The sequence below is a fragment of the Diadema antillarum genome, unplaced genomic scaffold, assembly GCF_040938485.1.
Source record: "Diadema antillarum isolate AM-2024a unplaced genomic scaffold, OU_Dant_1.0 seq00000183_RagTag, whole genome shotgun sequence".
Classification (NCBI taxonomy): domain Eukaryota; kingdom Metazoa; phylum Echinodermata; class Echinoidea; order Diadematoida; family Diadematidae; genus Diadema; species Diadema antillarum.
The window spans coordinates 157,098-301,276 of NW_027271250.1; the positions used below are offsets into that span (position 1 = coordinate 157,098).

Below are 144,179 nucleotides of genomic sequence, written 5' to 3' on the forward strand. Positions count from 1 at the left end.
TTCTACTCATTGTCTCACTTCAACCTCGAATTTTACCACTTCTGGCATCAGAGGAATGAAACTCGCAACTTCTAACCTGTAAATATCCAACAGTTTATCTCAGCCGATGCCCAGTCACATTGTATATGCTTCATCGCCCCATGATAGCGAATCTGATCAGGGCTGCTCCTTTTTGGTGGTAAAACCTCCAGCTAGTGTATTATAGGTGATAATGATGCTTCCCTAAATTTGTTCAGATCTCTGCATGCAGTTCCTCATTATTTACAACATTCTTGTAACAGCCATGATAGTAAACTGGCTGAAAATCTTGCTCTTCCGAAAGACTTGTTGTCCTGTCACAGAAGGGGGAGAGGTTTTTTTTCCCCCATAATAAGCCAAGTCGGAGTTAGCTCATGTGTACATTGGTCTGAATGATCTTTCTTTTTTCTCAGTCGGTTAGGGGCACTTCACTCGTCCTATTAGGCCCCGTCACACTACAGCGAATGCCCAACGAATGCCCAACGAATGTCCAACAAAATTTGAAGATATGTTCACATCCGCTGGTAATACTAGAATAGTTCATAACATGCTTTGCGTTCTTTATATTCATTAGGGAGTTTTTGCAAGCACGACGCGGCCGGGAGTTGAGCGTGCCGTGTGCAAAATTTGCTTCTGCGCATAATCAAAGCCGAGAAACAACCCGTCCTGGGGAAAACGAGTACGGTACTCGGCCAAAATAGCGTTCGGTCCCGATGCTGGGCAGCGAGTGAGCCAGCCAGCCAATCAGCGATCTTGTCCATATACGCCTCCGTCCTGTACAGGAAAGCGAAACTGCTAGGATACGGGGACTGGAGTCCGAGTACGGGGACTGTCACAGCTGATTGCTTCCGCGTATTCTCGGTCTTCCCGTCGTGTAGCGAAAACTCCCTAATAGCTATTCGTAGGGATTCGCAGAGATACGCTGGAGCCGATTTTTTTTTTAACATGTCCAAAACCTCTAGGGTATCTCTGCGAATCCCTACGAATAGCTAATGAATACAAAGAACGTCAAACATTTTACGAAGTATTCTAGTAGGCCCCGTCACACTATAGCGTATAAATCAGCGAATGCCTAGCGGATGTGCAAAATTTGGCAAAGTCCAGATACGCTCGAATCCGCTCGAATTCGCAAGCAAAACGTGGTTTTCGAACGTTCGCCTAACGAATGATGAGCATATGCTAACCGTGTTACGAGCGGATAAAGTAACGAATGAAAGCGAATGCCCAAAATATGCAAAGCGATACTGCGGCAATCATGTGACGGATCTCGGCTGACGCACACTTCACCAAATCATTTTGAGCAGTGTCAGTGTCAAGTAATGTTGTGACTGTGAAAATGGCCCCAAAACGAAGGAAGCAGAAGTCACCACCAAGTAGGCCTACTCCTGATGTCACTACCCTCGACAGTCCTCAAGATTCCCCTAAAAGTGCACTTCCTTCTGATGATCACGTTGACGATGATGTTGGTAGTCCAACATCCTCCATTGCGTCTGGTGCCTCCAACGGGGCCCCGTTTCATAAAACTTGTTATCAGTCATAGTTGTGACAAGCTACTGAAATCCTTGCATATGACTGGCTGAGAGCAAATTTGTCACAGGTATGTGGCAGTTGTCACTGATAACGAGTTTTATGAAACGGGGCCCTGGAGTCGAACTTTTCACAATTCCCATGCAGAGATTCCCATTTACTACAGGTTGACTTTTATAGCAGCGGTTACAAGCACTACAAGTGCGGTTATTATCTACCATTTATTACTTAATGCCAGAATATGTATACAGAAATGACATGTTGGGGCTGTGGCATAGTGGATACGACTCCCGATTCCCGAACCGAGGACCCGGGTTCGAATCCCGCCCAGCAGTGTTTAGGCCTACATTCTTGGACAAGATTTTTTACTCACAATGTCCTTCCCGACCCATGTGTATAAATGGGTACCTGGCAACGCTAGGGTAATAATAATGGCAGGATCCTCTGGTAGAGCAGTGGCAACACTGAAGAGGCTACCCTGGGTAAATAAGACCTTTTTTTTTTTTTCTTCTTCTTCTTCTTATTATTATTATTATTATCATCATCATCATCTTATCATTATGTGTGCTATGAATATCTGTATTTTTCGATCGAGCCAACGAATGCCCAGCGGATCCGACAATTTGGAGATACGCTCACATCCGTTGCTCGTCGTTCGTGACCCACTTGACGTTCGCTGTATCCGCTAGCTGTTCGCAGAGATTCGCAGAGATCCGCCGGAGCCAAATTTTGATTTTGGACATGTCCAAAATCTTGAGCGGATGACGAACGGAATATAAATCCGCTTTGTGTTCGCTTAGCATCCGCTGATCGAAAGTTTTGGTCGCTCTGCGTTCTTTTCTTATTCGTCCGCCGTTCGTCCAAATTCGCCCAGCAAATCTGCACAGCAACACACGCTAATTAAACGTAGTAGAAAAAATGTAGATATTCATAGCACACATAATGATTAGATGATAATAATAAGAAGGAAAAAAAAAGGTCTTATTTACCCAGGGTAGCCTCTTCAGTGTTGCCACTGCTCTACCAGAGGACCCTGCCATTATTATTATTACCCCTTCTTCTTCTTCTTCTTCTTCTTCTTCTTCTGATTAAGTCTGCCTCCTTCAATAGACTGAAGATTCTTGCAGACTGGTGCTATTTACATTATAGTACAATCTATTTACAGATATTTACAAGCACATAAAATTCGACGAAAATAACTAGCCACTGTGATCAACCACTGTGATGTACCCTAGCGTTGCCAGGTACCCATTTATACACATGGGTCGAGAAGGACATCGTGAGTAAAAAATCTTGTCCAAGAATGTAGGCCTAAACATTGCTGGGCGGGATTCGAACCCGGGTCCTCGGTTCGGGAATCGGGAGTCGTATCGTATCCACTATACCACAGCCCCCATATGACATTTCTTTATTCGTATTCTGGCATTAAGTAATAAATGGTAGATAATAACCGCACTTGTAGTGCTTGTATCGAGAACATTGTTCTAACCGCTGCTATAAAAGTCAACCGGTAGTAAATGGGAATCTCTTCGTGGGAAATGTGAAAAGTTCGACTCCAGGGCCCCGTTTCATAAAACTTGTTATCAGTGACAACTGCCACATACCTGTGGCAAATTTGCTCTCAGCCAGTCATATGCAAGGATTTCAGTAGCTTGTCACAACTATGACTGATAACAAGTTTTATGAAACGGGGCCCCGTTGGAGGCACCAGACGCAATGGAGGATGTTGGACTCCCAACATCATCGTCAACGTGATCATCAGAAGGAAGTGCACTTTTAGGGGAATCTTGAGGACTGTCGAGGGTAGTGACATCAGGAGTACTTGGTGGGGACTTCTGCTTCCTTCTTTTTGGAGCCATTTCACAGTCAGAACATTACTTGACACTGTCACTGCTCAAAATGATTTGGTGAAGTGTGCGTCAGCCGAGATCCGTCACGTGATTGCCACAGTATCGCTTTGCATATTTTGGGCATTCGCTGCTCATTCGCTTTGTCCGCTCAGCATCCGTTGAATGGACTGTACGCATTCGCTTTCATTCGTTACTTTATCCGCTCGTAACACGGTTAGCATATGCTCATCATTCGTTAGGCGAACGTTCGAAAAAACCACATTTTGCTTGCGAATTCGAGCGGATTCGAGCGTATCTGAACTTTGCCAAATTTTGCACATCCGCTAGGCATTCGCTGATTTATACGCTATAGTGTGACGGGGCCTTCAGCTTTACGTATAAATTTATGGGATTCATCAATCCTGTTCAAACAAAGAATGAACTTGCGTAGACCAGATGACCAGAATGATCCGTCAATTAACACTTGGGAATGCATCCATTTCAAATATTTTGCACTGAATGTATTAACAATCTCCATCAATTGATATTGCCAATTACACTTGCTGTCAGGTGGATGTGCTGGCAAGCAGCAGTTATAAGCATTACATGAATAATCATTCCATCACAGATGATTATCCCAGTGAATTTAAAATTCAACACGCCTGTTTGCACGAATGACCTTTCTTCTGCTCATGCGCAAAGTGGAACTGCGAGCTGGCTTGTTATGATGGTCTTTCCGACCTTGAAGCATATGATGCATCTTGCTTTCTCTTTGATGTGCATCTCACTTTTTCACCTGAAACACAACATTTGCATGGTTAATTCGGGGAGACTTTAAAACAGCAAAGTAGTTCTGATTTGTTTAGCCTTTCTAATCTTGTGTCTATGACAATTGGTCATACAAACCATATTGTCTGCGACTCCCAGGACCAATTTGCCACTTCTTGGCCCACACCTCCCTTCTCTGTTGCTCGCGTTGCCTCCTCCGGGCGCTAATATATTTCTGGAGTGCCATGTTGGCATTCTGCAGATTCAGATCTGCCTGCAGTAAGGCTGCCCTGTATCGACACACAGCTTGGAGCCGGTGGCAGTTCATCATGACAGAGAGGCATTATATAAATGAGAAGGGCGAAGTCCTACAACGTTTCTATAATAGTAATGTCCTTGCAGGAGTCGGGTGCTGCAAGGCCGGTGCATATTCGTTAAACATCAGCTTCATGTCCTGTTCATATGCTGTGGGTGTGCTGTAGATATCATGTAGATATGCTGTAATCATCACTTATTGCCGTCATGTTCGTTTGTCATCCGTAATCACATGTGTTTTGCCCGGTAGTTGTCATGTGGTTATGCCGTGGGTATACGTTTGATATGTTGTACAGTCAAACCTGCCTTTTATAGCGGCCACCTGTCTATAGCGGCCACTGAAAAATCCCCGAGAGAAAAGCCCTGTTAAAGACCCTGTGTCTATCGGCCACCTAACGCGGCCAGCGGCCACAAATTTTGTTTCCCGTGGTAGATTTTAACCTGTCTGTAGCGGCCACAGACCCGATGGGGCCGTCGCTGAGCCGATAATTCAGCGTGTTTTTCTGCTTTGTAGCCGTGCTAGTCATTCATGGGCAACGTTCAGTGATCGCCACCGCTACCGCTGCATTCATCACTCATTCAGTCACAATAATGCACTAGTGTTAGGCTTTCTTCACGACTGTGCAACAATTTCATAAACATCGACATTGTTCAATGCATGAAACAAACGTGTGCATACGTGACACATAATGTACATGTAAGTACTTCTAGATGTTTACGATGATACATGTACATGTATGCAATGCACACAAAGTTGGATAACCTGTCTACAGCGGCTTTTTTTATGCCTCCGCAACGAAGTGGCCGGAGGCATTATGTTTTCGGGTCGTCCGTCCGTCCGTCCGTCCGTCCGTCCGTCCGTCCGTCCGTCCGTCCGTCCGTCCGTCCGTCCGTCCGTACGTCCGTCCGTCCCGTTTTGTTTTTGTCGATATCTCAAGAACCGTGTGGTGGTTTTACATCAAACTTGGTATGAGGGTATATCCTTGGGGGATAATACTTTATGTGGATTTTAGGGTCACAGGGTCAAAGGTCACAGGTTATTTTGTGAAAAAAGAATTGAAATTTCATGTTTTTCTCCATATCTCGCAAATGGTTCAAGGTATCTTCATGGAACTTAGTATATATGCTTGTACCGATAGGCAGTGATTATCTAGGGAAGTTGGGGGTCATGGGTCAAAGGTCAGGGGGTCAAAGGTCAAGGTCAACTCCTCAAAATATCACTACTTTCCTTAAAATGCAATATGCCTAAAGGTTTTTTTTTTTTTAACTTGATGTATGGCATGTATTACCCAATATATATTCTGTGGGAAGTTTCTTGCCACAAGGTCAAAGGTCAAAGTTCAAATGAAAGTGCTGAATTGCACTTTTTCCTCCATATCTCAAAAGTAACTCAAGGTATCATCATGAAACTTACATATTTATGCATGTTCAACCTAACAGTGATTCTCTTTGGAACTGTGAGGTCAAAGGTCAAAGGCCAGGTTTAGATAATGCTATTTTCCCATTTGATACTGAAATTACACTTTCTCAATACCTTGAAAATTACTCAATGCATAAACTTATAAAAGGGTCAAAAGTCAAGTAAAAATCATCAGTTCCCCAAATACCTGCACTCTGACATTTTAATCATTCATCCAATTGAACCTAGTTCTAGGAAAGTGAACATTCAGCACATTTGTGTCAAACCTGTCATTTTAATATTTTGCCAATTGTGTGAAACTGTCATCACACATTGTCAAGACATTGTACTATAGACCTATTAGGAGAACCATGCATTATGGCGGAGGCATATCAGTAGCCGTAGCGATATATCTAGTTTCTGTCTAAAACGGCTACTCTCTTCGTCTCCCTTGGGTGGCCGCTATAGACAGGTTTGACTGTACATAGCCATTCCATCCGTGCTATCTCTATCAACGGACGTTACACGAGGTCTTGCGGATGGAAGTGCGTGGAAAACCATAAAGTACAACACAGATACAGGAGAAAATGTGTTACTGTAGGACAAGGGTCGGATCGCGATATCTGTTTTTGGCGACGAAAAAAAACCAAAAAACCAAAACTTTGTGCATGCACAAAGTTTTCTGGCCGCTCTGACGGAAATCACCGGAAGATAAACATCTATCCAAAGGACAAAAAGGACATAAAACACATTTTAACGGGTTTCAATAGATGTCAAAAATCAATATGCGTTTCTCATGCGTTTGCCTTGTCCGGCAAAGTGTGACAGGGCATTATTTATCAAATGAAATGAAATTTCACATAGTTAACGATAAAGTATACAAAAGGAGAGTAAATCCCGTTCAGAAATAGGCCTACATGTACATTGTATGTGCAACATGAGACCCAGGGGTCTCGCACTCACCCGAGTATCGCTACGTTTACCTTCCACCCATTCTAACAGACCTACTACCCGAGAATATTGCAAAATTGGGGTAGCTTTGAGGGTTTCTTCTATTGGGGCATGGTGCTCATATGCATATTCCATCACACTGGCATAATACCTGCCAAGTACACTGTATTTAGAAAATTTAACTAAGCAGTTAAAAAAGAACAAAAGAAATGTAAAAATTGCCCCCCTATTAGATCCAGTCCAACCCCTGGATCTCCTTTAAATAACCTAGCAAGTGCATTCACTAATGTACTTTATACTCAATTCAATTCCACTCTTAAACAATGTTTTCTGTTTTGTGTGCGTGTTAAAATGGGAGGTTCTGTGGATCTTGTACATGTATTCAGTATATAAATTGTCAAATTTGACCATGAGTTTTCAAGAAAACAAAGAAAATTCTGAAATTACTTACATTAAATTAATTACAACTCTGAAATCAATTATACAATTGCATTGATTATGCAAATTCATGCGATTTTTTTTTTTCAGAATTGAAATAAATGAAAATGTTACTTCTCCTACATTTAACATTGGGTTTTCATTCTGCTTGTTTTATCTGATAGGGCTTGGTTGGGACTACCAAAATTCAATAAAGAATTATAAAATTTATAAATTATGCAAACTGATGCATTTTTTTTCTTCAGAAATACGCGAAAGTGCTACTTCTACATTTCACAAGGGATTTTTATTCTGCTTGTTTTATCTAATGGGGCTTGGGGCTACACAAATTCTGCAAATCATTTATTATGCAAATTTATGCAAATATATGCATTTTTTCAGTTTTTAACAAAAATGCTACTTCTACATTTACTAGTAACAGTGCATTTTGATTTTGCTTGTTTAATCTGATAGGGCTTGATTGGGACAACCAGAGTTCAACACAGAATTCTGAAATTCATTTATTATGCAAATGTATGCATATTTAGAAATTTGCAAAAATGCTTTGACTTTTAACAATGGATTTAGAATTTTGTTGTCTTATCTGATGGCTTGGTTGGGACTACAAAACTTCAACAAGAATTCTAAAATTCATTAATTGTGCAAATTTATGCAAATATATGATTTTTTTTTCTCAGAAATACACATATATGGAAATGATACATCTCCTTCATTAAACAGTGGATTTTGATTCTGGTTGTTTTATCTGATGGGGCTTATTCGGGACTACCATGCTTCAAGACAGAATCTGATATTCATTAATTATGCCTTGACCAAGTGTCACTCATGAGCTCGATGAAAACCCCTTCCCCTTCCCCCTGGGGAAAATAATTGATCCAAACGATTGGTTTTAGTCATGGGCGATGCTACAGTTGGCAGGGACGTTTACTGTTTGTCAATGATAAAAAAAAAGTTTATTACCCACCCCCCACTCTATTGGCCAATTACACACTAGCAGTGTCCCTTTAACAAGCCAGTGGAGGCTTCATTCTACACAAACTATATAAAAATATCACAAAAGATAATTTAAACCCACGCCCAAGTACACGACGGCCTTATGTGAGAAACAAAAACAATTTTTGCATTTTCTCTAATTTATTGCTATATGTGGTTACCATGACAATGCAGTACCCATCCTTTAACAAATGTGTCTTGTACATCTTCACTCCAAGACCAAAGTGCGTGCCAACTATTGTGAGCATTTGGCAAAAAATTAAGGAAGTAATTTGATCTGCAAGATTTTGTCACAGTTTGTTGCGATGATATACTGTTACCATGATGGCGACACACTAACCATCATATTTTAACAAAAGGCCCGGGGGGTTAGATGCTAACCCTAGTATTGCAGTCCATACACTTGACGCAATTTCCCTGTAAATTAAGGCCCCTTCTCCCTTTCGCTAGGAGAACAACCCCCCCCCCCCCCACCATACAAAAAACTTTGGTCCTTCTACCGAAAGGATGATTCCTACCCCCTAAGAATTAAATCCGCCTCCCCATGGGGCCACATGCCCAACATGTACAACCTTAGGACCCAACTCCATAAGGATAATCCCCACCAAGTTTGATTGAAATTCGTCCACTGGTTCGGAAGGAGAAGATGAAAATGTATGTTTCCCCCTTGGCCCCACCCCTCAAACTTTCACGCCTCTAGGGCCCAAGGGGGCCATCTTTGGTCTTGCCATGAACAAACAATATTCTTCACTTATAAAGGTATCTACATACAACATACCTAGACTGCATTGCTCTTGGGTCCGGAAAGAAGATTTTTAAAGTTTACTCCTTTTCCCTTGGGGGCCCTCCCCCTGCGCCCCCCTGGGGGCCACATACTCCAACATGAACAACTTTGGGTCCTTACCCCCTAAGGATGATTCCCACCAAGTTTGGTCGGAATCTGCCCTCCGGTTCTGGAAGAGAAGATGAAAATGCAAACAGTTTATGCATAACAGACAACCGATGACGGACGGCGGACGAAAAGCGATCGCAATAGTTCACTCGAGCCTTTGGCTCGGGTGAGCTGAAAAAGTGTCTTTACTGCAGGACCATTATCGCCTTAAATCCTTGACAGTATAACTCTCAAGCCCATCCATGGGTTTTCAGTTCAGTTACCAAAATGTGCAGGCAAATCTACTTTTAACTGCACATTTTGGTAACAGTTGATTCCGTCAGGTATAGGTGCCTATCGGCACATTTTGGTAACAAATTTCTTTTACCAAAATGTGCCATAACAGGGGGTAACCCTGGAACTGCCACAAACAAACTACACTCATCACTTCACTAACTCATAGTATTCACTTGGCTCTATCACTTCCAGTTGTCGAGAAGAAGATTTTAAAGATTCCGTAATTATGGGGGTTTGGAACCCGTGCTCCCCCCCCCCCCCCAAAGGCAAGGTGCCCATATCCCATATGAACAAATTTGGGGTTTTCAAGAAGAAGATGAAAACGTTAAAAAGTTTATGCACCACGCACGACACACGACGCACAATGCAAAATGGACGATGCACTATGAACGCACCATGGGGAGCGATTGCAATACTGTAAGAGTGGATATTTTCGCACGACTAATTTTTTGCACTAGTCCAGGTAAGAAGAGTTTCACATGTTTTATTTCCTGGAATTAAGACATCAACTACTGGAACATATGGCAAGCAAAAATATTTGCATGCTTTCATTTTTGCACTGCATGTACAAAGTTGTAGTTTGTGGTTGGGCAAAATGCACAAAAATGTCCACTTTCACAGTTACTCACTTGATCATTCGACTCAGGCGAGCTAAAAATACAAATCATACAGCCCATGAGTTTGGCAATAGCCAAATAAGGCCCATGATTTTGACACTAGGTAAAAGTAGCCCACTAGTTTGACATTGCAACGTGGGGCCTAATGTGTGGGTCTTGTGGGCCTTGTTTGCTTAGTGTTGAACTCATGGGCTGTTTAACTTGTGGGCTGCACGATTCATGGGTGTCAAACTTGTGACGTGCACTTTCGACAAATGAAACTGATGTCGTACAATTTTCAAGTTAACTTCTTTATCACTTTGTATGTCATATTAGTGTAAAGATGTAATTTTAATCTTTACTTCATCAACTTTTGCACACTATTTGTTCACACATCTCCATGTCTGTACCAATATGTAGCGCTCAGCTTTTATACAAAGGGATGGCAATAAGTAATTACCATCATAAAGACATATCTTTCATAGAGAGTGGTTGGTTATTATACATTTAGATATGGATCATTTGTCTTCCTATCTGTGGGGCAGCTCTAGTTTGGCACACATCTTCAAGTATTTTTGTGTGGTGGCACTGAACAGGATCAAAGGGAATAAGACCATTGTGACTACACCTCTTAAACCTCCTTGGTAGGCCAATGGTCCATCCTTCACTAAACTGCACATGTGCCAATACATTAAAAGGTTAAAAGGAGTTTGTGACAGCTTTTGCTTATTGCTTTGATCTCACAGTATTTTTAGTATGTGAGCTTTGCATGTAAAAACAAAACAGCTTTGTCTTCTCTCAATTTGTTTACAAGCACTTCCTTTTTCACACTCTTTACACATGGTCAAACACATACACATCACAGATTTGACATGATAATGAATGCATGTTCATTAGTATGAAATTGTATAATATCACTAACGGACAATTTACTCACTTTCTCATAAATTTTGTAATATGATGGTACAAATTCAGTTATACTCATATATCTAAAAGGTTTTGCTCTTTAGAGACAAATTCTGGTCATTGTATAAAAAGTACTGTTTCTACAAAAGCAGTATATTATATATTACCTATATCAATTAAAACTTTAAAGGGACTGTACAGTACTGGTTGAGGTAGGGATTCATGTTTTGAGCATTCCTAAGTGAGATAATGAAAAGCCTCTTATGAAATATGAAAGAGCATGTAATCTTAAGAAGGATTCAACGTTTATTTGATGAAAATTGGTTTTCAAATGGCTGAGATATCCAAAAAAGTGCTAATAATAAAAGGCGACATGCCACAACTTTATTAGGATCTCTTTGTTTCACCTTGTTTTTGGATATCTCAGCCATTTCAAAACCGATTTTCATCGAATAAACTTTTGATACCCCTTAGAACTGCATTCCCCCGTACATCTCATAGAGTGGTTTCTGAATATCTTGCAAAATGTTAAGAGCTAAATCTACACCTCGACCAGAACTGTACACACCCTTTAATAGAATTGCAACAATCTCTACATAAATGGATACAGTAAATATCATTTATAGTCACACCCTCACAGGAGTCAGTTTTTCTTCTGTAAGTTAGTAGTACTTCACTGTCATGATCTGTATTTGCGATCAAATATCATTTTACATGAGATGTCCTTGTACTTCAAGTGAAGCCATATCTCCCAGTCAATCTTTATGTGTATCACATCATTGGCAAGAAAATAGAAATATTATCAATATATCTATGAAATATACTATTTCTGTTTCCATGGAGTCATTTCATGGCTTTGAAACAATTGAACTTTATTCATCAACACTACAGCTTGTAGTTAGACTCCAGTGCACTGCACTCCCTGACATATACGATTTAAAGGAAGTACATGTATGCCCACTTGACTGTGATGCATAATATCTGGATTCATTACCACATAAATTCTTGTTGAATTTATTGAAGTGTTTTTAGTGAAATTATTCAAACATAAAGTCAGTCAATTTACCAATAAAAATAGCCTCAAACTAATAACACATATCTAATCCTAATGAGTAAAACTAATGCTCAACACAACTTCCAAGTCTTTTCAACTTATGTGATAAAAAAAAAAATGAAGCAACACTTTGCAAATATGACAAGTTCAGTACTGTGTGTTTATACTATGAAGACAACTCAGGAAGCAAATATTAACATTACCTGATATGTTTCTATCCTTTTTTAACTATTATTATTATTATTATTATTATTATTATTATTATAATAATTATTATTATCATTATTATTATTACTATTATCATTATTACTATATACCATGGTATATTACATATACATGGTTTAGATTACATACCACATATTGCTCTGTCAAACTTTTATCAATATCAGTTTGCATAAATGCAACCTAGTGGTGGCACGTAAAAGTTATTAATTCAGTAATATTCAGTGCTTGTCAAATCAAATACAACTTTTAACCCATTTAGGATGGGCTGATTTTGCTATGACACGCATTTACCATAGACACCAGCCCAAGTACACTCGGGACTTGTCTTCAACGGGTTAAGGATGGCAATAATTGGAATCTGTAAAAGTTTGTGCTCTTGTGATTTCACAGTTTGGAGCAAGAGATGGAGAAATAGTCATAATCAATATTTTAAAAAAATACAATGAATTCCATTCATTTTTCATCTCAACAATAAATGGCTCAAACTCATATGAATAAATGCCTGAAAATGTATTATACAGACTGTAGAATTCATTACTTTGTAATGGTACTTTATGTACAAAAATTATGAAAGCTCTTATGTAAAACACAAACAAATATTCTTCCCATGCACATTTCTCTACTATATGGAATGCTTTGGTTGAGTACAGTGGAACCTCGTCATAGTGAGGTCAGATATAATAAGATACCTAATATAACAAGGTAATTTTGCAGGTCTTACCCCTATATTGTATTATTTTTATCCCTGACAAAACATAATAACCAATATAACAAGGAAATTTAGAGGTCTAAAGAAGCCTGTTATAACAAGGTTCCCCTGTACAAACTGTGTAGCTGTAAATATGAATCAAATGCACAACTTCTATATAGGCATGTATTATAGGTATGTATCAATATTCATATGATACTGCCTGTGTCACCATTTGTCATTCCTTTGGCAGATAATGCACATAAAATGCATCCCCTCTTCCTGCACTTGAAGAGTTTTGCTGAGAATTTGACCTTGTCAAGGTTAATGCAGAATACATACAACTGGATGTTTCCATTTTCTAATCATCTTTGTGAAACTGTAGCTAAAAAAAATTCATTATTTGATCATGATTTATGCATACATTACATTGCACTTGCAGATTTTGATTGAATGTAATCTGCTAACTTAAGACATTTGTGCCATCATGGGACATCATGCTGAGGCAAGGACAGCAAATATTTAGCTGTCTTGTTTGACTAAACAACATGAAACAATGAAAATGTACACTTCCATTTCTGTGTACAAAAGCTTAGCCTTAAACTGAGATAAATGGTTTATTTCACTTAAGAAATGTAGAACATACATTCAATTGATGTGTCAGTCATCAAAACTATAGTGTATTATTGACTCTATCAAACACTGCTTGTTAAAATCTTGATGGTTCTCACTGGTATCATGCAATTTTTGGAGCCATATACTTGCTGTGTACTAGACTATAATATCAAAACAATGTTGTTATCTATGATTTACATTCAGTATGCACTCATCTATTGAACTAAAATCCACAACACAATGGAAGGGAAATCTAGTGATCACTTCTGTGGCAACAACACACTTGGAAAAGTATGTGTTCTTTCTTGAAAAAAGGCACTATAATGTAATAGTAAACCCACATGTTTCATTCTAAACCCTTGTGCATCACTATGTTAGTGTGAAGGATCATGGGTAGTTCTGAAAGCATGATAGTTCATGATCAGCCCAGCTGATGGTTTATTTCAGTTATCTTCATCATCAAGTCAGTTACTCAGGTACCAACTGAAATACTCTTAATGAAAATTTCTTTTCCATTTGTCATTTACCAAATGAGAGTAAACAAAGATATCATGATGTTCCGACAATGTGCTCTATGATTTTGTTTCACTAACTTTTTAACAGAGTACCTAATCTCTAATAATCACAGGAGATATAATACCAGTGGCGGATCCAAGGGGGAATTCCTGGATCCGTCATGTAATACTACGCACATGAGTAATCTGACTGCAGTAACAACTAGTAAGAGGGTGAAAACCAGGACAAAGCAAAGTTTTAAGCTTTGGCAGTTAAAGATTTTATCCAAGTGTCTAGTGAGCCATTGGAAGCCAGGCAGTCATATTACAGTGGATGATTTCAAACTGACTAAAGTCCCACAAGAAACATTCTGATGGCCTGGGAAATCTTATGACATGAATTGTTCATGCACAGGATTACATGCATAGACATGTGTCCACGACGATCTTAACACTGCTTCTAAATCTCAGACAAACAAAATTCAGTAGCTGTGAGCAAAAACTCCCAGCTAGTATGCCCAAGGAGGTAGGGTTGGACCTACTACTCATCGACCGCCTAATGTTTATTTGCTTGATAAGAATATTTAACACTAGAATTCACGTTAAAAATTTGACCTATGTGATTGAGAAAATCCAGCTCTATCAAATGCCGTTGTTCCCTTTTCGATTCGAAGTTTCAGTGCAAAAAAAAATCGCCGACGAACTTGCGTGGCCTCGTTTCAGCTCCCTGCGGTAAATCACGTTATTAGGATCGACCGCTGTTTTTGCATCGACAATGCACACAAACCGAGTTGTATTGAACACCGTGTTGTACGAAGCTTTTTAGAAGCCTTTTAGAAACTTCCATAGACCTTACATTGTGCTGTCATTACGATTCGGTGAAAATATTCATACGAAATTTTGTCCTTGATTAAAACCATTAATGAACAGTGAATTATCACGTTTTCCCACACCATCCTCATCTACATTCAAAGCCAATCCATTTTTATGTGCTTTGTGCGCAGAGAAGTGCGTACTAAGTGTTCAGTGCGCGAATTATACGCGGTCGGTTTAAAAGAAGGTGATCGATATGTAGTAGGGCTACCATACTAGGCGAGCTCAACAAATACCTCCATGGTCTGCCTCAAAGCTGTCTGCCTCCTTGCCAGTTCTCCATCTAAATTGGAAAGAAGTTTAGTGTCTCCGTATACTTAAATTGAATGTGTACCATATTGGAATGACAGTGTATATCAAGAAAAAAATTAATTTGCCCCTCCCCCCCCCCCCAAAAAAAAAAAGGGGGGATGAGAGATGATCTTGAAAGGAGGCAGATAGGGTGGGTGATGACAGGAATGTCACTGTTTTGGTGTTTGCTGGAACAAATTGAGTGGTGACGATTCAGCTTTCAATACTGGGCCATTGTAGTACGAAGCCCTGCTGCTCTCTGGTGAAGTTGGGGGCATCAACACCAGCTTTTTGGACATGAATCTTGCGCTGTTTCTTGCCCAGTTGGCACTGGAGATTCTGACTGACGAGAGTACGAGACTCACGTTTCCTGGCACTGTGCATTTATATAGAACATAACAAAATAGAATTAGAAATATTGTAGATTAATTCTGACATATGAGAGGAGACTGGCTCCTAGAGTGTACAGACCACTTTAGGTTGATATACTGACATTTGTAGACTTCGAGGCCTACCCTGCATATTTTCTTTTCTTTAATAATCATTTGTTTCCCAAATGTTTCCTGTCATTGTTATGCTGACGATACACAATTGTACATTTCATTCAGTCCTGATGGTGAAAATCATATAGTCAATCACCACATAAAATGCAAGCTATATGTGAGATGAACAGAAGCGCAAGAACAGATTTCATTGTACTGCGGCATTTGGTGATTTATCAATAGGTTTGGGCGGGTTTGTAGGTTTGAGCAAAATATGCGAAGTTGGCATGACTGAGTCAGATGTGCAAATGTTGCACATGAAGAGTTGAAAAAAAAAAGTAACTTTGGGGGTTTGTGCCTTCAGTTGCGCTGCTCCAAAACTTTGGAAAAAATTGACTGAGAAAATGTGGAAGGCCCCATCACTTGCTGTCTTGAAAATGGAGTGTAAAAAAGTCATTCAACCCCAATCAAAACTCCCAATAAACTGACATGAATTACCTATGATATTCTCACCAGAATCATGACATAAAATTCTACATGAAAGTGTTCCAATGACAAAAATCAAACAAACAAAAAACATGAAGAAAAAGAAGAACAACAACAACAAAAAGAAAAACAAACTATACTCTTGTTACACTAGTACACCACTGCTGCGGTGTACGCCACCTCCCTAGCTACCACTGGGATGAAACGTACGTATATGTACATAAACATGTTTCTCCCACACCCAGCCAACTCGCTTATCTGCACAGGCACCAGTCCCAAGATGACCAAATAAAAAAGGTCAGACTATACTTACAAATATGACACTGAATTAATTTTTGTATCATATGGTACATAACATAATTTACCAATTTGATAGTTTTTTCCAGGGGTTATCAACCCGTTGAGGACAAGTCCCAAGCATCTCGGGCAGGGGTCTATAGGGAAATGCGTGTTGTACCAAAATCAGTCCGTCCCTCAACGGGTTAAAGACTGTGCACAGTCATGATCTCAAAATGCCACCATACAGGCTACAGTTACACATGTGTGACTGCAACCTGTGAAGTATCATTTTGATCTTTCTTTTTTTTGAACATTTAAACCAACACATTAAATTGAGAAGATTATTTTTTTTTCTGCTTGTATCTCTCACTCTGGGGCCATAATGCATTCTCCAGTTATAGCACTTGCCAATGAATAGATGAGATGCAAGAATCATGTCTTGCAATGTCTAATTTCTTTAAATGTAGACAGAATCGTCAGAATTGCACAACAATGTTTGACCATGCAGCCTTTTGACTCCTACTGGCTTTGTTTTGTTCACCTAGCAGTATCCTGCCATGCTGTGCAAGACTAAAGACCTCACTAGAAATAACAGCTTGGAGTGTTGTCAATGAACTCCAAAATAACAAAAACATCATTGCCCTTTTAAGAGGAGTTGTTCAAGAAGTCTTTGCATCACTGCTCATAGCTTATGATCTGGACAGCAAAATAAAATGGAGAGAATCTGGATTTTTGAAACAAGAGTCAACAACAAAACCATGGACATTAACAAATTTGTGCAAGTATCGAATAAACAAAGTAATGGTAAAAGCAGGAAGAAACCTAGACATACTCGAACATTAACACCATCTAACAAACTGCAATTGACTGATTGAAGACATCACCCTCATCACTGAAGGACAGGAGAAATACTCTGCATGTTTACCTCACTTGGGGTTGAAACATTTATCTTACTGTAAAAAGCTGTATAAAATGGAACAGGATTGGGAATGAACAGCTTGAGTTAACTTCACTCTATACTCACTCCTTCCACATGTTGGCCAGAATTCCTAGTAGTTCTGGTACTCTATTCTCCAACTCTGCACTTGTAAGGCAAACCACGATGTCATTGTCACCTGACAGGTGTATAATAATCAGCTGATCTGTGCCTGGTGTCACACTAATTCCTGTTACCTTTGTGAGTGGATATAAAATATTGTGATTAATGATGAAATTTCATGATGCCCCTTCACAGGAAATGAAAAAAAAACAAACTAATTCCTTAAAGCCTTAAGCTAATGTTGTAAAAGCAGTATCACTTTACTGATCTGAGTTATATCATTTTCAGTGCACATCAACTCATTAAAAATGGTTTTGAAGACACCCTAGTGTCTTCAAAAGTTTTCAATATGTTTTTCGTACAATGTTCAGTTACATCTGAGTAAATCTTTGAACCAATAATATTCTTGTTTGATGATATTGCATCATATGTATAATTCTAGATGAATGTGTATTCTCTACAACTAAGGATGACACACACGTATGACATAAAAACAAATAATAATGCACTGTCACTTGCCATGAAAATGGACTCTCTACATAATTCAGTGTCTATATATTCAAGGCTTGGCTAGATTTGTGTCTGGATCATTAGAAGATTGAAAATTCAAACTACCATGGGAGAAGGGGTGACAAGGCTGCCCTTGAGTCCTGTACCAGTCAAGCAATTCACTTTCTTACAAATAATTCCTATCAAAGTCTGTTGACATCTAATCAGACTGGTATATTGATTTTAATTACAGGACCCCCTCCAAAAAAGTTGTCCTGAATGTTGTGATTCAAAGGAAAATTTTCTTTAAACCTATGTGGATTCAGATAATGCAGAAATGTTTGGCGACAGACATCAGGGAAATATTGAGAAAAAGGTTTTGAATTCATGAAAATTAAATCTATTTTAAGTAATCCTATGCCACCCTTTCTGTGAGGAAAATCTAGAATACATAATTAACAATGTCATGCTTGAATCATGAAATGAAGAAAACAATCCAATTCAAATATGCTTTAACGTAAGACCCAGTGGGTCCAGCATTCACTTGAGTACTGCAAGTTCACTTTCCACATACTCTTACACACTTCTACCTATAAAGAAGAACATAGCAAACTTGGGGAGTTTGGAGGGATCCAGGGGGCATGGTGTCCATTTGTATATTCTATCACACTGGTGATGATACCTGCCAAGTTTTTATTGAAAAAAAAAATGACATGCATTCTTAAAAAGAAGATCAGAATGTGAAAACTGGTCTTCAATTTGATCCTATTCCCAAGGGGGCACACCTGGATCTGCCATAAAAAAACTTGAAGTACGGTTTGACCTCTGTTATCTGGCAATGGCGGGACTGGCACCCGTCTGGATAAGTGATGTAGCCAGATTTTAGAGAAACAATGTTTTTGTATACATGAGTAGAAGTAGGCCACCGTCCCAGTGGCTACTATGTAGGTCATGGACTCCTCAACAGTAGTGTAATTTATGCTGGCCTACTTAAAATTATAGTCATGAAATTGAAACATTTTAATGCAAAATTCACATTTTTTCGTACAGAATATCAAAGTAAATTGCACAAGTTTGGTAGGAGTTTCAATATTGGGTTTGAAATCACTTTATTTGTTTTTGTCCTCACTGCTTTGAGGCATCCAGATAATAGAGAGGTTGGGTTAAGAGGTCAGACTGTACAATCACTAGTGTATTTACTGAGACAAGCACCAGTACAGTTTTGACAAACCTGCAATGTATGTGGAATAACAGAGCTTAATTTCAATGAAAGCAAGAGATCATTAAGCAGAGGGGTGAAGATATGGGGCATGAGTTTTCTTCAATTTATCTGCCCTCTGTACAAATGAAATTTTGTAAGATTGCAACTGCATGTCTACATTTTAACAAACATGTCGAAAAAAGAAACCAGCAGGAATGGAACCTGTCATCTACAGCTTTCCAGGCAGTGACACTACCACCAGGCTATCCCTGGTTGCCGGCAGTAACAAGATAAACTTGGAACAAATAACCAAGCTCTGAAATTCCAACAAATTGAAGAAAACTCATACCCAGGGCTTCATTTCTTGGAATATTTACCTCTGACACTGGGATGCCTGCTCGCATCAGCTTGAAGTTCTTCTTAGGATCCAGTTTGTAGATGAACCTATCTGTGACAACAAGTGCTCTTTCTGCAAACTTGTTGTGTTTGTTGACCTGGAAAGGATAAAAAGAGGGATGCTGACCTAAAGTTCAGTATCATTTCAGATACATCATCTACACACATTCTCTCTTTCCACGGCTCATGAAACCTAATGATATTCATATGTGTACATAAGTAGAAATCAATAAACTTTTCTCTTGTTGTCCTGGGGTGGTATTTTGAGCCTACTTCATCTCTGTTTTCAAAGTCTGTTGTAACAAATCGGTAATCTTCTGTTGTAACTGTGCTTCATCTCATGCCCTCTTTGCCTGTGGATACCACTGTCTTGGGTTATGCACTCGTGCAAAACTTTTGGCTCAAACCTACACCCATTAGGCTACATGGTATTCTGGAGACAGTTTTATCTTTTTTTGTAACTCTTACCACATGCAAATTTACATGTGTATGCTTCTGTGGTAAAATCGGGGGGGGGGGGAGGTTTTTTAACTCTGTTGCAACTTAACTTCTCTTTAATAGTGAGATAGTTTATCAACTCAATCAGTCCACTGGAGTATGCAAGTTCAAAATCAAAAACAAAACACAAAGTACAAATGTATGAGAACAACATATGCACAGAATGGCAAAAGCCAAAGCAGTTTGACAAAATATTAAATCATTTCACAATACAGAATTAATTTTGGCAACAGAAAATTTGAAAGTATGCATAGCACACTAGCATTTGCAGATGCAATGTAGTTACAATTAACACAAACATATACAGAAAGGTTACAGGCAATGCCTGCAGTTTGTTTACAGCACTTAACACAAACTCATTAACACAAAACTTCCTGATACCATGCCAAAGACATTCTTTAAGAAAGTTTACACTGAGTTATATTCAATTGATAATAACTAAAAGTCATTTAACTGTATTTATGGTATTATTTATGATTATTCATGTATCAAAATATTAAAAAACCATTTCTTCCCCAAAAAACACCATCTTCACCAATGTCTCTTTAGTAGTGTCATTAAAAAGTTAATTCATTTTAAGTATGTTTAGGACCAGGAATGATGATTTTATCTTAAGTGATAAATTCTTACCTGTGCCTTGAAACTGCATTTTCCTCAAATGCAGCCCTTTGTCTCACAAAGTGAAAGAACAGAAACAAAGAAAGCCCCGCTGACATGTCCTAAGTAGCCCCAGTGAGACCCCATCCATAACCGTCCTACAAATGTATAAAAGCTGCGTGATAGCAGACATTCTTCCTCTACCTTTTGTGGGAAACAAATCTAGGCCAAGGCAAAAGGGGGAAGGAGGTATTGTCTGCACAAGTACAAGAATTTATCACCAAGGGCTACAGATAAGATGATCATTCCTGATCCTCCTAATCTGCCTCATGATAAATTCTTACTTGTGCCTTTAAACTGCAGAGTAGCACAGACCCTACCAGGCCATCATGGAGACAGGGAGGTGGCCAGACTTAAAGGGCTGAACTCCCACCCTGGTTGGATGCACCAGGGCGAGAGGGAGTGAGATGCGGAGCACAGAGGGCCGTGGCACCAAAAGAGGCTTCATGTGCGACTACATCTTTCAAATAATACAAAATAAAAAAATGATGGGAAGCCTAAAAAGCTGCTTGTTGGATCTGGCCAATAGCGGCTCCATTAATGAGAGCCCACGAGGTACTGAGGGACCTAGTGCGTGAATTGTGGCCCAGTTTGAAGCACTTCATCGGCAGCTGATTTGATACACTCTAAATCACCTAGAGATAGTGCTCTTGGAAGCAGCGTGATGAGGCAAGGTGGGTACAATGAACAGGTCAGAATGACCTGTTCATTGAATGCGACTGACATACTATTTAGGGCTCATGCTGGCACCATACCTTGTCCTCTGTAACAAAGAAGGAGGAGGAGAGGGCTGGAAGAAAACCCTCGAGAGGGCCAGAGGAGGCAGTCTGGTTTTCTTGCCAGAAAGAAGGCCTTTAATGGGAACTGCATTTTCCCAGCACAGATGACCTGGGCCAACTGACAATGCATGGATAGTGCTGTGATGTTGACCAGATGCAATAGCTACAGTATATCAAACACTGTCTTGAGGGTCAGGTAGTAAAGAAAGGTTTGATGCATACATGTAGGTTCAAAGAGAGCCCTAGCTAGGACTCGCAAAACTGCTGGGAGGCTCCAGGCTTGGATAAGAGAGTGAGAAGGGGGATGCTCAAGAAAGAAGGTCCAAAACAGTCTGGTGATGACCAGGGAGTTGGATACTGAGGAGCCGTCCTGAAAACCAACATAAATAGAGGCAATAGACGATCTGTACCAATAGATAGTGGCTAGAGAAAGCTTCTTACTGACCAGTGTGGCAGAAAGTCTGCTATACCCCCTACAGGGGCCAAACATGGATTAACCCTTACAGGGCCGGGGGGCGCGGAATCAGCCCCCCCTCCACGTTTTGCGCTATAATTCTGTAACGCAAGAAGGCCTCGTCGCGAGGCTTCTTGACTTTCTTCGTTCAAGTCTCCTGCAACTTTTGAGACCAAATTTGCAACGTCCACGCATACTTTTTCAAAGCCATGCCCATTTTTGCAACAGCATGTCGCCCCAAAACAGGCACAATTTTGTGATTTTGTGTACATTTCCTATGGAAAACAGTGCTCTGTCATGAAAGTCATAAAAACTTGATTATTTTTACAATTAATCACTTTCATTGATTAATTTTATGCTAATTATGGTAGAAAAGTGGTCAGTGACAATTTCCAATAAAAAAACAAAGAACGAATAAAAGTTGAAAAACAAAGAAATACATAAGAAATTCTGAAAACAATACAATATATAAGAACTGAAATGAGTTTTAGAAGTTTTTGTGATGTACAATTGTTGAATATTGTCGCTGGGGTGACAAGACCTCATATCTCAAAAATGTCAAATTTTTTTTTTTTTTAGCTTAATGGTCAAATAATGGGTCAAGTGATGTCTTAGCCAAATCCCAACTGTCTTACTCAATAAATGAAGCCACCATGACATGTCAAAGGAAAGGCTATCCCATTCACTATAGTGCTTTGGCCGCCATGTTTTTTTGCTCTCCTGAACATTTGACATTTTTGAGATACGAGGTTTTGTCACCCCAGCCACGATATGCTAAAACAGATTTACAGACCAAAAAGTAGACAATGCTTTTAATTAGGCTAAAATATGATCTTGAGCTCAATTTGCATAATTAATTAATTAAAATTAGAAATTGATTGTTTCAAAAAATTTTATGACGCAATCTTGTAGATTATGACATGGGTGTCACGCATACCAAATATCGTCGCGATCAGGGGTGGGGGGGGGGGACGGAATCTGCCCCCCTCCGGTTTTAGCATAGTCAAAAAAGCCCGGCCGAGGTACCCAGCCAATCGCCAGCCCTCTCAGAAAGTCCTGCCTCTCAGCCAAAGTGCTGGAGAGCGGCCACACAGTGAGATGGAGGCGGCTCAGGTCTGGATGAGGGATCAGGGAGATAGGCTGATGTAACAGGTCTGGAAGAACTGAAAGGAGCCTTGGGGGGCCTGTCAACAGGGAAATCAGCGGAGGAAACCAAGGTCTGGGAGGCTGCAGGGGGGCTACAAGTAGCAGGCTTGGCTGGTCCTAAGCAACTTTCAGCAGAACCTGAGGAATGAGGTTGAGCAGTGGGAATGCATACATGAGAATGTTCGACAACGGGATTGAAAAAGCATCTATAGTCCAATAATCTAGGGGGTCATTGTCCTTGGTGCAATAGGAGGGAAGGCGATGATTCCAGGAAGACGCAAAAAGGTCAACCTGAGGCTGAGTGAACAACTGACAAATACTCTGAAACACAGAGCTGATGTGGAGTGTCCATTCTAGAGGGAGGTAGCTCCCCCTGGAAAGGAAATCTGCCACCAGATTCTGATCCCCTGAGATGTGGGAAGCTGTGAGCGAAATGGAATTCTGGAGACAACAGACTAGGAGGTCGAGGGCCAGCTGACAAAGAGCAGGGGAATGGGTCCCCCCCCCCCTCCCGCCGGCTGATGTAGGACACCACCGTGGAATTATGGCACTAACTAAGTCCCTGAAGCCCAACATCTCAAAAAAAGTTGATGTGATGATGAGCTTCGAGAGGGGACCAGAAGCCTGAGATGTGATGGAGAGGCAGGACGGCCCCCCCATCCCTGCCGAGAAGCATCTTGTCGCGATGAAGAGGGAGGGGGAGGGCTTGAAAAAGGCTTGCCTTGGAGTAGAAAGCCCAGGTCAAATACATTGTAAAGGGACCTGGTCTGAGGAGACATGGGGATAAGCTTGAAAAGGGGGGGGGGGAAGGGAGTCTACCTGAAGGTGGAAAAATCTGAGGGGATGCAGCTGTAGTGAACGCATGAGACTACGACAGTCTACCACCAGGTCTGTGAAGATGGCCAGATGACTGAGATTCCTGCAACTGAATAGGGGCAATCCAGCGGGCTGTGAGGGCAGAAACCAGTTGCTGAAGAGCCATGATACGATGCTCCACTGGCCTGGCAAGGAGGGAGGGAATGTTGAGGGAGACCTCTAGGAACACTGGAAACTGAGATAGGTTCAAAGAGGATTTCTCCAAATTGACTAGAAACCCCAGTGACCTTGTGACATGAATAGTCTCTTTCAGATGAGAGAGTACTGTAAAAGTGGATATTTTCGCGCGACTAATTTTTCACGCTTGGCCGGGTAAGACGAGTTTTGCGTGCTTTTAATTCCGTGGAATCAAGACATCACTCACAGGAACATATGGCAATCAAAAATATTCGTGTGCTTTTATTTTTGCGCTAGTTTCTGGTTGCGCAAAATGCGCGAAAATTTCCACTTTTACAGTAGTAGCTCCTTTGAACTTGCTACTAGAAGCCAGTCGTTGAGGTAATAGAAAATTCAGATGCCTAAAATGTGCAATTTGGGAGATTGAGGGCACTCTAAAAATAGTCCTAGGACTATACTTACGGTTAAGAAAGCTCAGAAAAGGAACAGGTTCACCAGAAACGGTGCAAGCACCAGGTGAGGAGCTTCACAGAACATGAGATGTCGAGGGACAGTCGGAAAAGAACGAGGGAGAATGTCTGCTATCAGGCAGCTTTTATTGGGCAGTTATGGGAGGGGTCTGAGGCTACTTAGGACATGTCAGTGGGGCTTTCTTTGTTTCTGTTCTTTCACTTTGCGAGACAGAGGGCTGCATTTAAGGAAATAACAGTTTAAAGGCACAGGCAAGAATTAATCATGAGGCAGATTGGCTGTTTCCAACAAATTTTCTTAAGCTCTTGTTTACGAGACTTTTCAAAAAGCCAACACTGAAACAAGATGATCGAAATGATATTTGTCACCAATCTGACTTGAAGAACAATTTTAACAAATTCTTTCACTTCTTGGCATGTACCATCGCTATACCACAGGCAACTTGTTATTCAAGCACCTACAGCGACAGAAAAAAAATTCTATCCGAAGGACTTAATTGAATCAAATGATTCTCAAATTCAAGTTCATATCTTATGTGTAAATGTGTTATAAAGTGTATGGGAATACACTTTATCATGATGCCAGTCTTGTTTCTTAACATCCAACAACCTTTGAGTCATTAGCTTACTTAAATTTTGACAGTGTTATCAATGTCTCATGCTTGATTTTCCCAAATATCCACGAAACCCAAACTATCAAGAAGTCCTTTAATCTTTTTAACGCTATGAGTGCTGTTAAGAAACAATGAATACTTAAAAGAACATAAGCCAGATAATTTCTCCTCTTTCCCATGGATGAGTCTATACCAAAATAATAACATATGATTTGCAATGACATATTCTAATTGATAAGCTACTACACGTAGTTCCCATAAACCATGAAATTTAGAGAATTCTTATGAACGGCCGATTTTCTTCTTTTTCTTTAAACAAAATTTCAAATAAAAAGACTGGATTTGACATTCAAACCTCATTACCTCGCACCTATGCACTAAAACCAGTAATATTAATTGGTCAAACAACTTAAGTTGTATGTCAACAGGAAGGCATAAATGTGATGCGCTCCGTCGGAATGAGTCAAAAGTCGCAAAAAATGAAATCATAGTTATGCCTATATGTGAATTCTACAGACTCTAAGCTTTACACTGATATGTAATACAACTCATTTCGATATCCCTATAGATCATAAAAATGAATATTAACTACGTTTATGATGTCAGTCCATTTTCTAAATATCGCTCTCAAAGTTCAGGCCACGTTCAAGCTCACAAGCTGTTTCTTTCACGGGACGAAACAATACAACAGTCCTGCTTAGCGACGGTGTTTACGCTCCATTGCACGCACTACCGTATAAGGCAATAGCTTGGGTATGTAAGATAATAAACCAATCGCAGGACAGGTCTGTCATTAACGATTCTGACCAATACGGCAGCCCGATTGTAAACTACGGCGCGTTTGTGTCCGTGCCGCTGCCGCCGCATGAATGCGTCGGTACGCGTTGTGTGTCGGCTGCGTTGTGGTTTGCCGCAAGTTTTTAACTCACAAACAATAGGAAACAGTAGAAAGAAAAAAGGCACGCAATGCGTCTTACGAGAAGCGTCTTTTAGCGAGGGCGTTGATCGCTTCCATTCTCCTCCCATGTTGTTGTCAATGGAAACTAAAGAGGATGCGTTTAGCAAGTACCAATACCTAAATAGAACCTGAGAACCTATTGTAGGCGAGCACGCAATGCGTCTTACGAGAAGCGTCTTTTAGCAAGGGCGTTCATCGCTTCCATTCTCCTCCGATGTTGTTGTCAACGGAAACTAAAGAGGATGCGTTTAACATGCAAGTACCAATACCTAAATAGAACCTGAGAACCTATTGTAGGCGGGGTTCAAAAGACAGCATCGGTAGAAAAAGTCAATGAAGTTAATTAACGATAGTCATCTTTTGAGATCGTGTTCTTTGCGTGTACTAAAAACCCTCAAATTACGCACATGGTCGTAATGTTGCAGAGCATCAAAGACTGCTTTCGCGTCTGTTCTGCTGCAGCTGTATACAGCCGTAACATTCTGAATTCCCGCCATATTAGGCACATTTCCTTTATAGGCGTTGCGTGCACAGTAATTATCGCTTATCACGCTTGCCAATGCTGCACATAATTGATTATTATACGTGTCAGAAGCAAAGGCTGATGTAGGCTTGGCAGCTTCACGTTGGGTTTACAATGATTGTATCATAAATATACTTCTTATTCTCAGTCACTTTTGTAATACCATAACATATAAAAAACCATTCACTTGTAGCTTGAGCTGAATGTTTTTTTTTTTTTTACATCACATTTGCAGTTACAATCTTTCTGCATTTGAGAAGTGGAGTATAGATAATAATACTGACAAATATTCGGAATTAATACTTAGGCCTTCTTCATTTCGTTTTGTATTCACAAACCTTATTAGAAAAAATGATTGCTTGATTACTTTCGGGTATTAAAAATGAACCACCGGAAAGGAACCGCATTTAATTTTCTTGTTAACGAACCTAAGCTAATAGCGAACCATATTTCATTGTGTGATTAACGAACCTTCAGAATAATCAATTGTATTAACCCCGCCCCCCCTCCCCCAAGAAAAAAAAAGCAGTTCAATGCCATGCGTTGTCAATAGTGATAAAAGGCCCGTTTTTATTTCGTAGTGTGTCTCAGTACTCCTGTGCTTATTTTTAAGGATGTGCCTCTCTTAATGATTGCGATTGATGTTCAACTATTTCTTTCACGCAAGCTTGAACAGGAAGAAGCTGAAATTCAGGCAAGGAGACGAGTTTTCTTCCATGAGATACAATCGACACACCGTACATCTATTCCCGAAAGTTGTGTGATTGCTTATGTGCTAATGAATTGTGTCCATTACATGAATCAGGCACTATACAAAACGGTTGAAATCTGCTGAAAGTCGAACTTCGTTTTTCTTTTTTAATTTCATTTCCATTTCAAGCGGGGATAGACTCGAAATTAGTTTGTCTATACTGGCAGGAGACATTACAGTTTTCCAGTACATGCTCCGCATTTAAACAGTCGCCATATTTTCGTGGACAGAATCAGATAATGGACACATGATATACTATGTATTATAAAAAATTATGAAAATACCAAACAACGAACACGCCATATGTACAAACATTATGAACTTCAATGAATTAAACTTACCTGTGATATTCTGCATAGAAAACAAGCACGCCGATTAAATAACATTTTAATAGAATTTATATAACACACCGCGATCATGCGTGGCAGATCAAATCAAGTTCAATTGGTGAGAAAGCAAAATGAAGTTAAAAAGTTGACTTCTTTTCGTTTCTCTCTCAATTCATGAAAACAGAATTACATTGCCTATTGAAGAGGATTGTCTCTGTTGCGAACGATCGCCATATATAGCACTGTTAGTCTTCTGCGCAAATCCGAATCCCTACATACTTTAATTTTTGCTTGATAATGTAATAACCCTGCTTATATCTTTATAAAGGACTAGCAAATTAAAAGTTTCAAACCGTATACTAAAACATTATATTGTACACAGCCAGTATTTCATAAAACATTTTGAATGCGTTGTGTGTTAGCATGTTAATAGCATCAATCTGCCTTTTATTTTCCGTACGTATACTAAAGCACACGGAAACGTAATCAAACGTTACCAAATGCAGTGAAATGCATTGTACGACGTGGTACTATCATTAGAAGTATATTCCATTCCCTTTTTTTTTTAATTTGCTTGAAGCAGTCGTCAAACCATGTGTCATTTTCGTAGCGACATCACTTAGGAATTAGAATGTATGAAGATAATCGTTACTCATTTATTTTGCGCTACTAATATAGCATTTACATTTTCCAACTTTTATTGACATGCAGTATTATGTTACTGTATGGTTACGATTACGAATGTTGGTTATGAATTGAAAAGACTGGTTCTTTAATCAAACTATAAAGGTAATAGCTGTTTTGAAAGTAGTTCGATACAAGTTCAAAACGCAATCGAAGTCATCGTCATAGGGGGAACTGATAGCTCTAGAAAACTTGTTTAGGCTAGTAAAGATTGCCGTATGCAATCTTTGTAGAAAGTTTTGACTTAGGCCATCTTTCGAGTATTTTGAGAAAGTATATAAAGAATTATTTGTTTTGATTATGTCAAGAATAAGTTTGAACTATGAGAATAAAAAGGCGCGGTTACCCAAACAATGTCGTATAGTTCGATTAGACATGATGGGTAAAGTGAATTCATGACTTGACTTATCCCTACTGAATTGATGATCACTTCTGTAAACCATCAGTTCTTGTAGATGATACCTCTGTAATCGTAGTCAAAATTCTTTTGAGCGATGAGACGAAAACCAACAAACAAAATGCCGTGTATCATCGCTCGAGATTCCAACATTTGGCATCACCCGACCAACAATAAGTGACAAATCAAATGGAATATTATGTTGTGGGATAGCAGATTGTGTTACGATTTTTAAATGTTTCGAGCAATTGTGAAAAAAAGAAGAGAAAATGAGGCAAAGTTCAAGAAATAAGAAAAAAGCACGTAAATACAGGCGATCATGTTTGATAATCAAAGTAAGAGATTACAATCGGCCGTGCGGATGTATGATCGCCTCATTTACATGTCTGATTCCTGTAAACTACATGTATGTTATATCTAAATTTAAGTTCGCTTCCCTCCTTGATAAATGTTGTGTTGGGTTTTCGGTATAGGCATTTATTAGGAAACGTTGTAAAAACGACAGCAAACGCCTACTATACATCAAGAGATGACCTATACATATATGAAACACAAAAATTCTGTATGTTCTGATATGATGCAAGTGCTTGTTTGTTTGTTTGTTTGTTTTGAATTACCATGGCCTTTGTCGGGGGAAAGATGAAGAAAAGTAGATATAGAGTGCATCACTCTCAGATCCGGATGATTGCGATAAGTGTGTATCCCCGCCCTTTCTATACAGGTAAACGATTTAAGTTTGGTATGCTATTATAAAAGCCTGCATGAGTCACGCAGAAGAACTGATTCCGCGATCACTTGTAACCTTTCATAAAATTCACGTTTTAAGATAGTAACGATAGCTTGTAGGATATAGAGTAAGTTAGCATCCCTGACTGTGGTTCTGAACACAAAAGGGGACTGAACAATTATTTTACAAATTAGCAGACATAATGCCGATCCTCCAACACTGTTGCTCCATTCCGTCACTGATTCTGCTATCAATGGCGAAGAAAGAATACTGGTTGCGTGATTATCCACCCCTTGATAGCAGGAAGTTTACCCTTCATTGTTTAAGGCTTCGTTGATGCGGGGTTTAGGGCGTGAACAGTGTCGTCCGAGTTCTTTCATTCGAAATTCCTCAATACGCAATTCAATGGGCAATTAACGCTGCTACTTCGCAAAGCTGTTAGCCAATTCTTTGCAAACTTGACCTCTCACATGTCAGCTACACGCAATACACGACAAACAGCTATCATTACAAACATTCTGATTAAAAAACAAAACAAAATGAAGAAGCACACTTTTGAGTAGCGACACAGGTTTCTGTCCCTTTCTCAAATAGGTCCTACTTCTAAAAAATACACAGATGACAAGAGTCAGAATATCCTCCAAAGGGAACACGAGCTATTTGGGCATTAATAATGTTTGTCTTCCGATTTCTCTCCATGCCGCCACGGCCCAAACCATCATAAGAAATAGGGCAAAAAGTTTTATTAACCAGGGAAATATAGTACGCATTACATACATTTCGCGAATTATTACACGAATTGTCGACTTTATAAAAACGAGAATGATTGACAACTTAGGCCCTACTATATCTCCAGAGATGAACTTTAAACAGCAAGTCACATACCAGGGAACGAAAGTAATGATTATTTGAATGAATTCATTAATGAGGCCAATTGATAACCGTTGTAAAAGTACACACACGCATAAAGAGGTTTCAAGTTCGATATTGTGATCAATGTATTAGCTCATAGATAAAGTATCATAAATTTTGCGTGATCGTTCGTTGGAATTAATTTTTTTCAGCGCGATTTGTGCGTCACATCAATCACCACTTCATGAAATGGATTGCATGTATCAAACGAAACTCGCTGGTCATGCAATCGATGGCCTTGGTCAGCTCACTATTATTGCGTAATTCTAAAGCCCTCGCCGCTTGGCCGCCGACGCCGCCGCGCGCACCATGCTTTGTTTTGTCTTCAATGGGGTCAAGAGCAATGCCTCATTAGCATACACCCTAGCAACGGAGGAGGAGTCTCGATCGGGCAAGAACAATAGGTGCGAAACGCAACGCAAAGGCGAGCGTTCGAAAAAAATGTAACCGAAAAAATTTGTCTCAGAAAAACTGTGATTTGGGACACTTGTACTCATTTTTACACGCTGAAATTTTCTGTACAAACAGATAAAACATCAAGGAATCAAAATCCGTCATAAAAAAATTTCGACCCGAGCAGTGCTTCCCCTTCATTTTCGGCTCATTATGGGAAAACTCCCTGTGCGACTTATGACTCATTTTGTCGGAGCGCCACACAAATATTAAGCTTCTGCTGTAGGTACGTTTTATCTCGGGCTCTCTTTGCCTGGGCATGCTATTGTACAAAATTGTATTTAATAGTTTGTGTGCATGCCAGAGAATGAACACTTGTTAAAACATGCATAATCAAGCATGGCGTGCACACGCTTTTGCCCAAGGGAGCAATCTTATTGGTTGAAATGTCTTTAGATGCTACTTCTAACAATATTTCCTATTGGCCATGATAATTGCAGTGGGTGTGGTTTTCATGACTTACAACACTGTTAAAGCAGTTCTCAGAATGCCAATTCACAACTGTTTATTAGCGGTGTTGTAACTCATGGACTTACAACAGAAGTTACAACAGAGATAAAACAGTGTTCAGAATACTAACCCTGAACACATTTTTATTTCCCTGAACTCTGTAGAAGTATGGAGAGGTAATCATGAATCAAAAGAACATACAGGATGAAACAATTCTGCTTTCATCACAGTATGAATGTGTAAACCATTTTGCATTACCCTATATGGAATTTGAAAACTGATGTACAGTGTAATGAATACCTATATCCAGATTTGTAAAGCTAACAAATGTTATCGCAATACATTCTTCTTTAAAGGGGAAATCCAGTCCAAATATAAGTTAGTCTAATGAAAAAAAGAGTAAAATCTTACGACTTCAACGGTAAAAATTTGACTAGAATTGGATGAAAAATAAGGAAGTTATGACATTTTGAAGTTTTGCTAATTTCTGGAAAAAAATGCTCTTGTACAGTGGATATGAATATGCAAATGAGTGATCTATGTTATAACCTCACAATTTTCCATTGGTCGTGTACAAAAAAAAAAAAATGACAAAAATTCAATGTTTCTGTCATTGAAGTCTGAAACATGATGTTATTCCTGGTTGAATAACTTAAGAATAGTGATCAGTTAGACATATGAGGATTTGAGCCCCGTGCATAATTGCGTTTGAATGGAAATTTCGAAATTTCGAAATTTCATGTACAAACTATATGGCAAGTTGTGAGGGGATGACATGCTCACTCTGCCATTTGCATATTCATATTGACTGTTCAAGAACTGTTTCCCCTAAAATAGCGAAACTTCAAAATGTCATAACTTCCTTATTTTTCATCCAATTTCGATCAAAATAGTGTATATAACGTTGAACTCGTAATATTACTCTTTCTTATCAGTCTAACTTATATTTGGACTGGATTTCCCCTTTAAGCTCTGAGTGATATCTCACCTTCAAGATCATTGAGGAGAACAGCACTTCACTGAACTTGTCCTTGACCTTCAGCTGACCACACATTGACACATAGACTGGCGATTGAAAATTCTCTTCCATCTAAAACATGGGGAATATTACAATATTTCCAGATCTCGTAAAAAGTACAAATGCATTGGTACAGAAGATACTGTTTCTCAAAACTTATGTCACTTGGAAGCACTTCTTTAATTTGTTGTCTTCTGTGTTATTTCTTCAAGAAGCCATGTTAAAGACAGGGAGCAGTAATGGTTACTCTTCTTGATAAGTCAGAGTGATTCATTGCACATCAAAACAATCACCTTGCTTTTAAACACTTAATCCTATAAAACTCCTAAAGTATTCCTGGGCATACAGAGGATTTTTGAAGGGGGATGTTTATAACTTTGGGGTGTGCAGGCAGCTCTCTACTTCCCTTCAGCAGGAAACAATGAAGACCTCATGAATACGGACTATACTACACCCTATCCATGTTTCCTCTTTCATGTCCTGTACCTCAGTTCACTTGCTCAAGTCAGGAAAAAGGAAGAATTGTGCATGAACAGTGAGATACTCTTATAATGAAAATCTTGAAATATCTACAGTTCGATTCATAGCCTGTGAAGTTATGGTGGTATGCATTAATTTGATGCTTTCATATTATCAACTTTTATTCACTTGCTGGAATCATGAAAACTAGAAGTTGAAAACCCAGACAAGCAAGTGCTCAAAAATATAAACTTTTTCACATAATAGGAGGCTGATATATGTGACTCTCCATCACAAAACCCACAAAAAGTCGCCAGACATGGATTTTTAGTTAAGGGCAGATTCTGAAAGAGCAGACTCTAAGCTTTACAATGATGTATAGCTCAATTGAAATGGACTCTCCTAAACTTATCTAATTATTGGAAAGAAAGCACACACTCTGGAAAAGTGTGAACCAAGAAAAAGGGCTCTGAAGTACAAAGTCTATATGTCTGTCTATTCAAGTGCTTAATCTTTACCAAACTGTGCTACCTGTGCAATGAATGGGACAAAAAAACAGGATGTAAACCACTGGAGCAACAACAATGAAGGAATTATCAGATTAACTTGAAATTGATTATGCTCTATTACCATATTCTGACCATGGATAATGCCAACTTTCAAAGCAGTAGTGTTATCCTTTCAAAAGTTATTAAGACTTGAAAGTGAGGAGTGTGTACAAAAAGGAGTTTAAGAAATGAAAAAGGGGACTCCAAGACGTACCTGATCATTCTGTTCTCCCCCAAAAAGGGTTGCAGAATAACTGTTGAAAATACACTTTCCCATTGATGTTATGATCCCAAATTAAAGAATAATGTAGAAGAAGGATATTTCTTTAAGAAAATATGAAAAAGTCAAGATTGACTTAGTTGACCCATTTCACCTTTTTTTTTAGTCCTCACGTAAAATCAAGCGGTGCGACATTTTGTGCGTTTTGTGATGCACGGTCACATATATTCACATCAGGACTAACTCAGAACATATTGATAACAATACATGGATTTATTTCATCAATAACTACACTGACTTTTACCATACCAGAAATCACTGGTTTTCTATAGTGATATGCAAATATGAAGCTTTTACCCTCAAGCCTTGTCACTTACAGTTGGCAGCAGAATTATTCAAATCCCTTGCATTATGGACACTCTGGCAAATTGAATTATACATTATACTTACTAAATCGTGAAAGTGGTGAACAGATAGTTTATTACAAATGCTTACCCGATCAATAGTCTTTGATTTGCATATGTAGTTAGAAACTTTGATCATTCATGAATGAAGAGATACGGTCCAGTGAGCACATTATGGTCATTTCAGACCTTTCTGTGATCACTGAAGCATGACTGGTTATGGTCTGATGATCATGATTAATTTGTTTTGTTTTTATTGAATTCTAAATAATATTTTGCCATACTATACACAACTCTTAGCATTTCAATGGGTTATATTCATTTTGACATAACTTAAACTTTGAATTATTAATATCATGGCTAAACCTCGGTACAAACTCTATGGTGGCAACTTTCACTAGAAATTAGTTCATTTAAATATTTTTGTACAATGAAAAATACCAATTGAAATATTAAGAATCTTACATCAAATTCAGTCATATTGTGTCACCTATCAAAACATTGAGTGAACAAACCATGTTCAACAAAGCATTTCACGTTACGCTTCAGTGATCATCGAAAGGACTGAAAATGACCATAAATGTGCTCACTGGACCATATCTCTTTATGCATGAATGATCAAAGTTTGTAACTATATGCAAATCAAAGGCTACTGATCTGTTATTTACTTGTAACAAAATATCTGATCACCACTTGTATGATTTAGTAATAATCTGCAGTTATAATGTAATTCATTATGCTAGAGTGTCCAAAATGCAAGAGAGGGGTTGAATAATTTTGCTGCCAACTGTAGAACAGACAACTGATTGTACACTTCAAAACCTTTGCACATGGACAATGAGAACTCTTACAGTAAAAGTCTCAAAAGACCTACAATTTGATCCATAGCCTGTCAAGTTATGGTGGCATGCATTCATTTGATGCTTTCATGTCATCAACTGTCTATTCACTTGCTTTAATAAAAAAAGAAAGAAAATAAGAGTCAAAAACCTGTGAAGCTCATGTATGTATACTTTTTACATAACAAGAGAGCAAAATAAATTCACATCATAACTAACGCAGCACAATTTTTGGTAACAATTCCTGGATTGGTTTCATTGAAAACCACCTTTACAGAAATTCAAGCTTTAATTGTGTAAAGCATGCCATTACATTGTAAAAATCTTACATTGCACTCTCCCTATGTCACTTCCCTCTTCCACTCTCCTCTTCCTGAAAGTCCTCTCTTAACCCATTCCTCCAAACTTCTCCAAGAGCCTCCAATAGTCAGCAAACAGTAATCAACCAGGCACACTGTGCCATAAGCTTGAATGAATGACTGAACTTTTGGTAAGTTAGAAAGAGTAGGCCCCTATACAAAACTGTTGATGATGCCGATGCCGACAACAGAGAAGTGCAGGGGAGACAATGCAGGGGAGACAATGGTCCTTTCAAAGACATGGTGTTACCGGGTCTAGGGCAATTACCCCCTGGGCAATTACCCCGCACCCTTCCCCTGGCCCTAATCCTAATCCTAATCCTGAACCTAACCCTAACCCTAACCCAAACTCCTAACCCTAAACCTAACCCTAACCCTAATCTTTACTCTAACCTTACCACTAACCAGTATTTGGCCGGGGGGTAATTGCCCTCTGGGGGTAATTGCCCGGATACGGGTGTTACCCCATGGTGTTACCTGAAACCTCTCTTCCTCAACTTGAAGTTATCTTAATAAGCTGGTGAAGACAAATTTTTAAACTATGCTACTTGTTTGCACTCTAACTGTGACCCGCCATGTCAAAAGGATCCTTAAGTCACTGATGGCTGAGCTGAGAAAATCGAGTTTGAAGTCAGATCATCAAAATCGGTCAGAACCATCAAATTTTTGTTTTTGGCATAATTTTGAAGTCTAATGTTTTGTCTATCATCTGTTGAAATTTCGAAGCTATTTGGTCGAAGGGAAAGCAAGAAATCAGACCAGTGTTTTTCTGGGCCATGATTCTCTCGACCTTTCAACGGAACAGAAACGTGGTAACTAATTGGTGGTGCATAGACCACTGGTGCTAAGCTTGAATGAACAAGTTGCTAAGAGCGTACCTTCTATTATCATGATCAGGAGGTGAAAACTGTGTTACTTCATCATGAGCACAATTGCGTCAGAAAAAAACTTAGAAGGCGGTTTTCTCGAAATGCTTATTTCCTAGACCACGCGACATGCTCTCTTAAAACCATTGATATCTCCACAACAGAGTACTTTCATGCGTCGTGCTATATATGAAATTAAAGTGGAAGAGTAAGGAAATAATGTCACGTCATTTTAAGAAAATCTACCTCCCCCGACTTTTTGATTCTTTTGTTAAAGCGGGTCACCTGCATCACAAAACCAACAAAACGTCACCAGAAATGGATTTTTAATTAAGGACAGATTCTTAATGTTGGAAAGAAGGCACACACTCTACTGGGAAAGTGTGTACTGAGAAAAGAGGCTCCGAAGTACAAAGTCTATTCAAGCGCTTAATCTTACATGTTGTCTTAGCTGTGCAGTGATGAGACAAAAACAAAACAAAACAAAACAAAACACCACAGTAACAACAATAAAGGAATTATCAGATTAAGCCAAAATTGTACATACTCTATTAACAAATTCTCTCCATGACTAATACAAACTTTCAAAGCAGGATCACCATCCTCTAAAAAGTTGTTGAAAAGTGAAAAGTGAAAGTGAAGAATGTGTAAAGGATTTTTAAGAAGTGATAAGGGGCCTCTATTGAAGACGAATCTAATTACACAATTTTACAAAAAAGTGTTCTAGAGAATCTGCTGAAGACATCATTTCCCATTTGTTATATGATCCCGAACTTTAGTGTAATGTAGAAGAAAAATTGCTCTCTTAGAAAATATGAAAAACTCAAGATTGATTAGGTTGACAAATTTCACCTATTTTGAGCCCTCACGCAAAATCAAGGAATGCAACTTTTTGTTGGTTTTGTGATGTACAGTCATGTATGCTTGCAAGACTATGCAAGATTGTTGCAAGCTGGCAGGAAAGCTTGCAGGACTGCTTCATGACGCTTCAAAACGCTTCATAAAATGCTCCTCTGGACCACTTTCTAAGAATTCAATGCCTCTGTGCCCAACATTTAGAACTGAGAATTCAACCGCAACAACCATGCCTGACACAAGTCAAATGCCAGATCAACCGAAGCTGTCTCTTCCACCAAAGCCATGGTGCCACCATGACCCATGCCACCAATAGGTATACATTGCAGGCAAGAAACACTGTATTACAAACAGGAAGCAGACACAGTGAGAGTCAAAATCTAAATCAGTCACAGGACCAGACTACATCAACTTTCCACTTGAAGAATTTAAATGCTAATGTGGTCTGCAGGAAATTCAGTAACTGACAGCAGAGGACTTGTCCATCAAATGCAAATTACTGTTTCAAGTGCCTGTTTGTATGCCTGCAGAACTGTCAAAATGGAGGCACACACAGTTATCAATTATTGTACCATTGCATCACATGTATTTTTCTTCCTTTTCTTCTCTTTTCTTTCTTCTTCTTTTGTTACTGTTAATGCTGATTTTGTTAATGCTATTGTGTTTTCTAGTCTATTTGTATGAGTAGCAAAAGTGCGCTTAGAAATGTCAATATGAAGCGCCATATAAATGCAATTATTATTATTATTATTATTATTATTATTATGCATAAGAAATTAGTGAAATGATGCTGTAATAACACAATTTCTGTTGTGTGACAACAAAAATGTGAACTATTAGCAATTAAAGGTTCACAAGAAGTCCACAATCTTGGAGCCTACCCAATCATGGTTGCTATGTAATTTTAAATAAGTGAATATAAATAATTGACAAATTAGGCCACAGCAATATCCATCTATCTTCCGCTCTAGAGTGAATTGCATGCAGATTATGATGACAAGAGCACAATCAATCATCATGTAACATTTACCTCCCCAAAGTGCTGAATGGGGAGGACCCTTCTCATTAATGAATAAAAGTTGTGTGCTATGAATAATTGTGACCCACTACAACAAAATGATCCTAAAGTCGGGCGAGGTCGATTATTTGAAGATTGCATGACATGATTTCCTAATCTATCTGCTTTAAATTGATATATAACACATCTTATAGAAATAATCGGCTGCGGAGATATCGATGTTTTAAAGAGAGCATGTCAAGATGTCTGGGAAATCACTGTTTCGAGAAAAGCGCCTTAAAAGTTTCCCTTGACACGCAATCGCGATCAAGGGACACGCAAATCAGTTTTCACCTCCGGACAATAGAAGGTAAGCCCTAGCAACCTCCGAAATGCTCATTCAAACACAGCGTCGGTGATCTCCTCACCGACCAATCAGTGACCAGGATGCCAGGAGAAGCGGCTGGGCATAGCGCACGCCGCCCGCACGCACCAGTCGACTGGGCAGTGTGCGAGCTTCACGCTTCAGTTAGCGGCAAGCAGCAAACTGACCAATGAGATCACTCTGGTCGTTGTTAGGGGCGGAGCCTATCTGTGGCGCTCAATCCAAATTTTCGAACCAGTTTCTGTTTCGTTGAAACGCAAAAAAACATGGCCCAGAAAAATGCTATTTTTTGGTCTTTCCTTACATCGTTTTGCTTCAAAATTTCGACAGATGTTAGAAGACATGTCAGACTGCAATAATATGTCAAAATCAGAAAATCATAAATTTTGACCAATTTTGATGCTCTGATTCCAAACTCGATTTTCATGGCTTCGACCATGCGCGACTTTAGGACCCTTTTGTTGCAGCGGGTCACAATTATTCTACACTTTTGATCTCGAAACACTCTAACATAGTAGTCTGTAGTTTGTCTTGCCAAAGTTGGAGTTGTGCACCTGTAACATACGCCAATTTGTGTGGATCGTTCCATGGCTTGCTCGTTTTCAATTTTTTCAAAAAATCATTACAGGATTATCCTGGGTTTTAAAATCCTCTCTTTCCAGTAGTAGGCATTAAAAAAAGTATAGAATTATAAGACAATTAGAAAATGTCAGTACAGTCTGGATTATGTGCATTTACAAGGAAAATCTTGTGATATAAAAAAAGATAAAGACACACCAAACATAATAAATGTAATAAGAACTGCATGTACATGTATGTACAATGTACAACAAGGAATATGGATGAATATAAAGTAAATGGTTCATAAGATGAAAGAAATTTAAAATGCCCATCCAAGACAGTGGCTGAGTAGGCTTAAAGGAATATGATGTACTCACGTCAGCCAAGTAGTCTCCTTTCCACTTGCGTCTGTGACCCCAGTTTGGACGTCGACCATTAAGGGCTCCCTGGGAAGCTGACTTTAGACGTACCTCTGGCCAGTCCTCTCTTGGTACATTTCTCAGGATTTTGGCTGCCACCCATCTACGGGCATAAACAGTGTTCCATGAAACAGAAGCTCTGAAATTATTCAATTTTATGATATATGAACAGGGCTTTGCACTAACTATTTGACTGGTGGTCTGTTTGGGCCAGTAATTTTTTTATTCTTTTTATTTTTGCTGAAAATGGTATGTAGGAGCCAAAATAAAAGCAAAAGAAACCTTCCATTTTGTATCTCTGTTGGCCTATTGGCCACCAAAAGATAAATTTGGTGAACTCACACCTATTTTTAGGGCCCTGGGCCACTGCTAATGTTAAGCCCTAATATTCATATTATTTTGTTTTTGTAGACACCATTACTGTAGTGTATGCTTTAAATGTATTTGACATAATGCTCTGATGATTGTATTAAGTCAAGATTGCATTTTTCAGATTGCTCCATAAAGTTTAATAGTGTGCCACAGTAGCCATAATGGTTTGAGACCATTGCAAATGCATGAAGTTAGCCTTTTGTTTAAATGTTAAGTGTATGCCCAAACGCATTTAATATCACTAGCATGTGCCCACATTTCACTGTGTGCTGCTTTCCAGTCTCATATTTTCACATGTGTTGCAAAGTAGCCAACGCTAATGTTCTAGCATTGCAAAGAAAACCATTTTTATTCTACCAATTTGCGCTAAAAAAAAAAAAAATACCAGTGTACTGCCTGGTATCGTTTGTCATTTGTTTTTATCAAAATGTTTTCCATAAATTCATAGTGTAATACCATATACATTTCAGTGCACATGCCTACAAGTGCCATAATGTGTCTCGCCCATTCGCGTACAAGAAATTGTACGCGAATGGGATATAACAGATAAAAAGAGATATACAATGATAAAAAGAGATATAAAAGGGTAAAAATCTATGGCAAAAAGAAACGTGCCATAAAAACTTAACATTGGGCCCCTTAAAGTTCATTGACCCCTGCCTGTGACCTTTGACCTTGTGGTGACCATCTACTCCCCAAGGGACATCTACCATCCAAGTTTGGTCACAAACGGACCTATGGATCAAAAGTTATGACCCATAAAAGAAACGCGCCATAAAAACTTAACATTGGGCTCTAAAATTTGTTGACCCCTGCCTGTGACCTTTGACCATGTGGTGACCATCCACTCCCCAAGGGACATCTACCATCCAAGTTTGGTCACAAATGGAGTTATGGATCAAAAGTTATGACCCATAATAGAAACGTGCCATAAAAACTTAACATTGGGCTCTAAAAGTTCGTTGACCCATGCTTGTGACCATTGACCTTGTGGTGACCATCCACTCCCCAAGGGACATCTACCATCCAAGTTTAGTCACAAATGGAGTTATGGATCAAAAGTTATGACCCATAATAGAAATGCGCCATAAAAACTTAACATTGGGCTCTAAAAGTTTGTTGACCCATGCTGTGACCTTTGACCTTGTGGTGATCATCCACTCCCCAAGGGACATCTACCATCCAAGTTTAGTCACAAACGGACCTATGGATCAAAAGTTATGACCCATAATAGAAACGCGCCATAAAAACTTAACATTGGGCTCTAAAAGTTCGTTGACCCATGCTTGTGACCATTGACCTCGTGGTGACCATCCACTCCCCAAGGGACATCTACCATCCAAGTTTGGTCACAAATGGAGTTATGGATCAAAAGTTATAACCCTAATAGAAACGCGCCATAAAAACTTAACATTGGGCCCTAAAGTTCATTGACCCCTGCCTGTGAGCTTTGACCTTGAGGTGACCTTCATATATGGTAAAATGTGAAACTTTGTATGACCCCTCTTCCCTCGAAGTTTGATTGCAATTGAAGCCCAGAGTAAAGAGTTATTGAAGTTTTTGTAGCGTTACGGACAGACGACGGACGGACAGACGCCGCAAGCGATTCCTTAAAAATGACCCAACCTCCGATGTGTCTTCTCAAGCAGTCTGGCTACTGGCACATTCCATCGGTGCGGCTCCGGCCACTGCAAGTTGCGACCATAGTCCCTCATCTGCTTCACTCGCCCAAAGGTGGACTGGACCTGGTTCATGTAGGAGCGCTTGACATACCGTTTGTAAGCTGCCATGATCAGATAGATGGCTCTCATCTTCTTGACCCGCCATCTTGCTAGTGTGCCCCTCCATAGCTGCACCACACCAGATGGAAGTACAAAAGCAGATATGCCTTTACACCATACACATACTACACATGTATCAGGCAATAGTGTGATGTCCTGATAATGATAAAGATCTGCAAATGGAAGATTGATTTTAATTGAAGACTGCCAACTTCAAAGTTTTTGTTGACTTCTATGGAATCAGTTGGACTTTTTTTCTATCCAACCACTTTGTAGTCTTTTTTTTTTTAATTGCAACTAGCCAGCGGTACATAAAATATACTTCACTCATAAAACTTGTGTGGCATGAGATCGTGTTGATCACTACAGTTTTTCCAAATCAATTCAATGTAAATAATGCTGCTGGGTATAGATTACAACAACATTATTGAGTATTTACCTGATAACAGCTAGTACAGTTACACAATATCACATTTCTTTCAATGCATAACACTTCACAACAGCTATATTCTTCAAATTCAACAAATTCTTCCGTCGAGATGTTTTCATTGCAACTGATTGACAAATTGCCCTACATCGACGTAAATAAGCACTGAATTGATCAGTGTTTTAGTAGTAGCCATGATAAAAAAATCATGGGCGTACATACTCGAGCAGGATTCGAACCTACGACCTCCTGATCACCGGACAGGCGTCATCTCCACTAGACCACCGAGCTTTTGCCCGACAGCAAGTGTTGGTTCTAATCCTTATAGCATGCAGCGGGTACTGCTTTGTTATTCAAATTCAACAAATTCTTCCGTCGAGATGTTTTCATTGCAACTGATTGACAAATTGCCCTACATCGACGTAAATAAGCACTGAATTGATCAGTGTTTTAGTAGTAGCCAATCAGTTGCAATGAAAACATCTCGACGGAAGAATTTGTTGAATTTGAATAACAAAGCAGTACCCGCTGCATGCTATAAGGATTAGAACCAACACTTGCTGTCGGGCAAAAGCTCGGTGGTCTAGTGGAGATGACGCCTGTCCGGTGATCAGGAGGTCGTAGGTTCGAATCCTGCTCGAGTATGTACGCCCATGATTTTTTTATCATGGCTACTACTAAAACACTGATCAATTCAGTGCTTATTTACGTCGATGTAGGGCAATTTGTCAATCAGCTATATTCTTATCATATCATTTGCCAATAACACTGCAATATGTTGCAATAGTATTCTTGAAGATAATTAACTGAGAAGAGAACATAGCAAACTTGGGTGGCTTTGGGAAGCCTCCAGGAGGGCATACATGCAGTGTCTACATGTCTACAAGGGGGGGGGGGGGGGACTTCTAGATTCTCCATCATGAACAAAATTGAAACTATAGTCACAAATGTACTCACTCATAGCACTAACTTAGCCCTATTATATCTGGTTCTGGAGAAAAATTTTTAGAATCCCTAATTTCAGGGTTTTGGGGGCCGTGCATGCATGCTGGACAACACATATATTAAAGCAATTTGATACTTGTTTTTGAGTAATCAAAGAATGTCAAATTTTGGCCTAAGTTGACCCAAATTTGCCCCCCCCCCCCCCAAAAAAAAAAAAAAAAAAAATACTAGAGATACTTTCCTGAAGATAGACTTGTTTAGTACCACAGGGGTAACCTAAAACACATTCAAACCTTTGTTCTTGTCATTCTTTCACAGGATGTACCTTGGTACCAGGTACACACCTTCCCTGTACTGGTACTAAATTTACATGCTCTTGTCTCAGGTACAACATGCATGGTAGAAAAGGTATTTGGACTACCTGGTGTGCAGTTTTTGTTGTGTATGTACATATGGAGTGGGAGAAACAGGAGTTGATGATTTAATGACACTTCAAAATGGATGTTGATGTGATACCTTTTGGAGGAAAGTAGCCAGGGCAGGTAGCAGTCTGGTCCTAGCCTCCTCTAGTTGCACAATGGTTCGTGGTGTGCGGATGAAAATCTTTGTCTTGCCATATTTGACATCGTGCCCCAGGGAGAGTTCCTCAATCAGAGTTTGGACTCCCTGCTTGTCATTCCCACCACGGAAATTGGGCCAGGTGTAGCCAGAAAGCATCTTGTATCTGCACATGTTATCACAGTTTTAAACTGAAAATTGAAATACTATAGAAGACTGTGTACCGGTAGTATATATGCTTATTTATCAGGTTCATGCAAAGAATGGAAAGAGATTGGTCATTTTTATTGTACTGTGAGAAGTTGTAATTTTGATACTGACAACTGAAACTAAGTTTGGTGAATTTGACATTAAATTTGATTTTTTGTCTTACTCAAGGATCTGATCTGCTAACTTATCTGTAAATTATCTTATATCCTTCAAAACAACCTATTTCATGATGCGTACATTAGATCTGAAATACGACACACACCATTTTGGGTGACACATAGGTAGTCCTGGTCAATGTGACAATTTGTCTTTTGATGGTTCAGACAAGAAATAATCACATTTTATGAAGGACCACAATAACACATACTACATGGTGAGATGACCCAGTAAATTGGTTAAGGTTGTGCAGACATCCAGGAACATGGAGCAGTGTTTTCTGCCCATTATTGTCAACTTTGGCCTTCACTATGGGACATATAAAATGTCTGTCACAAAAGTCTTTGAGGCCATGAACATTAAAAAGACATATAAAATAATCCACAGACTACATACTGTATTCCTACTTGCAAGGCTCATCATAAAAGCAGCATACTCTTTGTATCAAAGACAACTTTCAAAATGCTAACTTGAGATAAGATGCATTATGTGAATTTTCTGCTACAAATCTGAGTCGCACAACAGAAAAAAACATATATACATGCCTCAGTAAGAATCGTTGGTAGAGCTGCCTAGAAGCAAACCCTGCTCTTCTCACTCTCACATTTTCTAGTAGTCCCAGGTATCTGACTTGGTGCAGGCACCTGGTGTCATCAAAGAGCACTGGAGATTTCTCTTCATTTGGTTTGATGCAGCGGACATAGAAAGGTTCCTAGAAGAGGAGAACAATTTGCCATTACACTCCTGTTAGTCCAAGAGTATTTAATAGTTTTTGACCAGGACATTTTTGGTAACAAGCTGATTTTTTTCAGGATAAGTCCAGAATAATGTCTAGAATAACATACTAAAATTCCTCATAAATCCTCTTTGAGCGTTTTCCGCAATCCAAGATGGCGTCCAAAACGGCTGCAATTGCCAGAAATTCTTATAACTTTTCAACCAGAGAACCCAAATACAAAATTTAAATGCCTAAACATATGTTTTGAAGCATGAAGAACTCAATAAAAATACATATTAAGAGATGTTGATGCATGCAAGTACCAAAATCCAAGATGGCGTCCAAAATGGCCGCCATTTTCTGAAATTCTTATAACTTTTCAGCCAGGTAGCCTCAACACAAAATTTAAATGTCTACCATATATGTTTTGAAGAAAGAAGAACTCAATGAAATACATATTAAGAGTTGTTGAAGCACACAAGTACCGTAATCCAAAATGGTGTCCAAAATGGCCGCCATTTCCTGATTTTTTTTTTTTTCTCCATAATTTTGCAAGTAGATTTCAACTGTACACTTGGAATGTCGAAATATACGTTTGGAGTCACAAGAAACCAAATATAATACTTATTCAGAGATTTTGAAACACAAATAAAGCACTTAAGCACTTTCAGAAATCCAAAATGGTGTCCAAAATGGCTGCCATTTCGTGTTTTTCTCATAACCCTGCAACTACGTAACCGCGATATGCACTTAAATGTATAAATATATATTTTAAGACATAAGGAACCCAACGAAATTTCCGAATCTGTCATCAAAAAGTGTGCACTAGATCTTTCACTTTGAATACAAACTGCAAAAGTTAGTTCCCTCATATTGGAGGGTAATTTGCCCTAACTCTTCAACCACTCACTTCCCCCAATATATATTAAATACCCCTTTGATTAACAATTCCCAAATATTCCTTCAAATGTGTGTAAATGATATCATTATTTTCATTTCTATTCAAGTGTAAAAGCTCCCTCGTGTTGCGTGGGGGATGGGGATATTGAGACTATTATTATCTACTCTTTGAGGATAGACAATTTTCTCAATTATAACACCAAGGGTGCATTAGGCCGTTTAATGACCATCATCGAAATGCAAAACTCCCTCCAGTCAAAAAGTGATCCCACCCCCATCCTCTACTAGCTCATTGCCTTGAATATGCTAGTCTTTATTCTACTTACACTTTTTAATAAAAACAAAAATCTAGTATTTTCATCAATAGAGCGCACCATAAAACCTGTAACCTGAAAAAAAAAATCTCCATTTTGGTGGAGGGTGCATCACCTCATACACCTCCCCCGCATATTTCCATATATATATATTTTCTTACTTTTAGGACAAAAACAAATCTCAGATAATTTCACCAAAAGAGTGCGCTAAATCTCTGAATTTCAAATTGGAAAATCCCAAAATTTCCATCATATGGGAAGGAGTATTCTCCTCTCACACTTCTCCCTCCCCGACACTTTCCTGAATATATATATTTTCCTAACATTTTCAAGTAGAAAACAATTATCGGATATTTCACCACATGGATGCAACAGCTCTGTGAATTTCAAGTCCGAAAATATGAAATTTTCCCTCGTGTGGGAGCAGGCAACCCTATAACCGCACACTTCCATGATTATATATCTTTTTTTCCCCCTTTTTTTGATGGAAAAAATGTAATATTTCACCAATAGGGTGCAACAGATGTCTGAATATCAGGTCTGAAAATGCAAAATCTCCCTCATGTTGGGGGAGGGGGGAGGGGATCCCCCTTCCACATCCTTCCATAATGATATTGCTCATTTCTCTGAATACTAATTTATATCCAATTTCAGACTCTTTCATGGAAATAATTTAATATCTTACCAAACGTTTGCACTATATGTTTCACTTTCGAGTAAAAAAAAGAAAGAAAAAAGGTCCCTCGTGTGGTGGAGGAGTATCCCTTCTCCATGTACCAATAAATATGAGTGCCATATGCTCTGATTTCTATTCATTATATAACATACCAAATCTACAGAAATGAATAAGATAATTTAGACACTATATGTTTAGGTAAGCAATATACTGCACCAAAGAAATTCACTGTCATATGATGAATTACACATTATTTTGTACCACATGTAGACACTAATTTATTATTAGTGTCTACATTTATGTAGCACAGATATCAAAAAGAATTGCTTTAACTTCTCAAGTGATAACTGACAGTTTCAACTGGAACTCACCTCATGGTAGACAAGACATCAAATGCGCTGGTAATAAAAAAGGGGCTAGCACTAAATTTTCATCTCATATGCTTAACAATTGCTTAAGGTGACGAAAATACTGCAGTAGACCATATGTGGTAAAAAGATATTGCCTTCTGGTAGGCTCTCTGTTTAGCAACAAATCTGTTGGTGAAATATTTCTCTCGCAAGAAGGACACACTCCTTGAGTTTAACATCCAAATGCTTTTATTTGTATACTTTACACATAAGAACTATATCTTAAATACAAAGCATTTTATAAACTAAACCAACATTTATTTACATAATTGTGAGATAAAATTGTGACTGCCGCCAGCCATTTTTCACCCCATTTTCCATATTAGGAAGAGCTCGAGCGGTTAAATCAGTACAGTCATGCGTCAAAATCTCTTAATATGTATTTTATTGAGTTCATGTTTTGAAACTTGTAAAGACGCCTAAATTGTGTATCGGGTTCCCTAGCTGAAAGGTTATAAAAAAATCAGGAAATGGCAGCCATTTTGGATGCCATATTGGATTACGGTACTTGTGTGCATCAACATCTCTTAACCCGTTGAGGACGGTTTGATTTTGCTACAACACGCATTTCCCATAGACACCTGCCCGAGTATACTCGGGACTCGTCCTCAACGGGTTAATATATATCTTATTGAGTTCTTCAACCTTCAAAACATATATCTAGACACTTAAATTTTGTATTTGGGTTACCTGGCTGAAAAGCTATAAGAATTGCAGAAAACGGCAGCCATTTTGGACGCCATCTTGGATTTCGGTACTTGCGTGCACCAACATCTCTTGATATGTATTTTATTGAGTTCTTCATGCTTTAAAACATATATTTAGACATTTAAATTTTGTATTTGGGTTACCTGGCTGAAAAGCTATAAGAATTGCAGAAAACGGCGGCCATTTTGGACGCCATCTTGGATTTCGGTACTTGCGTGCACCAACATCTCTTGATATGTATTTCATTGAGTTCTTCATACTTCAAAACATATATCTAGACATTCAAATTTCGTATTTGGGTTCTCTGGTTGAAAAGTTAATAAGAATTTCTGGAAATGGCGGCCATTTTGGACGCCATCTTGGATAGCGGAAAACGCTCAAAGAGGATTTTTGAGGACTTTTAGTATGTTATTCTAGACATTATTCTGGACCTATCCTGAAAAAATCAGCTTGTTACCAAAAATGTCCAGGTTTAGGCCTTTTTTGACCTAATGCTCTTGGACTATGTGTATAGCACACCCTGACTTTGGACACAGGGCCAGAAAATAAAAAAAAAACAAAAAAAACGGGCTCAGGTACTTGCATTCATGTGTAAGGTGCACGCCCATTTTCAATATTTTCAGGACAAAAAAGACGCGCTGTACACGAGTGTTTACGGTATTTGATAGTAGATGCAGTAGATTTGAAGCTACAATAACTTCAAATCATACAAGAAAGGAGTACTACCAACATTTAATAGGTATAACACGCTGGTTTGCCTGCATTTGTACCCTAAAAAAGGTCCATGGATCTTCCTTCACTATTTCACTCCTGTGCAACTAAACTTTATCATAACGAAGGCAAGTTGATAACATGAAACGGCAATATGAAGGAAGATAAACAAATACCTACAAACACATACAGTGAACTTTAATACAGAAAATATCATTCAAATGGAAAACAATACAGGACACAGAATATGAAAGAGTCTGACCTGTAACTGAACTCAAATATATGGACAAAAGAATCCTGAGTTATTTTATTACTGCTAAATTACAGAGAGAACATTTGAACAGCTAAACAAAGTAAAATGATCAGGTATGATAAAAATGCAAGAGATTTGTTTGTGGTTGTGTGGAATATAAGTGGTCTAATGAAAGATGTAAGAAAGACTAATGTAACTTGCCCTTGAAATCAGCTGTTTTTTTAAATTTCCATGTTTGCTTGTTATTTCATTTTGACTCGTCCATGTGATGAAATTGCCTAAAAGTTTCACTAATGAACTATCACATCACAGTGTGCTTTTGATCAAGTTTGATTAAATACATGGCATATGCTGCTTCAAGACATAATACTGGTACTCAAATTTTAACCCGTTGAGGACGGTTTGATTTTGCTACAACACGCATTTCCCATAGACGCTTGCCCGAGTAAACTCGGGACTCGTCCTCAATTGGTTAAGCTTGACCTTATTCATCCAGAAATCTATTGAACTAATGTTATGACATGTACTTCTTTGTTTCAACAATTTGTGTTTAATTCAAATTGTGATTAGTTCATATTATATAACTTCAGGTCTCACTTTTGAGGCGAGATTCTTGACCAGCTCAATCATGGAGTTCTTGAAGACTGTTCCAGCAGTGGGCGGTCGTTTGGTTACCTGGATGGAAATTAAATTTCACTGACATGTTGTAGGCATCTACTTCCACAATCAGTAAATACAGTATCTCTTTAAAGTGGCACTGACTCGACGACAAACTGCAAAATATATTAGCGACCATTCATCACAAACCTTGCAGTCACATGGGGGCAGATTTTCCAGTAGGCCATGAAGAGTATATACATATGTTGGGTAAAAAGGTCAATATCTGAACTTTGGTGGTTTCTAAAAGTGCTATCCTTCTTCCACCTAGACTCCAAAGTTTAGAATTACAAAATCAAGAGTGAGTATTGTTTATGGCAGTTCTAGTTAAAGGTGATATTTCATTTCTCTACTGAAACCATTTTCATTCATTCATTCATGATTGTTAAAGTGGAAGCACTGTCCAAAATATGGCTATGTGCAAAACATACACACAAATCTGGCAGTGAAAGTTCAAACCAATTTGCAATTAGAGTGAATGAAACACCTGGGCCATATTACATTCTCGATGTGTCATGTAGCTATCATAAGATCAAAGATAGTTGTCTATCACATTACTGTGACCCTGTGTCTACTTACAGCCGTCACTTTCTGTTGCCCTTCAGGCCACATGTGAGAGATGTTAGGGTTTTGGCTGGAGTAGAGGAGTCGCTTGAAGTCCTGGAAGAGAGTGTCCTTGTTCTTATCCATAAATCCATCCACATCATACCTACATGTACATAAACATACATGTAAAACACATCAGAAGATCACTTTGTTTGCCTTCAATACATGGATGAATATGGTCCATTAGGTATGCATTTCATGTACACTACATCACTTCAATTGTCATAGTGTCATTGCCATGAAATTTGTTCAGAGCAGGGAAACTTGAATTTTTTGTTTTCTTTTTCTTGTTGTGTATGTGTGACATAGTGTTCTTTTTTATCAATGGTTGCTTTACCAAGAGTTTTGGTCTCAACATGTATGTAATATACTGCTACCCGATCATCAGACAGTGCATTTGCAGTTTGACTTTGATGTATGGCTCTGGTGTAAATCACAATTCAGTGGGAGACAGCTATAGAGTTTAGTTTGTTAAATACATTTTTAATTTGGTGAACTTCCAACACAACTTTATAAAGATCATTGTAGTTTAGTTTATGCTTTTGGGTGGGGGCAGGGGGCATGAACAAATTTGAAAAAAAAAAATTGAACAAATCAAGATCTTACCATGGGGATGCTACCCACCAAGTTTGGTGAAAATTTGTCAATGGTTTTTTAAAGACCCTGTCACAACTTTCTGGACAAGCCTTGCGTGTGACTTGCGAAGAACAATTTTTGCTACTGGAAGGTCCCCGCAGATGACTCGCACATGACAGTGCCTAGCACGTATCTCAACTGTCGTACGTAGTTGCCCGGAGTTGCGCAAGCAAGTCCTATTTGCCCGCAGCCAAGTTTAGGCGCTGTCACACCTTTCTGGGCAAGCTACGCGGGCTTGTTACGTGTAGGGATTTTCCAGCATGCAGGCCAATTTTTGCAGGCGGACAAAGATTTGGGCGAGTTTTGCATGCATCTTACCTGCTGGACCCATGCTACTTATGTTCTGCTTTACGTGTATTCCGTGTGATCTGTGTATCACGTGCATGGGTGGCAAATGAGGGCTGAAAACTCGGTGAAGGAGTCCCTCTGAAGGAATTTGATATGGTAGAAGTCCCAAGGAATGTCATATCTTGGCCGCAGCCTACTCTCAACTAATCAGTAGAAAGGCTGTAACTGACCCTCAGCATGCACGCAGTTTCCTCGTATAGCTCGCTCCACGCCCGCAGAACTGACCAGCTACATGGATATTGACAGTATTGACACCGCTCATTGCCAGTAAAACACCTGTATTATGCTCATAGAATGTCCACAGATGACACGCGCTTCTGGCGCATAGGCATAGATCCACGAGCTACCTACGTACTTCAAGCGGGTCAACTGCTTGTGACTTGAGGAAGCTACGGGCCTCCTACTGGTGTTCTGCTGGCAATTCCTGTGACTCACCCGGAAAAAGTTTTGGTCATGCTCAAAACTTGACTGCAGGTAAATTGGACTTTTGTGCGCCCTTCCGGGCAACTCTGGGCAAGATACATGCAAGGTACTGTCAGGTGCAGGCCAACTGCAGGGAGGTCCGGGTAGCAAAAATTTCCCCCTGCAAGTCAACCCACAAGGTTTCCCCAGACATGGTGTGACAAGGCCTTGAGCATGCTCAAAACTTGTTCCAGGTGATCCATGAGTTGTTGGGGGTTGCCCGCAGAGGTACACGCAGAACACCAGTAGGAGGCCATTAGCGGCAGCACCTCGCAGGCAACTCCCACGCAGGTACTTCGTAGTCCCTGTATGCCGCTCACAACTGAAAACGGATCAGTTTCAAAGCTCTTACGCTGGTCACACGGAATACACGTAAGTAGCAGGTAAGTAGCACGCCTCTAGCAGGTAAGACACAAGTGCGAAACTAGCCAACGTTCTTGCCCGCCCGCAGAAAATTCTCCTGCGTGCTGGAAAATCCTTACTCAAGACAAGAAAGGTGTGACAGGGTCATAAGAAGGAGCTGAAAATACAATAGTCATCATAATTATCACTGAGAAATACCACTTTGGTGGCATGTTTTCCTTTTTGATATTTTAGACCCTATCAATTTCCTGTATTGCAGCTCTTCAAATCTCAGTTTCTTCTCTTTTGTTCAAATATTTTATCCACAATTATATTACTTCCCCTATTAAAATAGGCAGGCGTTGCAGTATGTTCACTTTGCCTTTAATTTTTCCAATCTCTGTCCCAGGGAATATGGGATACTGCTCATGTGCAAGATGTAGGGAAGTGTTGAGGACAAACCGTTTGGCTGTTCATTGAATAACAGTGATGGCACCTTATCATATGTAATTGTTCTGCCATGAAAAATTCTGCTGCGAACAGTTTAATTGCTCTTGCGACAAAAAAAGTCGCACTCGCATGACAGAAATCCTGCAAGTGTGACTTGAGCTGTGTGTTCCTGGTGTGCCATAGAAACCAAGGGGAAATGCCAAGTGTATGAAAGCATAACTGTAAAACCAGAGATTTTTCGCGTGCATGAAACTGTTGAAAATTTTGTGAGTCAAGACTTGTAAAAATATAATGCTCATGAAAGTTTTTGTCTACACATTTACACTGAATGCCAATGGCAATATGGGAACTTTCATGCTGCAAACAAGGCTGTCCACTCCAATTCACAAAAGTTTCATTCTGTGAATGTTTCTGGTTTTTCAAGTTGTAGCTCTGACAAAACCTCTGGTACAATTGTAGGTACAATTGCAGGTTTTTTTTTTTATGATACCAGATCCTAAAGAAAAGGCCAGTGGTGTTTGGGTAATAGCTTGCAGTGCTGGCAGTTACAAAGTTTTAAATCAATACACTAGAAAGTCATAATTTCAGGTATTTGTGCATGGATGTTTCATAAGCGTGTGACTACATAATGGTTGTTTTTGTGTTAGCCTAGCAGCAATCAGACCCATTTCTCACGGACTGTACATTGTATAGCAAATGCATTTGGAGGGGCTGTTTGAGTGGTACGTATGTGATTTGCAACTTTGTATATTTCTATATTTGGCAATCATTTTACTCACATTTTGCACATGTACCACACTGCCTGTCATGCTATTACAACAGAAAAGATATAAAACAGTTCTGAATGTACACCATGCAAGCATATGCCCCAGTACTACATGCATAGTTCAGTGACACACTGGAGCTCTGCATGATCGTTCATTCATTTCTGATGTACAAAGCTACTGGTGTGTTTGCAATCAATGAGTTAAGTAATGCACCATGTGCATTAATTCTTGATGTATTTTGGGGTAAATTTCTCCTTTAATGGAGTTGATCATATTGAACAAAGACATAGATCAAATATCTAACCTTTAGAAGAGATAGGTAATTCTTCATGATTATTCTACAGTCTGCACCATCAACTACACAGGGACTACCACTGAGAAGAGGAAATATCTGCTAGACAGGGTCAATTATAGATTTTTGTCAGATGACTTTGTCTCTTTGTGAGTGCAAAAGCAGGGACTCATAATTGATGAGTCACATTTGTTCTGAGATGAGACTCACATGACATCACCAGCATAGTGCTTTATCATGAAGTGTTTGCCATGCTCCAAGCTCTTCTCAGCAGGCTTCAGGGCCCGACTGGCGTAGTGAGGATGAGAGGCCAGCTTCTTATTCATTGCATCTAGAAAGATCTAGTTAGTTTTTTTAAAAGAGAAAAACACAATGAAAATTTTCATAAATAAATGCATAAAGCCATTTAAAGGTGCCAAAGTTACAATGTACAGTAGTATCTGTACAGTTGAACATGTAGTTGAGAACATCAGTTTAAGTGTACCAATACACTAGAAATTGAGTTTGTTTACAGGTAAAATACAGCCATAATTCACCTGTGATAGCCTCTGAAAGTATACATATTTTGATAAATCAGATCATATCACTATAATAATTTGGCACTTGTGCTTGGCACATTTAAATTCTGCTCCGGAAGTGCTGGTACTGATGTGCGCGTATTCTAACTATACATGTGCGTCTTTATGAATAATATTGAGATTCCATGTCGATCAGTAAGCAGATCATGCGCACACATTGCATGTCACTATCATTCAAGGCATATTTGGAAAAGAAATACTGATAGCGTGATAGTTCAAATGAAAGAATAGGGTGATCAACGAGTCCATTTCAAATTATATTTGTTTTTGTATATTCTTTAAAATTTACTTTTAAACCCCAATAAATCCAATTAAATTGGAATGAGAAAAAGTTCTAATACTTTGCAGAGGGCATGTCTCAAGTATATTCTACAAATACATGTACACCAAACATAATACTCAGAGTATTGGTGTCCTTTAAATATGATTTGATTTGATTTGATTTCTGCATTTTTCACAAAATAGATAAAATATATAGCACACAATTTTTCCACAAATAATCATACACTGAACAAAAATAAAATATTATATGGATAAACATGTATATAAACCAATCATATAGTATGTGTGAATTGTAGTAGGACATGATCTATTGGAAAATTGTTGACAGTTCAATCAAATCAGTACGAACAAAGTGCAAGAGACCGCCATTTTAAGTGAAAGCTCAAATTTGATGACAGCGTCTTAAAAATGATATGTACTTGATTATTACTTGGATTTACACCTGTCTCCCTCTGATTTTCAAGGAACAAACCATAATCTATGAGCTTTAACACATATATCCAAACACATACAAACCCATCTGTATGATTACTCTGCAGTAACACTAACCTCCAGCTACTGGTTTCATGCTAAACAGCTCAAAAATTACATTGCAAATATAGTACTGTAGATTTGGTTTTCAGAACCATAAATCTGAGAGCATTTAAAGTCAGTTATTTTGAAACAGTACAATTCACTCATAGATGGGCCAGAGATTGTTTGTATTTCAAGATGTGCTTGGTGCAAATTTGAATGAGAGTGGGTGATGACAGAAAGACTAGGATAAAATGCCACATTGGTCCCTACTGTAAGTCACCTTGTCCGTGATCTTGCCCACGTTTAGGCAGGCCTCATCCAAGATGGCGATGACACCTTTGTGCTGCTCCTCAACAAGGTCACAGATGATGCAGTTGTTGAAGTACTCAACATTGGTCCACTCTATGCCTTCCCGCTCATATTCCTCCTGCTCCTGTTTCAACACCAGCTCAATGAACAGCTGCTGCAGCTTTTCATTGCAGTAGTTGATGCAGAACTGTTCAAAACTGGAAATGGTATTAACTGGTGTTGATATTATTCATTTTTATAGAAATTAATGCAGAGCTACAACATGTATGTGTATGGAAAGGAAAAAAAACTTCTACATGAATAAGTGTAAATGCACTAATTATTCATGAATCAACGTGTAAATGACTAGAAGTAGATGGTAAAGTAGATGAATAAATAAACCAAAGACACTGAGTGGAAGGATGAGAGGATGAATTATATAAAATATTGTTTATGTGTAGTACAACAATAATTTCCAAATACTACAAAATCTAAATTCAATCAATTATTGAAATCATTTTGAGTACAGTATTCACCACATAAAAGGCCACGTGATGATCAGGAACATTGGTTAAATGAGGTACGCCTTCCAGAAACACTTCCAGTGCACACTATTTTAACTCTTTACGTGCCATGGTAAAAACCCTGTGTGCCAAATTATTCTGAGAGACCAACATAGTCATGGTTGACATGACATTCTGTTTTTTTCAATCTATATATGTAACTTCTATAGATTTCTGTTAAGCTGGACATATAGTAAGCAAAATTGTACAAAAACTCTCAAGCTTTGCTCTGATGTAAATTGCATGACAAATCTAAAATTATTTTTCTTTCAAATGACCAGTAGCTACAGCTGTATATTACTGTAAATGCAAGACTTTGGCTCACAAAACAGTGACGGAAGCTTAGAATATACACACAAATCTAGTAGGGAACACAGCTTGATAGTCACATAAAATGCAAGCTATATGTGAGATTAACAGAAGCGCAAAAGACGCTTTCATTGTACTGCATTTTATAAAAAGTCCCTACCGCTTGGTTGCTTTGCTCCCTTGCCGAGGATCTCACACCGTCACATGAATATGACCCCATCAAGAGTTTGCCCCCCAAAAAACACGTTCCAGCGCGCTTGTATGTAAATGATTTACTGATATTTACACAGATTTATTGATCTGATTAGGAAGTCAAGACCTTGTAGTAAAAGTTTAATCTACAGTAGTTGTCTTTTCGCAGGTGATAATTCCCAACAAGTGATCTTAATCTATTGTCAGCCTGGTACATAAAGCACCTACAGTTGACACAGATCTCACATCTATATTGCTGCAAATACACTACTGGATTGCTTTGCAGATGGTGCACAGTTGTGAGTGCATTAGAATGATGCATGATTATGCTAGTATCAGTATCTTTAACAATGGTGTAAACTCCACTTTATAATGTATCTCTCTGAGTACATTTTGCTCCAGTGTAAATACCCTTTTGTGCTCTGAATGGCTTAACGATCTGAAACTGTGCATTACATGACCAATCTCTGCAAACAATTTAGCTCAACAGAGTTATTAGCTTGTGTGAAGGAAAAAGTATAGTCCGCACTGCTCCATTACATATAACAATTACCTCACACATGATGGTATTATGCACACCTTTAACTGACCTTTTATGTGAATGACCACTGCAACAAATGTATACGTAAGTTGCATAAAATCAGAGCAGTCACCAGAATGACATCATATGCAACTCCAAGTGACTACTTTCTTAATTCTGTCTAATATTCTGTCATACAGGATCCTTATGTCGAGCAAAATTGATTTCTTTGAAAGATTAAGGAAGCAATAACAGCAAAATCTTTGAATTTGCAATGAAATCTGACTTTCATTATGTCTATCCAAAGAAGATAGGCTCGTGAATCACACTGTCTTGTTTCAAAAGCTGAACTTTCTTCCATTTTTTAAAAACATTTATTCAAAATGACAAGACTGGATGACTGCACAGGCACAAAAAAAAGAAGAAAAACAAAAGTAATTTTTGCTTGCTCTATCAGCATGTGGAGGTTAAAAAATTAAACCCCTTGAAATGTCCTCCAACACATTCTTCTAGTGAACTGCTTTACGACAATGAAAATTGGCGTGGTAAAGGTTTCCTTACCTATTGTCATCAAAGATTTCAAAGCCATAGATGTCAAGCACACCAATGACGGTTTCCTTCCCATGTTCCATCACGGTTCCCTTGACCTCGATGGCACTATTGATCTTGCCAACAATCCAAGTGAAGAGTCGCTCATATATGGCCTGGGTTACAGAGGAGCACAAGATGGTGTTGGCAGGGGTAAGATGGATTTGCACCCAGTCTCATATTTACCTCTCCCAGTAGGGTGAAACACCAGGTCGGCAGAGCTTATGTTTCCTGTTCTGTATGTTTATCAGTGTTTTTGTCTGTCCATCAGTCTGTTTGTCTGACTGTCTGTCTGTTTGTGTACATATAACCTGAGCATGAACAAATTGTCACCAAACTTGCAGGATGTGTTTACAATGAGGTAAGAAAGAAACAATTAAATTTGGGGGTCATGTAGTCAAAGGTCATAGAGATCAGTAAGGACATAAAATAAGCTTAATCTCCAAATAACTCAAGAATGGAAGATCAGATTTTCCCCAAACTTGCAGGGTGTGTGTATAATGAAGTAACAAAGAGACACTTTAGTCTGAAGGTCATGAGGCCAAAGGTCATAAGGGTCATAAAATACATTAGATAAGATTAATCTCCCAATAACTCGAGAACTGATGATCAAATTTTACATCAAACATGCAGGATGTGTTCATAATGAGGAAGGAGAGAAACTATTAAATTTGGGGGTCATGAGGTCAAAGGTCAAAGGGGTCACTAACGACATAACATAAGCTTTATCTCCCAATAACTCAAGAACGGATGATCAGATTTTCACCAAACTTGCCGGGTGTGTTTATAATGAAGTAAAACAAAAACAGTTTAATTTAGGGATCATGAGGGGAAAGGTCAAAGGTCAAGGGATCATAAAAGACATAAGATAAGCCTAATCTTCCAATAACTCTATTCAGGGATGATTGGATTTTCACCAAACCTGCGGAATGTGTTCATAATAAACTAAGAGAGAAACAATGAAATGGGGGTCATGAGGTCAAAGGTAATGGGATCATAAAGGACATAAAATAACTCTACACAGCAACAGATGATCAGATTTTCATCAAATGTATTGTGTAGATGTCCCTATAATCTAAGTACTGTAAAGTTGGTGGTATTTCATATTACAGAAGGCTACGTTAGTGCCTTTGTAAATTTCACAATCATAATAGACACACGGGCTGATGATAACAGACAATGGCTGAATATTTTGATCATGAAAGGGATTATGTTATGTGCTTTATTTGTCAACACAAACAGTGAGTGCATGTCATTGTACAACTCACTCAAGTAGGAGGAAAAATACCATGTGGTTCAGATAGCGATATTTGCATAGTACATAGAGTTTGTGACAGAAATGTGAGAACAGTTTATGAATCTGTCATATTTTCCTGACAATATATGTATTAAAGCACAGTTACAGGTAAATTACAGGGTAAAAGAGATTTCACATCAAAATGAGGGCAATCACTAGGTGCACTATATGTAATACCCTCAACCGTACTAGGTGTGGGACTAGTTCAAGAGCTTCAGCCTTTTGGACTAGTAGTGTAGTAGAGCAGGCTGGAAATTAAGTGTTAATCTTATACATGCCCTAACTTTTCTAGATCTACCCAGGGGAGGTGTTAGAGAAGGAAAACTGATGAGAATTTCTCTTTTCAAAATGTACTAAGGTCTGTGGTGTGGAAAGTTATGTGCTTCATCGCAGGTGTGGATAAATTGTTATGACAAATGACAGCCCTTCTGTTCAAGTATGCATCATTCCTCAATGACAACAACCCTAGTGAGAGGCAGTTCACAGTCCCTTTTAGTATTTTGGTAGCAATTACCTAGTGTGCAGAGAACAGGACACATAAACAAAATCCAGTAAAGAATCTCTGAAGTGTCATATGCTACTAAACATACAGAAACATGCACTAGGTAATTACTGCACATAATCCAAAAGATTTAACATCCAAGTGCCAAACCTTCTGAACAAAACTATGTACAAATGTGTGCAAGATGGTTAAATGTCAATAATGTCAACTTTTTATAAGCTTCTTACATTCCTTTTTTTTTTCAGTCCCGATGTATTAGTAACAAGAAAATATGAAGATAAACTGGAAGGATTTGTTCTGTACCACACTACCACCAAGTTCATAAAGGATTTTAACATTTTCACTGAAATGCAGCTTAAAATTGTTAAAATCAAGAACCTGTTTTTTGGTCTCCATATCACTTATCTATGGAAGACACCATAAGAACATTTTCTCTAACAATTTCCTTCACCATACCAACTCCACCATACCAACTCCACCATAACACCACCACTATTATACCATAACAACTCCTTCTCTAACACCTTCCTGCTCCAGGCACGGAGGTGTTAGAGAAGGAGCAAAATCTCTTCACAATTTGTGCAAATTTATGCATAGGTTCTGTAGCATGACAATTTACTGGCTTTGATGTGTCACACTCCATGACACTCTTCCAGAGAGTTTGGACATGAAGAGCAAAGAAGATGTTCTTGATTATAACAATTTTAAGCTGTATTACAGATGAAATGTTGAAATCCTGTTTGGAACTTGGTGGTAATATTTGTACAGAACGACTATTTTAATAAGTTTTTCTTCAAATCCCTTGGTTATAAGACCCCCTGGACTGAAAAAAGAGTACAGTTGAACCTCTCTTATCCGGCCTCCCTTTATCCGGATCTCTCTATTATACAGACGCAATCTCGCCGTGATTTTCTTCTTTTTTTTAATAATTACGGGAGGAAAGGGGGATTCCCAAGTCCTTGAGAACTCCTACACAAACACACATGAATTACATATACTTGATACATTTCTTAATAATTATTTAGGTAAATCATCCCAAGAATTTACAAAAGAAAATGATTGCATTCTTGCAAACACGAACCTCTATTTTGAGGTCTGTTACTGAGTGTTACAATGAAAAGGTTGCAGTATACACATTACTACATGTGGTACTACAATGGGCTACATCAGTACATGTGTATGTATATGTACATGTATAAAGCATTGAGTCTCCTTTATCTGGCCAAATCCCTTATCCGGATGAGCCCCGGTCCCGACTTGTCCGGATACGAGAGGTTCAACTGTATTAGTATCTCATAAAAAAGTTATATCTAAACCATCTTGCGCACATTTGTGGATAATATTGTTCACCAGGTTTAGTACTTCAATACATTAAATCTTTTAAATGAAGTTATTGGTTAATGCGTTTTCTTGCGTGTTTAGTAGCATTTTACTGTTAAAGAAGTACAATTTTTACTACTTTTATTCACATGTCCTATATCCTTTGCACACTCAACAACTGCTGTCAAAAACATTGAAGGGGACAGCGAATTGCTGCTGGCTAGGTATGCTTTATTTCAGGAATGATGAATATTCAACAGAACTGCTATCTTTTGTCAAAGCAATTTATTAATGCCTGTGATAGAACACATAACTTCTTGGCAGCCTGGAGCATGGGTACAAAGGAGAGATTCTTGTTTCCTCTCTTTCTCTAACACCTCCCTGCTTGGAGGATGGGGCATTAAACAATAGTCATCCTATTGAACTTATGTATAAATTTGTACAAATTGAGAAGAGAATCCACTCCTTTTCTTTAATAACACCTCCCTGATCTACCTACATGTAATCAGGCTCTAAAGAGTAAAGACATTTGCCAGCATTCACAATCACCTTGAAATTTCTTCTTTGGATGGCTTCTGAAATTAATCAGAACAATTCTCTGAAAGTTTTAGAGTTCGCCTATCTCCATCCATTTCATGAAATATGAAACAGATTTTCTGTTTTGTTTTCTCAAGACTAAAGGCCTCCGCCAGACACTTTCTGAAGGAAACCATCAATCATATCAGTTCAGCATTACATAACTGTCATGTTACAATAGAATAAAGGGTGATTGCAAACAACAGATCTAGCAAATTTCTTTAGCATTTGAAATATACAGTATATAAGAGTATTTACATGTGCATATAGCTTTGGACCTGCATTTCTTGATCAGTAATACTTGTACATTCATTTGTCAACATAATCAACCCATATGTCAATATAAGAATCAGATGGTAAAAGATAAAATTGTATGGTGATGTGTTATAGCTTTGTGTAATATGCGGCTGGGGGATATCACGCTGGTATGGTTATTGCTATCATCTGCAGCTGATATGCATGATATCAGCACAGTGTGATAAGCTTGCAGGACACCACAGTAATGGCACTGTGTAAACACCAATCCTTTGATCAGTCTATGAATCAAATATCATATCTAAGAATAGATTAAGTTGCTTTTGATAAATATGATAAAGATTGTTTTCTCTTGTGATCTGGCATCACCTTTGCAAATGCATCCCTGCCGTAGTAAGCTTGAGCCTTGGTGTGACCTTTGTGGACAACCTCACTGGAACCAGCAGCTACAACACGGAAGCAGAGTGCTTTGATAAGGTCATCTTTGGTCACATTGAGAAGTTTTGCCAGGGTGGAAAGCTCTTTCTCATTGACGACCTGGCACTCCTCCTCTTTGTTGGGTTTGCTTTCAAACTGGACCTCACCCTGTGTAGAAACATTCAATACAACCCATGTATAAAGGTACATCAAGGACAAATAGGCCCATAGTGTCATATACAATGTATGTATGTATAACATCTGAAGTTCCCTGTGCATCTGGAACTTTGCACAAGCAGCAAACTGTAAGCACTTCATGAGTAAAAGAGAGTTGTCTATGGGTACTAATCATGATCATCACAATACTGTTTCTATGACCTTTGCTACAGCAGCTCATCACTATCATGCACTACAATCTTTATGACTACCAAATACATAAACCAACAGTACCGTGATATCTACTACTGCCATCAATGTCACTTTCTAGTATAATCATAAAACATAATCATTAGCAATTACCCTATTCCCATGTTCATTATCATGGCAGTTATCCTATCATTATGGCATTATTTTTACCATGTCTCCTACAATGATTATCTGACAACTGTGTGCAAACTACCATTATCATGATTATAATAACTGCCATTAGTGGGCCGGATCCCTACCAACACCATATTAAATCATGTTTGATGTAATTTCATCTCTCTTGCTGTTCATCCAATGAGGTGGATTAAGGAACTGTGATAAGCTCAAGAAGGAAAAAACAAACAAATCCTGATGAAACCTCCACCCCTCGATGGCATGGTGAGCTTTATCCCTACCAATTGCACGAGAATAGCATCTTGTCTGCATGGTCTTCTTGAATACCAATTCTAATGATCTTCCTAAAGTCACAACCAAAAATACCAATCATGTGAAATGCCCACATCTACTTCCACCCAATGTTCCCCTGATCCCAACTAACTCTCCTCATCCACAAGCTCAAAAATTCTCATCCTTACCAGATGGATTATGGCTGCAACCATGGTCCACACTGTCTTCTGCTCCTCTGGAGTGAATCTCAAATCTCTCATAGCTTCCTGGGCAGCCTTATAGTCTCTTCTATCATGACCAGCTTGGCTGCTCTGAAAGTACAGTACATCAAAAGCTCACAGAATGTATGCATTTCATGTAGACTGCCCATTACTGTATATGCCATATATTTTGCGAGTCTAAATTTTCGCGAGTTGGGAATTCCCGACGATTTCGCGAATGGTTAAATTCGTGATCGTGGTGTCCTGTACTGAACGGATAATAATGTACACACGTACGTCACATCCACATCAGGATCAGAGTCAATATTTTCTCATGTCTTTAATTTCGCAAATAGCACCTGTCTCGCGAAATTTGCGAAAATAAAAACCTCGCAAAATATTCGGCATATACAGTAGATTACATAAACAGTAACAAAAATAGGACAAACTTTCTAAAATTTTACAGAATATACTAATACAGCACATACAAATTGCATCACTTTGTAGATATCATATAAAAAAAAATCAAACATCACAAAGGTGACACCATACATGTATCTGTTATTATCCATTTTTTGTTCACCCCATTTGACAAGAATTGATGAGGTCTCTATTGTATTTTTTTGAAGTACTTACTGCTGTTCCATTGCCCTGGTTGATGTAAAAGTACATGCTAGGGTCTCTCTGTAGCTGGAATTCCTTCAGCTGCTGCTCAGGGCTGCCCACAAGGAGCTGGTAAAAGGAGTGGAAATTTCTCTCCCCTTTCTGCTGGTGAATCACCCTTGACTGCAACAGACATATTCGAAATTGACATTTAATCAAGAGGAATGAACTTAGATGGTAAAAATCATGGAGCACTGCACAAATCTTTTCATCACAGGCATACATAGGTTGAGGTGAACTTGCCACTTTGTGGCTAAGTTTCATCACAAGTTTTTTTTTTTTCTTTTTCTTCATCTTCTTCTCACGACACATTTTCATTTGTCCTCTTCATATAGTGCAATCCTTGATAATTCTTCCAAGGCCAAAGATCAATGCCTTCACTATGCCACTCATCTTTCTCAATGTTCATATCCATAAGTGGCAATAGTCCACATCAAGTTTCTCATTAGTTTTATTCTTGATTCTTCTGATCAGTACACTTTTTTTCCAAGTCATGCATGACCCTTCCAATTCTCTTAATTGCAGATCTTTTTCTCTTCAAACAGCATGTTACGAAAGATGTTGGCTAAAAAAAATGGGGGGAGGGGAAGTTCGGACTTTGGTAGTAATTAGGGCAAATGTGAAGGTTTGTCCATTGGCAGGTTGAATCTCATCTGTGAACCATTCCTACATATACTGTGAAGACTCCCATTTATCTTTTAGGGATGGTGAACTATGTACGCTACATTTACACCATGTTCCCGGCAGCCACAGCAGCCCCGTTTACCCGAAACATACAATGTAGTAGGTTGTAAGGAACATATATAAGGTAATTTTTGCTCTGTTTTCTTCGTAAAAACATCGCTAAAATTTAACTTTTTCTGAAGATCAAATTGTTTATTTCTGCAGATGATTATGTTTGCATGTTCAATAGAATCAATATCTAAACTTTTTTTTCAAAAAAAGGAAAGCTGTTTACTTTTTTTCGCACTGTAATAAACATGATGTTAATTCTAAATGCAATAAGGTGCTGCGGTCAACGGATTTCAGGTCAGTAATTGGTGTGGTCCACCATGCCCGACTACCGCACACTTCCAGTTTTCGTTACGGCCAATTATGAGCTATATAACTATAGCCACACCTTCTTTTCAAGCATATGGCACAAAGTGACCGGTTGATACTCTTTGCTGACTATTGCTAGTCACCTGGGGCAAACCACGAGGGGTAGACATCATTCACCCATTTTTCTTGTGTGGGTAGGTAGGGGGACCACTTCACAGAGTGCGATGAATGAATGAAGTGGGATCTTTCATGCATAAGTCAGTTGTGGCTACCTCACTAATGGGACCTCTGTTTAATGTCCTATCCAAGTGACACAGTGTTTTTTTTGTTTTTGTTTTCTCTTAGGGGACAGAATGCTTACACAGAATGTTGCTCAATGAGACTCAGAAATTGAATCCAGTACCCTAGGATCTTGAGGCAGATATGCTACCAACTGAGCCAAATCACCGCCCTATAGTAAGACTGTGAAGCTGGGACATGTTTGATCCATAAATAGAGTCACACTTGGAATAAGGCTAGTAAACTGATCAAAATGGGCCAATTGCTGGCATGTGATGGCCCATTTTCAGGCATTCTTCATGCCTCATTCAGATGATTACAATGAGGTACAATTTGTTCAATTAATCAATTTCCTTGTGAAGGAAGATAATTGTAATTGGGCAAAGAGGGATATTCCATAAATGAGATGATGCCCGAGATGAGCATGTTTAGGACATTTTTTTTTTAAATTCTGACACCATAATAATGTGCACATAATACCACATAATCACTTTCCTTTACAACTAATTAATTACTTGAAAAATCACCACGAAACTTGACATCAAGGTTGTATTTTCACTCACATGGTATTTCTCTGAATATCTTTTGATTACAGTAAACGAATCAAAATTATGAATATCCCTTCCACACATTATGTATGGAATACAAATCAAAAGAAGCAGAAAAAGAAAGAAAAGAAGAAGAAGAAGAAACTGTATGCATGGTGCATCATGTATCGAATCTAATTGCATGTATTTGAGGTGAACACATTCAGGGGAGGAGAATATGCTAACATGTACTGTAGTAATTGTACATTGTAGGAACAGACTTATATTATCCCAATGTGCATTTAAATTCCAGCTGTGAACATCTGTTCTACTGTTCTATTATATCTGCACACCTATCATCAGTTGCCATTAGAAATGCTTTTATCTAGTATATAGATTTTTGTGCAGCTTTCAACCTTTAGACTTCAAACTGACTAATATTCTTTTGCACAATGGTAGACACAACAATTATCAAACCTACATTACATGCCAGGGCAAAAAACATTAGTGCAGATACAAAGCACATTTCACATTCCAGAACTGCAAATGATTACAAAAATTATGAGAATTATGCATGGCAGTATATATTCAGGAGTGATACATACTATACCCAGACTTCATGGGCTGTTCTGTCCTTTTCTAAAATTTTCTCAACATGAAATTTTGTAGGATCAGCCTTAAAAAGTTAAGAATTTTGGCAATTTGTTCAAAAGTTTTAAAGGCAATAATAAAAATGTGAGAGCTAATTTATATAGTCCAACACCAACATTCTCTGCATAAGATTATAAAAGAAGAATGGGAGACATGGAGGATGGTGCACATAAAATTAATGACATGTTTTATCTTCTGTTTTTGTTATGCCATATATCAAAAGTATTCCCATCATGAAAGACTGTTAAATGTCATTTGCCCATGTGTAACATTACACATCTTTAAAGAGACCACCGGCAGGCTCAGGAATACTTTTTTTTTAACCTGTTCCTTTTGCAGAGTGACCTCAGGGATTACTCCAAAATCTTCGAGTGATCCCTGAGGTCACTCCAAAATGAGTGAAAATGAACATTTTCACTCAAAATTCACTCCAATCTCACTCTAAATTTACTCTTTTTTGTATTCACTCCTTCAAGAGTGAATATTTTCACTCGATTTTTTTTTTTAGATAGTACATTCTTGTTCTGTATCAAAACTGTGTGTATTTTTGTCTAATTTACCTTAAAGTTTTCAAATGTAGTGTGCTTGTTTTGCTGTAAAACTAGTATGAAGATGTAGGTAGCAATAGAGGCTGAGCCCACTAGATTTTGACTTTTGTTGACCCCATACGGGTGCCCTTGTAGTGTACAACAAAAGAGTTTGTGAGCCCATCGGCGCATGGTCTATTCATATTGCATGTCTGAACGATACTTCGCATTGTTTGATGGCACATGCAGTTGACTGGAGAGTGGAAAAGATGAAACATGTACAGGGTAACTGCTTTTTGCCAGGCAGATTACCAACTTGAATATCCATTCTTTGTTGATACACAAGAAAACCTAGTTTGGGGGCATCAAGGGTTCTCTGCGAATTGCAAATTGAACAGGTTAAAAAAAAGTATTCCTGAGCCTGCTGGTGGTCTCTTTAAAGATGTGTAATGTTACACATGGGCAAATGACATTTAACAGTCTTTCATGATGGGAATACTTTTGATTTATGACATAACAAAAACAGAAGATAAAACATGTCATTAATTTTATGTGCACCATTCTCCATGTCTCCCATTCTTCTTTTTGGAGTGACCTCAGGGATCACTCAAAGATTTTGGAGTAATCCCTGAGGTCACTCTAAAACGAGTGAAAATGAACATTTTCACTCAAAACTCACTCCAATTTCACTCTAAATTAACTCTTTTTTGTATTCACTCCTTCAAGAGTGAATATTGTCACTCGATTTTTTTAGAGAGTATATTGCTAGAAGAAACTCTAATCTTTGATCAAAGTAATTTCTCTGGTTAGCATAACACAAATAAACATTAGTTTAGGCCACAAATGCAGATACTCTTGTCTACATTCTGGGAACATGGTATCCCAGTTTCCTGCAAATGATTTATGCTACAGGAACGTAGTATACTAGGTTCCTGTATGGAATGGGTTAATCTGGTTTTGCGTAAAAAACAACAACCATGTCATTAAAATATCAGTGGTATGGCTATGATGACTATGAAGACAAAAAATTAAGAAAAAATTGATGCCCTTTGATGTGAGTAGGTTGTAGACCACGATAAATTCAAAAACCATTAAAGTTTGCAATCATGTCCATTCTGTTCTTTAGAGTTTAATATAAACATCTCTGATACTTGTTAATATTCAACTAATCCATTCATCCAGGTTCCAATTTAAAATATGATTCATTTTCAAATGACACTATCATAGAATATGACCATGGTGAAATAACAATTTCATGAGACTGACTTTTTTCACACCCAGCACAGGATCAAGGACAAGTGAGTTGATATCCATGGGTGTGAAGTTCCATTTCTCTCCATGACCATGAACAGCTGTAGTCATGGATACTGAGGTCCTGTTTGTCTAAGAGTGACTACAAAAGTAATATCATGCTCACATCTGTCACTGCATGCTGGGAATTGTGGCATTGTTGCTATAAGAACTACACGCCACATCCAATACATAATATGGCTTGCTTCACCAATGGATTTAATTCTAAGAACATCTTCTCTCCTCATGCTTTGCTCACCTATCTTGTTCTTTTTACCTCTGCCAAGGAGGTTATGTTACAGTTTTTTATTATGATTTTTTTTTCCTTCACCTAAATGGGTTCCATTTGTCACCTATTGTTCTCACCAGATCGAGACTCCTCCCCATTGCTTGGGTGTATGCTAATGACCCATTGCTTGTGACCCTGTACAGACAAAAACCATGGCACACGCAGCAGCCAGGGCTTTAGAATTGCGCAATACTGGTCAGAGAGGTCCATTTGAGTCGATACAACGCATGATCACAGCACAACATTTCTGATACTTTGTAATTGAGCTAATATCAAAGAACTTGCAAGCTCTCTGCGTGTGTGTATTTAAGAAGGTTATTACTCACATTAATAAATTCATTTGAACCATAGTTATTGATTTTTTCTTTTTATATTACAAACAACCAAACCTGGTCTTTAATTGATTAAATAACGATGTTTGAATTAATGTTTTTCCTCTAAAAGCGCTCTCAAAATGCAACTTTTGAACATGATTTTTTTTTTCAAAAGTTCTTAACACAGGAGGGGGATCCCCTCTCCCATACCCTCTCCCCACTCAGTCTTTCGCACCCTTGCCGACTGCGCCCCTCATTTCACAATCCTGGATCTGCCACTACTAGAGTGCACCATTTCAAATGTAAGATAAACTAAAGATGTCACTATGGCGACTGGTATGCCTCCGCCATAATGCATGGCTTTCCCAATAGGTCTATAGTACATCTTGACAATATGTAATGACACTTTCACATAATTGGCAAAATATCAAAATGACATATTTGTTACAAATGTGTATATTGTTCACTTTCCTTAAACCAGGTCTAATTGGATGAATGACTATATTGTCTAAGTCACTAAGAAAGCAGTAATTTGGGGATTTGAGGATTTTTACTTGACTTTAGACCCTTTAATAAGTTTATGCATCGAATAACTTCCAAGGTATGGAGAAAAAGTGTAATTTCAGCATTAAATAGTACAATTTTAACATTTTACCCTGGCCTTTGACCCTTGATCCCATGACCCCAAAGTTCCCAAGATAATCACTGCCAGTCAGTACATGCATATGTACTAAGTTCTATGAAGACACCTTGAACCATTTCCGAGATATGGAGGAAAAAAGTGAAATTTTAATATATTCACTTGACCTTTGACCTCATAGCTAAAACTCTCTAGAATCTTTACCGAGAAGTACACATACACTATGTTTCAAGAAAATACCTTCAGGCATTGCATAGATATGGGGGAAATAGTGAAATTTTTAGCATTTGACCTTGACCATTGACCTTTGAGCATGTGCGCCCAAAAGTTGATAGGCACAACTTCACCCAGTCATACATATACATGCCAAGTTTTGTTAGGATATCTCTAACGGTTTTACAGCTACTAAAGCTAGTCACAAAATTGCTAATGGACGAAAGGACGGACAACCCGAAAACATAAGGCCTCTGACTTCGTGGCAGAGGCATAAAAATTGTCAAAGCTCCCTCCAGTGGAAAAGGGAGGGGAGGGGGAAAGACACTCCCCTTCCAGACAAATCCCCAGCCCCTCCCCCCCCCCCCCCACACTGCTGCTTTGATTTATCATGTTTGGTCCCTCGCTCTCTCACAGTGTCTCACACGAACTCTCATTCAAGGTTGGCAGCCCTACATTATAGCTTTGTTCCTGTGTGTTTGTTCCTATTGCTAGGGTTTGCAATGGATTATACCCATTCATCATAACATAATCAAATATTTGAGGTATGTGCTCACAACAGTAATACATGCATCATAAACAAATTGAAGTTGCAATGTCATGTAATGATCAGTAATATCACAGGCCAAGGGTTGTGTTGCAAACTTGACTTGTGGTAAATGCTTATCTGTACACAAAGAGACAGGCAAGCATACATGCTGTCAAGAGCAAAATCTGGAATGTGATACTCTCTATGCGCCATGCTTCAGGTGTGTGAAAGATCACATCACAGACCCTAAATCTTATTCAGACATGCGAGAAGAATGACATGTTTATGACTTTACTATTTTTTAAACTAAATCATATTTGCCAGCAAGAGGTGCCACTAATAATCTGAACTATCAAGCGATCTGCAGACTGAAAAAGTGAAGTGTAGCATCAGATAAGGCCTTGGACAGGATGACTGAACACACCTTTTCAGCTTACTGCCTTCTTTTCTTCTAGCCTAAAAAGTAATGGGCAGTAATACAGTATTAACAGTAGCTTCCAATATCACAAGGAACAAAAGAAGAAGTCAAACATGAACAATTATAGATAATTTTGTCTCCCTGTTATCATGACATCAACCATGCAGTGAAATAGATTCTGATACAGCAAAAAAAAGACCAAAGGTCACTTTTAGGTATTGAAAAAAAAAAATCTAAATGAATTGAAATGGCAAGTCTAAAATGTACAAAAAGGAAACATTACCACAGGAAAAAAAATATGCATAATAGTCTGGAAATTCCAGAAAAAATGTGACTCAATGTACCTAAAATGAAACTGGCTCTGCAAGCATAACACTACATATTGCTCATCATACATGAGTACAATATATGAATATCTGAAACACATGCCACTGCCTGTTGGAGTACAACCTCTTGATATTCTTAATAATTGCAAATAACACACACACACACACATACAATTGTATAATTTAGATTACGTAGAAAGATGTCATTTGATTCTTTGTCAAAGGGTTTTTTCTAAAGTATGTAGCAAAGTTTAATAAATGCAGGTTACTGAGTTCATGTCACCGAATTAACTTCTAATTTATAATGAGGACGGCTTGATTTTGCTACAACACGCATTTCCCATAGATGATTGCCCATATATACTCGGGACTTGTCTTCAACGTGTTAAAATGTGTCAGGCCAGTGGAGAACACTGTCTTGTTCACAAAAATAGTCAGGAAGTAGGCAAGAGGGGAATCCCCATTTACTGTTTGCATTGTAGGTGTGCATATAAGCTAGCATTTTGCCACAGTAGGTCAAAGTTGTTAAAGCAAAGGGAGTCAGGTGATGAGTCGTAATTGGTTACTGATATTAAAAAGTCTGTTGGTAAAATTTTCTGGAAGGTTGGCTACTGAAACCATAATGATATGGGCAGACTTCCATAGCAAAGAGAATTCATCAAAATCTTGCTTGTGAGAGGTTTATCACCAGCTGTTACCTGGATATTTTGGAATTGTCATCAGACAATTGGAGGCTGTATGCAATAATATAAAGAATATATAAAAGAGAATTCAACATAATTTCACTGTTCCAGCATAAGGAAAGAGCACTTGGCTTACCTGTTTCAGAATACAGTGGGAATGATATCACCCCTATCAAATGTCAGCAACAAGTTGAGGGAATGTGCACTTTTCATTTAAAAAAAAAATGTGGAATTCTCTTTACATTTTCTTTACATCATTATCCTGCAGTGACATCATTAACTGTAGTCTTCTTATCCAGTAATGGCTGCACTAAAACTTAATGCATAACTTTTGAATGGATTGTCCAATATTCCTCAAATTTTACTGATGTGTTCTACTAATATTGTTGCATTCACTCAATCCACATACTGTATGTTCTGACTAATTAGATTTTTCTAACATTTACCTGGCATTATTTCTTCAAGAGATTGAAACTACTTTAAATAACTTTGAGGAAAAGTTTTTCTGATCACAAAATTTCCAGTTTTAGTACACAAAAAGAGAAAAGAAAAAGCATCTCTCCTCAAAATTGATAGTGTACACATCATCAATCAGTCCCATGAAATATGCACTAGGAGTTAAAAATAGCACATTGACAACCATGCACAAGTTATTAAGTGTACACATACATTGTACATATGATGCCAGAATCATTTTCCGGCAAGTACAAACGGTGACTCATCATACCACATATGACTCATTGCATGATGGAGATCAAGGGTCAAGAATTCTTAGATTATGAATGATAACCACACCTACATCTTATCTTTACAGGAAGACATTCAACTCTGAATATAACCAGACTATAGCAACCAAAAAAAAAACAAAAACAAAAACAAAGAAAAGTCACACTCTACATGAAATCAAAAGAGGCAGAAAATGACTTACCTCACTTGGAATTTTTAATATTCAAATTCAAATTCAAATCCAAATTTAAAAAAAATGATGACATTTGTTAAAACATTTTTTAATTAATATGTAACTGCTATCAGTAGTATGTCATGAGGTCAAAGTTTTACAACTAAAAGTGCAAAAACAACATGCTCTACAAAGTATATAAAATTGTATAAAATTGTATTATTTACCCCCTCTTCCCCCTTGTGTGTCTCAAAATGCTCATACATACACTATACTAACATTTTGAGACACACAAAGGGGAAGAGGGGGTAAATAATACAATTTACATTTGATGCAAATACTTGTTTTATGTTTTTACCTGCATCAGATTAATTTGCATTGCTCTTTGCTGTATCTTGCATCATGGTGGCAGGCCTCAAACGTGTATGAGATTGTTTTCTGTTCACTCCAACAATGAATAAGCCAAAAGATAAACATTTGCAATCCTATACATGCAAAAAAGCAAACATCACAGGTTTAAATGGTTTGTCATCTTGATTTACAATGTAGCACAGTCTGCATAGGACCTTCCACATAAAATGGAGTGCAAATGGAATCTCAGGATTAATCATTTTCCAATCAAAGTGCCAAATGTTGTTTCAGAATCCTTGTTGGTTTGACACTAAAAAAAAAAAAAAAAAAAAAAAATGCATCCCCCATCATATTCTGTACACCAGTCTATTTTCATCTCAGCTGGAGCATATTGCTTCATTCCTCTCCATCTGTTCCTTAACCAATCTAATGTAAGGTTTTATATTGGCACATACACACAAATAATTGCACCCAAACTATAATTACAAAATGCTGCTTAATAGATAATAACAATCAGCAAAAGTTTAAGTGATATTGGACAAATATCTAGAATGTCATGACAATCTGAATGTCAGTCTTCGAGTACTGTGCCCAACAACTCCTAATGATAGCTAATGTACAGTAGTCAGTCACAATGGGGTAATATTTCTTATTTGTTCTAAAAGGTTACTCACTTTTACACTTCTTAAGGCATAATTCTTGTAAGACCCAATTATGACTATGATCATCAATAATGATGTACAGAGACTCATTGTCTCAAAGAAACTAATTAAATGGGCATGATTCTCTCTGTGGAGAATACATATCAGAATCTTTGTGCAGGTAACATCATGGTCAGATAACTAGGACAGGATATTATGAACTCATGACAAGATGCCAGGTTAGATGTCTACTTGATATTCAACTGTCAACCTGTCAAAGGAGAATGAAACCCAAGTATTGTGGATTGACTGAATGCAGCAATTGTAGTAGATCACATCAATGGAAGTCTGAGGAAAATCAAAGAATCTGTCCAAAAGTTATGAAATTTTAAAGTTTTGGTGCAGCCATCAATGGATGAGAAGACGACTACAATTGTGTCTGGAAAACGCTACGTATAATACATCTGCACAACAATTAAGAAAAGATTTGAGAACATAATATTTCAGATTTGGTTTGTTTAATACATATTTCTTACATTCAGTAGATCAAGCCGACTGACATAAAAATTCATTACAGTTCTGAATTCAGCAACAAGTGCAGCAGGTTTGTCATCGCTGTCTGCCGCATGAGCTCTGGCAGGGGTTCTGGCTAGTGCTGGTATGCTTGCACTTGACGCGCTGCTGCTTTGCATCTAATTGCACTGTCAACTACCTGTACTCCGACTAAATCATCTTCCATTTTTTTCAAACTCCCCAATCCCTTCATCATAATTATCACTATCAGAGTCGCTGATTGAATCCCTCTCATCATCAATTTCAATATCAAAATCATGGGCAAAATCTGATGATCTGATGAAGAGCTAAAGTCACACTGAACAGTGAATGCATGGCAATGAATAGGGTTCACAGGGCAAAAAGGGGAGCTCTCTCTCATGCGTGTTGCCTGAATGACTTATCAATTTACGGGCCCTGCACAGAGGTGCTTCAGAAGACAATTATGATGACGTAAATTTGCCAGTTGAAATTCACTATTCTGTACGCCTGAAGATTTCTGAGTCATTTTTTTTCCAAGAAATTCATTCATAGGTGTTCTATCTCTCCAATGATATATGAATTTTGAGAATTTGGCACATTTTTTCGTTTTTTTTTTTTTTGTCTTTGCCAGCTATCATCTCTTCCTCTGCTGAGTATGCTCTCCATTGAGTATGCACTACTATGACTATGCAATCAAAGAATAGCTGTCTGGTTCTCTAACAATCTTTTTAGATGACTGGAAATTGTATCAGCAGTGTGCTGTGTATTGGACATACATCTGTATTTCAACCACTCACTGTGCAAGCAACTGTGATTTTCCAGAACTGTCAGGTGATTACAATACCCTCTATCCATAGACAATGTGCTCATTCTATCTATTTTTTGGTTAGTTTTATGGGAAGGGGGCAATACAAAATCCTTGCCAGATTGAGTTATAGCTGAGACATTGAGCCATAATGCCTTTTGTCACTATCATTTGATACCATCCTGATATGGCTCGTTCCAGATACATAGAATTATGTTAGGCTTACATGCTTATTTACATCTGTGCTTTCCTCTTGAATGTTCTTGGGAAGAAGAGGTTTATCGCTACAACATACTGACATCACCCTTCCCTATCTTGACCATATCTCTATCAGTCATAACAGAACCAATGTTCATTTTTATATCAGTCAGTTCATTTTAATTACATTTATTTCCAGCAAATGTACATATCAAGTACAGATAACAAAGTGATCAACTTGACTATGCTGAGGGCACATCTCTATTAAGAACTTGTAATGAGCATGCCCAAATAAAAATACAAAACCGAGGTAGGGACAAAGACAGAGACAAAGACAGGGACATACATACAGACAATGACATTGACTTCAACAATAACAATAGGGATATAACAGACGTGCACTAGAGGGAGGTTGTCAAGGTTATAGAGAATGGAAAATGGAGGACAGTCACCAGATATGAAAACCATTCATAAGCTAGAGTGACTGCATGAAAAAAATGAAATAGACTCATTTTGAACCCAACACATGCTGTCATAAAGAAGTTCTATGCCATAGAACAATATTATGAAAGGATAGATAGAAATAAAGATAAAGATGAACAGGTATGGTATTAATGAATGACAGCGAGTACAAAATGAAAACAGATTGGAAAATTGAGTCAGCAGGAGGTCATTAAGCCATTGATAAATACACCCTGTTTATTCTGCAAGGAGGGTGGGGGGGGGGGGGGTGTTCAGAGCCTTCTCAAGGAAGTTTGAAAACGTCCTAAATAAAAGCAGTTTCTTGTCTGTTTATACTGCTCCGACTGGTAGTTGAGTATCAGTGGCGGTTGGTCAAAATGGATGGTTTGTTTACGTTAGCTGGCAATAACCTCCAGGTCAATAAAAAAGAGGCTTCTCCAACCCCCTAGCATTTATACTGCAGCTGAGGTTCTTGGAGGCTGCTGTAGCAGACTCTAAACCAACTACCCCCTCCAGGTGGTTTCAGAACCTGACCTGACCAAATCTCCTTTCCTGAATTAGGTGATCCGAGTATCCTTCGGATCACCTTCTGTATCTGTACTGATTCTTTCTTCTTCTTTATTTCTTTATTTCTCCGCAAAAGTTGTGCAGAGGTTAGCTCAGAAAGTCCGCTGCCTATTAATTTCAAAATTATACCATGTATGCATCATGTCCCAAAGACGAGAAATCTAATGTATCATTGTGATCAGTCCACCATGACGTCACTATGACGTCATCATATGAAAACACATTCTCAATATCTCATTAATGGAATAGAGTTTTTCAATGAAATTTACGTCACATATATTTCAAGTTATGCACATTCTACTCATGTTCTCAAAATTCATATTTTCTCTTAAAACGTGCGCGCACGCGCGCGTTGAAATATTTGTATGCTCCAATCGAGTTCAAATTTTTTTTGCACACGTTTCAGACCATTTGAAGCATTTTTTTAAAAATTGAAAAAATCGGACGGACGCGTACGAGCGCGCGCATATACGCACGCACAGCTCATATGCAATTGAAATTTCCAGTTTTTTCACTTTGATCGGATGTCTGAAATGTCAAGGAATATTTATACCAAGTTTCAAGTCAATCCGACTCAATATGATGTCATACGGGCCCGTCAAAGTTGAAATTCCGCGCGCGCATCAATGGCGATATCCAGTGCAACTATGCCAAAAAACTGCTAATTTTAAATCCAATTTTACTCGTCAGGATGGACGGTGACCCCCCATTTTCTTTACATATTTTGAAAGCTGATGAGTTGTACATGTCATTTCATGGGTTGGCAATGCTAACAAAATGATTAAAAGATAGCAAATTTCTTAATAAAGTAAAAAAAGTAAATTTTCAAAATGACGTCATCGAATTTCAAGTTCATTCGATTGTATCTCACTAGTCCTTTGTCAATTTTCACCCAGATTTCAGTATTTGTTAGCTTATTTAATGTTCTTTCAAACATAAAATTACAAAATTTTGATTGGATAACAGTATCACCTCGTAAAAATGGATTGAAAGTAACCTTGTCAAATTTGACCAGTTTACGTGTTATCTCTATGGGAGTGCAGTTTTTCTGGAAATGAAAATTGACATGACTATCTTTATCGAGCACTAGCTCACTTACCCTTCGATGAATTTCTCCCAGATTTTAATATGTTGTACCTGAGACTTTACGCTATCGTAAGTGTGCCCTTCGTTTTTTCATACGATGTCGGGATCACGTCAAAAATTTTGGTTGAAATTCAGGCTTATCTTCGATGTATTGAGATATTTCGTTCTTTCTGCAACTTTCTTTGCAATAACTCAAGAAAAACGGTCTCTATCACTTCCATATTTTGCACATTTTTAGTTCATGTCACGTCAATTATTTCATAAAATAACAACCACTTGATCGGACACCATCATGGATATGTAAATTAGGGTCAAAGGTCATAAGTGTTTCATCCTGTATCTTAGTGAATACATGTCCTATCTTTCCCATATTTTGCACACGCAAAGACCATGTTACAAGGATCATTTCACAAAATAACTACTTTTTACTCAGATGCCATCTTGTCTGTGCAAATTGAGGTCAAAGGTCATATATACCGGTACTTCTTTTTGTATCTTCGTTATGACGTGTTATCTCTATGGGAGGGAATTTTTTTAAATGTGAAAATTGACATGATTGTCTTTATCGAGCACTAGCTCACTTACCCTTCGGTGAATTTCTCCCAGATTTTAATATGTTGTAGCTGAGACTTTGCGCTATCGTTTTTTTATTTCGTTTTTTCATACGATGTCGGGATCACGATAAAAAACTTGGTTGAAATTAAAGCTTATCTTCTATGTATTGAGATATTTCTTTCTTTCTGCAACTTTCTTTGCAATAACTCAAGAAAAACACGCCCTATCACCCCCATATTTTGCACATATTTAGTTCATGTCACGTACATTATTTCATGAAATAACAACTACTAGATCGGACAACATCTTGGGTATGTAAATTAGGGTCAAAGGTCATAAATGTTTCATCTTGTATCTTGGTGAATACCTGTCCTATCTTTCAAATATTTTTCACACGTATAGACGATGTCGCGAGAATCATTTCACAAAATACCCACTATTTCATCAGATGCAATCTTGGGAGTGCAAAGGTGGGTCAAAGGTCATATGTATTTGTTGCTGTTTCTTCGTTATAGTGTAGGGGGCCTATACAGAATTTGGTACCAAACATGGCAGATATGACTCCCTTTGCTAAATGAGAATGCAAACATCACACGGCCAATGTCTCTACACACAGATGAAACTTGTATGGTCATGCCTATTGCGATCAGGACTCGAATCATTGATAAAAAAAAAATCGGATCACCTTAATTTGTCAGTGATGACAAATTACAATCTCTAGTTCTGTTTATACTCAGCTGAAAGGCTGCTTGATGCTGCTATAGGAGGCATCAGAGCTCCTTTTTGCTTAGTATGAATGGGGCAAAAGTTACCCAGTCACTATTGCATAAGCTCAGTAAGTAAGTTTCACTTTTCACAGTAGTTTAACATGTGTTTGCGACTGTGCTCTTGAAATTATTCGAAATGCTTTGTTTTGAAGTGCCATTAAATGTTTCATCTTTAAAGCAGATGTGTTTGCCCAAACCAAGTTACAGTATGATAGAAATGGAAAAATGAGAGTACAATATATTATTTGTGGAACATTCGCTTAAAACAGCGGTATTTTTGAAAATTCTCCTGCTGACCTTGTTTATGTGGTATTTCCATGACAGTCTTGAATCAGGATGTATTCCAAGAAATTTTGTTGCATAATCATGTTGATGATTAAAACCATTAAAAGTAAGACTGAATTTCATTAGATCAGCAGATCATAGACTATTATTGTAGCCAATTATCATAGGCGATTATCCATGCATTATTACAAACCTTTTCCAGGAGGTAATTGTTGATGTGTCCACCAATGGGGTCACCCTTGAAGTCAAAGTTGATGTCCATGTACTTGCCGAAACGACTGGAATTGTCATTACGGTTGGTCTTGGCATTGCCAAAGGCTTCCAAGAGAGCATTAGACTGGATCAAAATATTCTTCACTCTGTAACACACACATAACAGTTATTTGAAGAAATATATCATACAAACATGTTGTTTCACACTGTACATGTACACTAACAATGTGAGGAACAAGCATACATCCACACATTCTTGCAGATATTATTCAGGAAACAGAAACAGATTATAGTCATAATCATAAATACAGGTCATTCACAAAACATTGCTTGTCAAGCATAGCTCCCAATTTCTCCATCAGATCTGATGGTCACTTCATAGTCTATCATTATTATTTCATGGGGTTTAGTACATATCACCTATACACACACTCATGCTTGACGATGGACCATGTGCTAAAAGAATCACTACACAATGAATGGGAATTAAACCATAATTGCTAGAATGAAGGACATTGCTATAATAGACAAATTTGAAACTTAAAGAGTGTGTACAGTTCTGGTTGAGGTGAGGATTTAGCTTTTAACATTTTGCGAGATATTCAGAAACCACTCTATGAGATGTTAAAGAGCATGCCATTCCAAGGGGTATCAAAAGTTTATTTGATGAAAATCTGTTTTAAAATGGCTGAGATATCCAAAAACAAGGTGAAACAAAGAGATCCTAATAAAAGGCGTCGCCTGTCGCCTTTTATTATTACTGGTATCACTTTTTTGAATATCTCAGCCATTTGAAAACCAATTTTCATCAAACAAACGTTGAATCCTTCTTAAATTACATGCTCTTTCATGTTTCATTAGAAGTTTCTCCTTACCTCATTTAGGAATATCATAAACCTGAATCCCCACCTCAACCAGTACTGTACAGTCCCTTTTAACACAATGATATGAAAGAAAAATTACCTTTCGACCTCTGCCTGTTGGCTGACATTTGTGACTGCAGCAATGTACCTCATGATGATTTTAGATGCTTCTGTCTTCCCTGACCCACTTTCTCCTGCAAGAAGAAGATTGGCTTATTTACACTTCAACCTTCAAATTTCCTATAGTCTGTACAAGCCGGGCTGTGATTTCATCTCAGTACAGATGATCCATACTGCACAAGAGTTGCAATAATAAGTTGCATGCAACAAATGGGAAAATAAGATCATACATAAAGGAATAAATACACTGTGACAAATTATCCGTGGGTACTGAAGTATTCAAAGATGTATTTCTTTGCAGTTTATTCAATAAAGAAAGGCTGGTTAACACAAAGACCGGAAAATTCATGATATAAGCTCCTACATTGCTTGTACACATATAGAATCAACTACTCTAGTAAAGAATATTCAAATAAAATCCAGCAGTTAAATAACACATGGAAGTATAAGATAAAGTAAGGCAAATGATATGTATACAAAGCCATACACAGAAATCTTGATACAACAAAAAGAATATCAAATGCACTGCTTGTAGAATGTATGTCTATCACTGTCTGAAGGGTCCAAACATTTTCTAGACATGGTCAATGACTACAATTCTGTTCAGAAGCTTTACTGTCTCAACATTGAGGAAGCAAGATATTGATCAAAACTCATGTCTAGTCAACAAGAGACAATTTTAAGGACGTTCCTCAGTTAAAATGAAGTCCATGTCATTTTCTTCAAACTTTCCAAACCGTAACTTTGATCCATCCGAAGCCCAAATGTATGTAAAGAAAACCACAGGGCCATGTGCTCGTTTTTCTTCTACGGGACTTTGAAGAATATGACTAATTTGCCGTCCTGTACCAAAATGATAGTGTTACAGGATCAAGACCATGATTGGCAACAAAATATACAATGACAATCAAATCCCATAATTCTTTCAAAATCCACATTATTTTCTCCAAATTTGCAAGAATTGAAGAAAATGGTACTATAAACGAGGAAAAGGTTTTAAAGTTAGGGTTTACACTCTCATTCTTGAGCAAGCAGCGCTTGCATGTGGCAGAAAACACTGAAATCTCTCAAATCCTTCTCATCGACGTTTTCTGTTAGGGGTGAGCTAAAGGACATGGTTCATAAAACTTATGCTGTACATTCAAAACCCATGTCATTTTAACGAAACTTGACCAAATTGTAGAAGAAGGCTTACTAATTCCAGAAAAACAATAAAAAGTGGGGGTTCATGTGCTTGTTTTTGTACTAGCAGCGCCCCCATGCTACATATATCATCGTAAGTCCCCAAAATCTGGTCAGGAACCTATGCAGGCATGCCCTGACAGGATGGGTTCATAAAACTTATGCTGTACATTTAAAACCCATGTAATTTTCACAAAACTTGACCTGATTGTAGAAGAAGGCTTACTAATTCCAGAAAAACAATAAAAAGTGGGGGTTCATGTGCTTGTTTTCGTGCTAGCAGCGCCCCCATGCAACATATATCATCATAAGTCCCCAAAATCTGGTCAGGAACCTATGCAGGCATGCCCTGACAGGATGGGTTCATAACACTTATGCAGTACATTTAAACCCATGTCATTTTCACAAAACTTGACCCGATTGTAGAAGAAGGCTTACTAATTCCTAGAAAAACAATAAAAAGTGGGGGTTCATGTGCTCGTTTTTGTGCTAGCAGCGCCCCCATGCGACATATATCATTGTAAGTCCACCAAATCTGGTCAGGAACCTATGCAGGCATGCCCTGACAGGATGGGTTCATAAAACTTATGCTGTACATTTAAAACCCATGTCATTTTCACGAAACTTGACCAAATTGTAGAAGAAGGCTTACTTATTCCAGAAAAAACAATGAAAAGTGGGGGTTCATGTGTTTGTTTTTGTGCTAGCAGTACCCCCATATAAATCATCCTAGGACCCCAAAATCTAGTCAGGAACCTATATTGTGGGTGCCCTGATTAGGTGAGGTTCATGAATGTCATGCTGTACATTCAAAACCCATGTCATTTTTACGAAACTTTATCAAATTGTAGAAAAAGGGTTACGACATGCAGAACAATTGTAAAAATGGGGGGTTCATGTGCTCGTTTTTGTGCTAGCAGAGCCTCCTTGCGACAGAAATCATCGTAAGACCCCAAAATCTGGCCAGGAACCAATGCAGGGATATACCCTGCTAAGATGCATGAATCTCATGCGGCTCACTCAAAACCCTATTTTTTTTTTTTTCAAAAACAACAACACAAAACGTGTCACAATTGCAGTGATATGGTGCACTGAAAAAATATTCAGAAAGGAAGGTCCATGTAAGTTGTTGTTATGATTTCCCTTACACAGCCATAATGATATTATGTGGACGCAAGCGTGGAAAACTCCACATTGACATGGTTGTTTGTTTGTTTTACCAACTTGCTGTAACCACGTCCAGAAAGTGATAATGGGGAGAGATCAATAAATATAAGGAAATGTGAGTTTTGGCACTGGTCTGACGGTCCTCCAAAGGGAAAAAAATCTTAATATACATATGACGTTGATTGTATAGATTGCATGTGTTGGTTGTTGCGGTGGTTGGTAAAGTGCGTGTGGTAAACTATGGAGATGTACCTTGAGTACCCCCCCCCCCCAAAAAAAAAAAATCTTTGATTCTCCTTTTGTTACACCAGATTTGGTAATCAAAAGTTATATCTGAATGGTGAAAGTAATAAATACTTGCTTGATAATACTTTCGTGACCTTGTATTTTTGTAACCAAAAATAAAAAAATAATATTTTGAATTACAAATGACAAGCTTATATCTAATCTAGATTTTAACAAGAGATACTCAGATTGTTTTAGTTGTTAGACCTAAAGATGAAATGTGTGTCATATGTTTGTTTTATTGTTGTTGTTGTTGTTGTTTTAACACCTACTCTAGTAGACTAGTAGTCCCCGACTAGGGCCTATATAGGCCCTAGGTACCTAAGCACTCAACTTGACCATGTTGGTGAACAGAATGATAATGAACTGCATGTCACAAAACAGATCTATGAATTGAAAATGGAAACAGCTGAATTCCACTTCCGAGCTTCCCGATTACATCGATCAGTGTTGTGCTACCATGACCATGTATATGCGGCTCGGACAGCTGAATTTTGCGTAGTACGTATACAGATTGTAACGCGTACAGTCGGCACGCGAGCTGAGCGAGGCCGCCCAGCGAGGCCGCCCAGCGCGGCCACGGTGGGGAGCTGTCGGGTATCTGTATGTACCACACTCTAGCTCGCTATTAGCAGCTGCTCAGCTCAGCTAGCTCAGCTCATCACTCGTGCGTGCGCTTCTACGCTCATTGTTACGTCACTGCCAGCCTGCGCAGCTAGGATGCTCACAAACTCAACTGAGGAACGTCCTTAAGGTAAGCACTTCGTGAACAATTAAATTCATTCAAAGACCATCTGTGGTTTCCATGCATTATGTAGTATTAGTGTCAAATACTAATCCCCTAGTTTGGGATTATTGTTAAGGGCTATCAAAATGTTGAAGACTAGCCCTGAGTATTAACTTGGGCGGGTGTCTGTGGGAAATGCGTGCTAAAGTCAAAATCAGTCTGTCCTCAACAGGTCAATTGTATGCTGTTTAAAGGATCTTTGAACAATGGCTTCAATGTCAGTGATATACCGTCATTCTAGCACATTGACTCTTGGCACTAGAAGTGCTAAAATAACAAATTAATCCTTTTGTTACATCCTCACTTGAAAGGATGGTGGGTTTTGTACAAATGGCTCTCACCTCTTTTTCATAGATCCCCTTCCAATCTATGCTCTGTTGATCATCCTCTATCCCTTCCCTCTCTCTCTCCCTCTTTCTCACACACACACACAAGCACACACACTCATATATTATATAGCATCTATCTGTTTCAGGATGCAATTAGTTGATTTCTTTCTGAGTACACCGTGACTCACATGATTGCTTTCCTACAAAGCATGGCAAGAATTGAATTACTGTTCATCTAATATGTTCACTAACTAATTAATCTGGCAAAGAACATCAAGAGTCAATATACGTAATTACAGTCTGTGGCTTCTATGAAATATGGCTGCAGCCACAGCTTGATAAAATCTTTAACAGAGAAGCTCAGATTTCATGCACCCATCCAAAAGTACATTGTACGAACATGGTATTAGTGGTATAGATAGAGTATCATGTGAAAGGCTGAACTTACATGTATTGCTGATCTCTTGAGGATATGTATCCTTGTGTAATTACGGTTCATGTCCTTTGCCAGTTCTTACAGAAGGGGCTTGGACAGTTTTCAGCAAATTATCATTTCAAAGTTTAATCTCTTTTTTCTTTTTTTTTCTTTTTTTTTTGGGGGGGGGGGGGGGGGGGGGGGGGACAAAAGACCATCACAATCCTTTATCATTACTTTTAGAATAACATAAGCTAACAGTTTTTGTTTGAATCTGCTATGAATAGGATCTCTTCCAGAATGCATTGCTTGTCAATTTTCTTGATACAGCAGATCACTTTGCTGTGATTCCTCATGAATACTAGTATTACATATGTCACAGTGGACTTTTCTTTTAATATGGTTAATGAAAGTTCTCTCTGCAACTGAGATTTTTTCTCTAGTCAAATGGCTGACTCTTTCCAAAACATAACAGATTGTGGACAGACACCCACTAGTTTTACTTCTGTAGCAAATGGGCCACAAAACGAATAGCCACTCACAAAAAGATCTCACAATGTAACAACTTCATTACAGTGCTTGCAAAGACATGGTAATGACTACAAAAGACAGAGTACAGGAGGCAGGTAAGAAAAGGTACAACATTGATAGACTTTTAATATGAAAAGGCCCTGTCTCGACCTACATGGTACAATAATTGGGAACCGTTTAGTGGGAACCCTGTGTAAGTGCTACAAACCTTGACGCAACAAATTTTTCAGTGTTATTTCCATTACTGAATTGGAACCATAAAACACTTTATCATGGTGGCTGAATTACTTCACTGTCCTTCATAAATGTCTAAAAATGAGAAGCATATCATCAGAAATAATAACAGGAACTTCAATTCCTCACCAGAAGGTTGATATTCTTACCAATCACTGACAGATTCTGACATGCTGATTGCAGTCTAAACATTTGGTCACTCACTGTATGAAGTGGCACCTTAATCTTCAGATTGGTCCCATAATTTAAGTCACAGTGAATATCAATCATGTTCATGAAAAAAATGGACTTTATCAATTTTTGCGAACATACCCTTCATTTATATATTATATAAAACTTTGTTTTGTTTTGTTTTTGTTTTGAGACTCCTCTCTTTTGTTCTGACAGCTCCCTATAGTGCATAACATACCTGAGATGACAATGCATGTGTCTCTTGCCCTTCTCTTCATGGATTTGTATGCTGCATCAGCAATGGCGAAGATGTGTGGGGGGCGCTCATAGATTTCCCGTCCTCTGTAGTCATCCACATAACCCTTGCCATAGATGTCTACTGTCCGATAAGGGTTAATAGATACCACTACTTCCCCGATGTATGTGTATATCCTGCCCTTCTGGAATCTATGTGACAAAGGTAAAACAAAAAATAATCATGTAAAAACAATCATTAGTATCATTATGATGTGAGATATGAAATTAATGTTTATAAAATAAAAAGAATAATACCTCATTCTGATTTATGTAAAGATAGTACAAGGGAATATTATGATAAAGAAAAATTCATTGCAAGAAATCATCGTAAGTTGCAAGTATTTCAGAAAAAAAATGGTGTCTGTTTAGACACCTGTTTTCTTGATGTGTATTATGTGATGGTCTGAGTCACGATATTTTAGTGGTTGTTTTTCAAAGTATTTTATTTGAAATATTATGATGTTATTTGAAACATTACAATGTATGATGTATTATGTGTTCAGACATATGAACATATGTTTGATGTAAAATAATAAATATCCCAGTAGGAAAAAAAAATGTTCCTGTGTCTCTACTGAGAATATATGCATTTAATGGTTGGTGACAGCACAGTTCACCATGTAGACCGATTCGAGCGACTGTTCATGGAAGTGCGCCCTCTTAAGGCGACGCCATAACTGGGGGGCCATCCAGACCGGGTCAGCAAGCGCCCTGCGTGCGTGGCAAGGGTGCCAGCGGCAGCCGGTGCTTTTACCACCCGGCGCCAGCCGGCCAGCTAGCTATCTCTGGCACTGGCAGCGATCGACGCATCTGGCTTTGTGACTACTAGAATCTACTTTTTTTGTCGCTAGCTAATAAAAAAAAAAAACGAGACATGAAACTCATCACTGAAGACGAGTTGGTGATACGCTGGGTTGATATTAGATATCGGTCATCCGTGGTCGACAATGAAAAGAATGTGAATATGAAACGTTATCTAAAAAGAGTCAAAAAAATAATCAAAAACAAAAGTGTCCTGCGAGCATCGATCCCTCAAATGCGTGCATGCGAAACCGTTACTCTAACCACTCAGCCTCTCCACGGAAATGGCAAGACAAACAAACAATGTATAGATATAACAGGGGTGGCCTTGTAATGACTGATGGCGCTATGCCATTTCTGGCAACTGGGGAAAAATACGTCCCGTAGACATAACACGTAAAATGGGCTGATTTTGATGCTTTGCCTTTAATCACAATTTTTGGTGTGATGACATCATCAAATTACAAAACAATGACATGGACTTGAAAGATAATTGTTCAATGCACAGCATATCTGTTGTCGTCGTTATATACTATGATCAGTTTGACAAACTCAGCCTGCAAAATTTTACAGCAGTCGAAGCAATGTGGTCTCCAACACAAAACAAAGGGATATTGTGTGTGTGTGTGTGTGTGTGTGTGTGTGCGTATGGGTGCGTTTACATGAGAACGTGATTTCTACACGGACGAAGGTGTAATTACTCCATTGAAGAAAAAAAAGTAAAAGATAGAAGTACATGTATTTTGTGTCATGTTCTTGTGGGGCTCGAACCCGCACGTATGGAACCTCAAGTATCTGGCGCAAGAGACGCTGCCTTTAACCTCTCAGCCATACGTCTCGACGAGAAAAGTGAGTGGAAAGTAAAGCTTATATGGGAAAGATAATTTAGGAGTCGTTTCGTCCACATTCCATTCTCATTTTCAGTTTTCAGCTGCAAAATTTTCAACCTGATGAGGAGATTTGAAAGAATAAAATGCATAATTACTGCAGCTTATTGTCTCAGCTACAACATACTTACAAAGTTTCAGAGGAAATGCAGCAAAATCAGATGAGGTAAAGGTGCTTGAACGTTGTCAAGTCAATGCATGGTTAAAAAAAAAATCACCTCCCATAGACATAACACGTAAACTTGGCTGATTTTGATACCTTGCCTTCAATCACGAATTTTAGTTTGATCATGTCATCAAATTGCAAAACAATGACATTGACTGGAAAGAGAAATGTTCAAAGTACAACATATCTAAATTTGGGATAACATTGAGCTAAAACAGAGATACTAGTAGCAATAGGAATGTCAGAAACAGTACCTCAAAAAATTAAATTGCACTTTTTGTATTTAAGATGAAGATATGATGATGTCATAGAGCATTTATGGAAATATTGATACTTGAAATATTATTTACAATTCATATGCTTTTGTAATATGCAATAAGAACATAGGGACACCGGACGTTTTAAAGAGCTATGGCGAAATAAACAAAGACATGTTTTGTCACTATATTTGCACATAGACGCGCACGCGAATCAGGAATCCAAATCAGTCAGAAAAAGTGCCTTTTCATGTTGATGATGCGTTGTGCGTGCGAAAACGCGCGGACGGACGCGTACGCGCGGAATTTTTTTAAACACCTAAAATTGTCTGAAACTTCGAGATTTCCCATCGGGAAGTCGTTTTAAGCATTTTAAAATTTTGACACGCGCGTCATGATAACCTGGGTAATTAGCATAGTACAGGACGATCAGTCGTGACTTGAATTTTATGTCTCCCAAAAAAGATAAAGAAATGACATTTTGTTATGATCGATTATGTGACTTTATCTGAAAATCACAAAATAGGGCCTAGATGACGTCACAGATATGTTATCGTCATGAAAAGTTTCATGTACAGAGATATTGATATGAGATATGTTGACTGAAAATTTCATGTTAACTGCTCATGTCATTGTTGAGATACTTTGTCCACAAAATTCGTCAGAAAGAAAGAGGAATAATAAAAAAAGGAAGATTCCGCACAAACTCAAGAGGTGATACACCGATAGCGTATCACCTAAAAAAATTAAGGAAGATTTAGCAAACACAATAGGTGATACGCTGATAGCGTATCACCTAATAAAATTAAACAACTTATACCAACTATGAACGAATGGGTAGATGACATACGGCTGTAGCCAAAACTTGAATTTCAAGGTAAATATCGGTACGATCCATGAGTGTTTGTAGACTCTATTTCTCTGGCGATGACTTGGGTACTCGCGTGTAAGACCCATATATTCACACTTGTGTAAGAGAATAAAAACCGCTGGGGAGAACTATGGCTAGGCGCAGGCAGACGTCTTGCTAGTAAGCCTAGACTGTTGAGAAGTTAACTGATATAATTAAATACAAATGATGAATAATAATCCTAAGCTAGATATGGCGCTATAAATTGCAACCTATCAGTTAACTTAAACCTCTTTAGGCTTTCGCCTTTACTCGGGAGTCTCGGGCCAGCGGGGTAGAATCTGTCAAACGTTAGATCTTGTCTAGAATTCTAGGCGAGAGTCCAGACTAGATCTAGACCTACTGACTTCTAGAACCCTATATCCTATATCATTTTCGGTTGTTGATAACTTCAGGCAAGCCTAACTAAGTAAACCAAAAGGAATACAAATCTAGGCATTTCTAAGCCGTATAAACTTAATTTACGTTGCCTGATGTCAACAACCAAAACTACAATTTTAGGTCTAAGTAACCTTGCATAACATCACGCTAACGCCTGATATTATGATCTACAAAAGTGATTTTGAAATCATACTTTCTTAATATGATTATGAAACGGATGTTCGCCACAATCCATGGTTTAATACTTATAAGTAGCCTATCACTTTATCAAAAATCAAATTCAGAGTTTCAGGCCAAAATTGAATATGGTCAATTCAGTGCTGAACATTGAAGAAGTGAAAACAATATAAGAATTTAACGCATCTTGAAACATTTATTTAGCTGTAGTGTAGGCTGTGAAATGTTTGTCATAATAATATAGTATAGCCAGAAGTGTATTCTAACTTTGGCAAGTAGTGCACCCAAGCATTAAAAAATAAATAAATCAGTGAATTATCAAAATCTTTGATCTGAACTCGTCTTCTAAAATGAGCAACATATTTTACGAATATATGCAGTGAAAGCCTAATTAAATAGAGAATCTAGTAGGCATAGTTTGTTTCGAAATCTATGCATTTTTTACACCGTTGTATTTCACTTAATTGTCTCAAATTGTATATTTATCATGCGTCAGTGATGTCTGAATTTCACACACTGCTGTGCAGCTTCCATTTCCATTTTTTTCTGTTATTTGTGCACCCAACAACTGCACAATATGTTTTCCTGATTTTTCCTTTGAAGCTTTCATTGCAGATCAATATGTCTGAATCACTCAAATTGTCCAAAAGAAAAGCATTAAAAGCCGCTGAATGACTTTTCCCACTGTGAGTAAACAATCACAATATCAGTGCGGCGGTCACGCGGCGGTCGCGCGGCGGTCGCGCGGCGGTTGCCGGCAGCGGCGCAGCGGCCGCGCCCGGGGCCCCGCTAACTATGCGCGATGGGTACGCTAGGCTGCTGAGCTGCAAGTGCAACTCACTGGGTAGCTAGCTCGCTGGAAGCCCCCGTTGGCCCCCAGTTATGGCGACCGTTATAGCGCCGCTAGCGGCGGTAGGTGAATAGGTCATTGAAATTGAATCGGTCTATTAACCACCAGTATTCAATTCAGTAATGACATGTTCCAGTTGATTTACCAGCATGTACATTCAAATCTTATACAAAACAATACGATACAATACAATAATAATACCATTCTTATGAACTAATTTGACAGTTGTTTCACTTTATGCTTTACATGTCACTGTCTATAGTAGTGCAATTGCTACATGTACATTGTATACAAACACTCTATATGGTGACCCTGCACCACAAAACACACAAAAAGTCGCCAGACATGAAATTCTAGTTAAAGGACAGGTTCACCTTCATAAACATAAGGATTGAGAAAATGCAGCAATATAAGTAGAACACATCAGTGAAAGTTTGAGGAAAATTGGACAATCGATGCAAAAGTTATGAATTTTTAAAATTTTTGTGTTGGAACCGCTGGATGAGGAGACTACTGCAGCTTGTGAGTCATATGCGTACAACAGTATAAAGAAAATGTAAAGAAAATTCAACATATTTTCACTTTTTTCGCATAATAAAAGACCACTTGACTTGTCTCTTTCTAGAGGCAGGGGGAATAATATTACCCATAACATGTGTCGGTAACGAGTCAAGGGAATGTGTACTTTTTTTCAAAAGATGAAATTTTGTGAAATTCTCTTTATATTTTCCTTATATTGTTGTACGCATGTGTCATCTGAATTATTCATACACTGCAGTAGTCTTCTCATCCAGCGGTTATTGCACAAAAACTTCAAAAATTCATAACTATTGAACGGATTGTCCGATTTTCCTCAAACTTTCAATGATGTGTTCTACTAATATAGTTACAATCTCTCAATCCTTGCGTTTATGAAGGTGAACTTGTCCTTTAAGAGCATATTCTGAAAGAGCAGACTTTAAGCTTTAAAATGATGTATTACTCAAATCAAATGGACTCTCCTAACTTATCTAAATATTGGAAAGAAAGCACACACTCAGGAAAAGTGTGAACTGAGAAAAGAGGCTCTGAAGTACAATGTCTATTCAAGCGCTTAATCTTTACCAAGCCGTGCTGGTTGTGTGATGAGTGGAACAAAAAACAGGATGTAAACCACCAGAGTAACAACAATGAAGGGATTATCAGATTAAACTGAAATTAAGCATGCGTTATTAACACATTCTGTCCTTAATTAATGCAAACTTTCAAAGTAGTGGCATCATCCTTTCAAAAGTTATAGGAGTTGAAAGTGAAAAGTGCGAACAAGGTTTTTAAGAAATGAAAAGGGGACTCTAAAGAAACACTTAATCACACTATTCTGCCAAAAAAATGTTCAAGATAAACTGCCAAAAAACACACTTTCCTGCCCATTTTATGATCCCAAATTTTAGCATAATGTAGAAGAAGACTTGATCTTTCAGAAAATATGAAGAAGTCAAGATCGGCTTGGTTGACCCATTTCACCTATTTTCAGTCCTCACACAAAATCAGTGTGTGCGACTTTTTGTTCATTTTGTGATGCACGGTCACATATATCTCTTTTATACCCTAAACAATTTCAAGTATAAAACCAAATACAATTAATCAAAATAAATACACCATTAAAACAAAACACATACTGTATCAAAAAGACCTAGGAAACAGGAACTCCCTGCCAGCACTGGTACCACAGTGCGGGGATACGTCTGTTCCCTTGACATGGGGATCAACAGTGCCCCATGTCGTGAAACAGCATTGAAGTCGAGATCTTTCCTGGAAACAGACATCTCCTAATAATCCTACCTACAGAAAGGAAAATAACTGCCTAGCTGGTAGGGGGACCACAAGAGATAGGATAGAAAAGATAGGATAGAAGAGAGAGGCATAGAACAGAGAGGTACAGAATACATACATGTACAGTGCCGACCGCGGGAAACGTCACGCTTTTCCAAGATCCGGACGAGGCCACTCACCCATATCCCCGCGGGTACCCGTGGGTATATGCGTTCAGTGGACGAGTCCATCCGCCCACACAGAAAATCCATCCTAGGGAATTTGCGTCTCGATTGACGCGGGTTGGACGAGGGTGGACGAGGGTATTCAAGGGCACATTCCTGTTATATTTTAACCAAGTTTTATTTTCACCGCTCAATCAAAATACATTTCATGGAGTTCCGACTTCCGGGTTTGTTAATCCGAAAATGAAAAAGGCTTCGTTAATCCGAACATTAATTTTGTGGCATTATTTCGAAGGTTCGTTATTCCTAATGTTCGTTAATCCGAAAATGAAATAGGGTTCGCTATTCCGAAGGCTTGTTTATCCGAAAATGAAATAGGGTTCGTTATTCCGAAGGTTCGTCAATCCGAAAATGAAATAGGGTGCGTTGTTTCGAAGGTTCGTTGATCCAAAATGAAATAGGGTTCTTAACCAAACTTCGGAATAACGAACCTTATTTCATTTTCGGATTACGTGAACCTCCGGAATAGCGAATCTTCGGAATAACAAACCTTCGGACTATTAAAAGAACCTTCGAAATAACGAACCTTCAGAATAACGAACTGTAACCGTAGCAACGGATGTCGAAGGTTGATTCAAGATCAATAGGTATAGCGTCCGATGTCGGTGATCGAGTAAGTTAATAAGCAGCGACCAATGTCAAAGGTTGCTAAAATGATAAGATAGCGACCGATGTCGGGGTTCAGTAAATCAATAGGTAAAGCGTCCGATGTCGGAGATTGAATTAATTAATAAGCAGCGGCGAACTGTCGAAGGTTTATGAAATCAACTTGTAAAATATATACGGTCGATGTCGGAGATTTAATGATTCGCGGCCGACGTCGAAAGTTCTGTAATATCAATGATTAGCAGAGAAAGTATGACAGTTTATTGAAATCAATGCTTGGCGGAGGATAACCAAGGTTGATTGAATTAATTATAAGTGTCGATGTCGAAGGTTGATTTAATGATTAGAGTCTGTCGTCAAAGATTGATTATTTTACTGATTAGCGGATGACGTCGAAGTTAGACCATATTTCTAATTGGCGGGCGACGTCGCAGGTTAATATTCTTGATAATGAGCGACAATGTTCGGTAATGAGCGGTGTCGAAGGTTGTTTAAAACCCGTTGAGGACGAGTCCCGAGTATACTCGGGCAGGTGTCTATGGGAAATGCGTGTTGCAGCAAAATCAAACCGTCCTCAATGGGTTAAAATGAGTATTCATTCGCGGAATAAATACGATGTCAAAGGTTGATTAAATAAACGATTCGCGGCCGATGTGGAAGGATGATTTGAAATATTCTGGCCCACCGACGTAATAATTAGCGGACGATATCGATGTTTGAATAATATTCAGCAACAGCGGATGCCTTCTGTGGCTTCATAAACAAATTACTGATAATTTTCACAAGATTTTCGCGGATCGATTTCAGCTAATTTCCTTCATGTAACCGATGGATGACGGGAGAGTTTGATTTTCATATCATTAATTCCGCGATGGAGCGCTCAGGCAAATGCGGGTGTTTAGACGAGCGCGAAAGTGTGGGCGACTTGCTTCGTCTGTACGCGTCCAAATGCCCGCGTATAAACTAGTACGCCCGTACGAAAGGGCTCTCCGCATTTGCCCTAGGGGCCCGCGTGACGTTTCCCGAGGTCAGCACCGTATATCCAGTATAATGATAAACTAGACTTGGAATTTGTCAAGACTGACAAATTAGGTGATCCGATTTTTTTTAAAATCAATGATTCGAGTCCTGATCGCAATAGGCATGACCATAAAGGTTTCATCTGTGTTTAGAGACATTGGCCGTGTGATATTTGGATTCTCATTTAGAAAAGAGAGTCAGGTCTGCCATCTTTGGTACCAAATTCGGTATACACTATAACGAAGATACAGAATGAAGTATATTTGACCATTGACCCAACTTTGCACAGCCAAGATGGCATTTGAGCAAAGAGTGGTTATTTTGTGAAATGATTCTTGTAACATGGTCTTTGCCTGTGCAAAATATGGGAAAGATAGGACACGTATTCACCAAGATACAGGTTGAAACATTTATGACCTTTGACCCTAATTTACATACCCAAGATGGTGTCTGATCAAGTAGTTGTTATTTTATGAAATAATGTACGTGACATGAACTAAACATGTGCAAAATATGGGGATGATAGGGGCTGTTTTTCTTGAGTTATTGCAAAGAAAGTTGCAGAAAGGAAGAAATATCTCAATACATCGAAGATAAGTTTGATTTCAACCAAGTTTTTTGACGTGATCTCGGCGTCGTATGAAAAAATAGAGAGAACAATGACGATAGCCCAAAGTCTCAGCTACAACATATTAAAATCTGGGAGAAATTCACCAAAGAGTAAGTGAGCTAGTGCTCGATAAAGACCGTCATGTCAATTTTCATTTCCAGAAAAATTACCTCCCATAGAGATAACACGTAAACTGGTTAAATTTGACAAGGTTAGATTATATCCATTTTCACGAGGTGAAGACATCATCCTATTAAAACTTTGATTGAACAAAACTTAAAGAGTATTAAATTGGCTACAACATACTAAAATCTGGAAGAAATTCACCAAAGGGTAAGTGAGCTAGTCGTCGATAAAGACAATCATGTCAATTTTCACATCTAGAAAAATTGTTGTTGTTCATCTATTGCACAGAAAGTAGTAGAAAGAAAGAAAAAAATAAAGAAAAAATTATGTTGTTTTTATAGAAATTTGAAGGAGAAGCATAAAAAATAAAAAAAGATAAAGTTAGGAAAGGAGATTAAGAATAACTAAAAAAAAAGAAGAAAAAAAGTGTTTATATTGAAAGAAAAAAAATATATTGACAGGGGTGAGCCTCGAACCAGGGACCTTAGGATTACGAGTCGGATGCGCTATGCAATGACCTATTTCATGCTCCATAGGCCCTGTGTATTAAGCAAAATGACGCTGCATCGAATCCACCTGCCATTTTTCAACCAAGTTTTTCGACGTGATGACGACGTCGTATGAAAAAATGGAGGGCACATTAACGATAGCCCAAAGTCTCAGCTACAACATACTAAAATCTGGGAAAAATTCACCGAAGCATAAGTGAGCTAGTGCTCGAAAAAGATAGTCATGTCAATTTTCACTGCCAGAAAAACTGCTCTCCCATAGAGATAACACGTAAACTGGTCAAATTTTACAAGGATACTTTCAATTCATTTTTATGAGGTGATGACGTTATCCAATCAAAATGTTGTTTTTACATTAATGAAATAACATTTCATAAGCTACAACATACTGAAATCTGGGTGAAAATTGGCAAAATTTAAGTGAGATACGCTCGAGTGAACTTGAAATTTGATGACGTCATTTTGAAAATTTACTTTTTTTACTTTATTAAGAAATTTGATATCTTTTAATCATTTTTACAGCATCGCCAACCCATGAAATAACATGTACAACTCATCAGCTTTTAGAATATGTAAAGAAAATGGGGGGTCACCGTCCATCCTGACGAGTAAAATCGGATTTAAAATTGGCGTTTTTTTGGCATTGTTGCACTGTATATCGCCATTGACGTGCGCGCGGAATTTCAACTTTGACGGGCCCGTATGACGTCATATTGAGTCGGATTGACTTGAAACTTGGTAGAAATATTCCTTGACTTTTCAGGCATCCGATAAATGTGAAAAAACGGGACATTTCTGTTGCATATGAGCTGTGCATGCGTATATGCGCGCGCGCGTACGCGTCCGTCAAATTTTTTCAATTTTTCAAAAAATGTTCCAAATGGTCTGAAACGTGTGCAAAAAAAATTTGAGCTTGATTTGAGCATACGAATATTTCAACGCGCGCGTACGCGCACGTTTTAAGAAAAATGTGAATTTTGAGAACATGAGTAGAATGCGCATATTTTGAAATATATGTGACGTAAATTTCATTGAAAAATTCCATTCTATTAATGAGATATGAATGAGAATGTGTTTTCATATAATGACGTCATAGTGACGTCAAGGTCGACTGATCACTTTGATTTTAGTTCGATTGCCGTCTCTGGGAGATGATACATGTATGGTATAATTTTGACATTGATAGGAAGAGTACTTTCTGAGCTAACCTGTCCACAACTTTTGAGGAGAAAGAAGAAGAAGAAGAAGAAGAAGAAGAAGAAGAAAGAATACGTACAGATACAGAAGGTGATCCGAGAGGATACTCGGATCACCTAAATATTACACATATCAGACATCTGAGCTGTGATTCTATGAAATTGTATTCTCCTTGTTTTAACTCTTTATGTGCCACGTTCGCACGTCCGTCTCAGTCGACGGCGTGCCAACTTGGCATATTCTGCTCAACAAACAAAGCCGCCAAAGCCGATCGATAAATCGCTAATCCCGCGGCACAATCAAAGTGTTTCTCGCGCTTTTGTTCCTCTAACATACGGCTTGCATTATATGCGGTGATTGACTATCAAGCGGCGTTCCCAACTAGATTTGCGTGTACATTCTAAGTTTCTGTCACTATTTTATGTGCAAAAGTCATGCCTTTACAGTAATGTAGCAACTGGTAATTCAAAAGAAAAATTGAAAATAGAATTGTTATACATTGTATATATGGAAGCAAAGTTTGGCATTCCTCTTAAACTTTGCTCACTATTATGTCCAGCTTAACAGAAATTTGTAGAAGTTATACAAATTGGAAAAAAAAAATCTTTCTCAAAGCATGACTACTTTCTTGTCTCAGAATAACGTGGCATACAGGGGGTTTCCACCATGGCACATAAAGAGTTAAGTGCCAAAAGGGGGAAAATGTCTATCATCCTCATTCACTCGAAATCTCCAGAGAAGGGGACAGAAGAATGAATCTTGGCAGCTGGTTCTTTAGTCTTGGACCACATGCCTGGAAAGCATTGTCACATGCTGTAGTGGTGTGTGTACAAGGAACATGAAGCAGGGTTTTGTCTTATGCAATGAACAGGAGTATGGCAATAACAGAGATTTTTGTACACAAAATTTCTAGTACAGTGTACATGGTATCATTGTATAGTAATAAGAACAAGGTATGCCAAGAGGCAAGTTAAAATGAAAAATAAAATCATCATGCTATGACCTTTCCATAAATTTGATCCCTTTAATAAAATGAAACCTAGTTTTAAAAACAAAATGATGATCATGAATGTAACGCAGCTAAAAACAATAAGTGACAGATCAAAGTTATATTCTTTCTATTACCATTCCCTCCTTGGTGTTATTGTTTGTCAAAAATGAAAGGCTGCATTTTAAGCCTCAACTGATTGTCTGTTTATTTGACAAGTTTCTTCCTTGGTTATTCTTTATCCTTCATTATCATTACTATACACCTATTACACTAGAACACTCGCACAGGAGACCCGTTTGAGCACATGTATCCCCCGAGCCCGTCTCCATACCCCATCTGGATTACTTTTTAGGCCAGAATGTTGTATAATATGGCAACTGTCGCAGGATACAATAAAATCTGACGAGAAATGAGGCTGGTATAATAGCACATACAAGGAATATGACATGTCATCCTATAAAAGTTTGAACAATGAGAGCACTGGCAATGAAAACTTTTGTTACCTAGAATAACTCCCCATAAACCTCAATAGCAAGTTCGAATAAAATCAGACAAGAAATGTGGCTGATAGAGCATACAAGAAATGTGACTGGCATCCAAGTTGAAGCACCTGAGGGCACCACCACCACAAACTGTTGTGTCCTACATCAAGTAGAATGACCATCCGTTCACCGATCCTTAGCAAGCCTTAATAAAATCCTATCAGAGATGAGGTTACATGTAGTATAGCACATACAAGAAATATGACATGGCATCCTCAAAAGTCGGAAAATGAGGCCTTAGCCCCACCGTTGGTACTGGACTTTCCTTAGCCCACTTTCTGTTTACACCTTTTGCCAAAGTGGGCTAGCCCTACCGATAATCCCGTACTATCTGGCCCTGCAAAATAGCAGGGTTAGCACTGCAATTGCGGCGCTGACCTGCCAAGCAAGCGAGTGTAAACAGAACAAGAAAATAATCCGGGACTAAGGGACGGAGACGAAGTCTGACCCCCACTGACCAATCAGAAACGAGGTAATCAAGTGCTGCCGGTGCGTGCGTGTACTTGTACAGTGCACAGCATAATCATGAATATTCATGTGGTTTGGAAAGTACGGGACTAAGAAATACGAGAGTAAAAAGGTCAGTTTTCTCCTTAGCCAAGGACAACATCTTAGTACGGGACTTATTGGCGAGTGTAAAAAGCTGAAAAAAATTGGTGCGGGACTAACGATAGTCCTGGGTCAGAGAAAGTACGGGGTTAAGAAACACAAGTGTAAAAAGGGCTTTAGTAAAATCCAGTGAGTAACAATCACGTTATTGCATAAATAAGCATTTTTGCAAATTTTGACATGATCAGGGTGACCTTTGACCCTGTAAAAGGTGGAACAGTGAGGGCAGCATTATCAATAGGTATAGGTGTATAGATATAGATTTGACTATGATACATTTACATACCAAATTTGAAAAAAAATCGGTTAAGAAACAAGGCCAGCATCGCACACACAAGCAGACCCTGTTAAATTTACCCTTTCATGTATAAAGACAGAACAAGCGGGGTCGCCACCGCCCAAAACAATAGACATCTACATTTCACTATAATGCACCTTTTGCCAAATATGAAGAAAATCTGATAAGAAATGTGGCTGATAGAGCACATACAAGAAACGTGACATGGCATCCAAGTCGGAACATTGAGGGCGCCGTCACCACAAACTATGGTGTCCTTCACGTAGAATGACCACCCATACACCTCCTTAGCAAGTCTGAATAAAATCCGTTGAGCAACAATCAAGTTATTGCATAAATAAGCACTTTTGCAAATTTTGACATGATCAGGGTGACCTTTGACCCTGTAAAAGGTGGAACAGTGAGGGCAGCATTATCAATAGGTATAGGTGTATAGATTTGACTATGATACATTTACATACAAAATTTGAAAAAAATCGGTCGAGAAACAAGGCCAGCATCACACACACAAGCAGACCCCGTTAAATTTACCTTTTCATGTACATTGTATAAAGACGGAACAAGCAAGGGCGCCATCACTAAAAACAATAGGCGTCTTTGTTTTGCCATAATACACCTTCATGCCAAATTTAAAGATGATCTAAGAAGAACTGCAGCCAGTAGAGCGCTCACAAGAAAATCTCTGCGGCAGACGCAAACGCAGTGGCACAACGAGGCCAAATCCATAGTATCCTGCGAACTCTGTTCGGGGGATACAATTATTTTCATCATTATCATTCTTAGAAGTAATATTTATCAGGTATTTACTGCAATAGTATATGGTTGTACGTAGCTTTACCAGTAAATTTATAGGCAGAAGTGGAAACTATCATCTCATTCATTGGAAGAGCATTATATGACCACATACAATAAGAGGGGTGCTAGTGAGATTTAATGCAATAGGAATGTACAGAGTATGAAAATAATTATTGCACACCATAGACTGCAAAATGCTCAATGTGCAAAACATTCTGAAACAACACTGTACAGCAAATTCATCTACATATTCATTACTGTTCATGAATGGCATGTCTATTACTCAGAATAATAAAAAAAAACTGAAATTGGCCCTTTTTATTAAGATTGTAATTAAGAAAATATAAAAATGATACCTGAGGTTTCACCTTGTAGACAGAGTAGCATGCAGGCAAGCAGATAATTTGATCAGATATGCCAAGCTCGATATTGGCAAGGCAATTGGCATATCTGTTACCAGGTTACAAGCTTATTAAATTGAGCGCAATAATGCCTGAAAGCTAATATGGGCAGTATTTGTTCATTGCTGGGTGGATTTTTATGCTCCACCTCTTTGGCTCTGTGCCTGTCATGATCAAGGTTCTACATATACATGGGCTTACACCAATTAGGGTTTGTATGATGTCATGTAGTTCATATGCAATTCTACATACTAGTCATGTAAATACAAGGTTTTGAATATGTGAATTACATAAATTATCCAGAAGTGTATATTTTGGATTTATTGTAGGTTAAGCAGCTATTTATGCCACATAAAGATCTCATATCAAGCTATGTTTTTGATCCAAAGTGTGATATCATAAACTCATGAATATGTCATTGGCTGCACATTTTATTATCAATGTGAATTCAGAAGCTAAATCTCCTAACTTAGATTTAATATCACCACATCAGATACTGAACAAAGCAGAGTACATTGTACATGCTGACAAAGATCTATGTTGTACGTATCTCTAAAATGCATCCTGAACTTATTTGTGCATATTTGATGGTGATTATGAATGTCCAGATTCAATCTAACTACAGTCTAGTGGGACAGGAATGCATTCAAAATAGCCACATTATAGTAACAGTCACTATGTAATAACATGTCAAGAACCAGAGAAGACATGAATGTATTCATACTGAAGTTGACCCCACACCATGCCATCGATCAGTATGGCTAAAGAGACCTGATTTAAAGGTAACCTGCAAATTTGTAGAATAGACACAGTCCATTCTTAACCTTTTGAAAACTAGTCCCAAGTACACTCCGATAGGTGTCTATGGGATATGTGTTGCATGTCATACAGGGTAGCAGAAGCAGCTTTAAATGAGTGAAGGCATGGTATTATTGCAAAAATGTACACTTAGCATGATATTATAACTTCTATCCAAGAGACTTAAAGATAAACTGAACTCAGTCCATGAGGTCTCTGTATGATGAATAACCTGAATGCAAGACAGCTGGCATTCTAAAAGTGACAAATATTGTGCATGTACACACTACATTCTGACAACACAATTAATATCAAATAAGCGCTTTTGAATAATGTACAGTTAATGGCATAATACACATGTTCTATGCATATGAGAATACATATTGTAAGTGTGTTCGTTTCAATACGAAAGTAATTCTTGAATAAAATTTGCGGTGAAAAAGCTATTTTGCATCTACAATGTATTTTTGAAAAATCAGGACCCTAATACACTTGTAGGACTTTAAAGTGAAATATAACAGGTTTCGTGATTGCAGAGGGCCACATCTTCCTTACAACCTTCATGTGCTAGCCATGCTCCTACAACTTGCACACTCCCTCCACAATGTCTCGGCACATTCTGACATCAATAGTGTCGGGCACTTGTAATTTGCTGCTGCAAGTAGGCATTAATAGGAAAGAGAAAGTGGCCTCTACGCTGCACAGGGTTCCTGTTACAGGAAACAGGAATTCTAGCAAGGTGACTGAGCTGGGCAAGCCTGCCAATCCTGCATGTTACGAACCCACTTTGTCTACATGCGAACAAAATGGTGTAGAGGGATGCTCTATTGTGCTAAAATAGGTTCATTGATGTTGAACTGCCCTATCATTTGACTGCAGAGTTGTGAAGGCATGACACCATCACCTCATTTAAAGAGGAAATCCAGTCCAAATATAAGTAAGTCCATGATAAAAAGAGCAAAATTTTACGAGTTCAATGGTAAAACCTTGACTGAAATCCGATAAAAAGATAAGGAAGTTATGAAATTTTGAAGTTTTGATAATTTCTCCAAGTCAGTTCTTGTACAGTGGGCATGAATATGCAAATGAGTGAGCTAACCATGTCATACCCTCACAATTTTGCTTTGATCATGTACAAAAAATAACAAAAATTCAATGTTTCTGTCATTGAAGTCTGAAATGTGACATTATTCCTGGTTGAATAACTTCAGAATAGTGATCAGTTAGATATACGAGAATTTGAGCCCCGGGCATAATTGCGTTTGAATGAAAAACTGGAAATTTCAAATTTTATGTACAAACTTTATGGCAAGTAGTGAGGGGATGACATGCTCACTTTGCCATTTGCATAAAATATTCATATTGACTGTTCAAGAACTGTTTCCCCTTAAATAGCGAAACTTCAAAATGTCATAACTTCCTTACTTTTCATCCGATTTCGATCACAATTATAATATTGAACTCGGAAAATTTTACTCTTTCTTATCAGACTAACTTATATTTGGACTGGATTTATCCTTTAAGATATATGGCTCTGTTTGTTTTAAGATGGTTCAAATATTCAAATGCACTTCGGTTGACTCCAGCTTAAAGATAATATGTGTCAGCAAATGTTTTACATGATAATGTCAAGAGTTAAAAGGAAAGTGGTACACTCTGCAAACATGCAAAATAGAGCCAAATGTTAAAGGTACTAGCCCACATTTGCAAACCCACGAAAATCAAAACTGCATAAAACAGGTCCAATATGACTTCAAGTACAAGTTATAACAGTAACATACCTCACCTGTTACTCTTTGTCTATACCATTCGATAAAAGAGAGAAAATCATCGTTTTAAAATCAATTTTCAAACCGGGTCAACCCGACCCAAAATCGAATTACGAGCACGGGCTAGCTACGTACTAACTGCGACCAGCCCCAACGTGCAGCGTTGGGGCTGTGCCGTTTTCGCATTCAGATCGAGGAGTTGTACAAGACGGGTGCCGTTTCGGCGCTATATTTCCTTAATTTTTCAACAAAAACTACTAGGAATACTTACATGGGTCGATTAAACCTAAATGATTAATTTCGGCGACTGTTTGATGCATTTCATTGCTTATGATGCAGACAATGTTGTCTTATAACGCGAATATCTTCAGCTCACCGATGCTCACTGAAACTCACAATCACTTGCACAGGCGCACAGCATGCATGCAGTGCAGTGCATTGAGAGCATGCGTAATGCGTACTAATGGATATAGCAGCAAGTCTCTCCACTGTTGCACTAGGGCAGGCCGCTTATTACTCCTAAAAAAATGTAGAAAATTTTGCAGTTTCTAGATAAATGGGTGAGAAAAACCAAGTCGAAAAGGTAATGTATTAATTGTCACTGTGTTTATGATAGAAATTTAGCCGTGCTTTATTTGTGAAGTCGCCATGAATGTGGCAGTGATTTTTGCTCCCGCTCAGCTGCGAGGTAGCCGCCAGGACCGCGCCGCAAGGCGCGGTCTCCGGGGCTAGCTACTAGTACGTACATGTAACTTATACATGTATCGCATGCAAGTAGTACGTACGTGGACCGGAGCTAGCGAGCGTTACACGCATGCATACGGTGCATTTTCATTTATTTTTATGAAAGTAATGGACTAATTGGAACGAAATTTTGCACAGGTGTTACTGCAATCATACCCAAACTCCATGCTAACTATGAGACCAATTGCTGCAGGTTTACAAATGTGGGCTAGTACCTTTAATGCAACTTTGTCAAGTTAAATAAAATTATGAGAGAAAGCTCCCTCATGAGTCTCATTCTTCAAGTTTTGATACATAATATTTGCAGATCTGAGGAAAAGTTAATATTTCTTCTGCCATGAAGAACTAGAACTATCGCTCATTGTGATTAATACCCCCACCTAAGGCAACCATTGTTACCAACTGTTACCATGGCAACACATTGTTCAACACTGACGAAAGATAAAGTCTGCACATCTATATACTATAGTGGTCACACGTGCCAAATTTCAGGTCAAATGCTCAAAGACTGAGGGAGTTTACTGAATCCACAATATTTTTGTATGATTTTCATTCAAAATATGCTTTTACCACGGCAATGCATTGTTCAACAATGATGGAGGGATACAATGTAAATTTGCACATGTATGTTTATAGTGGTCCTGTGTGCCAAATATCAAGCTAAAAGCTGAATCCACAAGATATTTGTATGCTTTTTAAGAGTGGTCACATGTACAAATTTTAAGCCAAATGCTCCAAGACTGAGAGAGTCAACTGAATCCATAATATTTCTGTATGATTTTCAATCAAAATATGCTGTTACAGAGACTCCAACCCCAAGCACCTTCTGATCTGGAGATTCTCCCACCTGAAACCCCTAGCAAACGGGAGACTCCAAGTTGATGTGTGCGAAGCGCCAAGTTTCTAGGGTTCTAGATGCTCTCTGGTGCTATCTAAGGCTTATTTTTTCAACATACGATAGAAATAAGTAAGAAATCCTTTCCAACGGGAGACAAAGAGACAGGGCGGGAGAAATTAAATCTCAAGCGGGAGAACGGGAGATTTTGCAAAAATGGGTTTTCGGCAGGAGATCTCTCGTCGAAAACGGGAGAGTTGGAGTCTCTGCTGTTACCATGACAACACATTGATCAAAAATGATGAAAGACTAAGTATGTACATAAACGTGCTGTAGTGGTTATGTGTGCCAAATTTCAATAATATTTTTGTATGATTTTCATTCAAAATATGCTGTTACCATGGCAATGCATCAGATCAACAATAACAAAAGATTAAAGGCATACAATCGTGGCGAGTGGTTTGTGCGGCACGGAGACGAACGCAACACGCTGCCTCCCCCATTCTGTATCAAATGTAGTGACCCCAAATGAGAATAGCGCTGGCTCAATGGGTCAGCGAACAACACTCTAGACTACAAGAGCTCTGTGCTACAAATCTCCTAACCCAAAATGGCTGTCAGAGCGAGCCATGAGAGCTTCCGAATGGACGCACACTCTTAGTGGGCATACACATGAAGAATAGCCAAAAGAGCCACGCGTCTTCTGGCCTCTCTCCTCCAATCACCGCAGCTCGCGGTGACAATGTTAGGTTTTAAACCTGGGACACATTTTTTGTATGATTGGTACAAAAAACTGCTGTTGCCATGGCAACAGATTTATTTACACACACACAACAAATGTGTCTTGCACAATTGCATATCCCAAATTTCAACTGAATTGCTACAAAACTGAGAGAGTAGTTCGATCCACATTTTTAAAGATCTTTATGAAAATCTGCTGTTGCCATGGCAATGCATTATGGAATACTAATGAAAAAGGTGTCTTGCACATCTACCTTTGATAGTGGTCACATATGCCAAATTTGGGGTCAATTGCTCAAAAAATAAGGGGGTAGTTCGAACCACAAGATTTTGCAACGGACCCACCGCCCGATCACCCGATCAACCGACCGACCAACCGACCGACCGACCGACCGATCGACCACCCGGCCACCCGGCCACCTGCCCTCAGAGTAGCTTGATTGATACACTGTATGTACTCTTACCCCCATACAAACTATATGTGGGTGGGGGGTATAATGATGTTTGTTATCATTGCAGGGTGCCTTTTGAAAGCATTGTACAAAACTGAACAGGCCAACCCTGCAGTATAGAATAAACAAAACAAAATAAATAGATACATTAACAACAAAACTGTATTCAACTGTTTTGTTTACAGGTGTAATGCCTGAAACAAATGTAACATACACAATTGAATATAACTTTAATGAAATAATTCTCATACATTAAATCTTTAGAATGCTACAGGGTGGTGTCTTATCATAATAGTCACAAAAAAATCCTTTGATAAGTGATTGGTTTCATTATCCACACTTTAGAATTGCAATCTGTTAAAGTGTGTTTCAGATGTTGCAAAACTGTTAACATCAGAAATGTTCATCATCTTTCTTTTCATGGATGTTGTAAGACCAAGATTTAGTCAAACCTGCAAAATTGAGTATGAAGGATCTGTGGCATCTAGGTAACTCCAAAAGCCATTCCTTCTGGTGTTTACACGGGTGTACCACACTTTAACATAAAAGAATTAGTTTTATAGTGCTCTCTGATAAGTTATCTTGGACACAGAACAAAAGTTGGTTTTTGTTTTTGTTTTGTTGTATTTTTTTGTTTTTTTGTTTTTTTGTTTTTTTGTTTTTTGGGGGGGGGGGTATGTTCGCGGACACCTCACTTAGACTCACAATGATCACATCACATCGCATCATCACGCCAAGACAGCATCAATGATTTACAGAGATGACAATCGAAGTGCGTGGGAAGGAGAAACTTTATTACCATACTCGCCAATCCGGCTGCCCATCAGGGCTCGTCACCTGACAAGATGCACACTGTACTTGCCGCATGAACGGCCGATACACACATCAAGACTTAAGTGTGCATTCCACTACAAAACTACGGGGAGACACGTCCACCCCTGTTGAGCGTCAGCTCACCACTCCTCGCTCATACCACCCAAGAGAGAGTATACCCACTTGCGACCGTGACCACCCACTCAAACTCTTACGGCCGTGGGGTCACCGCACGTCCCCTACCTCCTACCAGACGTGCCAGAGACACCAACTCCAGTGCTCTAAACTTATTTCATTACAATATGCTGAATTTCATGTTTATCGAACAACAGCCAGGGTACAGTCAGAAAAAAAATACATACATGTAGCCTGTTTATTGTGAGTCTGATTTCAACAGGCTCATATCTCATGTTTCATTGCATCATATCTCTTTTTTTTTTCATATCAACTTCACTGAAAACTTAGATAGGTCAGAACGTTTCACTTCATAACTTCCATGAAAAGTGATGAAACTCAAATGTAAAGACCATGTTTTTTGATTGCTGTAGAAGTCCGTTGTGAATTCAATGGAACGGGCAAATAATGAGATGCAAATTGGGGTGCCCCGTTGGGCCTGAGTTTAGCAAAGGTAGATACGGCATTCACGTCGTGAGAATTAAGCACCAACAGTACAGAAGATGTCAGATCACTTTGAGAGAAACACTTTTCAGAATATTGGACTTTGCCATGTTTTCTTTGAACTCAGCCCTTTTTTATTGCTCTTCAATTGCATCGAAATTCTCTAAGAATTTCAGAATTGTCCTAAAGCTTCACTGGAATTTTGGAAACAAATTCTGACCTGTGGTATTTCCCTTTCTGTAGTAAAAACTTTAATTCCACTGCAGTAGTGTTCAACTCCCTTATTTGCAAACAATCATAATTTGTCAACAGGACCACTGTACACACACATAAACACACTCATATACAATTGCATAAATTTATATGACTTGGGCAGGATTTGAAAGACTGTAGCAGAGCTTGAAATCAAACATGTGACTGCTGTAGCTATAAAGCACTTATTTCAAGATTGTTCAATTTTATCAGATGACGAGACCAGATGGGAAACTTGAAATCTGCATCTCAAATATTTCAAGTGGAGAGTGGTCAAAAAGTGTAAAAGAATTCTGATGAACAGTCAAGTACAACCGTGTAGTTTTGCATGTTTTTACAACATACATCAATAGCATGGAACCCTTCATCAGTAAAGCTACAATCCCTCTTTGGTGTTATCAGTATGCTTTACACTCCACTGCAATGTTGTTCATCTTCCTAATAGTAAATATTTAATGTTTTTCAACATGGGCATCAATGTAAAATGATTTCCTGAGGATTTGAATGTCATGGCAAGTCTTGAACCGAAACATGGGATAACTGCACCTCCAAAGCATTTTAGAGTATCAAATTATAGGCCTAGAAATGATGAGACAATGCAGTTGGGCAAGTTCAAATCTGCATCCTACCAGTCGCAGCGGATGGGTGCAATTAACTCACTGTTTTCATTTTGACCTGACCTCGCTTTCCTCTTGAATGAACATGTTTCGCACAAAAACCACTAGGAAAGTGTCGCAGCAAAACTGCTGTAACTTTACTATTTATTCATATTTTTTGACAATTGAAACGGTTATGAAAAGTAAAAACCTCATTTTAACCTGTCTTTTTTAAATAATGACGATAAAATATTCCAAAATGGAACATAACTTCACTCTCAAAACAGAAAATAATTGTCAAAATCGTTGCTAAAATTTCACATTTTGACTTCGTGAACAATAAACAAGAGACCCGCGGGTCTAGCGCTCACCTGAGTATTGCAAATTCACCTTTCACGCAGTCACTAATCTAAATTATTCACAGCTCTACCAAAATTTGACCAGGCATTCTCAAGTAGAAAATGAAAATGTACAATAAGGGCCCAAATTTTTTAAGATTCCTTAATTTGGGGGAATTGGGGCCCCCTGGGGGCCTCTGGGTGGGGCATGGTGCCCATTTTGATAAATTGAGATCCTGACCTCCTAGGGATGCTACCTGCCAAGTTTGACGAAAATCCATCATGAGGTTTTCAGGAAGAAGATGAAAATGTACGATTCAGGCCTCCATTTGGACCTTCCCAACCAACCCCCCTGCCCCCAAGAGGGGCACTCCTGGATCTCCTATGAACAAACTTTAAACTACAGTCATTAATGTACTCACTCATAGTATTATCTTAGTTCTATAACTTCTGATTCTAGAGAAGATTTTCAAAGATTCCTTCATTTTGGGGGTTTGGGCCCCCCTGGGGGCCACCTGGGTGGGGCATGGTGCCCATTTTAACAAATTGAGATCCTAACCCCCTAGGGATGCCACCTGCCATGTTTGGTGAAAATGGGTCATGGGGTTCTCAAAAAGAAGATAAAAATGTACAATTTAGGCCCCATTAGGACCCCTCCTCACCCCCCTACCCTGGGTCCCAAGGGGAGCACCCCTGATTCTGCCATGAACAAACTTGAAACTACACTCATCAATGTACTAACGCATAGTATTAACTTAGCTCTATCACTTCTGGTTCTAGAGAAGAAGATTTTTACAGATTCCTTAATTTTGGGGGGTTTGGGCCCCCTGGGGGCCCCCTTGGTGGGGCATGGTGCCCATTTTAACAAATTGAGATCCTAACCCCCTAGGGATGCTACCTGCCAAGTTTGGTGAAAATGGGTCATGGGGTTCTCAAGAAGAAGATGAAAATGTACAATTTAGGCCCCATTAGAACCCCTCCCCACCCCCCTCCCCTGGGTCCCAAGGGGGGCACCCCTGATTCTGCCATGGACAAACTTGAAACTACATGTCATCAATGTACTAACTCATAGTATTAACTTAGCTCTATCACTTCTGGTTCTAGAGAAGAAGATTTTTACAGATTCTTTAATTTGAGGGGGGTGGGGTTTGGGCCCCCCTGGGTGGGGCATGGTGCCCATTTTAACAAATTGAGTTCCTAACCCCCTAGGGATGCTACCTGCGAAGTTTGATGAAAATAGGTCTTGGGGTTTTCAAGAAGAAGATGAAAATGTAAAAAGTTTACGTACGACGCACGACGGACGACGGACGCCGGACGAAGGGCGATCGCAATAGCTCACTTGAGCCTTTGGCTCAGGTGAGCTAAAAACTTTCAAGTATGTTACTAAGTATGTATTTCTTTACGGAACTCTAAAATATCACATTCGAGAAGTCATGCGTCCGGATATGTCTGGAAATAATCGAAAGAGGTGCACTTTCTACCTTCGTTCCGAGCACGAAATTTCGTAGTCATTCGCACACGGGAAGACAGGGTACAGTCCCACGTACCCACATCTTTGTTGCTCTCACGTCACCTGTACTTCAGTACCATACGGCACTGCTGTACTCTGATCGTAACTCGTACTGGGAATTCATAGTTGTAATGTTACTTACTAGTGCAGTAAAATCTGCGTAAAGTCCGAATACTCCAATGTCATGAATTTGCAACTGGTATCATAGCTGATAGATATTCACATTTTTGCTACTTTCTTTTTAATAGGCCAGTTCTTGTTTTTGAGGTGGCGAAGTCCCCTGCAGCACATTGCTACATTGTACTTATCGACACCCCCTAGCCCACTCTCATAGCGTAGCATGCATGTGCAGTGTACTAGGCATCCGCAGCATGCAGCCACCTCGCATCTCGCGCAGTGACAGTACGCTGCATTGCATCGACCAATCAGCTCGCTGGATCGAAGCAGCATGGGAAAGTCCATTCATTGGGCAAGCACAAATCAGTTTTTCTTAGAATATGACGTCATTATTCTTGTTTGCTGCTCCCGTACAATTTGAGATTTCTGACAAGATTCCTCATTTTTTTTCACTTGTAACTTCAAAAATACATAGTTCGGCAAAGCAAACACCACCCTGCTAACGTCCGCCCATGTCTAATGAATATGTATGTCAAGTTTCATGAATATTAAGTGGTGCGACCAGATGAGTCTGGAAATAATCGGAGGGTAGTTTTCCGAGACAGCGAAACATAAAATGTTGAATAACTTCGAAAGTTTTCAATCGTTTCTCATGATTTTTCGTATGTACCGTAGATAGAAATCATGATTTCGCATTGATTCTGAAAGTTTTAGCGATTTTGGTCAATGTATAGCGGAGATATAAGAAGGTGAAATTTTGGTGAAAATGAGAATGCCCGATTCGCACTGCCTCGATGACGGTTGAAAATTCAAAACGTTTCGTGGGTTTCGGGGGAGTTAATTATAGTCGTCCGCTGCGACTGTTACTATATATCAAGGGGAAAGTAACAGCACACCTGGTCAAAAATTCTAGGAAGCAGTCCGAAGTTTTTTACAAGTATACAGACATTACAAGACGGGACCCTTGCTACTGCATTGGAAAAGCCAAGCGTAAGATGTACATTGTAAATCAAATAATTGTTTAACCCAGAGCTACCAAGTCTCACGCATTCTGCGTGAGACTCAAGCATTTAGGGGCCGTCTCACGATCTCACATATGGCACCCATTTTTCTCACGCACCGCGCGAAATCGGCAACTTGGGCCTGGAATAATGAGCATAGCTCAAAAGATTAAAGTGATAGTTGCCATTGAAAGTATATTTTCCTTTTGTCTTTCAAAATAAGTAAAAAATAGTCACTTAAGTATGCACCTGATCGCACCATTGAAAGCTAAAAATTGAAAAAGCTCCCTACCGTGGGAGGCTACAGGGGGAAAAACCCCTCCCACACCCTCGCTCGCGTGCACATTCGCTCGCCGAGATGCCGAGTCATGAAAATCTCACTCATAAAAATTTTGTGAACTTGGCATCCTTGTTAACCATCATTCTATATTCGCAGCTCTGAGGAAGAATGTGCAAAAGCAGCAAACACTGCTCTGGTTATGCAGGTGTCATACTAGGCATATTCACATACACTGAAAGAGCGCAATTTCAAATCATTCTAATCTTCTGAATTGTAACAAGAGCTTGCCCACTAATAATAGTACAGTAGCAAGCACTACAGGCACTTACACAGTAGCAAGGATTCGCATTACACTTTTAATACTAGTAGTACAGAAGCAAACATTCAAGCACTCATACAGCAGACACTCACGGAACAGACAACACAGAATACAGTGTATGATTGCACAGCCAACAACGGTAGCCTATGAGGAATTACCAATAATACATTGGAAAATACTATCATACGGCACAGTGAAAATCAAGCAGCCAAATGACACGTTTTCACCCGTTGAGGATGGGTTGATTTTGCTACAACACGCATTTCCCATACACACCTGCCCGAGTATACTCGGGACTCGTCCTCAACGGGTTAAAACATGCCGCTAAGATCTTGTTTCACACCTTAAATTTGTATGATCTACAAACTTTCTTATAAATCGTTATCCCTTTACAGAAACATGATTGGCTTTGTTTAATTTTACTTGAAATTTTTATGAAAGTCATATCAAAGAACATGGAGTGGAGATTCCCATTGTAGTGAAAAACTGCCAGATACCATGAGCTATTACTTGTGAAAGGCGGTCTATTAGACAAGTGCCTATACTTTTGTACTTAGCCCAACTGGGCAAACAATAGCATTTTTCCTGCTTCTATTCCGGGTTTTTTCAATGGTTACGTTGGTTACAGTGACTACAGGAATTACAGGTTTGTGTGCAGCAGGAAATTCAAGAACCAGTGATGCCTGAATTCGTGGATAAGGAAATGACATGTACCGGTACTCTGTAAAATACAGTATACATGTATTTATGCATACTATCTGACTTGTGGGAAGGCACACATGTAGCTTTCAAGTGAATGTAGCATAATTCTATTATTATCTCTCTACATCCTTTAATTATTGGACAAGATGATGTCTCCCAACATTGAACATGGACATTTAAATACTAGAAAGCAACATAATCTTTTTGCAAGAGCAAATCAAATTTGCTTTTAAAATCTCTAGGCTCTTAGCAAGGTAAAACTCAAAAGAGGTGACTAGCTGGGGGATGTTGTGAAGGGGGCCCTATGGTATCCCCCTTTCTTTAATAGGGAGGCCTAACAATTGCACATTTTAATTGGTACAACTGTATGATCTGGTACATAAGTCCTTTAGTAATAATTTCAACACATTCACATCTATGGGTACACCTACAGGAAAATCTTGAAACTTTGGGCTTAGGCATATAACATGTTCGGACTGTAAGGATTTTGGAGACATTTTTTAACATTTCCTTATGTTGTGGAGGGGGGGGGGGGATTCAATTTGAGGATTCGTTTGTCAGAGATCGACAGTTAGGACTGGGTGAACTCCAGAAGAATTTGCAGCCCTGGACTTTTAAACCCCCATTAAAGGGGAAATCCAGTCCAATTAATTTAGCCTGATAAGAAAGAGTAAAATATTATGAGTCCAACAGTAAAATTTTGATCGAAATCGGGTGAAAAATAAGGAAGTTATGAGATTCCGGAGTTTTGCTAATTTTTCAGGAAACAGTTCTTGAACATTCAATATTTATCAAATGGAAAAGTGAGCATATCATCCCCTCACAACTTGACATAGTTTGTACATAAGATTTTGACATTTCCAGTTTTTCATTCCAATGCAATCATGCCTGAGGCTCAAATCCTGGTACCGTATATCTAAACCGATCACTATTTTGAAGTTTAATATTCAACCAGGAATAACATCATACTTTGTATATTTCAGACTTCAATGACAGAAACATTGAATTTTCGTTGTTTTTTGTACACGATCAATGGAAAATTGTGAGGGTATGAAAAGGGTAGCTCACTCATTTGCATATTCATATCCACTGTACAAAAACTGTTTTGCAGAAATTAGCAAAGCTTCAAAATGTCATAACTTCCTTATTTTTCATCCGAATTCAGTCAAATTTTTACCACTGAATTCGTGAAATTTTATTCTTTTTTATCAGACTAACTTACATTTGGACTGGATTTCCCCTTTAATGGGGAGTGACACAACATATGCTCTGCAGACACGTACATAGTGTATATTGTATGTTCTGAAAATTGTGACAGATGCTCCATGACATTTGCTCCTCTGGCAATTGCTCCACCGATATTTGCTCCGCCGACATTTACTCCGCCGACATGTATTCTACCATTCACAATTGCTCCATCGACAACTGCTCCACCAGCATTTGCTCCGAAGATACTTGGATTGCTCCGCTAACAATTAGCTCCACCTTCACTTTCTTCAAAGATATGACAGAAATATAAGCTCTGCCACCAAGAGCTCCACCAGCTCTCCTGACAATTGAATTCTCAAGTTCATTTGACCCGTTCCTTGCAGGAACCTGGTATACCAGGTTCCTTTGGTGTCAACTGATACACGGGAACCTGGTACAATTGTACCCACCATCACTCCGGGGCCTGTCTTTTTTTGCTTTAGCCATATCATTTCCTGCTTCACTGTGTATACTCTGGCAATCTAAGCCCCAAACATATTCCTTGGAGCATCAGCATCAGTAAGATCAAGAGGAAAAATTAACTACAGTATGTACAATCTTTTCCCCCTTTGTTGGTAGTGCATACATGAATAATAATAGTTTGCCACATGCACTCCTTATGTTTCTGTGTTGGCACCAAGAGCTCTGTGATTTTAACCCGTTCCTTCCGCAATTCTCTAAATACGTTCAATGTCCCCGAATGAGATTCTTTTTGCCCGTCAACAGAGAATGAACAGGCTGGTAATCCACCTGTACAAAAGCAGTCAAGCAGTGCATTCATCCCCTCCCCACGGTCAACTACATGTGCCCTTGAACAATAGAAATATCGATCGGGTGCGATGTATGAATAGAGCATGCGCTGATGGGCTCACAGACTCTTTTGTTCTACACAAATCAGGCACCAGAATGCGATGACTGGAGTCAGCAAACACAGATATCTACTGTGATCAGCTTTGATCGCTAATGTAAATGTTCATACAAGTTTTGTAGCAGAGCAAGGGCAAACTAAATCAGAACAAAGGTAAAAAATACTGTGATATACGAATTCTTCAAACAGGAAGAGAACAAGTGGTGATAGAATAAACTCTAACCTTTTTATCAAACCCATTTTCGGGGACTTTATAACACAAAGAAGAATGAATTTAGGCCACGAAAGCAGGCAGTCTTGTCTTCATCTTGGGAACCTGGTATACCAGGTTCCCATAAGGAATGAGTTAAGGCCCGGCCACACTGCCCAAAAGTCGCGTTAACACATGAATCACGCAAGAAATTTGGTTATGCTTGCTTGTCCGTTGAGAATTTTCGCTGATTTACGCGATGAAAATCACCGATGAATTGTGCAAGAACTACGGAAAGATCACGCAAAAATCACTAACAAACCACGCACTTTCAGCGCATAGGCACACAAAGGCCCCAAATAGGGCGAATTCGTGGTTATGCGCCACGACTGAGGTCCACGGAAAACCACGCATAATCTGCACATTATCACTAATGAACTACGTATGAATAGCGCATGATTCGCGCATGAACGCGATAGCAGCAACATTTTCGCGAACGATCATTGATATTCCACGCATATTTCGCACATTGTTCACGTAAGAACTACGCACACTATGCAAAAATTACATAAAACAGCGCAATACTGCGCAAACTTTTATGCGAAGCCGAGTTTTGAGCTGCTCAAAACCTGGAATCACGTAAAGCGCCGATCCGGCGCACATCGGTGGACAACTACGAATGTTCCACTTCAGACAAACTCATGAAATGCAGAAATCGCGCATGTATCACGTAAGGCTCAAAATTCTTACGTGATTCATGCATTTACGCGACTGTTGGGCAGTGTGACCAGGCCTTTAGACCAATATGGTCTGGGACAAATTTTCTACTTTGCTTTCATGATGTCTACCACCACAAGCATACACAATTTAACTCATTTTAATATTGGCTTGGCAGGTTGCATTTGCAGAAGTACCAGAGTATTACTGGACTATTATACACACATACAGGTTACAGAGCATTATATGTTAATTAGCTCATTATGGTAATCATGATATTTCAGACACTTCCACCATTTGAAAGTACAAACTGATGTTATAAAAAAATGGATTCAAGGTCATAGAAAACCTTTAAAAAGTCTTATCATCTGTGTTTTGGGGTTTCCTGCAGTCAAATTAACCACATATTGCATATTGCACAGCTTAAATGCTAAAAATATGTAGGCTAATGAAAATAATTGCTATTCGATATTTGTTTTGACACACAAAACTCAATGCAATCTTTGAGTATTCAATCTATAGCCGCCCTTTTAAATAGTCCTTTCTCTCCAGGGATTTTGGACAATAAGTACAACACAAATAGGGTTTTTTGCGGTCACTTTAATACTGGCACTCAAAGCAGTTTGAGCATGGAACAAGAACCTTTGGGAATTTTGGGGAATAAAGTGATGAAACAAGCTCGTTTTACTTTTGTATACTATGTGAAACATGCAAAACATTGAATCTTTCATGCATCATGCATGTACTTATTGAATTTTCACATTTCTTATCCTGGAGAATGTTTTCCAGGTGTGAGAGTTCAAACTCCCTTTGAATGCTGAACATGTGTCTACCTATGGTGCACTGTGCCAAAGTGCACATATACACCAGAGATTATGTCCCTACACAGGAAGTTTGTCTTAAACTATTCACAGATACAATTGTAGTCTGGCATGACTATCTGATCTCTCCTGAGATCCTTCCAACATCCTCCCTTACTTCCTTCCTTCCTTCATATACAACTTACAAGGCCTTTTCCTCTTTCACTTTCAATTTTACTCAACTGTCAGTGCTACATCAACGTAGTCAAACACCGTTATGACTCTGACATGTAATGTACACATTTAATAGCAAGCAGAAGTTACCTACAAAATGCTTCATCTGATGTCATATCTTTATAATCATAATCTCTCTTACACACAGTGAATTGCATGACATGTAGTCAACAGCACGAGGAATATATGGACCCTTACGATAGGTACTGTATGATGTCCTCACACTTGAACTTTGTTCATTCAGAGATCTGTTTGCATGTGAGGGTGAGAACAAATGTTGCAATTTACACGTCAATCCTGACCTGCTGCATAGACCTGGCATATTATTGCTTTCCTCACGGGCTATTGATATTAAGTCAAATAGAACATGTATTCTGGCTTCTTGACTAAAGTTCCTATTGATTTAATCCTGAAATACTCTGAGGCTTTCATGATACAATGACCAATTTCTGAGAAATTGACAGCTCCTTGACTCGTGCGGGCCTTATTCTGCACTTGCTGACATAGTTTTATCACTTAATGACTAAACTACTCCACTCACAATATAAGCCTGGAGCATTTAAAAGTTAAATCCACATTTGGGGAGGAGATGGAATGGTGAATTCCTTTTGTTTAACTGTGATTTACATAGAAGACTCCCTATACTCCAAGGGTATGCTTTGCTTAGTTTTTACTGATATGACCTGTGGTTTTGATATCTTGATGAACTGCACAATTTCTGTAATACTTTCACAGGATTCATGCTGACTTTATTTCGGGAAAGATTCTCCTACTTCACACTAAAATCTGAGTTGGGGAGAGAAACAACCATTTTTTTAAAGGATATCAATCAGTTTGATCAATCATACATTCATTAAATATAAAATGATTTGAACAATAGTTATAATAATATTTTTCTAGAATAAATGGTACACAGTTATGGTCTATTGAGATCTCCTTATATTTTACGATTTATTGTGAAATTTTTATATGGGCGGATGTTTTGTGATACAGCTGACCAACACATATGATATGAATCAAAATGTGATAACGTAAACATTGTTTCAATCACTGCTCCCAATGGTAAACAGTACCTTTAAGGCTTTGAGCTTAACCCACTTTATTTGCAACAACATGTACAGGGCTGCTGCCAGATTGTGTTTCATTCATTTGGGAAAATTCAAAACAATATAGGCCTACTGCTTTTATGAATTCATGCAATTCATGAATAGTACTCAAATTTGCCAGCAATGGGTGATTGTATGAATTAATTCTGTACAAGACAAATAAGAAAAAACTAGCAGGTAAACTGAATCATGTGACCTGAAATGACCTTTAGCTGTGGTATAAGAATTTGGACAGCATGGCAACAACATACAGCCTAGTGCATCTCTGACAAATTTGGTCACATTTGGAGTAACAGCTGGGAAAGTTCCTTGTCACAAGAGATTGTGGCATTATGTTCACTTTGACATCTGGAATATGCAACAGATGATGAAAGACAGGTGAGAGATGAACAGATGCCACTTGGATCTCTTAGCAATGCCTCCACCTTCAGTGGGTGAGACAAAACTGTGAGGAAAGCTGGTCACTCAACAAAACATATTTGAGAAAATATGCTACAAGATTGAATAGATGCAGACAAGTCTGAGGAACACCTGTGTTCCACAATCTACCATAAAATGACCAAATTTCTATTATTGAACTATTAACCAAATATTTCAAAATTCAAAATTGACACAATCTCTCTTTAAACTGGTATCAAAATTTGTGTGTTGTGGGCTTTACAAAAATCTATCAGCAGTGTACCATGCAAGGGGAAAAAATCCTCTCCCAAATCAGCCATTTTATTTAACTTGCCATGTTACAAGTGATCATTCAACTGAGACAAAAAATTAAAAAAATTAAGTGGTTTTGCATCCACAGACACCTACACAACTACATACACTGTAAGGTTCATCTCTCACTGCGATACATGTATCTATCTACTGTGATAATTTCATGTCTACGGGTAAGCAACACAACTCCACCTTTCCTAAACTTTGTGGAATATGTGATATGCTCCAACTGAATGGCCTCTGAAACGTCCAGTTAAATAGCAGCACAGCATTCATTAATAAATTCATCACAATCTCCAGCTTTACCCTCTCTACTTGCACCCTAATTACCACCTACACCCTAATTACTAGCGTTTTCCCTGAGCTTTGCAATTGTCAAGCTTGAACCTACTACACATGGACTAATCAGTATACTAATTTTAATCAAATTTCATTTGAATCAAAGTTAACTAATTCATGCACAGATCTGTTTCAGTCCAAAGTGGCCCAACAACATTTTGAAAATGTTTTCCTGCTTTGATCTCATCATCATCACTGGTAGAGCCTAGTCTGAATACTAGTAAATCCAAAACGGTGCTTTGAGAAATCTAAAAGCTACATGCACAGAAGACAATAACACCCTTAAAGAGGAAATCCACCCAAAATGAATAAACTCTAAAAGAAAGAGAGAGAGAAAAAAAAGATCACTTCAACTTTCCAGCAAGGCAGAAAGAGGATAATAGATAATGAAGGTACAACATTTTGTTATGAATCTATCATGCCCTCACAATCCCTCACAGACATTCAGAAGAAAAAATGATTTTTAGCTAAAAGCCTAAGGTCAGGATACAGGTAAAAGGCTAGAGTACATGATGTAAGCATGTATATTCCCATTTTATATATCAAAATAGATCAGTTATTCAGTTAACACTAGCTCCATTTTTTTTTTTTTTGGGGGGGGGGGGTGGTTTTAAGTTTTTTAAAGCAAGTTTACAGCTGAAATGCGAAATTTTTTACATTTTCTCTGTATGAAATTAATAAGAAATGGTGGGAGCATGACACAATGTACATGCTCACATTCTTACAATATTTAAAACAATGATAGGATTGGATACACTCCCTAAAATAAATGTGACCCTGCACCTCAAAACAAACAAAAAGTCGCCAGACATGAATTTTTAGTTAAGACCATATTCTGAAAAAGCAGACTTTAAGCTTTAAAATGATGTATACTCAAATCAAATGGACTCTCCTAACCTATCTAAATATTGGAAAGAAAGCACAAACTCAGGAAAAGTGTGAACTGAGAAAAGAGGCTCTGAAGTACAGTGTCTATTCAAGCGCTTAATCTTTACTAAACCATGCTGGATGTGCGATGAATGGGATAAAAAACAGGAAGTAAACCACCAGAGTAGCAACAATGAAGGGATTATCAGATTTAACAGAAATTAAGCATGCCTCATTAACACATTCTGTCCATAATCAATTCCAACTTTCAAAGCAGTAGCACTATCCTTTCAAAAGTTATTAGAGTTGAAAGTGAAGAGTGTGGACAAGGTTTTTCAGAAATGAAAAAGGGATTCTAAAGACACATCTAATCACACTATTCTACCAAAAATGTTCGAGATAAACTGCTAAAAAAACACATTTTTCTGCCCGTTTTATGATACCAAATTTTAGCACAATGTAAAAGAAGACCCGCTCTTTCAGAAAATATGAAAAAGTCAAGTTCGGCTAGGTTGACCCATTTCACTTATTTTCAGTCCTCACACAAAATCAGTGTGTGTGATTTATATACGATTTGAGGTGCACGGTCACAAATGCAGTAGGGCCGAGGGTCTATACAGTATGTCCCAAAAAAAATTACAACGGGACTCCCCGCAATGATATCTTTAAAAATAGAAAATCAATCTAAATACAAATTCAGGGTATGAAACTATAACTCATTGCCCACATCTTACAGTGCGGTAAAACCCCATTCGATTTGCTTCAGTGATCAAAGAGAAATGAGGAATTTTGTAGAGGATGTCGGAATCTCTTTTGTCCAAGTTCTGTCTATTATTCACGCACTAGAGCATTGAATTGCTAAAATTGGAAAAATTAGACTCATGACATGCTTTACAACAATCTATATTTCTCTGTTACCGCTTAACCAAATTGAATGAGGTTTTCTGCAAAATAGAGCTAAGATGTTATATTTTAAGGCCCCGAAGTAGCATTTAAACAGGTCGATCATTTTGGATGTTATCAATTCGAAAATTTGATTGTAATTTTTGAGGGACATACTGCATTATGTCCCACAAAAATTACAATCAGATTTTCGCATTGATAACATCCAATATGATTATTGTTTTTCAATGCTACTTCAGGGTCTTGAAATATAACATCTTAGCTGTATTTTGCAGAAATCCCAATTCGATTTGGTCAAGCGGTCACAGAGAAATGGGGATTGTAGTAAAGCATGTCATGAGTCTGATTCTTCCAAGTTTAGCACTTCGATGATTTTGTGTGTGAACAATAGACAGAACTTGGACAAAAGAGATTCCCGACATCCTCTACAAAATTCCTCATTTCTCTTTGACCACTGAAGCAAATCGAATGGGGTTTTCTGTAAGATGTGGGCAATGAGTTATAGTTTCATACCCTGAATTTGTATTTAGATTGATGCAATATTTTAAAGATATCATTGCGTAGGGCCCCGTTGTAATTTTTTTGGGACATACGGTACATGTACTTGCATGCTAGCAGTTTCTGAGGAGGTTGGACTCCAGGGCCCCGTTTCATAAAAAAGTTATGCCAAATATGATAGCAACTCTTGCTGGGATGACCATTGTCATGGTAACAACAAGAATCCAGCTTCCTGATCTGTTGCTTTTGTATTGGAAGTTGTTATTCCAGCAAGAGTTGCTATCCCAACATCTTTTATGAAATGGGGCCCAGGACAGGACAGCACGTGACCCTAGCAACACTTTAGTTTACTTTTGCCACCCAAGACGTTCTAGATGGAACTCGGCTCAAGATTCATTCTCGAGCTGAATCTTGTACTCAAGGCTTTATAGATTAATGGTAAACAGTCAAAGCGAAGTACATCGTATCTACAAGAAAGTGCAGTATAGTAGACTACCAACATCAAACAACAATTGAACAGAGAGAGCGAGCATTGAGAAAAGTCGAAGGTCCTACCTTGTTTTCAAGTTCGCCATAAAATGTTCCTCTGTTATTTCATCCAAGAGGACAAAATCTCCTTTCCCAAACTGAGTGCCTTCTTGATGCGCCATTTCGCTTGCTTCATACACCTCTCATCAAAAGTGAATACCCGGTACTGTACTGTAATGCTCCTTTTGTCACATTACTCTAGTAGTAGTTTTTCAAGTGGGGATCGGGTTAAAAACCTTCCCCGGCCCGGGTCACCGGTCTGCACACACGTACGGCACGACAAGTTTCCCCTCTGTGCCACCGTCGGGACTGTCAGCTCACCGATCACATGCACGGTCGGTCTGGCTGGTCGTCGGCTGAGTTCTGTCGGTGACTGCTACAGTGTGCTATGCACAAACTTTAATATTTGTGCGCAAATAAATCCCCATCACTGTGAGTGTGTTGACATCAGACTGCGCAGCACATGTGGACGCGTCAGTGTATAGCCTACTATTCAGGCACTCTCTATCAAGATGATTACATATTCGATATATAATTCTCAAAACAGTCATATTTCTTGACTTTAGACAAACAAATTTCATATTTTCCTTGTCTGAATAAGTTTCAAATCACTGTAGATGATAATTTTAATACTTTCCATATTTTCCACACATTGAGAAAAAAGTCATGTACCTGAAACCAGTATACCACACATCATGCGGAGGCAGACTGTAAAAACCGCACCCACCTGAACTTCGGACGGCGACGGTACATACATAAGCCTCATAGATTCCAAGTACTGTATATTGCTACGCGTCCACCAACAGGTACCGGGCGCTCTATATTCAGTGTGTGTGTGTACAATCAAGGAGCTTGGTGTAATAATATAATTTTTATAGGCATCTTGCATCACACTACTTAAACAAATAATTGTATTCAAATTAATGAACTGCTTGCGTTGTTTTAAGGTCCTATTTGTTTAATTTCATCTGATTGACAAATTGCCCTACACTGATTAGTAATTATTATAGAGGTGCTTATCTACGTCGCGATATATGGCAATTTGTTAATCAGTTGCGATAAAAAAAAACACATAATATGTATACAATTATATATGTATACATGATAGGGCCTACATGTTGAGATTTCACGTATTGACTCCTGAAATGAAGAAACAAACTGGCAATGCATTTTTTGGCCAATAAAGCATGAGTTTATTCGACTCCTACGCCTTCTTCAGGAGTCTTGACAATGACGGTATCAAAACAAACCAAAATAAAATTGTTAAAGCAAAACAAAACAACAATTTTGTTTTGGTTTGTCGGGGGAATAAATTGTGATTCTGGTGCATGGACAATTAAGATGCGAAAGACGTCGATTATCATTCCATTACGAAAATCGTGTCCGGAATTATGATGCGAGTTTTCACCGCGCTAAAAGACAACTTTTTGGAGAGGGGTATATTTGAATTCTATTTTCCAAAAAAAAATGGAGTGAATAATTTTCTAATTTTGCCGAATTCATAATTTTCAGGGCTTTGTGATTAACTGGTGCTATTTTTGACCGAAATTTCATCCTCTGAGTACGGAATTCAGAGCCACGAAAAAAAAAAGCGTCAGGTGGTACGATCTATTCTCCTCTATAGTAATATATTCGCATATATTATAGGCAGTAATAGTAGCATTTTCATCCCGAAAATTTTGGATTTTTTTGTTAATACCATGCAAACGGCATTGAATGCATTCCTCTATCGTGGTACATATATATGTATATAATACATATGATATATATATATATATGATATATACATATGATATATATATATATATATTATATATATATATATATATATATATATATATATAGGCTTATATGCTTTTTGGAGGAGATGGGTGGTTCCCTTTATTTCAGTGGTCGAGGTATGACATAATTGTTATGATACAGCTTTATTATTACATTTTATACATTTTACATGTAAACAGGGCAAATGCCATGGACAATACCCTAAGATTAAACACGCACAGGTCCACAAGGCTGGTCGTTTGTGGGACTCCTTCACTATAAGTGTTTTAAACGATCGACCTATGTCCAATCTAGTCATTCTTCTATAATCATTATTATCATTATTGATTGATTGATTGACTGATTTTATTTCTGCCTTTTTCCAAATCACACATAACAAAAGAATACACATATTTGGAAATCACGTTACACGACATTTAAGCAAGCATATACTGTCTTACAAATTAGTTCAAGGTACATATACCCATACACACTATGAACATGACAGTATTCGATGTATAAAACATGTAGCATATCACTCACAAAAAAGAAAGTTCGGAGGAGAATCCTCAAATCAACACTTGTAGATTATATGAATAATAATGAAATATTCATTCAGAGCATATGATCACGTCGTTTCATTAAACGAATTTCAAAGAGAAGAATATAACAGAGGGGATTTGAATAAATTGATATTAGAAATTAAACATTTTGGTTATTATAATAACAGAAAAGCAGGAGACCGCGATCATAAGCAGCAGCTTGACATGGATCGAGGCCTCGGGGTAAAATTCAAAGCTTAAAATCGACTTACATATCTGTATAATGGACGTGTCTACCAAAGCAGAATCAATAGTCAAATCGAAAATATTGTAATAATTTATGAAATTAAAAGTGAAGGAGAAATTCAAAATAGTTTTCGTTTGTTTCTTATCAATAGGCATTTTTAACCATAATACTGTGCTGAGGTGAGTGCTGTGCTGTGCTGTGCTGTGCTGTGCTGTGCTGTGCTGTGCTGTGCGGAGCTGTGCATGTGATACAATACAATTTTACTAATTTAATGTTTGGGTATATATACCTGATTAAATTGATTCTGGTTTATTCTTTGTGTCACATGTATGTCTTCTACATTATACTTCTGTATACAATATCAGCAATTTTGATGCGCAGCAAAGTACTAAAACTAATACTATATCAATATTGACTTTTTATGAGTGAACGTAGAAACCCCAAAACTTCTTATCACTCATATATCATTATATTTCGATAAAAGATATTTTTTATTATAAGTGCCTTAAAAATATGTAACTTGGTGGTTGTCTTAATTTGCTCAGGGAGATTGTTTCAAACGTCAGGTCCATGATGTCTAATTGACTTGTGAGCTATCACTAACTTGGGATTGTGGAGGTGATAATCTTTAGACTGTCGAGTTGGGTAAGCATGGACGCCGGAATTCGCAGTGAATAGGTTGTGGAAAGAGGAAGGGAGGGTGTTGGATTTGTATTTGTACATGAATATTGCGCTTTGTAATGTATGAATATCGTGGATTTTCAAAATTTTTCAATTTAAAAGATAGTGATTCAGAATTTGCAAGATAATGTGAGTTGGTACAAATGCGGAGTGCTCTTTTTTGGAGAAGATGAACTGATTGAATTTTTGTCTTGTTAGAATTTGCCCATACCATATTAACATTATTTTATTAACCATATTTTTTCTGTAGCAAAATGTGTTTTGTGTATTAAGATTAAGAGTTTTATGAGTACATATATAATTGGTGTTGTATTACATTGGTATCACATATTCAGATAGGGCCTCATCCACGTCAAGCTCTGCTTATGATGACGGTCCCCTGTATTGATTTCTCCTTTGTTATTAGATACAGTAAGCCTTAATATGTTATTTTGATTCATAATTATGCCACTTCAGACTGAATGTTGTTACGCAAATGATTTTTTTTTGTATTGATTTGTATGTATCTGTATCATTTTGTTTTCATTTGCAATTGTATTCGGAGAAAGAAAATGCAGAAATAAACCAAACAAACAAACAATGTTTCTTCAATACAACACTGATTGTAATAGAAGAAAGTGTTTAAAGAAAGACTCAGCAAAGTTTGTATTATCATTTATTTTCAGGCTGCATTACGGGGGTTGGTGTCGCTTTATTCAATATCTCGTAGACAATAGTGGTGGGGTTTACTTTTGTTTTGTTTCTTAAATTGCAACACGCAAGGATTGCGGGGAAGAAGTGTTTTCATTCTTTGTATTATAGTCCGATTGGCTTCAAATATATACACTCAGTAAAAAAAGAAAGTAAACACTTTTTCAAGCTCATATTTCTCATAGAATATTAGGCTAAATATTATTGTTTTATATGCCATGTTGAAAGCAATTTAATTGGCTACTAACTTGGTAGGTCAACAGAAATGGAAACTTTACGCATGAGTGAACACATTCGTTTTTCGCTTTCAAGGCACAAAAGTAAAAATTGCTAAAATGGACAATTTCTCTTTCATACATATGTGCTCTTCCATACAACAACGAGAACAAAAGACAAATCCAACACAATATTCAACGAAAATCTATATGGAAATTGACCAATTGATCTCTTTAATGTCTTTACAGCACCAAAAGATAAATAGAGGCAAACAATAATAGAGAAAATACAAATCAAAATTCAAATGACGTTAGAAAATAGGCAATATTAACAAAAAATGGTGGAAATTTGAAATGTTATTTCGAACTTAGCACATTGAAAATGATAACTGGTTCTTGAATTTGTCTCATGAAAACAATGAAATAAAAAAAATGCCCATTTTAACACATGTGCGTCTTTATACTCCTTTTTACATTTGAACAGAAAATTCTTATTCATTTTCTTTTGTTTCCTATACTTTGCTCTTGTTTGAGGATATAAAGAAATACAAGAGAACTTTTTTGTTTCTTGATATTCAATTCATGTCTCTCATTGTGTTGAATTCATTTTTTGTTACCATTGCTATCTTGAAGGGCATTTGAAAAATAAATCACTACGTGTGAAATCTTACAATTTTCACTTTTGCTTTGTGCTTTGGAAGACAAAAACGAATGTGTTCACTCATGCGTAAAATTTCTCTTCGTATCAGTTAAATCGGCAGCCAATTGAATAACCTTTAATATGATATCAACGACACAAAGAGTTTTATTAAAATCTTCTATGAAAAATATGCACTGGAAAATATGTTTACTTTCTTTTTTTTGCTGAGTGTACATTGGAATGTGAAAACTAGTAACACGTAACTTCGGTGAACAAAGTCCCCTTCAAAAAGACAACGAAAAGATGTATCGAGACCTCGTTGTTGTTCTTTTCTTCATAGTGTGTCGCCATAGAAGAGATAAAAAATAGGCATGCATACAAAACATACATGTTATATTACGTAACAGCAAAACAGCAAAGAGTTTCTGCTCGGAGTCTAAGAAGATTGGTTCACAACATTTATGGTATTTTATATAGGAAACTTCATGATAGACACTGTTTTAACGAATTTTCGCCCACAAGGCTTCGTCATCAAGTTAATTGAACGTCTTATTATGTAACTTTGTAACCTCTTTATTTTGTGCGCTATAACGACTGATTTGTTAATGTCCGCATCTTATTTTGATTAATAGCATCCTCAAATTAAATCTGTCATTAACTTCACAAAGCCCTATGGGCGAAAATTCGGGGTTTTTTTTGTTTGTTGATAAACCCCTTATTTCTTTTTTGTCAGAACATACACAATGTAATAAGTTTGGTTTGAAACTATGACGTATAAGCATGCTTTCAAATCGTTAAAAATTTCATCTTCCAGTCAAGCAATGTGTATGAAGATCAATGTATCACCTTATATTATGTTAGAAAATGGCGGAATTTAGATATTTCTGATAGCAAAAATTCTGATAAACAAAATCATGTAACTTGTCCCCAAAATAAAGCCATTCGTACGTTTACATAGAAAGCGTCGCACCGGCATTGTATGATGTAATATACTGTATGTAGTAACAATGGCAGCAGTCCCCCCCCCCCCCCCCCCCCCCAAAAAAAATAAAAAATAAAAAATAAAAAATAAAAAAATAAATAAATAAAAATAAAAATAAAATAAAATAAATAAAATAAATGAATAAATAAATAAATAAGTAAATAAATAAATAAATAAATAAATAAAAAATAGGCCTAGATAGTCGTGATGACGGTGATGAATAGGGGACATCTGTTTAAGAGCACTGTTAGCGTGGAAGATGCCTTCCTCTCACTCGGACTTCACTTTCCTGATGTAGAATAGATGATTAAGAAAGTTGTCTGTCACTCTACAGATTTCTGTCTGACACTCATCTGAGGCATGTTAATAGGTATCCCGATCTTCGATTAATGGGTTTACTCTCACGGCTTTTATATCTCCTGATGCCATGCTGTTTGTTTGGGTTTTTTTTTTTGTGTGTGTGTGTGTGTGTTTGTTTGTTTGTTTGTTTGTTTGTTTGTTTGTTTTCAGAAACTGGGCCTCATTCCCCCCGCCCCACTTCTAAAAAACGCAGTCCCGGCCCCGCAGGACATGCGCGATAACTGCGTACAGTGAATTTTGTCCCAGGACCCAAATGGATCCTTTACCAGAACACTCTTTTCGTGAACTTAAGACAAAGTCTTTTATGTTTAACATTCATCATTAAATTAGAATTTTCATTTTATAAGCGCTCAGAAGTAGAAGTCGCCAAACTCTGCCCCTTCACCCACTAAAGCGGGCGCGCTTGCACTTCTCCGCGTCAAAGAACTGGCTTGGTTGTTGGTGGTACTGATATGCGTCAAGCTGCAGAAGTCTTCAACGAGTTCTATAGTCTCGTCAGTATCTAACCGCCTGTACGACGTACTAGTGCTGGCTAAAAGCTGTAGAAATTACACAAGAAATAAAAAGCAAAGTGGTGTTACTGCAAGCTGTCGAACATCTTATTCTAAAATGTTGTGTTAAAAGTATAATTATTCATTTTAGAGACAGTTTTGAGCGAGGTCATATCATAATGAATTTTGGCTTACAGGCCGTAACTAAATGCATTGTGCCACAGAACTTTCGAAAGGCAATAATACTATTCCTCATTATCTTTCGTTTCTAATTGAAACAGCGGTTTCTATACATTATCGATGAATGCATCACAAATTGTAGAGAAAAATAAGTATACAGGCACTACTCTTGAAATCGCCCGTCTCACGTGGGTTTATTTTATTATCACTTTAAGTATTCACGACTAATTTCTATATGCTCCACGGTAGAAAGAAGTAACTCATACGTTTACCATAATCATCCTAAAAAAAATATGGGAAGGTCATTCGCGCAGAAAAGCGTTGTACTGTGGTCATATAGTGCAAAATTGGGGCTTCAGTAAACAGACATGTCTAGCTCACGGAACCTGGAAAAACCCCGAGCATTCTAAGAAACATACAAGATTAAGGAGCAGTTCTCTGTGTATATTGTTTATGCTCAACGCGTACGTCACACAGTGATAAAAATTTATCTTACTATTACAGTTCATAACTTTGTTTGTGTGTTTGTGTGGGTGTCTGATTTTGGTCCAAGAATATCAATGATCTATTTCTGTGATTTTTCTGCTTTCATACAAACCAACATGATTATCAGGGTGTGATTTTTCCTGTCGCCCCAAAGTGATTTAATAGAATATCACGTTCATCTTAATTCTAATCTTGATTTTGAAAGAGGGGACAATCAAGTGAGCAAAGTGTTCAAGCAAAGTAATTTCAATGGACAACATAACCGCAATAATTTGATATCTTTTCTTTAACTTTTCTTCAACAGACTCTGCAGCTTTTCATTTGATGGGGTTTGATGGACTATCATAGAACTGGCATGTTATAATATTGAACTCTTATAGGATAGTATAGTTCCTACATATCAGTAAATAATATATTCGTGTGTGCTTCATTTCCCACTGAAGTATACTCATAGTAGTTCGTGCTCCCGGTTGACGAGCTGAACAAACGTGCATTGGGAAAGAAGGTGACTTGATACAACTCGCCTATTTGCACCTTGTTAAAGGATGATAAGGAGGGAAGGCGGATTGATACGTTCGACCTTAGCGTCTTGTTCAAGTTTGGAAGGGAGACATTTTAAAACTAGCCAAGGCGCCATATCGCCTTGTCGGTCCAAACAAGACACCTACCTATAGGCAAAATTTTAGCAAGTCACTTTTCACCCTCTCTTTCTAAACAAGAGCCTTTTTCAGTTTCAACTACAGTTGCTTCTCCCTGCACGTTTGAACTGATTTTTTTTTATATTAGTATTCAAACTATTCTTCAAATTAAAAGAACAGAATGGTAGATACTTCCTCAAAACCGATCATAAAATTCGACAAGATAGTTTTGCAATGTCCAGGTTTCACATGTTTTCACTAAGTGGTGATATTGGTATCAACCGTGTGGGGAAATGAAGTTCAATTCAATTCAATTCAATTCAATTTCAATCTTTGCCGGTTATCTCGCCTTAACGAAATTCTACTGCGATGAGAACAAATTTTTGCTTTCCGATTCTATATCAAGCAATTCAGCGAGATTTTTAGGTCATTGGGAGACCTAGTAAGACCATGAAAGCATCACCTCGTCTAATTTACATGAAATATTTGCTATTGATAAAGACTTGTTCCGTTTTAGATACTGTTTATTTATTGTTAAATATACGGAGGGGGGGGGGGGGGGGCTTCAGTATGCCCAACAGTAGTTTATGTACCTACTGACATGACGTTAACAATGCACCTACCGTATCGCATAACCTATTGAATTATCTTTTCTCCTCATTTGGAAGCCACCTCTCCCCAGATGTAGCCGACATAAGTCGAAAAGTCCTAAAACTGTTTGGGGAAAATAAGCCTATGTAAATATCTGAACATTTCACAACTTTCTTATCATATTTCTGATTTTGATGAAACCTCCACAAGTCTTGACATATTATTTTAGTCTGTTCATTCGAGTCAACTTGAACACGATGTGGAACTGAACTTAAAGTTCTGTCACTGAGGGCATGCTTCGACTACACTATTTAGCCGCACCTTCTCTGTGTCTCTGGAATGCATGCAACAACCGGGTTGTATAATGCAGCACACGGCAACAGACGAGATGGAAGCAATCAACTCTATTAGCAGCAGGAAAACATTCAGAGCGTCGATGAAAACACGATACTCCTATTCAAGAAACAACATGGAAGTGATGAGTGACGATAATGATCAGAATAATTTTCATGACTATGAGACGTTTTATGTAAGGCATTGAAAACTGCGTCCATGCCGGCGTTTGCTTTAATGAATAGCAATGAAAATGCTGATGATGGTGATGCAATAACAGTCGTTTGTGACAGGGGTATTATCACACTTGCATCAAATTGTGACTTGAGTTCAGAAAGAGCAGAAACTACCAACTCCCATGCATGTCGTCCATAGACAGCTCCTTGGATCACTTCCTGATGAAGAAGAATTTGTCCTTCCGAACCCATTATCCTGAGAATATTGTTCAAATATACTGCTGTAATGTAAACACGCTTTACAGGGATATTCTTGAAACCATGAGTGGAGGCCGTTCCATAACCTGAATTGCCAATATTATTATACAAATGATGCACAGAACAGAGTGGATCAGTGAGAATTGGATGCGCGAGTTTACTTTGGAACTGTTTAAACCCACCAGCGCAGCGCAGCGAGTGGATTTTAGACTGTTCCAAAGTTAAACGAGAGCATCCAATTCTCACTGATCCACGAAATAGGCCTGTGCATCATTAATTTTGTGTTATTAAATGGGCCTGTAAATTAATGAAATACAATCATTTTCCTCATCATTCGTCCGGAACAAGTTGTACAACACTAAACAAGACTTGAGCCATGCGTTCGGATTTTACCGGGCACAAGGCCATGCATTCGGATTTTACCGGACACAAGGCAGTGTGGATCAGTAAAAAACAATGCATGATATAATTGACTAATCAGATTGCAGAGATTCTAAAGCCCAACAAACAATAACAAGCGCATGACGATCACTCCGAGGCATTGCAGAAAAGTATAATGTTGCATTCTTAATTTCATCGGTTGTTAGTATGTCTTTATGTTGGTATGCACAAATTTTCACACATCTACACTTACACCTATAAAGCGCAACTCCATACGATGTTGGTTTTATTGAACTGAGTGAAATCAGACGAGCGGAATGGTAGGACTAAAGTTTGCCAAAATATTCACTTCGCAAATGTGATGATTTCATCCTTCACAAGTCTCCCACTGAATAGCACACTACTCCAGGATCCTTGTACTAGAATAGTGACAACAACTTTGAGGGTCAAAAGAGGTTGCAGTTGCAAGATCATAAACCATGAACTAATGATTTTGTGTGTGTGTGTATTTGTGTGTATGCGTGTGTGTGTATTTATGTGTACAAACTATCGGGAGAGTTGTGAGGTGATGACAACATCGCTTCTTCCGAATAAATGGCGTGCACTCAGTAGAATATGCAGAAATTAAAAAAATGTCGTAACTTTCTTATCTGAAGACCGATTTGCTTCATTTTTGAAAGCCAACTTTCACGTTGGAATGGAGCGTTGCGCTCTAACAATTTTGTGATTCAAGTTTAGAGTTTCCTTTGTATATCCTAAATCGGACAAGATGGACTCAAAATGCTGTCGAATGCTGCGGATACGGGATGGCGTTCTTAGAGTTCGGAGCACTTAAGGGGCAAAATAGTTAAAAGTTATAGCTTAGGATCTAGCACAGTCTTCGGAGGACTTAAGGGGCTAAATAGTTAAAAGTTATAGCTTGGGATCTAGCACAGACTTGTTATCCTCGCTTAGAAAGTACACGTGTATAGGAAAATCTAATTGGAATATCAATCTGAATCGAAGGGAACAATGCATCCACTGAGCAGGAAAATTGTTTAAGCCCTATTCCCACGGGGGGGGGGGGGGGCATTTTGACGCGCCCCCCCCCCCCTCTCGACGTTTCGCGTGATTATTCCGCAACGCGTGATGCTCTCGCCGCGACATTTTATGACTTTTTTCTTTAGTATCGCGCAACTTTTTGAGACCAAATTTGTCGCCTCCCGGGCATACCGTTTTGAAGCCACGCCCCTTTGAAAAACATTCGTCGAATCAAAAAATTGCTCAAAAACATGATTTTGTGTACAAATCCAGTGGAAATTGTGTTTTTGCAATTAATTCATATAAAAATGAATATTTTTACTTTCAATGGCTGATAATGACCTATTTCAGCCTGATTATGCTTTAAAAAGTTACTGCGACAAATTGTGACAAAAAACCCCAACAAAAACAAAAAGTAAAAAACAACGAAATACATAAGAAATTCAATGAACAATAAGATAGGGGCCTACATATGAAATAATTATGAAGCCGAATATTTTTGCTTCAATATTATTGTTGAAGATATCGAAAAGAATATGTTCACCAAAAAGTAGACGTCTTGGACCATTATTTTTTCATTTATAGGCAAAAGAATTATTTTTGCCTAAATTAGCTTAAATTAAATTGATGTAAAATACATAAATTTAACATTTGAAAAATCTAACTATACAATCTTGTAGAGTACATTGGCTCTACCTTAAAGCAAATTTTAGCGAGGATCGCGCAATCCACGACTGAGATCTGAAGGGAGGGGGGGCAAAAAGACCCCCCCCTCCTCCCCCGGTGGTTTCAAGTCCCTCAAAAAACCCGGTGGGATTAGGGTTAAATAGACACGGATTCCGAAAATCAATCCCTGTCCAATATAAATACACAATTAAGCGGAAAATGGTTAACATGTACACAATCCATGTTCGTTCAATTTTGGCATAGCAGGGAAGGCTAAAAATGTTAAGAAAAAATAACAATAAAAAAGTTATTTTCCAATATTTCATTGGCGCACTTACTGTATGCCGGCAATGCGGAATGACGACGGCTGGAGCAGGGAAGCATGTCTATCTCAAGCTGACCATCACGAAGTATGAACCACGCTGACAAGACAGAAAGTGACAGCGATACTGTCATCGATAGTATTGAAAGTATCGTGAGGCTCCGAATCTGTGTACGGTGAAGGTGATAGTAGTCAGTGGTGGTGTGTGCTCGTGAGAAAGAGAGAGATGGAGGGCAATCTAGGGATGAAAATTAGTTTGGAGATGGGTGAGGTATCCAAAAACAAAGAAGAGTCCTAATAAAGGTGGGACGCACCTTTTCTTTGGACCACCTCGATTTACTTTGCTTTTGGATACCTCAGCCATAATTTTCAAAACCGATTTCCATTAAATAAACATTATTCCTCTTAGAATTGTAATGCTCTTCAACATTTCAGAAGAAGTTTTCTAAATATCTCGCAAGATGTTAAAATCCGAATACCCGTCCCAATCACGACTTTTGACGATCCCTTTTAAGATAACAAGAGACTTTTCACTGTTTTTAGAATTGAAATTCAGCGGTATTGCGCACAATACTTTAGTGGATGCTAAGTGAATGCTAAATCATGGTATCTGTCAACTCAGCTTCATGAAATCCATGATTAATTTCACAATTAGGTTCCAGATTTTGCTCTATTTTCAACCCTCTGTACAAAACTTTTCAATTTGCACAGGGGTCAATGGTGTGTATGGGAGTGTGTGGTTAACATCCTGACAATGGTCCTGAACAATGGCCAGGGTTTGAAAGCTTCATTATTTATTCATTGGAATTTCCACTATCACAACTAGTCTTTATTCAGCTCCTGGCAGTATCTGTGTAAAGTCAAACGCCTGCCGATACTGTCGTCGAGTCGCGACAATGCTCTCTCCCTACTTCTGAATAACGAAATTACAATGAATCACTTCTGTTCTGTCGTAAACATGGTGACAGGAAGCAAAGAAAATCGATTAGAGTATACACTTGTGTATACACAGGTATATGGAGCCTTAAATAAATCTACTGTGAAACAAATCGCCCCAGTGAAAAATGCTGCTAACTCTTTACCAAAAATGATCTCTTTTTATCGAAAAAGCGACAAATTTGTCAGACTATTAGTAGACAGTTGTATTGCAATGAAAAACTTTAGATCGTTTATGCTTATTTATATCCCAAATTTAGTGATATGTAAAGCAAATTTTGAAATGATTGCCAGCTGGAATGAAATGTGGTGTTTGCAAGCACATGGAAACATGTGTTTACTTTTTCCATGTGCATGCATTTTACCCTTTACCGTGCATGAATTCAGACTAGCAGTGCCCAGGGCAATCCACATGAATTATTGATTAAGCATTCATGTGCCTGGGAGCGCGAGACTGACGCCTAGTCAACAGGTGGTTCAGGCATGTCCATTGTTCAGGGCCATTGTCAGCACACACTCATATACACATCATTGGTTCCTGTGCAAAGTTCAATTTTAGTACAGAGGGTTAAAATTTGACCAAAATCTGAAACCTTACTTCAAAATCAAACTTAGGTTTAATGGAACTGATTTATGCTTTCACATTCAAATCACCTCCAACAAAATTGTACACCATTCAGCTATTACTCATATCAATGACAGTTTTATTGGATGAATGGTTTTTGAACTATCAATGATCCAAAGTGGGATTTTTTTTTTCAAACACCTTGTACTTTTTGAGCAGGTTTCCAGATAAGATCCATCAAAAATAGTTATTCAAGTAAAAAAAATATGAAAATTTAGCTTTAGAAATCAAGGACGGAGGGATAACGTCCCCCCCCAAAAAAAAAAGTCCCAGTAAAGTTCAAGGGGGGACTCGCCCCCCCCCCCCCATTCCCGCACGAGCAAGCGCGAGGCACAAAACAAGTGTAGTGTACATACGCGCGAGCAGAGGCGGGGTAAGATGTGCCAGTGGTCGGGGTCGCGACTGATCCCCCCCGCTACAAAAAAAAAAAAAAAAAAAATCTAAACACAAGAATTAACATGACAAAAAGGAGGCAACTCATGTAATCAAAATTTAAGATTTGAATAGTGTGGGTTTCGTGTAATGTATACAGCTCTCCATTTTGATGGTCGGAAAGCGTATTCCCTGATATTTTTTTTTTTAAATTATGATCAGTAAATGACACAAAGGTAGCTCATACAGTATAATTATAGATAAATCCGACATTGATTTAAAAAAATGCTTTGCATGAATATGATGAAATCTCGATCATGAAACAAGATATAGATACATTTCATTGACGCTGCAGTATGCGCAATCAGGCAATCAGGGTACTCAGATAAAATGATTTCTTTATACAATGTATATAGCTATAGGCAAATTAAATGAGAAGTTTCCCAGCTATACTCTCATGTGGATTGTTAGAATGCATCGTTATTGATGGAATACATCAGTGAAGTTCGAGGAAAATTGGACAATCCGCGCGTTCAAAAGTTATGGTATTTTATATTGGCGCTGCAATCGCTATAAACGAGAAGATTACAACAGCTCGTAATGTCACGGCAGAACAACTGTGTAAAGAAAATTGAAAGAAAACCCCGCAAAAGTTTTCCATCATAATGAAAGAGCATTTGGCCTACATCTTTTAGAAGTAGAGTATTATGTCAGCAACTATTCAAACGAATGTGTATACTTTTCCTAAAAATGATATTTTGTGGAATTATCTTTGGGTAATGTTGCTGGGAGTTCTTGGGTATATGTTGCTGCATACACTCAGTCCACAATTATACTCTGAGAAACTTCTCCCTAATATGTGTGTATATTATAGACTTATGTTCACAAAGATAATGCTGATGATATCCACATACCGCTGAACAGCTCCGTAGTCGTTTGTATGCCAACAATCCTACGATGCTTGTCGGCAAGAAAATCTAAACGTAATGCAGAGAGGGAATCATAATGAAAATTGATTTATAAAGCTGGCAAAGATAACGTATTATGCTGCATTCTCGTCCATGTGATTTACTATGATTACAGTAACAAATCTGATTTCACTGTAATTTACGTTAACAAAATCTACAGTCCCACTATTTTCATGTCCGATCAGCCCTACAAAACATAAAATATACTACTCGTAGACAGAACATTTCTACTTCCTTTATTGTCTATTGGTATAGATGATTATAATACTTCATGATAGCTACGCAAATATATTGCCCATGTAGGCCTATAACTTTTTTTTTCTACTGATACATTAATTTTCTTTTTCTCTTAGAGCATCCCAAGGAAACAATTCGAATTTCTTACCAAAATCGGGCTCCAAATGGTTACTGCAAAGTATGCCATGTAACTCTTGGCTACAACACCCACCACGCCCGCAATGATCAGTAGCACGGAACACAAGGCGTGAAGTATTGATATGTTCTGAGCTCGTGCATGGTGCCAATATATTTAAGAAATACAGAAAGAAATACGTATAAGATGTCTAGAGAATTGGGATAAAAAAGTTACGAATAGACGTAATGCAGAAACTTCGGACTAAGACGACTAAAGAAGAATGGTAAAACAGATTTACAACAGAACTTTGTGTGAAAACCTTGGGACTCATAAACCATTCAAAACATTCGCGTTATTATAGGACGTATTTCGACAGTTTATTTCCTGGACTAACTTCTGAATGTCTACTGCTGCAGGCAAATATATATATATATATATATATATATATATATATATAATTTCTTTTTTTTTGACAGGGTGGCGTAAATTACAATCTGAGTGTGACTTAAAACCTATATTTCATTCATCCAGATCAAGTATTCATAAGCATTACATGAATAACATAGGCCACAGAATGACAAAACTTGGAAGATTAAACTCAAGAAGGATAAAAACATTCACTCAAGTGTATGTAAGAATCATATTCATTAACTATAATGTTTGAGAAGTCAACCTTCCCATGAAACGGAGTTATCAATCCATGACTAAAAAACTGACATTTTATAGCTGATAGAGTTATAGCACTGCCAGTATAATCCCACCAATTCCATACCCTTAAAACAATCGCGAGATTCGTGGTTGCAGCAACTCTTGAAGCCCACGTTCTCCACGCACTTGCCGGGACTGAATAGCTTTGAATAAAGCTGGGCTTCGGGAGTGCTACAATATAGTCCCATGATTCGGAAGGACTATGGCTCGGTTGGGTAATGTGGTATTTCCTCGTCAGAACTTGAAGGCGTTCATTCAGGCCGGTATCAATGTCACCCTCCTCGCTCTCAGTATCTGAGCCTACATCACCACCATCTCCTTCGATTTCCTCTTCCCTCTCCCGCTCGACGTGGGCATCATTGCTTCCAATTGTCTCATTTAGCTGATAGAGCTGCATATCCCCATTAGACTTTGACCCTCCATCCATATTCACGTCCAAATCCGAGACTTGATCTGTTGGCGTCAGCAAACACTCGCTCTCTCTGGCCCTTTACTTGTGTTGCATTCTGGTTGTCCAGTAGTCGCCCGATAATGTACCCAGATTTTCCTAACTTGTCTCGACAGTGTATTTACTCTGATATCAGACACATGTCACAATTAGGTACAGTGATTTCCGAAGCATTAAGTCTGTTAGAAAGAAAAAAATACACATCGACATAGATTATCACCACACGCTCTGACAAAACATTACACTGCCTATATGAAACAATGGGCAAGTCTTGAGCGAGAGACATGATACCACAACCAATAGATCCACCATGATGGAGTTATTATTATATCAATTTATTGTTCTGCCCGGATTCCTCGCTTGGTAACCTTGGAGCCCTCATAGAAGAGGTATTGACCAAGTTTCGGTCTGATACGTTTGATCGATCACCAATTTCAAGGCATAGCCTCTCGAAGATGGTCTTTTTATGGAGGTTAGTGTCTAAACATCGTTTTGTATACATCACGATGGGAACTACAGTGTAAAAATTGGCATTACTGCAAATACTGTCTATTAGACGTTATTTATATTTAGGCTTCACAAAATTACAATTCTATTTTCTTCAAACATATATGTGCAATCAAAAACACACTGATGGATAAACGACATACATTGCACAATGCCCTTTGTCCAAATGTGTATTTATATCAACTGACAAATAACGATAGCTTAAACGAGCGTTGTTTTCTTATGTTATGACGTATTTATTTGAAGAAACAAGATGATGCTATTAATGTAGATTTCACGTGAAATTCAATCACAAACATAAATTAAGTGCAATGGAAGCAGAGAATCCGATGAAATCTTGGTGCTGTTAAGTAATATTGATGAGTTTTTATAATTGCTTCCAAGAACGTCTTTGTCGCCTGTGGCAGTGGAGCAACAGTTTCGGAGGTTTATGACTTTTCCAAACAGGACTCCTGTTTGCTTTGGACGTGAGAACTTAAAATAATGAAAATTTGACCTGCTTTACGGAATGGCGTCCTGAATAACTGGGTGAACAAAATGGTAGCATTAGTCACAAGCAGTTTTGTCATTCTAAAAGTCATGCTTGTAAATTATGTTCACATAAATGAAAGTCTTCCTGCAGCTGTGAGGTTACAGCAAGCTCTGTATTGATAATAATGATACTTACGATAATGATAATCGATGAAAGTATGTAGACATTTTTTTTTTCCAAAACTAAGCAAATTTCACTTCAGCGTCTTGACAAATATAATACGATAATCAGAAAGGCTAAGAATTTCCCATAAGATATAAGTTATTCATGCAAAACACGTCACATAATCAGACCACTTTAAAAAAAATCGCACATACACATACACACACACACACAACAACAACAACAACAACAACAACAACAACATCAACAACAACAAACCTCTATGGACTAACCATTTTAATAGGTCTTTAGGACATAGAAACTTGTCATTATTACTCGCAAGGAGTACTCTCCTTAGCTTCGACGAATGACTTTACCATTTTAGTGACACCAAATTTTGTGAAGTTAGTATTTCCACTTTTTAGCATCGTAAGCGTTATACTTCTCAACTCACTTTAAAAAGGTGCTTTCAACCAAACCAAACCATGCGGGTGCCATTATCAGCATTTTGAAGGATGCTCAATAGTCACCAATAGTGCTTCACCGAAAGATCACCATCGTGTACAGCTCAAAAGTGTCCTGCTCATGAAATCAATGTCACTGGCTTAAGGATTCATTGGCCGAGGATCAGTTACATGTATTAGCGTGACAACAAGCTGGGAGTTGTGTCTATATTTCTACGGAAATTCCACCCAAATCTTGGATACTTCCAAAAGCTGATGAGCGCACTGTATTTAGTATAAGTTTAGATCCCTCTCCTCCTCTACCGTGACTGCTGAGTATGGGAGGCATCAGTCTGTTTAAGAGAACCATCAAAGTAAAAAAAAAATGAATATATATCATAAAACTTCTCCAAACAGACGGATTTTCCTGTCTACAATAGTGCTTGTATACAGACATCGCACCAATAAGTGAGCTGCAAAGCTCAATGGCGTGGAAAGCGTCGCCTGACAATGTACCCTCATTGTTCCGGAACAACGAATAAAGAATAATTTCTTCCCATCTTGCATAGATTTGCCTTATGAAGCTTCCTCAACCAAACCACCATTAGAATAAAAAAAGAAAGAAAGCAATGAATGCTAATAACAGATTTCACAAAAGCCAGCCATGCTGCACGGAAATAAGAGCAGTCTAACCTGAAACTGCTTCTTTTGAGTCAAGCCAGCTCTACATAAAGGAGGGAGGTTATATTCATCCACGGCTTTATACCTCGTATAGCTATACGATTGCATATAGCGACACTGGCAGCTTGTTACAAGGTGAATGGCTGTAGCCATAAAAGTTACTGTTAAATGATGAACATTCATATGGATTCTACTATGCAGAAATTTCACGTTCAACAGTCCGCAAATGATTTACATACAATTTGGGATTGATATCATTTGGCATAATTATATCAGTAGTCGTGATCAAATACGTGTTTATTCACGTTTGTTCGTGTGCGTGTTCTAAGGCCATGGCAACATCGTGAAGAGGGTAGTTTCCAGGAACAAGAGTCCTTTGCTAATCCACAGGGTGGTAAACAAAATGTACCTCCACCAATAGGTCATGTTTTGCCACCGTTGGTTTTTTTGCGCTTAAAAAAAACAACTTAATTCTGAAAGTTGAAAATGGATTTAAACTTTTTAAAACCTTTGCGAAGTCAGAAGTGGGCCGCAAGGAACAAAATTATTGTTTTGTTTGTTTGTTTTTTGGGTGTTGTCCGGGTGGCTGTGTGTTTGAAAAATATTGGGATATGAGAATGATGATTAGTTCTCTCCTGAAAATATTTGACAATGTCGGCCTACACAGTTTACATTTGGGAGCAAAGAATTCTAGATACCTGGTAAATGATGTTTTGGGGCTATGATGACTCTTTTAGATGGTAATCTATGACAAAGATTTCGCGTCAGTGTAATGGAAAAATGCATAAATCGACGAGATAATGTTCATAAGTTCTGCGTTACCTTCTCTAAAACAAAATAATATTCAAATATTTATGACGTTTGTAAACAGGGTGCCTCGGTGACACTCTTGTGGCACGCTGAAGAATATAAGTCTAATTGGCCCTCCCTAAACAGTGTCAGACAGTGCCACTATATAGGGTATGACCTGGACATGTCTGGTATACGCTCCTAGATTGAACGCACCGAATTTCTTTTTCCTCTGTCTGTGTTTTTCATATCAGGAGGAGTTGCAAGAACACCAAGGAGACATTAGAAGAAATGGTGCGCTAGTTGTCACCTACGATATTGTGTAGACGTAGAACCTAATGCATTATATTCTCGCCTATTCTCTTCTGGATTTTTTTTTTCGTTTGCTCCTTCATAGCGCGAACCTGAATTCGGTTTCAATGGTTTATCGTCATACCTATCTAGGTTGTGAGTTACCATGTCATTAAATTAGATTTGATAAGTTATAATGACTTTGCAGATTACTAATTGGCGTTTTGAGCCCTAAACGCTAGCTCAAGATGGCCGTGTCTTAAAGATTATTGTGCTTATGTCATGATAATCAGCAGTGTGTTCACCTGAAATGACGCATGTGCTCGCATGAATCTCATGAAACTTCCCAAACGTGGGTAAAGAACCCTTCACTCCTCGTTCATAAGATACTTAGTAATTCAGTGTGTAACTTAGGCCGCACTAAATAGCGCCATCTACGGTGTGCTTATGTGTTGCGATCAGTGGACATGTTATACAGGGCTCACACCTGTAAATATAAGGGAATGTCCCTAACCGCTTCACAAAATCGCACTAAAGATACTAAAATAAATGAAGAAAACAAATTAATGAAAAATCAGAAATGCAGTTTGGCAAAAAAAAAACTGAATAGGTGCAGATATTGAGTATGAATTCCTCTACAAACTGCATTTTGGTTGGAAGATGAAAGCTTTTCTCATGGAATTTGAAGGGACTATGATTGTTTGGGTGCATGTACAGAAAATAGGTGATTTTTTTAGTGAAAAGAACTCGTGGTTTGGCTTTGCGAATCCTAGTATTGGACAGAGTTTGAGCTTAAGAATTCCCCTTGGAAATTTGGTGGATGTAAGGGTATATCTCACTTTTTCAGGGCGGTGAAGACGAAACATCTCATTTCTCCCAGCTATTTGGACATGATAGCAAGAACTGTGCTATGTGCTTTGTGCTAATTCTGCTACTCTTGGCAATTATCATTATTACCAGTATCACTACCGTTATCCCTGATTTCATACATTTAAACTCTTAAAGGGGAATGAAACTAAAAATACATGTTCATTGAGTGAATGCAGCAATGTTAATAGAACACATCACATAAAGTTTAAGGGAAATGGACAACCCGTTGAAAAATTATGAATTTTATTGGTGACGAGACCGCTTGTTCAGAAGACTACTACAATCATAACATCACATAAATGCACTACGATACAAAAAAAAAAAATAGAGAGAAAATGCAACATAATGTTTTCATTTTTTTAGCATGATTATAAGAGCACTATAAAGCATGAGCAATTATATTACCTTTGACATATGCCAGTAACAAGTCAAGGGAATGTGTACTTTTTCATCTAAAATGATATTTTGTAGAATTTACTTTATATCGTAGTACATATGTGATGTCATGGTCTGTATTGATCTTCTGATCCAGCAGTCTCGTCACTAAAATTTCAAAAATTCATACCTATTGAACGGATTGTCTGATTTTCCTTAAACCTGTTCTACTAATATTCCTGCTTGTATATTCGGAGTAAATTTACCTTTGGGAATATATACATCATCATCAAAAACAAAACTGAAACCAAGTTCATGCTCTATTCACCAACAGTTTCTTTGGGCGATGAGTTGGCTCTGTCGGTATTGCGTCTGCCTCCGACCCAAGCGACCCGGGTTCGAACCCGGGTCTGGACTGAGCAATGTTGTGTGTAATCATACCGTCCCCTCTAGCAAGAGGCAAAACACTCTGTCCCTCGGATAGGACATAAAATGGAGGTTCTGTGTTTGAAAGAGTCACATCTCATGTACGTAAAAGATCCCGCTTCATTTATTCATCGCGAAGAGCAGGGTGTTTAACCCGGTGAAGTGGACCCGCCCCCATCCAACTGGACCCCATGGAAGACCAGCTTAGCATAGCTGAATATGGGCTATCTAGCCATCCTCTCAGATGGAAAATGAATAAACAAACAAACAAGCACAGAAATTTTCGAGCGATTCGCTCTTTCTCAAGGGTGTTGGTTTCAGTTTTGTTTTTGATGATATCATCACGCTAACACGTGGACAACTTACTCAATATGTACAGTATAATATATATATATATATATATATATATATATATATATATATATGTATATATATATATATATATAGGATGAAATCAGTGTAAAAAAAACCCATGACAAATATGAATCCCTGATAGCTTTTCAATGGACTTACATTGCCAACGTCATGCAATATATATATATATATATATATACATTTCTTATTTTCTAATATATATATATATGTATATATATGTATGTATATATATATATATTTATATATATATATATATATATATATATATATATATATATATATATATATATATATATCATAATATATATATGTGTGTGTTTGTGTGTATATATACATGTATATCTATAATTTACAGTACTCTGGTGACAGCATAGTTGTTATTGATAGCTGATTTGAAATTAGTATATAGCATTGATTTAGACTGCTCGGCATGGTTGTTGACCAGGCCCACATGATTTCGTCTTCAATCTATTTTCCATAATTTCTTTTCTCTCGCTGCCGCAGACACTCAAATTATTTTCTGTCTCTATGAAGGTTTTTTTTTTTTTTTGGTGCATTCACGCTTTCATTTCTCTTCGGTGTGTACATTTGCGTGCGTGCAGTGTGTGTATGTGTATGTATCTGTGTGCGAGTATGCTCGACTTCTTTTATGGTGACCTACCCAAACAAGCATTTGATTTCCTGCAGGTTTCCCCGCACATTTCTAATTTTCTAATTTGAGCATGACATACTTTAGAATGATGATTCATATCCACTCTGTACCACGAAGCATCACTCAAAGTTTAGTATGTGAATAGAGTACATTGAATTTTCAAAAAATTGTGATATTACTCTTCACTGGAATTTCATTGAAATAAGCATCATTTTTGACCGATTTCAGCGCTTTATAAGAGGCCATTATTCTTGTTATTATTGTCATTATTATCAGTATTCTTAATAGTATTAGTATTGGTGTTATTTATTGATGTATAGATGTATGTCACAAATGTAATCTGTGTGAAGACATAATAAATGTTATGAATAAAGAATCTTACCAGCGACTCCTATATTGCGGTTCCAAAATAGACCCTGCAACGAGCAGCGATATCAAGAAAACAGCGAGACTGCAGAACATTTCGTGGTTCATGGAATGCCTATCTCAGCCCTTTTCTGCCGCAGTGGTATTACAAAATCAACGAATCACTTTCAGAAGCTCAGAAACATAGAGAACTTATTTTAACAAGGCAAATCATGACAGAGAGAGAGAGAGAGAGAGAGAGAGAGAGAGAGAGGGAGAGAGCGAGCAAGCGCGCCGGAACACTTCTGGGTTTTTTCTTTTTGTGTGTGTGTGTGTTTTTTTTTGTTTTTTTTTGTTTTTTTTTTTTGCGGGGGGTGCAAAATCTCGACGGGGACACATTTATGTGACGATGTGAGATCCTCGGCGAGGAAGCGAAGCGACCGAGCCGGGGGGGGGGGGTGGTGGGGGTTCCCCCTCCCACGGTAAGGACTTTTTGTAAAAACAGAATATAAAAGTCGTGTCTATAGAGCATCTAAAAAAAAATTCTGAGATAGGGAATTCAACATAGGGGAAAAATCAGTTGGAAGGACTATAATCATAACATACGGGGGTACATTATGTGACGGTGTGGGATCTTCGGCGAGGGAGGGTGTGGGAGGGGTGGGGATACCTCCCTCCCACGGCAGGGACTTTTTGTAAAGACAGAGTATGAAAGTCGCGTCTATATAGAGCATTTAAAAGCAATTTTCTAAGGAATTACACATAGTGAGAAAAACAGTAAGAAGGACTATGATTATTACAAACGGGGGTACATTAAATGTGACGGTGTGCGATCCTGGGCGAGGGAGCGAAGCGACCGAGGGAGGGGGGGGGGTGTGGGAGGGGTGATACCCCCCCCCCCCCCCACGGTAGGGACTTTTTGTAAAATACAGAGTACAAAAGTCGCGTTTATAGAGCATTTAATAGCAAATTTCTAGGGAATTAACATATTGAAAAAATCAGTTGGAAGGACGTCTATGATCATAACATATGGGGGGTACATTATGTGACGGTGTGAGATCTTCGGCGAGGGAGCGAAGCGACAGAGCGGGGGAGGGTGTGGGAGGGGGGATACCTCCCTCCCACAGTAGGGACTTTTTGTAAAATAGAGTATACAAGTCGCATTTATAGAGCATTTTGAATTAAATTTCTAGGGAATTAAACATAATAAAAGAAATCACTGCGACGGACTATGATCATAACTTATGAAAAGTATTAATTTTACTATAAGTACGGGCAGAGCGAGCGAGCCACTTTCACTTTGCCATTTGTCTGAAATGTATCCATTAAAAGCTTAAACGTGATCGCATTGTTCGAGCAATAAAAGATATTCCTAATACTGCTAGAAAGCAGAGAAGAAAAGAGAAAGTGTAAGATTTACTAAAGGTAAATTTCAATGGGCACACTAGAGGACGCGAGGCTAACATGTATACACTAAATTTATTTGTAAGTTAAAATTAATGTATAGATATAATAATGTATATTGCTGGTGTATTTCAAAGTTAGTTATAGAATTGGCAATTAGATATTCAAAATGCAAACAGTTGAAAAAGAATTTTTTCAGACTTAAGTGAAATGGTGAAGATATTCAAATAATGAAGACTGTTCAGGAAGAACTAGATGAGATATACACGTACAGATGTAGATGTGCATATGTAAGAGCAAGAGAAAAATGGATGGAGTTTGGTGAGAAATCATCCAAACATTTTTTTTTTACGTGAAAAAAAATGAACGGAGTTAAAAAAGAAATTGATTGTGTCATTGAAGATGGTAAGAAATTTTAAAGAGTATGGTGTAGTATTATGAATAAAAAATTGCATTCTGATACAAATATTGTTGATGATGATGAATTAGATAGTTATTTAAAAGGAACAAAATCATGTGAGTTAGATGGATTGGATGCAAACAGTTGTAAAGGAATGATTACAGAAAATGAATGTTACAAAGCTGTTATGTTTATGTCAAATAACAAAGCACCTGGGTGTGATGGGGGTAGGTATTAATCTGATAAATGCTTTTGGACAAATATAAGAGATTTATCGGTTGAGAGACTAAATGAAGCTTATGTTACAAGTTGAGTTATCTGAAAGTCAAAAGCAAGGTATTCTAACACTTATATATAAAAAGGGAGATAACGAATTTAGATAATTGGAGACCAATATCATTATTAAACACAGATTATGAAATAACTATTGCTCGAGTTGTGTCTCAGCGATTACATGGGGTTCTTTACAAAATTATTTCCTGTGATCAGACTGGGTACATAAAAGGGCGTTCAGCTGCAGATGGTTTGAGATTAATCCATGATATTTTTGAGTATTGTC

The 144,179-nt window shown here is 38.2% G+C and overlaps 1 protein-coding gene across 1 annotated transcript; it reads right to left on the reverse strand.

Annotated features, from left to right (window-relative positions):
• Positions 1–14,243: 14,243 nt before the first annotated feature.
• On the reverse strand, positions 14,244–119,740 carry LOC139728551 (unconventional myosin-Id-like). The gene is made up of 20 exons (XM_071639488.1): positions 119,384–119,740; positions 84,235–84,443; positions 78,876–78,969; positions 77,893–78,058; positions 62,797–62,946; positions 62,149–62,271; positions 61,100–61,315; positions 56,754–56,896; positions 54,601–54,826; positions 53,155–53,285; positions 49,621–49,750; positions 48,982–49,059; positions 44,240–44,406; positions 43,287–43,494; positions 41,244–41,467; positions 39,204–39,348; positions 32,304–32,405; positions 19,502–19,618; positions 17,420–17,568; positions 14,244–15,524 (listed from the first exon to the last, which is right to left on the reverse strand). The coding sequence occupies exons 1-20, from the start codon at positions 119,476–119,478 to the stop codon at positions 15,362–15,364; spliced, it is 3,036 nt and encodes a 1,011-aa protein (XP_071495589.1). The 5' UTR covers positions 119,479–119,740; the 3' UTR covers positions 14,244–15,361.
• Between the last annotated feature and the right edge of the window lie 24,439 nt (positions 119,741–144,179).

Coding starts and splice junctions, on each gene's coding strand:
- LOC139728551 (XM_071639488.1), bottom strand. CDS start 119,478: ATGGCGCATCAAGAAGGCACTCAGTTTGGGAAAGGAGATTTTGTCCTC. Junction 49,060..49,620: donor GGCAACAGAAAGTGACGGCT/GTAAGTAGACAC, acceptor ATTTCCATCCAG/GTAACCAAACGACCGCCCAC. Junction 41,468..43,286: donor TGGCTACTTTCCTCCAAAAG/GTATCACATCAA, acceptor GGTGTGGTGCAG/CTATGGAGGGGCACACTAGC.